Genomic DNA, 130,581 nt, shown 5'->3' on the forward strand with positions numbered 1-130,581 from the left:
GAGAAAAATTTAAAAAGACTAAACTTTTGGACCAATGATTAAAGATGACCCCCGAAGCTGTAAAAATACTGAGTAAAAGTGCTCTTTATCAGCGGGGTGTTATGAAGGTCCGAGTGTAAAAACATAAATATGGTAACTGGGATTTATAAAGTTGAATAAATGTGGATAATTTGTAATTGAAGAAATAGAATCTAAAGTGACTCTGAAATCAACGTTTTTCAGTACAGTTGTCTGTTCCGTTGATCAAGGGAGGATTATTTCTACAACAATAGAGGGATGACACCGCCACACTCTTAAGTTGCGACACCGTTTCACAAAGTTTGTCGCCGAATTAAATTATCCCCTTTGCAAGGGAGATCGGCAAGTTTGTTATGGACATCTTCGCGGATCGCACTCGTCCGAAGCCATGCTATGCGACGTGCTGCTATAGCGGCTACTGAGGTCCGGGCTGATAGATCAAAGCCCTCAGAGGGTGCAGAAGAGGTGTCACAGGCCCTCTTCTATATCGCCCACCATCCGCTTATGGAAGTCCGACCCTGAAGGTTGATCCTCATCTGCCTTCAGGTGTTGGAGGCACTCATACAGAACTGGTGCTGTTGCACCTTAGCGTTTAGCATGGAACCCTGGAATACTTTTTTTCCCAAAATCGTCCAGGTACCGATTGTCCTTGACCGGTGGAGTATTGGAATACAGCCGTGTTTTCTTGGCCCTTTTCATAGCAGACTCCACGACAATTGAGGCGTGTGGAAGTTGTACGGTGGCGAAATGCATATGAAATTTTAGTTCAATCTTCCTGGACGTGATGGGTGTGGAGAAAGGAGTCTCCCAGGCTTTGTCCATGACTGAATGGGATGAAAGAGCCGTAGGCTCGGCCGCGATGTCGAAGATCTTAAGGAGGTAATGTACTTCAGACCGTGGGTCAGATAACTTCTTGGTCGCCAGATTTAATACAGAGCCTGCCTTCTACACAAATATGGAGTAAGAAAGGTCCTCAGGTGGCTCCGGTGAGCCACCCAGAGTGTCAGAGGGAATTCCCATGGAAGAGCTGGGGGATGGCGGAGAGAGGCCATGCAGTTCCTTGCTATATGGACTTCCTTGCAGGCTCAACTCTTGAACCAAAATTTTAGTATCCGAGTGGGGAGGAGGTGTGGAATGATCCGAACCCACACCAGAAAGGCTTGATGGTGAACCTAGCTGTTGCACAAAGACTACTGAATCAAAGAAGTTTTAAAGAAGCCCAGTGATCTGGGACAACGTTTGTGAGGCTACTCCGATGGGTTGCTTAGCCGTTTTCCTCCTTTTTGGAGATGGGGAGGCTCCTGAGAGAAGGACTTCCCATCTGACCTTCATTTCTAGTCACCATCTCTGGCAGAGGTGGAGGAAGAGGAGCAATGTGAACGAGGACGAACGTCCCCCCTCTGACTCCCCAGAATAATCCAGGTCCGATAATAGTAGCGGGAGCGCCGGAGGGTCCACGCGCTCTGGACTCCATGGAGCCGAGTGCTGTCTAGGCTCTGAGGACTGGTGCTTGACATGGTGGGTTTTCTGCTTCGCTGTTCCATGCTTCGCAACAGGGTGCGGCATATGCGTCAATGGATCACCTGGCATCGGTGCAGGTACTGGTGCCGGGAGCATTGGGACATTGCAGTCCTGTGGCGAGTGGGATTTTGCATTGGCCGACAGTGAATGCTGCAGCGCCAACGACGCACCGGGGGTCCAAGATAGTGAGAGGAGAAGAATCCATGTCCGATCACCCGTGGGAAAAGCGAAAACTGAGGGGAAACCGTTAGCCGCATGGGAAGGCACTGTGCAGGCGTGCAGCAGCAAAACTTTGCTGCTAAAATTTCCCACCGGGAGCTGCCGGGGGCGCTCCCAGAAAGCATGACCAATTCACTCTGTTTATCTGCAGAAAAAACCAGCTGTTAGCCACGCGTTTTCCATGCGTGTCCACTACCCCTTATACAGTAAGTGGTTTAGCACATCGAAAACGCGCATCCAACCCTTCCCTAAACTAATAGTGTTCATCACATGCAAATGCATGTTGATGTGGCTGTCATTCGTCCAGGATACTGAAAAAAAATGTGCAGCCGATCCACACGTTTTATGTCTGAAAAGGTGTACAGAAAAGCAGAAAATACTACTCAATTTTAGGAGTGTCTGCTTTCCTAACCCAAATCGAGCATCCATTTTCCAAACCCGCTGACAGCCACCTCTCCTGGGCCAAGGAGGCACTAGGGGCACGTAATCGTCCCTAGTGCCTCCTTTAAGCGGGACCCCCTCATTTGCATTGTGTATCACGTGCCTAGGAGAGAGGGCTGTGCGTGTGTTCTGAAAGCAGGCCCCCGAAACGGACTCGCTTTTTTTTTTTTTTTTAGCACGCCCGTACCGTATCGGCCTGTAAGAGAAAAGGAGGAAGAAGCAGTTGCTGTTGGTAAGGGAGGAAACCCAGAGATTCCAAAGAGGGAGGTGGAATCCGGCCAAGGCCAAGGGCCTCCAAAGAGCAATGTGTCTCCAAATTCATCGTCAATCCTGCTGCGGGCAACAATGCACCAGCTGTAACAAAAGATTGACAGGGACTCATTGCAAGCTGACATTCTGATGCAGCTGGAGCTACCAAATTGGGACCTCCTCCCTCCTCTATAGACATGGCAATGGCCATTGGAAGTTGAAACCATGGAGCATAGACCACACCAACAGCATTTGGTCTTTGTACTCACAGCCCCATGAGAAACTGGGTTGTTGCTTTAAATTTGGCTGCAGCCAGCTGCTCAATCACTTTTAAACTTTATTAAGACCCTCACAAGATCCCAACGGACAGAAGAAGAAAGGAGAGCAACAGTAGCGAGAGACTGACTAATTCTTCCTCAGCCCAGAGGGACACTCCTTTTGAGTGTCCTGATAGAACCCCGGTTCCAGACTATTCCTGTGGATGAACAGACCAAGAGCTCTTGCGCCAGGAGCCTAGAAATTTCCTCTTCACCAGGCATGGACCCTGTATAGGGTGACAACAGCCAATCAGTTGCTCTCTTCCTCATCTGCTGGAAGTATAACCCACTTTTTTAATTAATCATTTCAATTTGCTGTTTCCTCAAAGTTTGGGGTTGGTTTTTTTGTTACTGTAACTTGATATACTTTGAAACAGCCTTCAAACTGGATAAGGTAGAATATAAATAATATAATTAAATTCAGCTTCATTTTGGTGGTGCGATGGATCACACACACATGACAATGTATTCCTTACTGTAACATTCTTGTGGTTATGGTAGAAATAACAAAGTTTGCTGCTGTACGTTTGAGAGCTTTCTGGAATACACTTTAAACTAAGCTGGATGCTCTAAAAGCCTGAAAAGAATTAGGAAAATGTACATAGAAAGAAGACGGTGGGTATTTAGGTCCCATGCAAGTTTTCTGTTGAAAAACAAGTGTTTCACCCTTTATCTGCACACCACACTCCTCTCCCTCTTCCCCCCTCCCCAGTCGTTTTCCCTAGCCCACCTTCTCTGATATTTAAATTTCCCAAAGTGGTCTTTAAAACCCCCATGTCAGACCCCAAAGAGGGGATTCGAACTGCAAACGCAGAAAAACGTAACATGCCCTGTTTGCCATGTTCGATTCCTGCCTCTCCCTCAAGTCGAATGTTACTTTTATATAATAAAAGCATTTTCTGCAGGCTCTTTTTTACCCTGAATGTGGCATGGCTGTAAACTCTCCGTTGCAGGGACTGTCTGTTAAGTACAGCTGTACAGCGCTGCATATGTACAAGTTACGCTTCAGATAGTAAATAGGAAACAAAAACAATTATAAATAGTGGGGTTTGTTTTGTTTCTTAAATTCATACACACCCTGTTGCCAACTACGAAAACTAATAAACTCGTTTGCTTCCCTGCTACTGTCTTCCGCATTGTCCCCTGTGCTTTTTAACGATTAAAAGAGCGAGGGAAGCGAAGCCGACTATCCACTTGTTCCTTTCCCGCCAAGTATACGCAATACATGACCGGAAGCCGTAGCAGCACTCGCCAGTGCCTACATGGAGCATGCGCAACATTGCCGCGCCCTCCGAGTTCAGAAGCGTAGGGGGCGGGCGAACCTTGCGAGTGACGTCTCAGCGCCGGCGCGCTCGTGCACGGGCAGCTTGGCCACTCTTACCTCTTCTTCCCTCCCCTTCTTCCTCGCGCCCGCTGAACGTGTCATAGTGAAGGAAGGGAGGAAGTCACGTGGCTGGTTGTAGGCGGCGCGCGCGGAAAAAAAAAAAAAAACCAGCTCCGAACTGCCGCTTATTTAAACGCGCGCGGCCCGAGTTGGCGGGAAACAAAATCCGCAGGAAAGTGACGTTCATTTATATGCAAAAGAGGCTTCTGTTTAAAGCGCCTGTCAATCTCTCCCCTTTTACAATAAAGAAGAAGAAAGGGGAGGCAAGGGTCTGCAATAGCATGAAGAAAGTGGCGAATGTTCATGGTTTTTCTTTTTTTCTCCCACGTTTTGCAATGTTGAATTTTGTACTCCACAAGGCTGCTTGGAGCGCGTTGTAGTAGGATCCTGTTCTCTTTCCTCCCTCTTATATCGTAGCTTTTTTTTTTTTTTTTCTTTTTAAACTTCGTTTCAGGCCGGGTGAAAAGAAGAAGGGAAAGAACCGGGACTGCCATGCAACGAACCATCAGGTAAAGAGCAGGGGCTGAGGGTGATGAAATCGAAGCGGCTCCTTTAAGCGAAACTGAATAGGAAATATAAAATATTTTTTATGTGAATGGATGTCCCCCCTCCTCCCGTGTGTTTTCTATTAAAAAAAACCAAACAAAACTGCGCCTGTATGCTACAGTGGTTCTAATGGGGGAGAGAGGGTTCTGAATCTGTCATTGAGCTTTTCAAGTTGTCATTGGGCATTATAAAAAGAACAAAAAAGAGGGCAGAAAAAACAAGTATAGTAGTAGGGAGAGGTGATATAAGAGGATAGAACTTGGATTTATTTATTTTTTTTGTATTTTACCAAGTCCCCCAGGCAATGGTATATTTCAGAATTGGGTGACTTTAAAGTTTGTAAAGCCGCCTGTGTAGCCCAACTGGGGGATTTTTGTACTGCCTTCCTCGAAACCATGTTTAGGTCAAATAGATGCAATGGTGAAATGTATCCGTAATGAAACCAATAGGTAATAACACAGCTGGGCAGAAGGATGCACCGTTTTGGCCTTTATCTCTTATTTATTTATTTGTGGTTTTTATATACCGGACTTCGTAGGATAACATCAGTTCAGTTTACATTATAACTTCAAAATCAGCAAAACAGAGGCTTTACATAGAACTTGTAGGAAAACAGTGAATAAAACAAAATTAAATAAACTATACAATGAACGATGCTTAAATAGAGAGACTTAAATAGAGGTTGTTGGATAACTGAGATGGTATTGAGAGGAATGGAGTGGGGGAAAGAAAGGAAGGGGTAGAGGGAGGATGACGATGGACGGAATGTATAGAGGGGATAGGGGTTGTATATTGCATATAGGGAGGGGAATGAAGAGTTGAAAGGGTTGCATGGGGGAGGGAAAGGAGGAGTTGCAAAGATTGCAAGGGACTATTTACAATAGATGCATTGGGGAGGAAGTAGCATATATGATTATAAAACTATATACATTATTGAAGATATGTAAGTCAAGGCATGAAGTAGAAAATACTTCTTGTCATACTCTTGTCATAATATCTGAATAAGAAAGCTACTCTCTGGTGCCACAGCTCAGTCCACCCCACTTTTTATTGGGGAAGAATAAGCACAGGGTTGCACATTTGTAACCTATTTTGTTATTTGTTTCCTCTTTATCCAGGCAAGCTAGTCCACACCATTGGGTTGTACACTCCAACCAGCAAATGGAGACTGAGAACGATTCACTGATGCCACCCTCCTATAGCTCTGATCAGGCACCAGCCAGTTTTTCTCCATCTCCAGCAGGTGGTGGACATACATCCGTGCTTGTGGATCTTGGCCTGCCTGGATTGAACAGGCCAGTTTGACCTGCTGTGGTAAAAGCAGGAGCTCCCTCCCTCAGCTGAGTGAGAAACCATCTCAGGAGACAAGCATAAAATAGGATAAGAGTAAGGAGAAGGCTGTGGCCCTAGCTGTCCTCTGGTCAGGAGAAGAGATCCCATAGGGTAAGGGGGGGCCTTGGGCTCAGCCCTGCTGCATAGGCCTCTTCTCTGTCTGGTCCTTATTTCTTCCCTTTACTCTCTCCCTGCCATTCTTACTTATATTTGGGCCGATTCAGTAAATGTTGCGCGATTCAGGAGGGAAGAAGATGCAAATTAGGGCCTGCGGTAAAAAGAGGCCCTAGGGACACTAGCGCGTCCCTAGCGCCTCCTTTTTGACAGGAGCGGCGGCTGTCAGTGGGTTTGACAGCTGACGCTCAGTTTTTCCGGCATCTGTTCTCAAACCCGCTGACAGCCACGGGTTCAGAAAACGGACGCCGGCTAAATTGAGCGTCCGTCTTCCAACCCGCGGGCCGCCGGCCAATTTAAAATTATTATTTTTTAATTTTTTTAAACTTTGGAGCCTCCGACTTAATATCGCTATGATATTAAGTCGAAGGGTGTAGAGAAAAGCATTTTTTTCTGCTTTTCTGTACATTTCCCTGGTGCCGGCCGAAATTAACGCCAACCTTTGGGCAGGCGTTAATTTCGGAAAGTAAAATGTGCGGCTTGGCTGCACATTTTCCTCACTGAATCGGGCGGAAATAACTAATAGGGCCATCAACATGCATTTGCATGTTGTGGGCGCTATTAGTTTCGGGGGGGGAGGGGGGATGTGCGTTTTCAATGCGCTATTACCCCTTATAAGGGGTAAAGCTAGGGTGTCGAAAACGCTCGTCCAAACCCGGGCTAACAGTGCGCTCCGGAGCGCACTGTACTGTATCGGCTCAATTGTTGATTTTGCTTGCGTGGGTCGGGCAGTGCTGAGAGTAGGTGTCTGTGTGATCATTTGCAGGCCGGGCAGCAGGAATGAGAGAGAGCTGCGATAGCAGCCGCACAATTCATGAGTGGTGTAGGCTAATTTTAGAACCGGCAAAGTTTCAGCGGCAAAGACACATGCGGCAGGTGCCATTTTAGTTGACGGAACTGCTGAGGCACGCGGTGGGACACATTTGCTCAGCTTTTAGGGGAAGAGAGAGTGTGTAACATGGCAGTGGGGGGAAGAAGCTTTGCATTTTCTCAGCATGCTGTATGAGGGTCCTTAGTCCCGGAAGGCCCCTCAGTGTGTGTCAAGTGTGTGGTGTCCCAGGGAGATGTGTCTACAGGGGAGTTTGTTCCTGCATGGACCTCAGAGACTCCTGCTTTACAGGCAGTTGTGGCCGCGGCTCCTACCAGAGTGGGAGAAGAATCTTCCCTGCTCCTCTCCTGTCAATCCCCTTGGAGTGGGCTCTGAGAGGGCTTTGCCTACCTCTGGGATGGATCTTTCTGCCATTTCATGGGTGGAATTTTAAAGGTCTTCTGTTGGGCAAGAAGATCCCTGGGGAGAGGCTAAGAATCACCCATTCTCCCAGGACAAGCAGGATGGTAGCCCTCGCAGATGGGTGACATCATCAGTTGGAGCCCTGTCACAGAATACTTTTGTCAAAGTTTCTAGAAGTTTGACTGGCACACTGAGCATGCTCAGCATGCCACTAACCCTGTGGCCACACGGGGTTCCCCTTCAGTCTCTCTTCTTTTTTTTTTTTTCTGTGCAGCAGTTGCCTCGCAGTTTAGGAGCTCTGTGAGAATTTTCCTCACAGAAAAATGTGAAGTCCATCTTTGCTATTTCACCCTCACTGGGGTTCCCCATTGTGCTATGTTCCCTCCGACTCTCGTTAAGTGTATTTCCCACAATTCGCAGTCTGTTCCTGGCGGCATGCCCCTTGGTGTCTGACTGCCACCGATCACACGCCTCTCTTTTTCGGCATGGCGACCGGGTTTAGTAAGAGTCCTCAGACACTCTGGGCAATGTCCATTACGGACCCGCACAATGTCTGTGTTTTGTGCCTAGGGCCTTCACACGACGTCCATCGCTGCCCCAGTTGCACACAAATGATCCCCAAAGGCTGGCGTGCTCGACTGGAAAAGATGGAGCATTTGTTTGCTTCAAAACGCTCTGCTCCATCAACTCTAGTACAGAGTACACTGACCCGAGGAGGTCCATCAACCTCTGAGATGCCCTGCCAGGAAAACCATGGATCCGGTGACCGTCCATCACTGACCCCCTTCAAAGACATCTGCGTCATCGTTCGCGGTGCTGGAGAAAGACTGGACCGAGCACCATGGGAAACACCGCTACCGGCACAGACACTGCAGCGGCATCGACTTCCACCGAGACGCCTGTGAAGAGGGCCCGGGGAGACGAGCCCCCATCCTCCTCTGGACCTGGGACCCTGAGGCATTCCCCACCGATATCTGTGCCGGGTACTGAGCCTCCGTAGACTCCTGTGGAGGCTCCAGTAACACCTAGCCTGCCTCCTACCCCAGGCGCAGTGTTATCCACACCAGCCTTTAGGGAGGAATTGGACAGAGTGGTACAAGAGGCAGTACTGAATGCCCTCCAGGGCTTCCAATCGCCACCGGTGGCGGGCCCCATACCGGCATTGGAACCAGCGCCCTCGATGTTTGCACCACTCCTTGAGCGCCTGGACACCCTCATCGGTGCCCTGCCGACTCAACCCGTGCCATTGGATACGCTGGCACCGAGTCGACCATCTAGGCCTCCACAAATCCCGATTCCCGTTCCGGGTTGTTTGGAGGAGGAGGTGACTTCCGGCCCAATCCCTCCATGGGACCCACAGATGCCGGAACCCATTCCAGGGCCATCAGGTCTATCGGTGCCTAAGCACACCTCATCTACCTCTGTGCCCTCGATTCCAGCGCAGTCTCCATCGATGCCTTCCCGCCCTCTCGGCTCTGGCATCCTTCCTCCCTCTGGAGGCCCAGCTGGAGGAGAAACTCCCTATGATCCATGGGAGGATACATCCTCAGACCATTTCTCACAAGCTTCCGATGAACTGCTCTCAGAGCCTTCACCCCCGGAAGAAAGGCTTCGTTCTCCTCCGGAAGACCTCTCCTTCTCCAGTTTTGTCAAGGAGATATCTGAAACTATCCCATTTCCACTAGTAACGGAGGAAGATGCTCGCCATTAAATGTTGGAGGTCTTACAATTTGTAGATGCTCCAAAAGAGGTAATGGCGATACCAGTTCATGAAGTTCTTCTTGACCTCTCCCACCACCTGTGGGACCATCCGGGTACTGTACCTCCAGTCAATAGGAAGACAGATGCTACATACCTGGTTCAACAAGCCCCAGGATTTCAGAAAAGCCAATTGCCCCATCAGTAGTGGTGGAATCAGCCCAAAAGAAGGCTAAAAGATCTCGTCCACACTCCTGTTCCTTTCCAGGAGGGGCAGAGAAGGCGTTGGATGCATTGGGGCGCAGAGTATTTTGAGAGTCCATGTTAATAGCTCGAATAGCAACGTACCAATTATACATGACCCAATATAATAGGAATCTCTGGAAACAAGTCCAGGAATTCTCAGAAACCCTACCACAGCAATGCCGGGAGACCTTATCCTCCATCCTTCAAAAAGGATTGGAAGCAGGTAAACACTAGGTCTGAGCCGCTTATGACTCTTTTGAAACAGCATCCAGAGTTTTGGCAGCAGGCATCCATGCTAGACGCTGGGCCTGGCTCAAGGCCTCAGACCTACGCCCAGAGATGCAGGACAAACTAGCAGATCTTCCCTGTACAGGAGAAAACCTATTCGGGGACAAGATCCAGGACGCAGTAGACCTTGTCATGTGGGGAGCCTTTTTTGAGAATTTCAGACGCGGGAGTCTCCTTGAGGACGGTTTCTTCCTTTCTGCTGAAGATGGTTTCGTCATTCCACTTAAATCAGTCAGTGGAGCTCCCATCCTTTCCACGTTTGGATCCTGTGGTGCCTCAGGCAAAAGAGTTGTAATGTTTGGATAAAAAGCATACGTTGTTGGAGTACCTGAAGGTCACTAACAGCTTCTGCTTGTCAGATCATCATTTTGTGCTATGGAGTGGTGCAAAAAAGGGTCCTAAGGCGTCAAGAGCAACAATTGCGTGGTGGTTGAAAGAGGCTATTAGCTCTGCATATATCTGTCAGGGTCACCCTGTCCTGGAGGGGTTAAGGGCTTATTCTGCGTGTTCTCAGGCGGCCTCCTGGGCTGAATGTCGTTAAAGTTTTGCCGCAAGGGATTTGTAGAGCGGCTGCTTGGAAGTCATTGCACGCTTTTACCAGGCATTACCATTTGGATGTCCAGGCCCCGGAGGCCATGGGCTTTGAACGTGTACTTCGAGCGGGACTCTCGCGGTCCCGCCCACTGTAGGGAAGCTTTGGTACGTCCCAGGAGTCTGGACTGATCTGGGTACGTACAGGGAAAGGAAAATTGGTTCTTACCTGCTAATTTTCATTCCTGTAGTACCACACATCGGTCCAGAGTCCCACCCACTGGAGGAAAGGGAAATTTGGAGAGTCCGCTCGATCTGTTTTTTTGTGATTACTCTGAAGAATGCCACAGGTTTTGTTAGTCCTACTCAGAGTTTGTGTTGGTGTGGTTATCTGTTATGTGGCAGTGTCGGTGAAACTTTCTCCATCTCAGTCTGCTGGAGAGGAGGCAAAACCCAGGAGTCTGGACTGATCTGTGGTGCTTTGGTTCATCCCACTGGAATGGACCGGCTTGCCTGGTTGAAGAGGAAGGTGAAATTACTTCTTACCTGATGATTTTCTTTCCTTGAAGTAAGGCCTTGAGGCCGACTTTTTTTTTTTTTTTTTTTTGTATATCCTTGGCCAGGAAGGAATGAGGTGCAAGGATCTTTCATGCAGCTGGACTACCACAGATTGAGTGCATTCCGTTCTTCTAAGATACTCTGATTGTCCTAAGGGACTATTGTTAGTGGAGCTGAGTCCAGTGTTTCTGTGGTTTAAAAAAAAATAATTCCACAAGGTTAAATTGAATAGTGTTTATAGGATGCAATATTACGCAGCGGCCAGGATCCTTACTAACACACGTCGTAAGGACCACATCCCACCAATACTAAAAATCCTACACTGGCTACCCATCCACTATAGAATTCTCTTCAAGACTCTTACCATCATTCACAAATCCGTCTACCAGCAATCCTCACTCCAACTGTCCAGCCCTCTCGAACTCCATACTTCTGCAAGGCCGATTTAGATCCGCATACAAAGGCTCTCTCCAGGCCCCCCCAAACAAATTTGCAGTTCACAAATCCATCCATAAACGAGCTCTATCCTCAGCGGGATCTCTCCACTGGAACTCACTACCCCCACATCTACGCCAGGAACAATGTCATCTCACCTTCAGAAAGAAACTGAAAACCTGGCTGTTCGCTCAAGCATACCGCTGAAGGGACATTCGACCAACCAGTACCGACCCTTTCACCTGCCCTCCCCCGTTTACGTCAACCGCTTAGGACAACTCTACCCATCAAAATTCAGATACTCTATATGCAATCAATTGTTCGCTGACTATTTTGCTACATGGCTCTCCAATTGTACTCGTCTGATCTTCTTCTTCTCTTCTAACGCCCATGTTTATGCTCCCTGTTTTTTGTAACTTTGCCTTCTATATCATTGTTAATTGGTTTTTCCCCCCCAGTTATACTGTAAACCGGTACGATAAGACTTGGTCTTGAGCATCAGTATATTAAAAGAATTTAAATAAATAAATAAATTTGTTAATTTTTAGTTGTTGGTGTCCACAGTTTTGCTTTTGGAAAAATACTGGCTTGCTGCTGACTGAGCAGAGCTATATGAAGGGGTGGCATCAGCGAGGAGTTGTTCTCCATCTGCTGGCTGGAGTGCACAACCCACTTGTGTGGGACTGGCTTGCCTTACTTTGGGGAAAGGAAATTATCAGGTAAGAAATAAGTTCGCCTTTTGCCAGGCAAAGCCCACACTGAACATGCTACCATGGGCCTGGTCATACAACATCCATAATATCCATATAAATGTCATTAAAATGTAAATACAAGCTATAACAACGTAAACAAATATCCGTACTGCCTTCAGTCTTTCCTCATCCTAGGGAGCTGGAATTGCACACAATATTAAAATTATACTCCCTCTCAAAACCCCACACTAATACAATAGCCATAACAATATTGTTTGTTTTAAAACTTTTATATTCCATTGCTGTCCAGCACGGATTATGAATAAACAATCTACTGAATTTACAAAATAAGTGTAAATTTTGCTGTCGTCAATTCAAGTAAATACGTACAATAACTTACAGCTAACAATTCGTCATACCATCAACACACAACATAACACAGAACTGCTTGATAACCCAGATCAATGTGACATCCATATATGCTGAACCTTTGGTTAGTTGGGTAGACTTTCGGGATGGTTTAACCTCTTCCATTTAGTAAAGTTTAGCTATACAGGAGTGGGTTAGGGCAGGGATGATTGGTTGGAATTTTTTATTAGGGGGCTCATTAAGGATTTATATTACTAGTTCCCTCTAAGCTGAGCGTGTGAGCGATTTGCTCGTACATGTCGGAGCATTGCTCACGGGTTTTTCTTTGTACTGAATACGGAAATGCAGTGCTAATGCCGCCACTCAAATTGTTGGTTTAAAAAAAAAAATTGTTGCTCAGAAAAAGATTTGCACAGACCTAGTCGCTCCTTAGAGGAGGGAGCATTGCTTATGTTGCCTTGTGTGTGTTAGAATTAACATTTTTTTTTTTTTAATGTTTGTGGTAAATAGAGAATTAAAATCCACTCTCACTTGCTTCCTAAGAAGTGGGGGCTCCCTCCCCCCTTCTTGGGTTGCCCTGTCAGGGGTGTTCTGCCCCCAGCTGCTGACCTGCTGTTCCCCCGTACATACCCAAATCAGTCCAGACTCCTGGGTTTTACATCCCTGCTGTGTTGCAGGAGGGGGGATAAGACTCTTCTTTTTTTTTTTCTTCTGTTTGATTCCCTGACACCCCCCCCCCCCACCCCCCACAGTGGAGATGTCACCCAAATGTTGGCCTTCTTCCCGGTTTCTGTACTGGGCCTGACTGAGAAAAAGCTCTGTTCCGTCTGTGAGGCCATCCAGAGCAGAGCATAAGGTCAAGTGCACCTTGAAGAAACTGGCATATTGCTGGAGCAGTCCTTTCACAGGAAAGCATAAAGAACTTGGTTCTTGCCTGCTAATTTTCTTTCCTGATCGTACCCTGGATCAATCCAGACAAGTGGGTTTATTCATCCCTACCAGCAGATGGAGGCAGAGAAACAAACTTTGAGGCACTGCTATAAAATCGAGCGTGCTACCTGCAGTCCCTCAGAATTTCTGTCTCCAGCAGATGGTAGAGGTGCAAACCTGCAGTCTGGAGGTGGGGGGGGAACAAGAAAGGGAAATAACTAAAGAGTTCAGCTCCCTGAGATGTTAGGTTCCTTCGTGGGCTATCCTTCGGGTAGAGCCAGGGGGTTGGAGATCCCTTGGGGGGGGGGGGTGAAAGCCAGGGGTTCTGACACACTCAGCCTCTTTCAGAAGCAGGGAAGTATGTTTCCTTTCCTTCCCTGGCCTATGTTTTGTTAAATTAAGTTTTGTTGAAAAAAAGAGGTTTTACACGGAGCAGGCCTGAAGTAATATGAGCAGCTGGTGTTTTCTCTGCTGGGAGGCAGGTGGGGGGGGGGGCAAATTTGTGTCTGTTGGGGCCCAGTGGGTTTCAGCACTGGACAGCGTCTATTTTTCTCTTCACGTTGGGGGCTAATTTTAGGCTCCATCTTTGGCATGTCGCTTCCCGCACAGTGCAGCAAAGTTTGTCATGGCTGCAGTTTTCATCCGGGGGGTGGGGGGCACGATTCGGCCATGTTTTGCTGTGAATGTGTCGCTAGGGGGGATGGGACCGCCACAGGACCTTCGGGAGGGGGGGGGGGGTGGTAGGAGCAGGAGGTCGACTGGGCCGGCTCCAGAGGCCCTGGAGGGGTGGGGTCGGAGGAACCAACGGCCATTTTCTCTGCATGTGCTGTTAGCCAGGCTGCTGGTTCAGAGCCTCAGGACTCCCTTTCCACTCTGGCATGGAAACCCAGTCCAGACTCCTGGGTTTCCCACAGAACAGGACCCTGCGGATGACAGGGGAAAGGGAACAGGCACAGGACATGGAAGAAGGGGGTTCCAAAAGCTTTTTCAGCGGATTTTGCCCTGCTGCTCCTTAAGGCCTGTTTGTCTAGGAAGGGAGTGAGGACCAAGAGGCTTTTATCCAGGAAGTCCTGGGCAGCCAAGAAGCCTAGGCAGGTGGAGTCTGGAGGGATCCTGTGGTCCTTGGGTCTCACTAGGTTTGCGTTGGAAGAAGACACGTCAGACGGATGATCTGGGTTGGATACAGGGAGGAACCAGTGGATCCAGGCAGGGACCCTGTGAGCACCTTGGTGGATCCGTTGCAGGATCTGGACCGGGATCCTGTTACTGAATTGGGGGATCCAATGCATAACCCAGATGAGGTACCAGTCGTGATGGACTGGGATGATCCTTGGGCAGTCTTCCTGTTCCGTAGGGATGAGTTGGGCCCGCTAATTCCCCAGGTTCTGGAGGAGCTGGGGATTAAGGTCACTCAGGAAGGTTTGGATAATGAAGGGGTAAACCCAGTCCTGGAGGGATTACGGGGGCCCCCTAAGGCTTTTCTGTTGCCCAAGATGGTGAAGAAGTTGATGGATTGGGAGTAGGAATCTCCTGAAATGGGCTTGAAGGTAGTCAGGGCTATGGCCAAATTATCTCTCTTGCCAGAACAGACTTTGGAGTTGTGGAAGATTCTCAGTGTGGATGCTGTGGTTTCCGTGGTTACCAAAAAGACGACCATCCCGATGGCAGGTGCTGCTACTTTGAAGGATCTCCAGGATCAGAAACTTTAAATTCTCCTTAAGAGGCTGTTTGAGCTTTTGGGCGGTGATCTGCGGAAGTCTGATGCAGAAGGCCTGATTGTGCTGGATGCAGAAGGTGCACGATAAGCGGTCAGAAATGACCGTGGAGGTGGCTCAGGTTGCTTGCTTTGAAGTGGGAATGGCCTGTGTGGCAGTTGTCCTGTATGACGTGATCCGGACTTCTGCCAGAAGTATGGTTTCCACGGTAGCAGCACAGAGACTACTATGGCTACAGAATTGGTCGGCGGATGTGTGGTCTAAAGCCCAGTTGTCTATCCTCCCCTTCATGGAAAGAAAAGCTGCTGTTTGGAGTGGATTTGGAGCAGTTCATGAAGCAATTGAGGGGAGTCGAAGGGTAACAAGTTGTCTGAGAACAAGAAGACACCCCCCCCCCCCCAGAAGTTTTTTTTTTTTTCCTTCGTGAGCTACATTCCAAGAAGCAAGAGTGTTTTGCACTGACAGGAACCCTGGGCTGGCGGCACAAAAACAGATTTCTGGGTGCTGGGTTTTGGATGAGGATTTCTGGGTGCTCCATTCGAGCCAAACACCGGAGGTTCCTGGGGTTCATGGTCCTGGGGGAACATTTCCATTTCGGGCCCTTCCCTTTGGTTTAGTGACAGTACCATGCACATTCACAAAGGTGATTGGTGGTAGTGGAGGCAGTGCTTTGGAAGGAAGGTAGCCTGGTGCACCTGTATCTGGAAGATTGGCTAGTTTGGGCAAAATTGGAAGTGGAGTGTGGTCACAGTTCAGCGGGTCCTGCAACTTCGGGACTCATTGGACTGGGTGACAAACCTGGCAAAGTTATTTCACACCAACCCAGTTATTGGAATATCTTGGGGCACACTTCGATACTCAGGTAGGGAAGGTGTTTCTGATTACAGAATTGGGTCCTTTTTGACTGCAGTGGATGTCTGTTCCCAGGGTCTGGGATTATTTACAGGTCCTGGGTTCCATGGCTTCTATGCTGGAATTGGGTCCATGAGCCTTTGCTCACGTGACCGCTGCAGAGGGCTCTGTTATCCCTTTGGAATCCACTTTCGGAGAAATTTCAGCTTCCGTTGCCATTGCTGGAGGAGGTCAGCTCCAGTCTCTCATGGTGGCTTTCTTGGCACAATTTGGAGAGAGGAATGGACCTCGAAGTGCCCGACTGGATAGTGGTCATCACAGATACCGGTCTATCAGGCTGGGGTGCAATTTGTCAAGGAAAATCGGCCCAAGACCAGTGGTTGTCTGAGGAGGCGACCTGGTCCATCAATCGGCTGGATACCAGGGCAGTGGGTGAAGCCTTACTGGCGTTTCTCTTGCTCGTTCGGAACAAGTCGGTATGACAGGCGTACATCAACTGTCAGGGCAGAATGAAGAGTCTAGTAGCGCTGGAGGCACAAGAACTGTTTGTGTGTGCGGAGAAGCATCCTAGTAAGGATAGCTGCTTTACCATGTGGCTCGAGTGGACAATGTGCAGGCAGACTTCCTCAGCATACAGCATCTGGACTTGGGAGAGTGGGAGCTGTTGACGGAAGCCTTCACCTTGCTGCAGGCAAGGTGGGGCAGACCAGCGTTGGACCTCATGGGAACTCCAAGAAGTTTAAAAAACGGAGCAATTTTTCAGTCCCAGGTCGGATCGGAGGGTATTGACTCTCTCTAGTTCAACTGTGGCCGACGCATCAGTTGCTGTACATGTTCTCTCCATGGCCTCTCATAGGTCGAGTGCTATGGCGCATCGAGATTCATCCGGTAAGGGTGATTCTGGTGGTGCCCAAGTGGCCGCGTTGGCCATGGTTTGCAGACCTTCTTAGTCACTTGGCCCATCTGTCAGGGTTGCTATGACAGGGACCCATATTTTCAGACCGGGAGGATTGCTTCTGTCTAGCAGCTTGGCTTTTGAGAGGTGATGGCTCCACTTGAAAGGTTATTCGGAGCCTGTGATTGCGACTTTGCTTCAGGCGAGGAAGTCTTACACATCTTTGGCTTATGTCAGAGTGTGGAGTCTTTGAAGCTTCGGGTTTTGCAGAGCCAAGGGGCAGCTTTTGAAGATGGATGTCCCGCAGATTTTAGCATTTTTGCAACTGCTTGATGAAGGGTTTGGCTCTTAATTCCCTGTGGGTTCAGGTGGCAGCCTTAGTTTCCCTTCGAGGTAGGATTCGGGGAAAACCGTTGGCATCTCATCCGGATGTGGTTCGTTTCCTCAAGGGGGCAAAGCATCTGTGTCCTCCTGTGTGGAAGATTTGTCCAGCATGGAATCTGAACTTAGTTCTTCAGGTGCTGTGTGGTCTTCCCTTTTAATCGGTTAGGAGGGTTTCGCTAAAGGACTTAACCTTGTTAAGATCCTGGTGGCTGTCTGTTCCGCTAGAAGGATTTCCGAGCTGCAAGCTTTGTCATGTAGGGACCCTTTCCTGCGTTTTTCAAAGGAGGGGGTTTCTTTATGGATGTTTCCTTCCTTTTTTGCGTAAAGTGGTTTCCTCCTTTCACCTCAATAAGGTGATAGTTTCAGGCCTTTCCAAATTTGTCTGTGGATGTTCCTATAGCGAGGGAGATGTTAGATGTGTGCATAATTCTTTTGCGATATCTTAAAGTGACTAATGCCTTTCGAAGATCTGATCCACTATTTGTCCTGTTAAGTGGCGCTAAGAAGGGAAATAAGGCATCCAAGGGCACTATTGCACGATGGCTGAAAGAAACAATAGCTTCAGCTTATGTCTGTAAGGGCCGGTTGGTGCCGGAGGGGTTGAAAGCGCATTCCACTAGGGCACAGGCGACCTTGTGGGTAGAGTGTCCGCTGCTTTCTCCGCAGGAGATTTGTCATGCGGCGACGTAGTCTTCTCTACACTCTTTCCAGACGTTACCGCTTGGATGTGTGGGCACCAGATGAGGCTTCATTTGGGGAAAAAGTGTTGCACGTGGGTCTTTTGAGTTCCTGCCTAGAATAGACTTGTCTGAACTGATCAGGAAAGCAAAACGGGTTCTTACCTGCTAATGTTTGTTCCTGGAGTACCACGGATCAGTCCAGCGACCCATCCCCTTTTTTTTTTTTTTTTTTTTGAGAGAGACTTCCTTGCTTCTGGATGTTGCTGAGCTGATATGTTATATATTCAGAGGCTTGAGAAATGTACATAGTTTGAGATGTGTGTTCTGTTAGGTTAAGAGGGCACAGTTTTTGGGGGGCTCCAACCATTAGGTATCTGTTTACCCCAGGTTTATTGGGGTTTAAGCAAGCCATCTTGGCTTGGGTACAGGTCAATACTGAGGGACTGCAGGTGGCACTCTCGGTTATGTAGGAGTGCCTCAAAGATTTGTTCTCTGCCTCCATCTACTAGTAGGGATGAATAAATCCACTTGTCTGGACTGATCCGTAGTACTCCAGGAACGAAAATTAGAAGGTAAGAACCAATTTTTTCTTTTCTGTAATACAACATCAGTACAAACTCCTGGGTTTTGCATCCCTGCCAGCAGATGGAGACAGAGTTTTACTAACACTGCTACATAACCCTGAGTGCTACCTGCAGTCCCTCAGTATTTGCCTCTAGCAGATGGTAGATTTTATAAAACCTGCAGTTCTACAGACAAAAAAAATAGATAATAGAGAGAGAGCCTTCCTCCTGGAGGGTGGTTAGGTACTGGTGGCAGGGACGCAAAACCCAGGAGCATGGACTAATCTGTGGTACTACAGGAATGAAAATTAGCAGGTAAGAAACCCATTTTCCTTTATGAAAGGACTGCTCCAGCAATATGCCAGTTTCCTCAAGGTGCACTTGACCTTATGCTCTGCTCTGGATGGCCTCATGAGTGGGACAGCGCTTTTTCCTTAGTCAGGCCCGCTATAGAAACTGGGTGACATCCCCCACTGCAGGGGGTGGGGTCAGGGAGCCAGACAGAAAAGTCTCATCACCACCTGCTGTTATGGTCCACCAGCGATGATGTCATAGGGAGGGCAAAACAGTCATTGGGCCACGCTTGGGACAGCTACTGGGAAACAGGCTGGTGCTTGAGGACATCTCCTTTCAGTTATCAAACAAGGTATCAGACTGCTAGGAAGACTCGAGAGAGACAAGGGTCTCCTTAAACATCACATTCCAATAAACAGTCACCCACCATAAGACACACGGCTAGTATTATAGCAAAACCTAAAGGTTTGCACCTTTTTCTGGAGGATAGAACCATTAACCGTTGTTGTTCAGATAGACTAGGGGTGTGTCCAGCTCTTGTTTCTAGGAGTATGCAATAAAGAGTGACTCGCCTCATTAGGCCTGAGGTATTTCCAATTGATTTGGACTAGCCACTGTCAGACAGGATTCTGGACTCAATGGACCAGTGCTCTGACCCAACATGGCACATATATTCTCTGCTACCTAAAAGGTAAACGAAGTATGGGTGAATTTACATGTGACTCTCATACACAATAGATATCCCAAACAAACTTAGAGTCTATATTTATTCAACCAAATAGCACAATTCGAAATGGATGAAAACCTTGCCCAGGTTTTCATCCAGTGTGTTTTATCGGGAAGAGCATTGATCCAGCGTGTTCATCATAGGAGGAAATACATCTGATCATTCATGGAAGACATCTTGTAATTGGGTTGACCGGGAGTGGTACATAGTACATTGGATTTCATCCGCAGGGACATATGCCACCTTCAGTTTGGACTAGACAGTAGTGTAACTTTAGTCCATTTATTCCATTTGGCATTATAAGGAATATGAAATGAACCTACCTATTGGAACAAGAACAGAGTGGTATATTCATGTGTAGATCGTATATATAAGGGGGTAGGGTTCTGTTTTGATCGTCACTACATGTATGGAGAGCCTAATGGATGACACCATATGAATAAAAAATTACTAATTTCAGTTATTGATATAATAAGTTGTAACATCGTGTGTAATTTGTGCTCAAAACATTACATCTTGTGACAGCATAAGAATTTTAGGTTGATGTTCCTGCTGTTTTCAATCATTGATGGTATGTTTATTTGGTATGGTGAAGGATGCGTTTAAGGTGTGGATGTAGTATGAATGGGGTTTGGTGTATGTAGTGTGTGGTATTTCATAACATTGATGTTACATATTCTCTGCTATCACCTGTCTCCCCCTTTTTGATTTTGTCACAGTATGTTTTGTAAGTTCTCTGTCCACTGAAGTGCTCTTTTTATTTAAAATGATCCTGGACGTTTTACCATGGATACGAAATGGGAAAAATTTAGCAGGTTGACCATGCTATCACTTTGGAGCATAACTCAGCCACTGAAAAGTAGAGAGCTGTGGTGGCATGTTGCTCTTTTGCGTAGGGAAGCTGACATTTAAAAGGCAGGGGTTATTGGCAGTGCACAGCATGACCAGATTGTAAGCTCCATGGCACAGGGACAGAGTCTGTATCTATACAGTGCTGTGTATTATCTAGTAGTGCTATAGAAATAAGTAGTAATAGCAAATGTCAGGTTAGCATCAGAGATTGGAAGTGTATTGTTTTGATTGTTTGTTTTTCTTTGTGTATGTTGCGGGAAACAGGTCGTTTTTCCAGCCCAGAGAGGGGGCCAAGAAAGAAGAGTGTCCAGAGGCAGTGAAAAGCAGGGCAGCGGCTGAGGAATTGCCCAAAAGGTACACTAGTTTCTAGAAGCCAGTGGGGTCAAAAGGTCCTGAATTACTAAGCACTGTGCTATGAGAGATGTCTTGCTCGTATAAGAGGCACACTCTGGTTTGGTCAGCCAGCAGCACTTGGCTTTTTCGCTTGTGGATGACATTGTACCAAATGTGCTTACAGCGTAAGAAGCTTTTTTTTTTGCCACCTGGATTAAGTGAATACTATTTCAAAGGTGGCAGGGAGGGCCTCTTCCTTTTTCCTAAGTACACGAGGTGGTGTGGTTTGGCGTCTTAAGACCTCTAGAGTTTGAATACCTGGAAGGGAAGCTTATACTCTCTCCCAGTGGCTTTCTGCGTGTTCTTAGGCAAGTCACTTTGAGGTCTATATTCGAAAGCCATTTAGACGGATGACTGGAAAGTTATCCATCTGAATGTCTACCTGGTTATGTTGAAAGCCGTATGCAGCTAAACTCTAGCCGCCTAATGACTTAAGCAGATAGAATTTAGCCACATAAGTCAGAGGCGTTCTGGAGGCGGGTGGTAGGCGTTTCCAGGTGGAGCAGAGTTGGCCGCATAATTTATGCAGCTAACTCCGATATTTGGAGTTAGCCGCTTAACCTATGTGGCTATTTCTGGTCCGGCTGTTGGACCTCTTCATCTCCCTGTGCCTCAGTTTGCCCAGCCAAAATTGGCTGCTAACACAAGTTTCTCTACTTCTTTAGAATACTTCCTGCCGTCCAAGTGTAAGAATTGGACTTCGAGGCCATCCGTTCAAGAACGGTCTACAAGCTTAATTGCTGAATTGGTTTAAGTGTGTTGGCATCCTGTTTGGGTTTGATATTAAACAAAATATTAACTGTTCCCTGTATGTACCCGGATCAGTCCAGACACCTGGGTTGTGACTCCGCACCAGCAGGTGGAGACAGAGTAAAACTTGTCGGGCTCCCTACATATTGTAAGGTGCCACCCACAGCCCCCCAGTCTTTCTCTGTCTCCAGCAGATGGGGCAGGTCCACCCACAGTCTCTGGGATCCCTGGGGTTGTAGTTTAGCTAGTCAGGGATAGAAAAAAAAAAAAAAGAGGATAGCTCGGATTCCTTTTTTTATTTTATTGCAAAAAAAAAAAAAAAAATTTTCTTTCAGGAAGCTCCCGTTGGAGGTGCCTCCCAGGGGGGTTGTCAGATCCTGAGGGGATCATCCCCCCCTGGTAGAGGCCGCTGCTGGGGTCGAGGACCCGGCCCCTCTGGCAGCAGCGTCGGGGGTGACACCGGGGAGCCCGGTTCACTCACCCCCCGGTGGAGCCCGGAGGCCTTCAGCACCTTGGTCAGCGAGCTAAGTAAAAAAAAAAAAAAAAAGGAGGTTTTTTTCTTTGTTTCGGCGCCGGCTCTCTCTCGGTCTCCCTCGCGACGGTTCGCTTCGTTCGGGGGGGGGGGGTGGTTTGGTTGTTGAGGCGGCGTTCCATTTTTCTTTCGGCTTGGCCGAGATGCCCGTCGGTGCCGCCTGCGGGTCTCGCAGGATGGGATGTGCACGAACTGCCTCGCCGGAGGCGAGGGACCATCCGGGGGCAATCGGGGGGTCGGACCCGGGCGTCCCGTTCGCCGCCGCGCGTTCTCCCTGCCGAGGCGGAGGGGCGGGAACGGTGGCCATTTTGTCTTCAGTCCACGAGGCAACCAGGAGAGCCATGGAACATGGCGCCCAGCCTCCTCCCTCTCTCTCCCCAGCCTCGGGCCTCGGGGGGGGGGGGGGGCGCCTTGGGGTGCCTCAGATGCGGCTGATTGGGGCTCGGAGGAGGGGCCCTCGGACTCGGAAGAGTCTTTTTCTGAAGATTTCACCTTTTTATTAAAAAAACTGGCAAAGTACCAGAGGACGCAGCGCAGGCACGGGAAGGTGCCAGGGGATGATGGAGGACGTTCTCGCTCCCGGAAGAGGTCGGCCCGCCCTAGAGACGTGTCGGTGCCCCCGAAAGACAAGAGACCGGCGCGAGGCGTTCCCCAGGACTCGGAATCTGAGTCCACTTCCTCGGGGGAGGAGCGGTCGGTCTCAGGGGCGACTGGAGGGCCTGAGGGGCCCGATGATCAAGGTCCAGCGCAGCCGGGCGCGGGCAAGGGCACGCTGACGGGGGATGGAGACGATCCCAAGGTCGTCCGTCTCTTTAAGAGGGAGGAGCTTTTCCCTCTCATTCCTGCGATCCTCGAAGAAATCGGGGTGGAGGCCCCGCCGGTGGAAACCCGTCAAGGGCCTAAGATGGATCCGGTGCTTCTGGGGCTCGCGGGCCCTACGGTGGCTTTTCCTTTCCATTTTTCTGCGTCCGACATTCTTTTCCGGGAATGGGACACCCCGGAGCTGGGCCTTAAGGTGAGTAAGGCCATGGATAAGCTATAATCCTCTGCCGGAGGATGCTTTGGAGCTACTGCGTCTTCCGCGTGTGGATGCCGCAGTGTCGGCAGTCACCAAGAGGTCGACCATCCCCGTCACAGGCGCTACGGGATGTCCAGGATCGGAAGCTGGAGGTGCAGCTCAAGAAGGTTTTTGAGGTGTCAGCCCTGGGGGTCAGGGCGGCCATTTGCAGCAATTTTGCGTTGCGGGCTGGTCTCCGCTGGGCCCAGACCTTACAGGCGAATGCGGGTCTCTCGGAGGGGGAGGCTTCTCAGGAGGATCATCTGGAGGCGGTAATCGCTTACAGCGCTGATGCCATGCACGATTTGCTGCGGACTTCGGCCAGGGCTATGGTGTCTGCGGTTTCAGCGCGCCGTCTTCTTTGGCTCCGTAACTGGGCGGCGGACGGTACTTCTAAGGCTCATCTAGGCTCCTTGCCTTTTAAGGGGAAGTTGCTGTTTGGGAAGCAGCTGGATGATCTCATGCAGTTCCTGAGTGAGAACAAGGCTTTTAAGCTGCCGGAGGACAGGCCACGGCCTAGGCCCATTTCTCTTCACGGAACCGTTTTCGGACTAACCGGCGCCAGAGGCCACAGAGGTCAGCTGGGTCAGGACAGTCCTTCCGAGGGGGCACTGTCTGATCCTCCACCTGGTCTCAGTCCTTTCGGGGGAAGAGATTCAACAGGACAGGTGGTCCCTCGGCGGGGTCGGGGGCCAAGTCGGCCCAATGATACGCGACCGGTTCGTTTCTCGTCGGTGGTTTCAGAGGCCGTTCCACTTGTGGGAGCGCGCCTCGAACGTTTCTACGAGGAATGGACCAAAATAACTTCAGACCAGTGGGTGTTAGACGTGATAAGACACGGTTACGCGTTAGATTTTGCACGTCTGCCCTGGAACAAGTTTCTCGTTTCTCCCTGCAAGGCCATAGCCAAAAGGGCGGCCGTACGGGCAACCCTCCAGCGCCTGGAGGCTCTGGGCGCCATTACTCCCGTCCCACCGACGCAACGGGGCATGGGAAGGTACTCCATTTATTTCGTGGTCCCAAAGAAGGACGGGGCGTACCGTCCAATCCTCGACCTAAAAGGGGTCAACCGGTGCCTTCGTGTTCCCCGTTTCAAGATGGAGACGATTCGCTCGGTAGTGGCTGCGGTTCGTCCGGGCGAGTTCCTGGCGTCCCTGGTTTTGACAGAGGCGTATCTCCACATAGGGATTCAGCCAGCCTATCACCAGTACGAGGTGGGTGTGGTTTGGCGTCTTAAGACCTCTAGAGTTTGAATACCTGGAAGGGAAGCTTATATTCTCTCCCAGTAGCTTTCTGCATGTTCTTAGGCAAGTCACTTTGAGGTCTATATTCGAAAGCCATTTAGACGGATGACTGGAAAGTTATCCATCTGAATGTCTACCTGGTTATGTTGAAAGCCGTATGCAGCTAAACTCTAGCCGCCTAATGACTTAAGCAGATAGAATTTAGCCACATAAGTCAGAGGCGGGTGGTAGGCGTTTCCAGGTGGAGCAGAGTTGGCCGCATAATTTATGCAGCTAACTCCGATATTTGGAGTTAGCCGCTTAACCTATGTGGCTATTTCTGGTCCGGCCGTTGGACCTCTTCATCTCCCTGTGCCTCAGTTTGCCCAGCCAAAATTGGCTGCTAACACAAGTTTCTCTACTCCTTTAGAATACTTCCTGCCGTCCAAGTGTAAGAATTGGACTTCGAGGCCATCAGTTCAAGAACGGTCTACAAGCTTAATTGCTGAATTGGTTTAAGTGTGTTGGCATCCTGTTTGGGTTTGACATTAAGCAAAATATTAACTGTTAATAGTTGGTATGCATTGCTTTTATTGTTACTTTTTTGGTCATGTTATCAGGTAGCCGCTAGATGGTGCTGTAACTGCAGGCTGAGAGAAAACATTTCTGTTTTTAAAGCAACAGGTGGCACATATAAGTTAAGCTGTCATAAGATTGATTTTTAAGCTTAGTTGTGATCATCTGATTAAAATAGCAAGGATAAGATGTAGAAATGAAAAACGTTTTTGGAGTTAAAAAAAAAAATGTGGAATAAGACCAAACAATACCAGGGAATGAAGAAATCAGTGATTATAGTACTTTCCCCCCCCCCCCCCCCCCCCCACAGATAAGCAGGCTGAATTAGCCATGCTGTCTGGGGACGTCTTCCAGGACGGCCGAGACTGAGCTTCCCTTAGCTGACTGAGTTTTGTGTGTGAGGCTGCGTGTACTTTTCCTGCGCAGTGCCATCTTCCTCCCAGCTGTCTTCCATGCTGCGAGTCGCACGCGGAGCTCCTCAACTCCTCTCGGATTTTTATTCTCTTCAGAGACCTTCAACTTTTCTTCGCCCGGCATGCCTCTCAGGCTGCCAGGATTCAAGTTCTGCCAATGTGGCAAAAGCAGTGGGCTATGAACCAGGAGACCAGGGTTCGAGTCCTGCTGTCGCTCCTTCGGAACTTGGGCAAGTCACTTTACCCTCCATTGCCTCAGGTACAAACTTACGGGCCGATAACAGAAAACTTCGCGGGAGAGCCGGCGAGCGCCCGCTCTCCTGGGCGCGCGATTCAGGAAGCCCAGGTATGCAAATTAGGGCCCACGGTAAAAAGGCACTAGGGACACTAGCGCATCCCTAGCACCTCCTTTTTGACAGAAGCAGTGGCTGTCAGCGGGTTTGACAGCCGACGCTTAATTTTGCCAGCGTCGGTTGTCGAACCCACTGACAGCCACGGGTTCGGAAAACGGACGCTGGCAAAATTGAGCGTCCATTTTCCAACCCGTGAGCAGATTTTTAAATTTTTTTTAATCTTTGGGACCTCCGACTTAATATCGCTATGATATTAATTCGGAGGGTGTACAGAAAAGCAATTTTTTCTGCTTTTCTGTGCACTTTCCCGGTGCTGGCTGAAATTAACGCCTGCCTTTGGGCAGGCGTTAATTTCTGAAAATAAAATGTGCGGCTTGAAGGCTCCTGAAAGATGTCCTCAGACAGCATGGCTAATTCATCCTACTATCTATAGAAACACAGTTTACGGTAAGCAAAATTGATTTTCCTGCTGTTTGCTTTCTACCAGTGTACTTTTCCTAATGTATGACTTTGTTTCTCCAGGGTAGCAGAGCACCCGCTGAAAGACAGGAATGGCACGGCACATTGCAAGGAGGCAGTCTCTGTCAAATGTGCTGCCAAGAAGTCTGCCCGGGTTCTTGTAAGCGACAGTGAAGAGGAAGAGGAGAAGGGCCAGGCTGAGTCTGTGGAGTCTGACACCATGACACCACAGAAGAGTGAAAGCAATAAGGTGAATCTGCCACTTCCTGCGCCTCCCTAAATATTCTTCCCTCAGGTCCATTTCCTCCTCTCTCCATCCTCTTTGTTGCATTCTCTTGCCTTTTTGATTTTCCTCTTTAAAAGTCTTCTTGCCCCTTTAACTTTAAAAGAACAGTTCCTGTGCATACCCCAGATCAGTCCAGACAAGTGGGTTTTGCACCTCTACCAGCAGATGGAGGCAGAGAACAAAAAACTTTGAGGCACTGCTGCATAACCGAGAGTGCCACCTGCAGTCCCTCAGTATTTCTCTGTCTCCAGCAGATGGCAGACGTTCAACCCTGCAGTCTGACTAAAAAAAATAAAATAAAAAATAGAGTGTAAAAGTTGAGACTAGAGATTTTGGATTCAGAGACTCCCTGAGATGTGTTAGGCTCCTTCGTGGACCATACTTCAGGTGGAGCCGGGCGACCAGGTGGTTGGGAACCTCTGACTGATTTAGCCCGCTGTGGTCCAGAGGCCCTAATAGCCAGAGGACTGGCTCCCTCGCGACCTCTCAAGTCTCCGCCTGTGAGCTCTCTGTCCCTGAAGGGAAGTACTCTTTATTATTGTTTCTCTTTGTATTAAGATTTGTTTAAAAAAAAAAAAAAAAAAGTTTGAATTTGCGAAGCAAAAACTGCAGTTGGGACATGATGGTTGGGGGGGGGCGCTTTGATTGTGGGACAGGTCTGTGTCTGCAGGAACAGAGAGTTGAGTGCCTTGCGGTTCCTTCGCTTTGGGGGATCCGGGGAGCTGAAGGAGTTTTTTTTTCGCACACTGCTTGGCTCGGCCAGGGCGCAGCATGGCTGTCACAGGTGTGGCCTAGCTTTTCCCCACACTCTGCTTCGGTGGAGGTGGACCGGCAGCGGGGGCTGTTGTCGCTGCTTGCGGGAAGTGAGTGGTTCGCCCATATTTCCTATATTCCGCTGGGGGATCCCAGGGGCGAGAGGAGCTGTACTGCGCACCGTTCAGAGTGGTGCACCTGTGCGGCTCTTGTTGCCGACCACGTGTGGCCCTGCTTTTTCGGTGGCGTGGGCTAATATTTCTTTCCCCGCAGTAATCGGTGCTGTGTGGGGAATGGCGCCAAAACCACGCATGGCACATGCAGAGTCTGCAGCCTCTGGTCGGCACGGTGCAATGCGCGCTTCCTTAGCACTGGTGGTGTGACAGGGAAGGAGGGGACCTCTTTGGGCACAGCGGGCAAAAGAAAGGCCTCTAAGGTGTTGGGGGGGGGGTCTTCGGATGTGGTCCCGGGGTTCTGCACCCCATAGGCCGGAGATTCCCATCCCCTGTGCTCGCCTGTGGGCAGGTGGCTGCAGAGCATCAGGATGGGGAAGGGGAATTTGATGTTAGTCTGCCTGATCAGGGTGCTGAAGATCCGGAGGAGTTTTTCCTCCTGCATAAAGCATTTCTGGTGCAAAAAGTGGTAGGGGGGGAAGCATTCCAGCGAGAAGATTCCCTGTCGTTCGGTCAAGGGACCATGAGTGGGACCTGCCGAGGCATCTGGGTCTTGGTCACGCTGAGGCCGAGATTACTTGGATGACATGCAGGGGGGCCCTGCAGATCCTCGGGTAGTAGACCTGGATGTGGGTGCCGACACGAACCTGCATATACCGATCCTGGTGGGGGGAAAAAGGATGACACTGATCCGGTTGAGTTCCTGGTAACAGTGGAATGACCCAGGGGGGTCTGTCTGATCATTAAGGAGGAGTTGCGTCCTCTCATTCCCCAGGATCTAGAGGAAATGGGGGTTAAAGTAGCCCTGGAGGAGTCTGATAATGAAGGACTAGACCCGGTCCTGGATGGACTGCGGAGGCCTCCTAGTACCTTTCCTCTAAAGTTCCGTAAGCTGGTAAACCGGGAATGGGACTTCCTGGAGGCGGGCTTGAAGGCTGGTCGCATAATGGTGAAGCTGTACCCGTTGAAGGAAGAGATGCTGATCTCCTGTGGGTTCCTAAGCTGGATGCGGCTATGTCCGCCGTTACTAAGAAGAAGACCATTCCAGTGGCGGATTCTGCCACTCTGAAGGATTTTCAGGATCATAAATTGGAGATTTAGTTGAATCGGATGATTGACATTTTTGCCTTGAGCCTGAGGGTGGCGATTTGTGGCAATATGATGCAGAGGGCCCGTTTGTGCTGAGTTCAGAAGAGTTTGGGAGAGTCAAAAGGAAAATAAGTTGCCTGAAGATAAGAGGGGTGGCAAGGAGATTTTCCCTCTCCAGTCCTGTTTTCAAGATACAAAATGTTCTGTTCCTGCAAGAACACCTCTGCTTTGGAGTGGAAGCAGATTCTGGGCAGGCAGCACTCCTTTCAAGGGACCTGCAGCTCCACCAGAGCTAGTGCTGGCCAGGGGACTGGAGGCAGAAAGTCAACACAATTATGCCAGTTGCGTCCTTTCCTCTGTGGAGCCGGTAGGGGGTAGGTTGTCCTGCTTTTACGGGGCATGGGTCAAAATTACCGCAGATCAATGGGTTCTGGTGGTGGGAAGAGACGGTTACCGTTAGAATTTTGTGCCCTGTCAGGGAGGCCTGTCTAGAGTCCCACTGCGTGTCTCGAAGAGACGGCAAACAATAAAGGGGACTCTGCAAAGGTTACAAATGTTGGACACTTTAGTTCTGTTCCTGTTTGTCAAACAGGAATAGGGGAGGTACTCCATTTTTCACGGTTCCCAAAAAGGAGGGCTCCTTTCGGACCATTCTGGATTTGCAAGAGATGTAATCTTATGGGTTGTGCACAGTTATAGCAGCGGGCCACAGGGGAGAGTTCTTGGCGTCATTGGACTTGACAGAGGCCTACCTCCATATGTCAATTCGAAGGGACTACCAGAAATTTCTACGGTTCATGGTGCAGGGCCAACATTTTCAGTTTCAGATTCTTCCCTTGGGCTTAGTCACGGTGCCCCACGCCTTCACAAAAGTGATGAGGGAGATGGCGTTATCCTTAAGGTGAGAAGGGAGTTTGGTCCACCCATATCTGGTCAACTGGCTCTTCCTGGTGAAGACAGAGGAGGAATGCGGTTGCTGCATACGAGTGTTGCTCCTATTGAGTTCACTGGGTTGCGTGTTAAACGTGTCCAAGAGTTATCTGGTGCTGGCCCAATCATTAGAGTGTCTGGGAGCGCATTTTGATACTCAGTAAGGCAGGATCTTTCTGACTGTGGACAGAGTGTTGAAGTTGCAATGTCTGCTCAATCTGTCAGTGCTGAAGCTCTGGGATTATCTGCAGGTCCTGGGCTCCATGGCCTCCACCTTGGCCTTGGTTCTGTGGGCCTTTACTCTCATGTGTCCTTTGCAGAAGGCGCTGTTGTCCAGATGGAATCCATTATCAGAGGAGTATCATTAGCCTTTTCATCTTTGGGGAGAATCCAGATCCAGTCTCTTGTGGGGCTCTCCTGTCCAAATATGGAGAAAGGAGTGGATCTGGAGGGCCCAGCTTGGGTAGTAGTGACCACTGATGCCATCCTCAAGGGTTGGGTGGGGAGGGGTGGTGTCAGGGTGGTCTGATCTAGGGCATTGGTTTTCAGCATAGATGGCTTGGTTGATCACCTGGAGATGAGGGCAGTACACAGAGCCCAGGAGGCCTTTTCTTCCTTGGGTTGGATGGTATGAATCTTCTCTGACAATGCGAGTACGGTGACTTATATCAATCGTCAGAGAGGTACGAAGAGTCACAGTGTGGCTTTGGAGGCTCGGCAGTTATTTGCTTGGGTGGAGCGTCATCTTGAAGATATAGCGGCATCTCACATAGTGGGCATGGACAGTGTGCAAGCGGACTTCCTTAGCAGGCAGCAGCTAGATCCCGGGGAGTGGGAGTTATCCTCGGAGGCTTGTGATTGCTTATGTGCCAGGTGGGGAGTTCCTCAGTTAGGCCTATTTGCAACGAGGGCCATCGTGAAGATGGCAAGGTTCTTCAGTCACAGAGGGGAAGTTTGGGTAGAAGGGCTGGGTGCTCTACCTTACCAGTGGCCGATGGGGATCCGCCTATGTGTTTCTTCCTTGGCCGCTTGTCGGTTGTGTGTTGCACCACATAAAGACACATTCAGGGCAGGTGGTTCTGGTGACTGGAGTGGCTGTGGTTTGTGAACCTGGTAGGTCTCACTATAGATGGTCCTCTCAGGTTGGCTCACCTGCCAGGGTTGTTTTGGCAAGGTCTCATATTTTTGGATCCAGAGGATCGCTTGTGTCTCAGTTTGGCTTTGAGAGGTGGAGGTTGCGCTTAAAGGTTATTCGGAGATAGTCATTTCCACTTTGATCCTAAGTAGCCTAGGACTGATGAGCGGTCAGGGGCGGATTCTGCAACTCCTCAGGTGATCCACTGCTGCCGATGGGGACATGTTGGATGAAGTGGATGACCCTGATCTGCTATGGGAAGGTCCAGTGGGGGATTCAGACAAGGACTCTGTGAGCGCCTTGGAGCCGAAGCAGGATGTGGAGGACTTCCTGATCGCTGAGGAGGAAGATCTTAGGGCTGTGAGACTGTTCCATAAGGAGGAACTGCTCCTGCTAATTCCTCAGGTGTTGGAGGAATTGGGGATTAAAGTCACGCAGGAGGATTCTGACAATGAGGGAGTGAACCTTGTCCTGGATGGACTGTGGGGACTGCCTAAGGCCTTTCCTTTACCGAAAAGGTGAAGAAGTTGGATCGGGAGTGGGCATCTCCCGAGGCAGGCCTGAAGGTAGCCAGAGCTATGGCTAAGCTATATCCCTTGCCGGAGCAAACTTTGGAGTCGTGGAAGATTCCCATGGTGGATGCGGCAGTGTCAGCAGTGACCAAAGACGACGACTATCCCAGTGGCAGAATCGACCGCACTGAAGGATATCCAGGATAGGAAACTGGAAATTCTGTTAAAGGTTGTTTGAGGTTTCAGCTTTAAGCCTTCGTGTGGTGGTCTGCGGGAGCTTGATGCAAAGAGCCTGCTTGTGCTGGGTCCAGAAGGTACAGGAGAAGGTGTTGGGGGCAATGAACAAGGCCACTCAGTATTCTCATTTAAAGGCAGGCGTACAACATGGTTCGGACTTCCTCCAGGAATATGGTCTCCGCTGTCGCTGCATGGAGGCTTCTGCGGTTGCGGAATTGGTCAGCGAATGTGTGGTCTAAAGCCCAGCTGTGTAACCTCCCCTTTAAAGGGAAGTTGCTATTCGGAGAGGATCTGGAGCCACTGATGAAGCAGTTGGGGGAATCAAAGGGAAATAAATTACCTGAGGATAAGACCACCAAGAAGACTTTTTTCCACCGCATACTTGTTTTCAGGACACGAGATTTCGATCAAGCAGAAGTTTGTTGCCTATGGCACAGAAGCAGGGCTCGGGCAGGCAGCAGTCCTTTCGAGCACAGATTAGGACTCCCTGTGACAGGGCCGGTGGAAGTAAGCTTAGCGAATGAAGGCAAGGGCACGATTGCAAGATGGCTGAAGGAGGCGATAAATACAGCTTACATCTGTAAGGGTTGGTGCTGGAAGGGTTGCGGGCACATTCCACCTGGGCAGAGTGTCAACTTATTTCTCCACAAGAGATTTGTCGGGCAGAGACATGGTCGTTTCTTCACACTTTTACCAAAATTACCGTTTGGATGTGCAGGTGCCAGAGGAGGCAGCTTTTAGGGAAAGTGTGTTGCGTGTGGATCTTTCAAGTTCCCGCCCAGGTTAGAGGGTCTTGGGTACATCCCACGTGTCTGGACGGATCTGGGGTATCCACAGGAAAGGAAAATTTGATCTTCCCTACTAATTTTTGTTCTGTAATACCACCAATCAGGCCAGAGACCCATCCCCTTCTTTTGAAAGACTTCCTTGCTTGTAGATGTTGCTGAGACAGTGTGTAATCATATGCAGAATTACTAAGAGTGTACATAGTTTATAATTCTTGTTTGAGACGGGGTGGGGGGGGGGTCCTAGTTTTAGGGGGCTCCAACGTTGAGTCTCTGCTCACCCAGAGATTTTTGGAGTTTGTTTGATTTGGACATCTTGGCTTGGGTACAGGTTAATCCTGAGGTACTGCAGGTGGCATTCTCGGTTATGTAGCAGTACCTGAAAAGTTTTTATTCTCTGCCTCCATCTGCTGGTAGAGATGCAAATCCCACTTGTCTGGACTGATCTGTGGTATTGCAGGAACAAAAATGAGCAGATAACACATTTTCCTATGGCGCCAGTCTGATGGTCTCTGTGGCAGTGCTGCTGTATGCTAGAAGGAGCTGAATATTTTGCTGGGGTCCCAGCCATTACATAGCAGTGATACCTACTGCCAAATGTACAGTGCATACACATGGAATCGCAGAGGGAGCTGTGGTCTGTGGTTTACTACTCCCAATTGTTGTTGCTATTAAGGTAGAGGGAACTAGCTGGGCCTGTTGTCTCCCTCCCCCTGGGTGCTTGTCCTTCTAATGTTCACTGTGTTTCTCATTTCAGGAATCTCTCTCCACATCGAGCACGCCCCAGACAGATGCCACCTCTCCTGGCAGTGGCAGATCGGGGAGCAGCCCCTTTACCCCAGACCCGGCCCTTGTCTCTCCCTCAAGCATTCCAAAACGTAGAACAGGTAAAGAGCAAATCCCATCTCAAAAGTTTGGCATGTGGCTGTGTGTTTGTGGCTGGGGTAAGGGGGGCGGGGGGTGCAATCTTGCCCACATAAACACCTTCTGGTCTGTGTTCAGTGGCTGGATACCCTTGTTATAGCCCTCTTAACACAGTCTTGTATCCAGTCACCCCCAGCACTGAAATATAACTATTGTGAGTTGAGCCGTTCTGCACAAAATAAGAGCAGCAATGGGGCTCTTCCGTGTAAGAAGTACATTTTGGGGGAAGGTGCTCAGCTTTTGCACAACTGCTTAAATATTTCTAGCTTCCTCTGCACTCAAGCTAATCCACATCAGTGGGTTATACACTCCTACCAGCAGATGGAGACTGAGTAAAGCTTGCTTGCTGATATCACCGACACATAGCCCTGCCCTGACATCAGCCTGCCATTCCTGTTCATCCAGGCAAGCCAATCCAACCAGCAGGTGCTCAGGCACTAGCCAGCCAGTTTTTCTCCATCTCCAGCAGGTGGTGGACATACATTCATGGTTGTGGATCTTGGCCTGCCTGGATTGACCAGGCCGGTTTGACCTCCTGTGGTGAAAGCAGTAGCTCCCTCCCTCAGTTGAATGTCTGAGAACCAATATCAGGAGACAAGCATAAAATAGAAAAGGACAGGAGTGTGAGGTGAAGGCTGCGGCCCTCGCCCTCCTCTGGGCAGCAGAAGAGAACCCAGGAGGGTAAGGAAGCCTTGGGCTCAGCTCTGCTGCATAGTTCTCTTCTCTGTCTAGTCCTGCTTTCTTCCCTCTATTCTCTCCCTGCCTTTCTTTCTTATTTTGCCGGTTTTATCTGTGGAAAGTTTACTTAAAAAAAAAAAAGCGCACGCATCAAGCAGCGCTGGGAGCGGGTGCCGGCCAATCTTTTGCAGGCAGGGCAACAGACAGCTGCAATCGCAACTGTGCCGAACCTCGCAGGCTAATTTTAGAACTGGCAAAGCCACATGCAGCAGGTGCCATTTTTATTGGCAGGAACTGCTCAGGCACACGGATGACGGTGTGTCTGAATACGGTGCCTTCGTTCTTGCCGAAGGTTGTTCCTCACTCCATACGTTTGCTCAGCTTCTAACGGAAGAGAAGAGAGTGTGTGACATGGCAGCAGGGGAAGAAGCTTCGCATCTGCTCAGCATGCCATATGAAGGTTCTGGTGGCACCAGAGTGGCCATGTCATCCGTGGTTTGCGAGTCTCGTTCGTCTTGCGATAGATGGTTTCATCAGGTTGGCTCATCTGCCGGGGTTACTGCGGCAAGGGACCATACTCTCAGATCAGGTGGATCACTTCTGTCTCGCGGCTTGGCTTTTGAGAGGAGGCAGCTATGGTTGAAAGAATACTCTGAGACTGTTATTGCTACTTTACTTTAGGTGAGGAGGCCATCCGCTTCACTTTCTTACATTCGAGCATGGGGAGTGATTGAGTCCTGGTGCCTGGAGGAAGGTCTAGAGCTATTGTGGGTCATTATTCCTCAGATCCTGGCATTTTTGCAATGGGACTTGGCGAAGGGCCTGGCCTACGGCTCAGAGTGCGGGTAGCAGCATTAGCATGTTTTTGAGGGAAGTTACATGGAAAGCCATTGGTCTCCCATCCAGATGTCGTATGTTTTCTGAGGGGGGCAGAGCATTTGTGTCCATCCTGGAGCCTTAATTTGGTTCTGAAGGTCCTTTGTGGTTCCCCTTTTTGAGGCTTTGTGAAGGGCATCTTTAAAGGATCTCACCTTGAAGTCTGTCTTTTTGGTGGCGATTTGTTCAGCCAGGTGAATTTTGGAGCTTCATGTGTTCTCATGTAGAGAGCCTTTCTTGCGAATTACGGATGACGGTGTGTCTGAGTACGGTGCCTTCGTTCTTGCCGAAGGTTGTTCCTCACTCCGTATTAACCAGTCGGTTGAACTCCCTGCATTTCCGAATTTGTCATCAGAAACGCCGCATGCAAGAGAATTTCACTTATTGGATGTTCGGACTCTGTTACGGTACCTTAAACATCACTAACAGTTTATTTATTTATTTAACATTTTTTATATACCGAGGTTCTGGTAACAATGTTACCAATCACCTCGGTTTACATATAACATTAGGATGACTAAACATATGAGTCTTACATAGAACAGGAGAGTGAACTTGGAAAAAATGAATTAAAATAAGGGATAATAATCCAACAAATAAGGCATAATAATACAACAAATGAATAACAGTTTTCTGCACAGAGATTCCTGAGGTTCATATTCCTAAGGGAACATTTTCGGGTCGAGCCCTTCCCTTTGGCTGGGGACAGCTCCACATACTTTCACCAAGGTGATGGTGGAGGGGGTAGCTGCATTGCAAAAGGAGGGTGTGTTGGTGCATCCATATCTGGATGACTGGCTTGTTCATGCGAAATCAAATGACCTCTGTCGACAATCTATACAAAAGCTACAGATGCGCTTGAAGTCTCTAGGATGAGTGGTGAACCTAGCAACAAGCTATTTAGTCCTCTTATAAACTCTGGAGTATCTGGGAGCTCAGTTCAACACACTAGCGGAGAGAGTGTTTCTCATGGAGAGGGTTTGCTGAAACTGCAGAGTCAGATTAAGCTTCTGCTAGAGCTTTCTGTGCCCAGGGTCTGGGACTAGTTACAAGTCTGGGTTCTATGGCATCAACATTGGAGTTCATGCATTGGGCATTCGCACATATGCGGCCTCTTCAGGGTGCTCTACTCCCGCTGGAATCAGTTATTGAAAGAGTTTCATCTTCCTTGTCCATTAGAGAGGGAAGCCAGGGACAGTCTTGTGGTGCTTACTTGCACCAGTCTCGAGCGTGGTGTGGAATTGGAGGTTCTGAATTGGATAATAATCACCACTGATGCAAGCCTCTCTGGATGGAGGATGGTGTGGCAAGATGAGTTGGCACAGGGCTAATGGTCAAAACAGGAGGCTTCGTGGCCTAACAATTGGTTAGAAACGAGAGCGGTGCATTTCACATTGCTTGCCTGTCTGCCAAGGTTACGCGGCCTTCCAGTATGGATCCTATCAGACAATGTGACGACTGTAGACTACATCAACCGTCAAGGTGGAACCAAGAATCAGGCAGCTGCTTGAGAGGCCCGGGAATTGATTCTTTGGACAGAACAGCACTTGGAGCGGCTGACAGTGTCTCACATTGCCGGAGTAAACTACTGTCGGGAGGATTTTTATCAGTCTGAGAAAGTTAGACCCTGCAGAATGGGAGCTGTTGGAGGCAGCAATGTGTCTCATGCATGGAAGTTGGGGATATCCCAAACAAAGAGCACCAAGGCATCACATTTTTAAAGCCGTTGAACAGAACACAGCTCTGGTGCTGCCGTGGACTCGAGGGATTCTTCTTTGTCTTCCATCCTGTGGCCTCTGGTGGACAAGGGATTACAGCAGATAGAGAAACATCCAGGCAGCATGATCTTGGTAGCTCCAAAGTGGCCACATCGACCATGTTTCCCAGATCTGATCAACATGGCAATAAATGGGCCCCTGAGGTTAGGACATTGGTCGACTGTTTTCCACCAGTGCCCAATATTTTTGGGTTAGGAGGCTCACTTCTCTCTTGCGGCTTCGCTTTTGAGAGGAGACAACTGAGATGTAGGGGATATTCCAAAGCGGTTACTTCCAGCTTCTACATCCTTGACGTATGTGCAAATTTGGAGGATCTTAGAGTCCTGGTCTGCTGTTGCCGGAGTGCAGCCTCAGTCTGTTCAGGCTGCAGCAGTCTATGTCCCTCTCTTATGTTTGGGTTTGGAAAGTGTTTGAGGCTTGGTGTACAGACCGAGGGATACAGACGGTTCATGCCTCGATTTCTCACGTCTTGTCTTTTCTACAAGAGGGTTTGGCTAAAGGCCTTGCTTTTAATTCTCTTTGGATACAGGTAGCAGCTCTTGCCTGCTTGCAAGGGAAGATTGAGGGGTACTCTTTATCTTCTCATCTGGATGTACAGAGGTTTCTGCGGGGAGTTAAGAATTTGTGTCCTCCGGTGTGGAAAGGCTGTGTTCCCCCCCCCCCCACCCCAGGAATCTTAATCTAGTTCTGCGAGTATTGTGTGTTGCTCCATTTGAGCCAATTCGGAGAACGACCCTTAAGGATTTGACTCTCAAGGTTGTGTTCTTGGTGGCCATCTGTTCCACCAGCAGGATTTCTTAATTGCAGGCCTTGTCGTGCAGAGACTCGTTCCTTCAAATATCTGATTCTGGAGTCACATTGCGTATGGTTCCTTCCTTTGTCCCGAAGGTGGTCTCTGCCTTTCATGTTAATCAGACTTTTGAGCTCCCAGCATTTATAGAGTTGGATGATTCTGTGCAGCATGCTCGGGAGCTTAAGCTGTTGGATGTCCGCAGGGCCTATCTCAAGATTACTAATAATTTCAGGAGGTCTGATCATCTTTTTGTTTTATGGAGCGGATCAAAAAAAGGGTACCCATGCCTCCAAAGCAACGATTGCCAGGTGGCTTAAGGAGGCTATTGGTTCGGCGTATATTCTCAAGGGCTGTCAAGTCCCTGAGGGTTTGCGGGCCCACTCGACTCAGGCTCAGGCGGTTTCATGGACGGAGGCTCAGTTGGTGTCTCAACAGGAGATTTGCAGGGTGGCGACTTGGAAATCGCCACATACTTTTGCAAGGCATTACCGTTTGGATTTGGGAATTTCTGATTCCCTGTCTTTTGGTGAAGGTGTCCTGCGAGCGGGACTCTCCAGGTCCCACCCTCTCTAGGAAGCTATGGAACATCCCAGGAGTCTGGACTGATCTGGGTACATACAGGGAAAAGAAAATTTTGGTTCTTAGCTGCTAATTTTCGTTCCTGTAGTACCAACGGATAAGTCCAGAACACACCGGGGGGAGAGTCTTCTGCTCAGCTATAATCCTTTCAGTGTATTTCTGTTCTTGGTTTGTTCATAACTTACTGAATTCTTTGCAAGTTTTTATTCAGTTTTTTGCACATAATGTTTTCAGCTTGGGTACAGATTAATACTGAACTACTGCAGGTGGCACCAGGGCTTTATCAAGCAGTGTCAGCGAGGCTCTCTTTGTCTCCATCTGCTGGCAGGGATGAATAAACCCAGGAGCCTGGACTGTTCCGTTGGTACTACAGGAATGAAAATTAGCAGGTAAGAACCAATTTTCTTGTAATGTACAGATTTCAGTGCGTGCTCTATCGATTCTCAATTTCTAGTTCCATATGAAAGAAGAGCCTCAAACCCAGACTTCAATCCTTTTTTTTTTTCTTTTTATTTAATATTTGACTGTCATTTTTTTGTCTTTATTAGCTCGCAAGCAGTTCCCAAAACGGCTACTGGACTCGATCCCCCGAGAGCAAGATGGACAGGAAGATCCAGACACTAGGGAGTCCCGTTCCAAAAGACAAAGAAAAGAGAGAGGTGAGGGAGGGAGACCCTGCAGCCTCCCTTGCTGTTCTGATACTGAATCCTGGTACCTCCACATAGCCATAGCTCTGCCAGCCCACCTCACGTCTGCCATGTAGCTTCCCCCCCCCCCCTTGCTATTCCAGTACTTAAATTCCCACACAACTTTGCTAATGATATTGGAACATACGATGTCTTTAGTTTTTGATGAGCTGTGTTTCCATGTCCATGAAGATGGAGCGCCAGAGTCAAAAGAGAATGGCGAGGTAATGGAAACAGAAGAGGAGAAGGGTCAGAGTTTGGAGGCAGAGCCTGTGGATGAGAGGAAAGTTGCTGGGTCTCTGATGGAAAGCCCTGGGACCGACGACAGACTGGAGAAAGAAGCAGAGGAACAGGTGAAGGAGGCGGAGCCCGCAAAAGCCACCAAATCCATCAGCAGCTTTTTTGGTAAGTGGTGTGGCAGTCCTGGTGCAGTGCCTGGCAGGAGATCACGCACCGGGTCTCCACTGCCAGGCACTAGGTCTGGTGCAAACCTTCTTTTTTTTTTTTTTTTTTTTTTTTTTAAACCAGTAAACTCTTCTGAGTTGGGAATTGTAGCGCCGCCATCTCACAAGAGCACTACCTTGGGGAGAGCAAGGTGTTCCTATATAATTTATTTATTTACCTATTTTGAGCTTTTCTATACCGACATTCATGTGGCAAGATACATATCATATCTGTTTACAATGTAACACAAAATTGCAACAGGCATTACATGGAACTGGTGACATAGAACTGGGAAAACAGAAAATACAACTGGGGGAAGAATTGGCAACTGTTAACAAGTGAGGCATTTAGAGAACGAAGAAATCGATTAGGCAGAGGACTGTAAATCTCCACCAGTGCAATTCAAACTAAATATAAGTAAAAAAAAAAAAGGTAAAATAAGTAAATATACAATAGCAAGTCAGTGAAGGAGGTCATGGAAATGATCATAGAGGTATGTTAGTGGTAATACTCGTCTGGTTATGGATAGGCTTGTTTGAAAATTAAGGTAATGGGGAAGTTCGTCTGGTTATATGGGTAAGCTAGTTTGAATAGCCAGGTTTTGAGTTTCTTTTTGAAAGTCAGTAGGCATGGTTCTTGTCTGAGTTCTGGGGGAAGAGCGTTCCATTGAGAGGGACCAGCGGTGGATAGAGCACGTTTCCTTAAGGCTTTCTTTGCTGGTGGGGCATAGAGTGTGCCTTTGTATGCAGATCTAATCAGGGTCTTGAGGATTCATGGGGACGTAGAGGAATGTTAAGATCAAGAGATATCAGAAAGAAAAGGTTTTGTTCCCCAGGTTGAAAGGGATTTCTTATAGCGGGGTGCCAGTCAGTGGTGGTGGTGGTCAGCCACATTATGGCATTTCAGCTTGCTGTGTGGAGCTGCGGCAGTGGCTTTGTTTTACAGTGTACACAGAGGAAGCTGTAGATGCGTTCTTCCCACAGACTGACAACGTTTCCACAGAGCAGAATACTCCGATGTTGGGCCTAGGGATGCCTTCTTCGTGCTCATTAGCCTTGCAAGTTGGATCTGGCTCTGCTGCCTCAATGTTGTTAGATTTTCGGTGGTAGTTAAACTCTCACACATGCTCCCGTACCTTGGGAGTTGCGGGCGCTCTGGTTTCTTAGCAGCTCCCCCTGTGGAACTGTACACCTGGGGCAGATGGGTGGGTGGGACCAGCTGTTGTAGAGGGTAGATAGGGAATGCAACTGAAAATATAATTCATGTTTATCTTCTGTGTGCCTGCAACATATCCTTTTATGAGACAGCAGGGACTGTGCAGACGGGCTGAGTGTTCTCTACTACGAAATAGCAGAGACAGAAGTTCCTGTCAAGAGGGTGTCTTTTTTTTTTTTTTTTTTTTTTTTTTTTTTTTTTTTTTTTTGCTGCTAGTTATGATTCTGCTGAGAACTCCAGGGAATGGAAAAAACCCCATAGCCAGCTCTCCATCTCCCATGTGAGGAGAGCTTGTTGTTCAAGTCTATTAATACATTTGGTGAATAAATATCTCTCTATCTCCTCTTCTTGCCTTATTTCTGCTCTTAGCATTTGTGCAATACCGCAAGCCCCTCTGTTTAAATCAGGAGTACACAAAAAATGCAGAGCAGTGAGCAAAGCATGTGTCAGTTTACAAGGTAGGGTAATTCCTCTGTATGCTGTGGGGGCAATAATCCGAGATGCCTGCGTTGGTGCAAACTCTGCAGGTTTTTGTACCAGCAGCCAAAGCAAAAATGTACAGGGCGGGCAGTAACAGAAGCCGGTTCCCACAGGGTACCCCCCACCGCAGGCAGCAGTAGTGCAGCTAAATCCTCAGTATCTACCAGTTCTATAGTCCTGTGGCCTTATCTGGTCAGACTTATTTGTGAACAGAGTCAAGGGCAATGTCTACATATGTTTTGCTGCTGTTGAAGTCTCTCTTGCACACACTCTATTTTTTTTTTTTCCTCCCCTGCTTAGCTCCAAGGAAGCCGGCCACGAGGGTGGAGAACAGAGGGGAGAATGCCGTGGAAAAACCAGTGGATCTGAAATCCCCCGATGTGAACAAGAAGGGAAGCAAAGCAGCCTCCACTGGCAGGTGTGTCTGCCTTCTGAACTGCTGGGGATGGTGCATGTAGGCGCCTTCATCATTCTCACAGATTTTTTTGTTTTTGTTTTTGTTTTGCAGCTGCCCATTTAGCAAAGAAACCAGGCGGGACCTTCTCTTTCCCCCCCACCCAGCTTACTGGGAGGATAGCTTCCAGAGTAGTGTACCCTGGGTAGATTGCCCTGGCTGAAAGTCGCCCTCCTCAGAGAGGTTGAAAGGCCCTGCACATGCAATACTTATAGGTGTTCTGGCGAGGGGAACTTATTCACCCCCCCCCCCCCCCCCCCCCAAAAAAAAACAACCCACATTTTGCCTCAGTTGTTTGCCTGCGGAAATAGCAAGAGCAAATGTATGTGGGCGTTTCTAAAGCACGTACCTTGCAGGAGGTTCTTAAAAGGAAATTACCTGGTTAGTTTCCTTTCTGGAAAATAGCTGCAAGAGACGTGTGTACGCCAGCAGTGCTGCGGGCTATTCAGAATTGCCCCCTACATGAAAAAAAGATGGTGTGCTGCTTTGCGAAATCAAGAGCATGCTCCTTGTCCTTTTAAGCTGTCTCCAGACCTCAACTCCTTTACCCATAGTGTCATTTTGCACCTAAGAGACAGGTGGTAAGGGTGGGAATTGTTAGGATTTTTGAATTCTGTTTATCTTATGAATGTAATTCTTATTGTATATGTTATGCTGTAAACAGCTCTGAGTCCATGATTTTGGAGTAGGGCACTGTAGAATTGTGAAATCCAAATGATTAGAGAAGAACCTTTATTCCACACTGACCACTGGCCCTACTACTAGTCAGCAGGACAAAAGGCCAATGGAAGAGGTTTGGTGTCTCTGCATAGACTGGCAACTGCTTTACAGATACAGAAGAATAATTCACAATATAGTGGTGGGGGGGCTGAACCAGCAGTAGGAACCATTCAGAACTGACATACACTCCCTTATGCACACCTGTGAATGTGCAATTGTGCAGGGAGGTTCTGTTTGTTGCAATGCTTTGTCACAGACGCCATCCTCTCATGTGTACACTTCTTATTCCTTTCAGTTTCCTTGGGGTTGCTAAGCCAGAGGCATCCCAGGACCCCACAGAGTACAGCCCCTCGAAGAGCCACTACCACCCTATAAAGGATGCCTGCTGGAGCCATGGTCAGAAGTGAGTGTCTTGGTGGGGGGAGGGACGTTGACAGTTTCTACAATGCCTAGCAGGCCCAAATCGTGTCTCCAGAGGCAATATCTTTTCTGTTGCCCCTCCCCAGCCTAATCTTTCTGCTTTTAACCACATGGTGTTTTTCCTGCTCTCTCTCAGGGTCCCCTACCTTGCTGTGGCCCGCACCTTTGAGAGAATTGAGGAGGAGTCTGCCAGGTATGCAGCTTCCAGTCATTGCCTTTTTCTGTAGAAAAGAGACCATGCTGGGTGAGCAACAGATGTCAGAAGCGCTGTTCTTAGCAACTAGTGATCATGAAGTCATCTGCTCACTGTGTATCGCAGAGCGAGGCAGCAATCCAAGCGAGAGAGTAAAATGGGCTGCTTTTAAAGTTTCCAGTTTCGTGTGGATCTCCGTACATGGCAGTCTAGTCTCTTGCGGGAATAGCAGAGAGCTTCAATTTAATGGTTGGTGCTGTAGGGAGGATTGCTTTGCCGTTGGGTTGAAAACTACTGAGAGGGAGTGCTGCACTAATCTTTACTGCCTACTCTCCCCACCAAAATATAAATATTTATTTATTTAGAGCTTTTTTTTATACCGGCATTCATGATACAATCACATCATGCTGGTTTACAGGTAACAGGGGGAGTGATAACTTTGAACAATTAAACAAGTGGTGAGAAGCAAAAGTAAAAGTTACAATAAAACAGGGGAAGCTGGAACTAGGATTAAGAAGAAGAGACAGAATAATTTAACCAGTAACAATGAGAGGAATAAATTATTTACATAGTGCTGACAGGTATCTTATAGGTAGTTTCAGTCTGTCTGTTGAGAAAGTTAGGTTCCATCTCATCCTTCTACACCAGTCCAGCCCTGACAAGTGGATTATTTCCCTCTACCAGCAGATGGAGGTGGACAAAACTGATTTCCTGTGTGACATCACAGCCACTAATTAGGAGGTGGCGCTAGTATCAGAAATCCAGTATTTTCTGCCTCCAGCAGATGGTAGGTCTGGATTGGTGCAGCAGCCCGATGTTTGATCTTAATCAGACCCCGGAGGCTAGGCTACTGTCTTAGGCCAGCAGTGCAAGTCCACACGTGTCTCCAGCCCCTTTTGGGGGTTCTTGGTTCAGATGGGTGGTGGAGCAGCCTGAAAGGGGGGGGGAGTGAACTTTCTTTTCATCTAGGCAAGCCAGTCCACACCAGTGGGTTGTGCGCTCTAACCAGCAGGCAGACACTGAGAACAAAGACTCCCTGACATCACCCGCCTATAGCTCTGATCAGGCACCAGCCAGTCTTTCTCGGTCTCCAGAAGGTGGTGGACATACATCCGTGCTTGTGGATCTTGGCCTGCCTGGATTGAACAGGCCGGTTTGACAACCTGTGGTAAAAGCAGTAGCTCCCTCCTCAGTTTGAGTGTCTGAGAACCAATCTCTGGCAAGCAAAAATAATCAAATTGACTTAGAAAATAGCCATTGCTATTACTAGCATCAGTAGCATGGGATCTTCTTAGTGTTTGGGGACTTGCCAGGTACTTGTAACCTGGATTGGCCTCTGTTGGAAACAGGATGCTGGGCTTGATGGACCCTTGGTCTGACCCAGCATGGCAATTTCTTATGTTTCTTATGTAAAAAAAAAAAATGACAGGAGTGAGGTAAAGACTGCAGCCCTAGCCCTCCTCCGGGCAGCAGAAGAGATCGGTAGGGTGAGGAGGCTTTGGCCTCCGTCCTGCTGCATAGTCCTCTTCTCTGTCTAGTCCTGCTTTCTCCCCTCTACTTTCTCCCTGCCTTTTTCTTATTTTGCCAGTTTTGTCTGTGGAAAGTTGTTTTTTTTTTATTAGAGGAAAAAAAGTGCGTAAATCGAGCAGTATGAGGAGCGTGTGCCAGCATGATCTTTTGCAGGCCGAGCAGCAGACAGCTGCGATCACAGCCGCGTGATTCAGGAGGGCTGCGGGGCAAATTTTAGAACCGGCAAAGTTTCAGCAGCAAGATCGGCGGGAACTGCTGGGGCACGCGGTGGGACGCATTTGCTCAGCTTTTAGAGGAATGGAGAGAGTGACCTGACATCAGGGGAGCAGTGCGGGAAGAAGCTTCATATCTGCTCAGCATGCCATATGAGGGTCCTTAGTCCTAGGGAGGTCCCTCAGTGCGTGTGGAGGTCCTAGGGGATGTCTGCAGGGGAATTTGTTCCTACAGGTACCACAGGGGTTATAGCGGCAGCTCCTACCAGAGCGGCTGAGGAGTCTTCCCCACCCTCTCTCCTGCCAATCCCCTCAGGAGTGGGCTCCAAGAGTGTTTTGCCAACCCCGGGGATGGCTCGTTCTGCTATTTCGTGGGTGGATCCAGAACCAGTGCATTATGCACCTCTACTAGCAGATGAATTGGAGCAAAGTTGAATGTTTGTAGGATGTGATTTTTATTGTTAATGTTTTTAGTGGTTAGTGTCCACTTTGCTTTTGGAAAAATACTGGCTGGTGCCTGAGCAGAACAATATGAGGGTGACGTCGGCGAGTCTTTCAATCTCCACCTGCTGGTTGGTGTGCATAATCCACTGGAGTGGACTGGCTTGCCTTAATTCGAGGAAAGGAAATTATCAGGTAAGAAGTGATTTCACCTTTTTGAGATATCTGAGGATGTTTCCTCCTGCTCTCCTTCCACTCTGCTTTTCTCCCGCCACCCCACTCCTCTTCTCCTCATACCAGAAGCGCAATAAAAGTGCAAAAAAAAAGGGGCAGAGAACAGAGATCCCCACTCACTACCTGCATGGGTTGAGGTTGCAGGGTAAGGTGCTGTCAGGACATTCATAGCTGGATCACAGCTTTTGCTGGGGGACGGCAAGCACAGGGAGGTAGGCTAGCCTCGTAGTTGTTCACGCATGGGAATGTTGGAAAAGGCCTGGCCATGGTGTGAGGACTGTGGGGTCTTCTGGGCCAAGTCAGAAAAGGGCATGGTCTGTCTGGCATGTACCCATACAAGAGTCTCCCAATTCCCTGTATGTATTCAATTCAGTCCAGACTGCTGGGTTTTGCCTCCCTTCCAGCAGATGGAGACAGAAAACCTTGAAGAGCACTCCCTGTTAACCTGGTGTGCTACCTGCATCTCTTCTCTTCAGTATTTCTCTGTCTCCAGCAGATGGAGGTGGTGCGGCTCTTTCGCACAGGGCTCTGCATTGCCTCCCCGGAGGGGAGAGTACGTCGGGGGCAAGGACGGGGCCTGGATCGCGGTCCCATGGTGCGGGCAAGCGATCCGTTCCTGCGGCCAATTTGAAATCTTTCTCCGATGCTCGGGCTAAAGCAGCGGGGGGGGGGGAGAGGATCTCCCGCCCGACTTGTCTCCGGCGCATGGTAGTCCTGAGGGCCCTCAGGACTTGCTCCAAGATTATTTTGATGATGAGCCTGATCCCCTGGTGGGGGCAGGGCCGGCCCCAGCCTCTCTTTCGCTAGACTTTGTGCTTTTAATGCACAAGGCATTCCTAGCTACTCAGTCCCAAAACAGGGGCAGTTCTTCTCAGGATCAAACAGAGGGGTCCCCCGAAGAAGATCCCTTGGCTTCAGGCCCTCATGTGTCCCTTAGGGTCAAGCAGCTGCTGGGCTCTAATCTCTTGGGGGATGGGGGCCCGGGGCAGGCCGATGCCGTCAAATCACCAGACCCCCCTCGGCTCCTCAGCCTTTCCCCGGGGCGACTGATGATAAGCTGGAGAAGATGTTGCCCTTGGAAGGGGATGACCCAAAGGTTGTTAGTTTGTTCCATAGGGAAGAGTTGGACCCGCTAATCCCTCATGTGTTATCTAAGCTCGGTGTGGAGTTGCCTCAAGAGGTGCCTACCCAGGACTTGGTGCTTGCAGGGGCCAACCAAGACATTTCCATTTCATCCCATGGTACAGCAGTTATTGGTCTGGGAGTGGGATGTTCCGGAATCGGGCCTGCGAGTGGGCTGGGCTATGAACAAGCTGTATCCTTTGCCCGAAGAGACCTTAGAGCTTTTGAAATTCCCTAAGGTGGATGCCTCTGTGTCAGCGGTGACAAAGCAGACCACTATCCCCGTAGCTGGAGTGGCAGCCCTGAAGTATCTCCAGGATAGGAAACTTGAAGTCCATCTGAAATGGATATCTGAGGTTTCGGCATTTGGCATCCGGGCTGCCGTCTGCAGTGCTTTATGCTCCGAGCAGGTCTCCACTGGGTCCAGCAGTTGCTGTGGCATATGGGGCTGGTGCCTTATATGATCTTCACTGTACGATGGTGTCCGCTGTGGCGGCAAGGAGTCTATTGTGGTTACGCAACTGGTCAGCGGACATTTCTTCTAAGGCCCAGTTGAGCGCTCTTCGTTTCAAGGGGAAATTCCTCTGGCGAAGATTTGGAGCAGCTCATTAAGTCCCTGGGTGATGACCAGGTGCACAAGCTTTTGGAGGATAGACCGAAATCCTCTAAAGGCTTTTTCCCGACCCGCTCCCGTTTTCGAGGGCAGAGATGCTACCGGCAGAGCAGACCTCTGACTTCAAGTCCTCGGGGAGATCCCAATCTTGGTCTCATTCCTTTCGGGGCTGTAGACCTTCGCAAGACTGGGTCAGTCAGGCATCACTGGGCTCTAAGTCTTCGCAATGAGATTCGGCTAACCCATCCCTCGATTGCGGGGATTGGTGGTCGACTGTCCCGTTTCTATGAGGTGTGGGCCCAGATAACCTCCAACCAGTGGGTATTAAATATCATAAAACACTGCTACGAGTTAGAATTTACTCGCCCTCTCCCGGACCTATTCCTGGTCTCCCCTTGCGGCTCGCAGTTGAAGGCAGAGTTTGTTCGTCATTCCTTCTTTGCCTGCAGTGTCTAGGGGCCATCGTTCCTGTTCCCAGAGCGGAGTGGAAGATGGGGGGCGGCGTTCCATCTATTTTGTAGTCCCGAAGAAGGAATGCTCCTATCGGCCAATCTTGGACCTGAAAAAGGTGAACAAGGTCCTCAAAATGCCGCATTCCCGAATGGAGACTCTACGTTCTATCACTGTGGCAGTCCGCAGCGAGGAGTTCTTAGCTTCCCTGGATCTCACGGAAGCGTACCTCCGTATCCGCATTCGCAAGGAGCACCAGTGGTTTCTGCGCTTCATGATCCTTGAGGCCCACTTCCAGTTCTGTGCCCTCCAGTTTGGTCTCACCACAGCCCCTTGCACATTCACCAAAGTAAGGGTGGTGGTGGCAGCAGCTCTCAGGAGGGAGGGTGTGCTGGTTCACCTATATCTGGACGACTGGCTCATCTGGGCGAAGTCTAGAGTCCTCTGTGAGTCATCAGTCACCAGGGTTGTGTGCCTTCTGGAATCTCTTGGTTGGGTAGTCAATCAGGCCAAACGTCACCTTCTGCCGACTCAAGTTCTGGAATTTTTAGGGGCCAGGTTCGACACACGCCTGGGCAAATGTTCCTTCAGGAAGAACAGAGCAGCAGGTTAATGCAACAAGTCCGTCACATATTGTTGGCTCCTCTCCCCAAGGTCTGGGACTACTTGCAGGTCCTCTGTTCCATGGCATCCACTCTGGAGTTGGTCCTTTGGGCCTTTGCTCATTTGAGGCCATTGCAGAGAGTGTTACTTTCCCGCTGGGATCAAATGTCTGAAGAATTTCAGGTTCCCTTACCACTCAGTCCGCCAGCTCCAGTCTTGGTGGTGGCTTATCCTGGATAACCTGAATCGCAGAATGGACCTCTGTGCCACACTGGATAGTTGTGACCACAGATGCCAGCCTCTCCGGATGAGGAGCAGTGTGCCAATCTCGAGCAATTCAGGGCCAGTGGTCGCCAGAGGAGGTGACTGGGTCCATCAATCACCTGGAAACAAGGGTGGTCCGTCTGGCACTGTAGAACTTCCTGCCCCTACTATGCAATAGAGCGGTGAGAGTCTTGTCTGACAGTGCGACTGTGTCTTACATCAACCATCACGGGGGACCAAGAGTCGTCCGGTGGCTGCGGAAGTAGAGCAGCTCATGGCCTGGGTGGAGCAGCATCTCCCCTCACTGGCGGCCTCGCACATTGCAGGAACAGACAACATGCAAGCGGATTTCCTGAGCCACCAATGTCTAGACCTCTGCTTGTTAGGAGTGTCACTGCAACCATACAATCCACAGCGAACACGAAGATCTCAAAATGAAGGACTATTGACTATTCCCACAATACGGAACACACATCTGATACAAATGAGAGATCGTGTTTTCCATAGCTGGTCCAAAGCTCTGGAATTCTCTGCCTGAGACGTTGCATATTTTACCAGATAGAAAGAGATTTAAATCTGAGCTAAAAACATGGCTATTCAAAAATGCATGTAAATTTAACTTAAAAACATCAAAATATACAGAGCCACACAGGACAAAATATGATAATTGAATCATGAAGAATAAATCAAAGGAGAAAACATAAGATTCTCAAAACAACCCATTGACTAAGATGTGAAAACTCATTTCGTTTTAATTTTCAAGAGTTTGCCTTAAGTACTAGATTTATAATATGTACTAGAAAATTTCACCTGATAAATATTTATACCTGTCTTTGGTTACAGAGGTGGTATTCAATCAGTTTATCGAGTTATAGCTATGAATGTCACTTTGTAAACCGTTGTGATCTATACATGGAGCGATGGTATATAAAATGTCTGTCTAAATTGAGGGGCTTTGTCAGAAGGATACTGGGTTCCTGCTGCTAGCATCACCTCCTAAGTAATGGTGGTGATGTCGCACAGAAAATCATTTTGTCTGCCTCCATCTGCTGGTAGGGGGAAATAACCCACTTGTCATGACTGGACTGGTGTAAGCAGGATGAGATGGAAGGGAAATTAACAGGTAAAGGAAATTTCTCCTTAGATGAAAACAAGCAAATAGTTTGGTAGAGCTAATGGACTTTTAAAGTTGCAGGCTTTCAGGCAATGCTGATGGTCCCCCTTTCCTCTGGCACTATCAGAAACTGGGGAAGGGATCTCAAGTCTCAAGTTTTGCGTTTGGAGGTGTTCATTAGTCTTAGAAGTATCTTCTTTACTTGGTGTGTCAGAAAGCTGGGCTGCCTCAGTCTTCATGCTTCCTTTGCTTGGCGTTATCTGTGAAGCGGGGATTCACCATTTGGTCCTGGGTTTGGCTCCCAGAGGCAGTGGCATGAGGCAAGCATTTGGTACTGTGGCTTTCTTGGCCTCAAGATTCAGTTGTCCTGTATTTAGTAAGATGCACGTTATGCAGGTGACAGAGTGTGAGGCTTGTGGATTTTTTTTTTTTTTTTTAACAACTTTTCCCACTCCTGCTCATTTAACTTAGCCAAATAAATCTTCTCCTCATGAGCAATTTGTTTTCACAAAAATTTGAAGATTTTACTGATGTTTTCTGAAGGAAGTAACCTTATTTCACTTGGATGCAGTTCCAACACTGCTCTCTACATTAATGGCGGGGGTGGAAGGGAAATAGAATAAAAAAGTTTACTAAGAGCCAAGAGTAACAGATAAGTATGAGAGAGAAAAAAAGTGCAAAAGCTTGCTGGGCAGACTGGATGAGCCGTTTGGTCTTCTTCTGCCATCATTTCTATCAGGCCACTTTTCTGTGCTTGTGCCGCCTGGAGGAGCACATTCAGGGTGTGACTTTCAAGCTGTGGATTGCGATTGGGTCTGCATATCCTAATAGGCCTTGCTGCACTGTTCTGTGGATGACAACACTCCTTATTCTTTTTTTCTTTTCACGGAGTACAATAGTGGCCCATGTTTTTCATTTTTGATCCATAAGTTGGCAGAAGCCAGTTTACAAGACTGTATTGTGTGTTCTGTATTACGTGTTCTCCTCATCTTCTCTCCTCATTATTAAATGTAGAATATGATGACTGTAAGGCCCAGTTTACTTCCTGGTGAAATTCCAGGTACCTCAATTTGATCTGTCTTTCTCTCTCTCTCTCGTCCCCTATCCCGACATTTGCTTTGTGCTCCAGGTTGAAGAACATAGAGACCCTGAGTAACTTCCTGCGTTCAGTGATCGTCTTGTCCCCGGATGACCTCCTGCCCTGCATATATCTTTGTCTGAACCAGCTGGGCCCTGCCTATGAGGGGCTGGAATTGGGCATCGGGGAGACCATCCTCATGAAAGCTGTTGCCCAGGCCACAGGTTATGTAGCCACTGTGGAAAAAGAGGCAGGGGGTGAAGGGGAGCAAAGACAGATCAGGGCTTGCTTACCATGGCCCATTAGACCGTTAAAATAAGGGACTTTTGGTTTAGTTACTTTAAAATAAAATCTTGTTTTCCCACAGATAAGCAGACTGAATTAGCCATACTCTCTGGAGACATCCTCCTGGCGGCCCGAAGCGGAACTTTCTCAAAGAATACAGAGCTGTGCTCTGCGTGGTCGTTCCCACACAATTCTCCTTTTCTCTTCAGTTTTCGTTTCTCCCGCACAACTCTGTCGTGGCTGCCTTTTCTCACTATTTTTCTTCTATTTTTTTGACTTTCCACACAATTTGTGTTCCCCAAAAAGCACTTACAAGTGCTAAAATGGCTCAGAAGGCACCAGGATTTAAATTTTGCCGATGTGGCAAGATTGTCCTTCACAGACTGACATAATTATTGTTACATTTGCCTCAGACCAGACCACAATCGGGCTTCCTGCCATGGCTGCGACAATATGTCTCAATGAGCCCAAAGACAAAGGGCCGAAAAAAATGGAATGACTGAGGAGCGATCTGTCTGGCTCCTAGGCCCCGACCCATTGTTCCTTACTACCCTTAGCCACTCAAACAAAAGAAATTGGTGCCAGGTAAGAGATCTTCGTTGGAATCCCAGCCAAAATGCAGCCAACTTGAGGGTCCTATTAAAGACTCGAGAAGAAAGGGTTCAGGAGATAAACCCCCAAAACACCCTAATGCGTCGCAAAAACACGGCGGTACCAGCGGAGTTCAAAATAGCCAAGCAAGACACAGACAGAGGCAAAGTGCACGGCTCAGGTTGTCTCACGACATGCCAAAACGAACGGAACCGGAAGACCACAGATGCACGAAGCACTGCGTCATCCGAAGCAAACACAGACGCAGGTAGAGAATACACATGTAAACCGTTGTGAAGGTTTTACTGATGCGACAGTATATAAAAAAAATTAATAAACTAGAAACTAAGAACACACAGATGACCACACAGAATCCATCAACCATTCTTCACCATCGAAGCATCTAAAATCTAGACATGAACAACCCCCCCCCCCCCAAGGGGCTAGTCATTCACAATGGCGTCCAGACCCACAAATGGAATTCACTCCTGAAGAGCTAGACGGTGCTTCTGATGTAGACATCCTCAGAGTAATACCGGTAGAAAGATCTTCCCCTCCTTCGTCAAGGGATAGTATATACTCTGGTCTGTCGCAGGAATCAAATTGTAAAAGACATTGGCGGAGTAGCCTAGTGGTTGTTAGAGCAGTGGTCTACGAACCAGGAGACCAGGGTTCAAGTCCTGCTGTCTCTCCTTGTGACCTTTCGCAAGTCACTTCACCCTCCATTGCCTCAGGTACAAACTTAGATTTGTAAGCCCTCTGGGGATAGGGAAATACCTACACTACCTGAATGTAATCCACTTTGAAGTGCTGAAAAAAGTGCGAAAAGCGGAATATAAACTTAAATAAATAAAAAATAAATACATTAAAATTGACCTCAACTGCAAGAGCCCTTGATAAGACTGCATAAATTCCATCAAGAGCCTCATGTCCAATCAACCTTGCAAAGAGAACCAGACTCAGCCATCCTTCTGACAGCATTGCCAAGGAAAGCCATGCTTCCTACCCAAGGGAAAGAAAGCAGCCTCGCAGGCAATATCTCGTGTCTCAGATATTCTGACCAATCGTTTTGCATCAATGCTGGACGCCCCTCAGGGAAAGATTATCTTAAGTGAGTCTGAGAACATCTCTACAAGTTCGCTGCCATCTCTCTTCTCCCCCCCCCCCCCAAAAAAAAAAAATGGGGCAGAGGAAACACCGCACAAGATGTTATCCTGGCGGACTCTGAAGGAGAACTGAACGTCCCTGCCTATCCTCCAACATCTCCTAGATCATCTACAGGGATACCTTCAGATCCACCAGAAGAACCACATCCAAGCAGCCTTCACCCCTCGAAGACTTAACATATTCAAAATTCATAGAAAATATAGGAAATTCCATACTGGGTCAGACCAAGTGTCCCTCAAGCCCAGTATCCTGTTTCCAATAGTGGCCAATCCAAGTCACATGTACCTGGCAAGTACCCAAACATTAGATCAGGAACTTATCCAAACCTTTTTTAAACCCAGTAACACTAACTGCTGAAACCACATCCCCTGGCAATGAATTCCAGAGTTTAACTATGCGCTAAACGAAAAAGAATTTTCTTCGGTTTGTTTTAAATGAGCTACTTGCTAACTTCATGAGTGCCCCCTGAGAGAGTAAATATTAAAAACCGAAACAAAAAAGCTACCAGATTCAAGAGTAGAAGTGCATGGAATATTAAAGATTTTCGATATTCCATCAGAGCCTACGGCACACCCTCAGTGTTAGTGATAAATCCTGGACTTCACCTTTTTTGAATCCTGCTGTTTCCAGGAAGACAGATTTAAAATTTACAATATGCAAATCTGCCCACTGTGGTACAGTGCAACTTCCCCATGCTTGCTTTGTCAAAGCAGCGATGAAGAAAGCAAAAAAAGACAAGATTGTACTCATAACACACTACCGGCTAGAGACAGAAAATACTTAGATGACTTTGGGAAGAAAATGTTTCAAGGTGCTATGCTGAATTCTAGGATTCAGCAATACCAATTCTTTATTACTCAGTATTTATATGAATGTGTTCACAAGGCTTAAAACCAGGAAGTCCCTCTGGTGAGGATAGACAAACACAAACTCAAATAAAATCAGATATAGAGGAAGGCTTACTCCATCTGCTCAGAACAGTATATGAGGCCTTTGACATTTATGCAAAAATGTCAGCAGCTGCCATAGTGGCCCATAGAATTGCTTGGCTCAGAACAAGTGCCATAAGGGACGATGTTCATGAAAAGCTTGCTGACCTCCCTTGTAAAGGGGATAATCTGTTTGGGACACATTTTGTCTGAGACAGTGTTGCAATTGAAGGAACAAAGAGCGGTAATATCTTCACTCACATTCCCAATAGAACAATACCTCTCTAAGCGTTATAAGACCTTATAAGCAGCCATTCTGCCAGCGTCGTCAATACAGGCCATTTACTCCTTATCAAACTCTAAAGCAGCAGCCTCAACAACCGCAGGCAAGGAATCGCTCGAGCCCCGTGCCAACAAAAGCAGACACAGGGCCTGAGCCAAAAGCCACAACCAAATTTTTGAGTGGGACACAGCCGCAGTCACCAATAGCAGTGGGTGGAAGGATATCTTCATCCTACCAGGACTAGTCATCCATAACACCGGACCATTGGGTTCTCAATATTGTAAAGAATGGCTATCAACTGAATTTCCATGTAATCACCTCCCCCCCCCCCCCCCCCCCCCCACATACACCCCTACCCCATCTGACTCACACTCAAGGAGATCGCCAAAACCTAGATTTTCACAAAGAAGTGCAAGCGCTTCTGAGCCAGAATGCCATCAAACCGCTGGCTCAAATACAGCACAGTCAAGGGTTTTACTTCCAGTACTTCCTCATTCCTAAGAAAGGAAGGGTCCTAAGGCCTATTTATTCAGAAAGAGAAATTCAAGATGACATCTCTCAAAACCATTCTACCATTTCTGCAACCCAGCAATTGGATGTGCTCTTTGGATCTCAAGGATGCCTATGCCAATATCCCAGTGCATCTGGCCTCGTGGCGGTACCTTTGCTTTTAAGTGGACAAGATACACTTATCAGTACAAGGTACTCCCATTTGGCCTATCCACAAAATGCCTAGCAGTGGCTGCGGCCCATCTTGATAGGGAAAAATCTTGATGCCCTTTCTATTTGGACAACTGGCTCCTAGTCTCCTCAAAACAAAAAAACACTACTTTCACACCTTCAGCAGATCATAATCTGCTTGGACAAATTGGGATTCATAATCAACTTCGAGAAGTTGCACCTGGTCTCCACCCAAGTCCTCCAGTTTATTGGGGCGTTAATAAACACCAAGCTCTGCAGTGCCTTCCAATGGAATGAATCCAGACCTTTTGCGACTGGTTTCCTTATTGAGCCACTCAACTGCCTCAGCTTGTCAAATTCTCACAATGTTAGGTAATATAGCAGCAGCCCTGTTGTACCACAAACCCATCTTCATATGCATCGACTACAGTGTGGATTGAAGACCGGTGGTCTCAACACAGCCAACCAATATCTCATCGAATTCCCACGACTCGCTCTGACCTCGGATATAAAATGGTGGCTCTCCCCCCAAGTTCTACAAATGGGAGTTCCTTTTTGACTGCTGGAATATTAAATCACTATGACGAAACACCTAGGAGAGGCAGACCAAGATGGCCGCTGAGATGTGAGGTCGTGAGGGCAGCGCTCCCGGGAGAAAGTTTTCAAACGAGCGATTTCTCTATTTTTTTCTTGAAAGCACAATGCCTCATTCTAAAAGAAAAGCTCGCATTCGCGAAATTACCTCTACACCCGATTATTCCTTTCAACCGAGGATAGATGAAGCCTTCACGAGGACGCCAACATCAAACCCGGAAGTGTTGGTCGCTGGGGCAGACAGAGAGCAGCTGCCGAGCCCCCTGACCTTAGAGATCTCGTTAAGCCCGGGGCTTCCAACGTTGCTGGAGCCACCAGGGAAACGTTCTGTGAGTGCTGAGGCACGCGGGCAGTTTTCAGAGATGGCGAGTGGTAACCAGAGAGGGGTAGATGGAATCCCCTCGGAGGACCTGAATTCGACAGGTTCCAGGAACCACTCAGAGCAGGCACAACATCGCCCGGAACATCAGAAAATTGGCGAAGGACTCCTGGAGGTAGGAAACAAGATGGACATTCTAACCCCACTAACCACCTCAGCTTTGGTCCCCTTGTTGGAGGAAATTAAAAATATATTAATTACTATGCAGAAATCTATAATTGCTTTAACTTCAACTGTGCAAGAAGCAATGCTTAAGACACAGAAAGTAGAGGATTCGCTGGTTTCAGCTGAAGAGAAAATAAATACTTTAGAAGGGAAAGTTAAGAAAATTGAAGAGGTTCAACTAAATCTTATAAAATCTGAAAAGATGGTGGAGAATAAAATAGAATTTTTTGAAAATCAAGCTAAAAGAGCGAACTTAAGGTTTCTTAACTTTCCAAAAACGAAACTACAGTCTCCTGCAGACTTACTGAAAAGTTATTTTATAAATATTCTAAAGTATCCTGCAGAAAAGATTCCAGCTATATTATCCGTTTACTACTTAACTCAGAGAAATCCTACTGGGAACAGTAACAACTATAAAGGGAAAGGAGAAGAAGAATCGTTAGATTTGACGGACTTTCTGGAAAAATCTTTCGAAATGGAGATAAACATGAGGGAAGATAAGGCCATCGCGGAAAGATTAAATGATTTCTTTGCTTCGGTGTTTACTGAAGAGGATGTTGGGGAGGTACCCGTAATGGAGAAGGTTTTCATGGCTAATGATTCAGATGGACTGAATCAAATCACGGTGAACCTAGAAGATGTGGTAGGCCTGATTGACAAACTGAAGAGTAGTAAATCACCTGGACCGGATGGTATACACCCCAGAGTTCTGAAGGAACTAAAAAATGAAATTTCAGACCTATTAGTAAAAATTTGTAACTTATCATTAAAATCATCCATTGTACCTGAAGACTGGAGGATAGCAAATGTAACCCCAATATTTAAAAAGGGCTCCAGGGGCGATCCGGGAAACTACAGACCGGTTAGCCTGACTTCAGTGCCAGGAAAAATAGTGGAAAGTGTTCTAAACATCAAAATCACAGAACATATAGAAAGACATGGTTTAATGGAACAAAGTCAGCATGGCTTTACCCAGGGCAAGTCTTGCCTCACAAATCTGCTTCACTTTTTTGAAGGAGTTAATAAACATGTGGATAAAGGTGAACCGGTAGATATAGTATACTTGGATTTTCAGAAGGCGTTTGACAAAGTTCCTCATGAGAGGCTTCTAGGAAAAGTAAAAAGTCATGGGATAGGTGGCGATGTCCTTTCGTGGATTGCAAACTGGCTAAAAGACAGGAAACAGAGAGTAGGATTAAATGTGCAATTTTCTCAGTGGAAGGGAGTGGACAGTGGAGTGCCTCAGGGATCTGTATTGGGACCCTTACTGTTCAATATATTTATAAATGATCTGGAAAGAAATACGAGTGAGATAATCAAATTTGCAGATGACACAAAATTGTGCAGAGTAGTTAAATCACAAGCAGATTGTGATAAATTGCAGGAAGACCTTGAGACTGGAAAATTGGGCATCCAAATGGCAGATGAAATTTAATGTGGATAAGTGCAAGGTGATGCATATAGGGAAAAATAACCCATGCTATAATTACACGATGTTGGGTTCCATATTAGGTGCTACAACCCAAGAAAGAGATCTAGGTGTCATAGTGGATAACACATTGAAATCGTCGGTTCAGTGTGCTGCGGCAGTCAAAAAAGCAAACAGAATGTTGGGAATTATTAGAAAAGGAATGATGAATAAAACGGAAAATGTCATAATGCCTCTGTATCGCTCCATGGTGAGACCGCACCTTGAATACTGTGTACAATTCTGGTCGCCGCATCTCAAAAAAGATATAATTGCGATGGAGAAGGTACAGAGAAGGGCTACCAAAATGATAAGGGGAATGGAACAACTCCCCTATGAGGAAAGACTAAAGAGGTTAGGACTTTTCAGCTTGGAGAAGAGACGACTGAGGGGGGATATGATAGAGGTGTTTAAAATCATGAGAGGTCTAGAACGGGTAGATGTGAATCGGTTATTTACTCTTTCGGATAGTAGAAGGACTAGGGGACACTCCATGAAGTTAGCATGGGGCACATTTAAAACTAATCGGAGAAAGTTCTTTTTTACTCAACGCACAATTAAACTCTGGAATTTGTTGCCAGAGAATGTGGTTCGTGCAGTTAGTATAGCTGTGTTTAAAAAAGGATTGGATAAGTTCTTGGAGGAGAAGTCCATTACCTGCTATTAAGTTCACTTAGAGAATAGCCACTGCCATTAGCAATGGTTACATGGAATAGACTTAGTTTTTGGGTACTTGCCAGGTTCTTATGGCCTGGATTGGCCACTGTTGGAAACAGGATGCTGGGCTTGATGGACCCTTGGTCTGACCCAGTATGGCATTTTCTTATGTTCTTATGTTCTTATGAAACGTTGTTGGTGCAGTTTGCCTCAAAAACGGATAGAGATGAAGTATTAAAACATTTCAGGTTTCAAAAATTAAAATTCTTTGGACAGCCTATATAGATTTTCCCAGACATTGCCAGATTGTCTCAGTTGAAACGTAAAAAATTTCTGGAAATGAGGGGGGAGGTGGTGGGAAGGGGGGCACGTTTTATGTTGCGGTTCCCTTGCCGTTGCTTTATATATTATGGTAACGTAAAATATATTTTCACAGAGCCAATACAGTTACGTAGCTATTTAGATAGACCATCATGTACCTAAGTGAATCCAGGAGTAGTTGGATAAGAGAATTATGGGTATTGGCTAACCTCTAATCTTAGTATTTTATTTTCAATTATATAGATTACTTATGATCTGCTTAATAAAATTTTGGTCTTCCCCGATTTCCTAAATATATTACAATGTGTGCCAGACCAGGATTTAATATTTCCTTTGTTGTAAAATGGAGTTTATCTATATGTATTGTTTTTCTTTTCATGAATATGGATAACGCATTGAAATATTTTCTTGTAACTGAAATTAAAAAAAAATAAAAAAAATCACTATGACGACAGATGTATCCACTCACGGCTGGGGTGCACATGTTCTACACCTGAAAACTCTGGGCATTTGGTCACAACAGGAAAAGAATCTACAAATAAACCTGCTGGAGCTGAAAGCTATAAAGAATGCAATCCACACCTTTGTTCACATTGTTGGGGGGAAGAGATTGATGGTTTACATGGACAACCAAGTAGCCATGTTCTATATAAACAAAGAAAGAGGCTCTGGTTCGTGGACACTCTGCAAAGAGGCAGTGCTAATGCTAAAATGGGCATTGAACCACTCCATCCAGTTGCAAGCAACATATTGTCGGAACACAGAAGCCGACAGGCTCAGCAGGATATTCCATCCCACAAGTGGGCATTGAATCAAGAAGTAGCAAACAGTCTATTCAGGAAATGGGGAACACCCTACATAGACCTCTTTGCAATGGAAACCAACACAACTACCACGGTTTTGCTCCATCTACCCTAGTGCACTCGGGATCACCCAGGACGTGTTTCTACTTCCCTGGACGGAGAATCTATTATACACATACCCATGTTGGGGCAAGTGATCCAGAAGTGCATAGCAAATGAATCTGATCTCATTCTCATTGCACCAGCATGGCCCAGACAGCCATGATATGCCTACCTCGTACACTTGACAATTCAAGCGCTGGTACACCTGGGAAACCGAGAGGACCTTATATCACAAGAAGGAGGCATGCTACTTCACCCCCTCATACACTCCTCTCTGCTGCTGTTGGCTTGGAGATTGAAAGGAAGGCCTTAAATCATCTTGCTCTCCCATCAGACATTGAGCATATCCTTATTTTTGATATGGAAGAATTATGTGGGAAAATGGAGCAGATATTCCAATTGGTGCTCTAATTCAGCAATAGACCTGCTTCATACACAACAAATCCTACAATATCTCCATCTCTTGTATTCTTCTGATCTAGAAGCATCGTCCATTAGAGTGTGCTATTGCAGCATACCACCTTTCCTTACATGGAAAATCCATTTCTACACATCCGTTGGTATCTCGATTCACGAGGGGAGCTATAAGACTTCGTCCACCGATCACCAAACTGGCGGTTCCTTGGGACATTAACATAGTTTTAGAAAGACTCATGCACCCGCCATTTGAACCTCTACATTCCACCTCAATGAAATTCCTGACATGGAAAGTCTTATTTCTAGTGGCCATCATATCAGTAAGAAGAGTCGGTGAGCTACAAGCCTTCGTTCACTAATCTCCATTCTTGCAATTCTACCATGATAAGGTTACCCTTTGAACCAACCCAGCTTTTCTCCCTAAGATAGTCTTAGCGTTTCATCTGAACCAGACTATCACTTTACCAACTTTTTCCCCGAAGCCACATGCAACAGAAAGAGAAAAAAAACCTTCATACCTTGGACTGTAAAAGAGCTTTGGCTTATCTGCAAAGAACTCTGTGCCCGAACCATAATTCACAATTGTTAATATCATTTAACCCGAATGCACCAGGTTTGCCAGTCTCTAAGCATACATGGGTGACTTGGTTATTCCAGTGTATTAACTTTTGTGTTACTTGTCCCATAAGGATGGGCACACCAAATCCGAGCCATGGCAACCTCCATAGCTCAGCTAAAGGATGTACCGATTTTTGGATATCTGCAGGGCAGCCACCTGGTCCTCCCTGCACACCTTCACATTGCACTACTGTCTCAGACAGTAGACCAGATTAGACGCAGCAATAGGAGAAGCAATATTAAGCTTCGCTACTCAAATGTAAGCTGTCCACAGTGAAGATTAATTCTCTTGCACACCTTCATAGAGCACTAGAATTATTAGCTGGGGACTCCCAGAGAGCATGGTTAATTCAGCCTGCTTACCGTAAACAGTGTTTTCCGTAGATAAGATGAATTAGCCATGCATTCCCACCCTCCTCCCTGGATAGCTTCTACCTTAATTCTGTCTCTATTCTATACTCTTCTCTGTGCGCTGTATGTTTTATGCTTTCTTTAACTGATGAGAAGAGGGGAATCGCGCGGGAACGCCCACACAGGTGCATAGAGCACAGCTCTGTATACTTTGAGAAAGTTCCATGTCTGGCCACCAGGACGACGTCCCCAGAGAGCATGGCTAATTCATCCTGCTATCTACGGCAAACACAGTTTATGGTAAGAAAACGTGCTTTAATTTGCAGCTTCCAAAAAAACGTCGTCCAGTGCAGATCACAAAAGAACAACCATAAAATAAAGCAGGCATTCGAAGGCATAACAAAAACTAAGCCATGGCTCAAACTCCTCTAGTTGCTTTCTGTTTTGGTGGTGGGGGAGAGAGGTATAAGTTTCTTCACAGGTTTTTTTCCCCTCCAGCCTGTGAGAACTCATGGGCATTGGCATCTTGATTAAATTTTAACAAAAGGCAATAGCTTACCACTTCAGATCTCCACTTCACAGTTTAACTTGTTCTGAGCTTGTCATTTTCTGAGCCAAAAATCTTTTGTGCTAAACTGGTTTCTCTCTCTCCCTTTCACAGGTCGCCAGCTGGATAAGATTAAGGCAGAGGCTCAGGAGAAGGGGGACCTGGGCCTGGTGGCAGAGAGCAGCCGTAGCACCCAGCGCACCATGTTTGCTCCACCCAAGCTGATGGCTGCCAGTGTCTTCAACAGGCTGAAGGAGATTGCCAGGATGACGGGCAGTGCGGTGAGTGCTCGGGGAGAGGGGGGTTCATGCCACAGCACCATCAGAAGGTAAAACAGAGCATCTCCTTGAATATGGCTGGCATCAGAAGGCGCAAAACTAGTGCTGGGATTGATCCAGGGACTCTGAGATTTGTGCCACTATGCTTCTGTGGAGATGAATTTAGCCATCCATGGGACAAGTAGGACTGGTGAGGTGGAGTGTCACACCTGTCCTTTCTACTAGGAGAAGGCTGGGAAGGGAAATGAACTGAGGGGTTTACATGGCACCCCCTGGAAGGAAAGCAGTCTATTCGAGCCATTAACTTCTGTGCATACATGTGGCTTGGCACCAATATTGATTTTAACTTTTACATTTTTTTTTTTGTTGTTGCAGTCTATGAACAAGAAGATTGATATTATCAAAGTCATGTTCGTGGCCTGTCGACACTCCGAAGCCCGCTACATTATCCGGTCAGTGACTCCCCACCCCAGATTGGTGTTTCTTTCCATCCCTTTTCCTTTGAATGTGCTTATCCTCTGCCTTATGTATTGCAGGTCCCTCGGTGGGAAGTTACGTATCGGGCTGGCGGAGCAGTCTGTCCTGTCTGCTATTGCACAGGCGGTGTCTCTGACGCCACCTGGGCAAGGTGAGCTTGCTGAGATCCCCCCCCCTCCCCTGTCCCTTGCCCATTCACACAAGTAGTACCAGCGAGACCGTGGTGGGTGTGCTGAGCTAAGACCCTAATGAGTCTGGCTTTGGTTTCTCACCAGATCTGGGAAGAGCGGAAGTGCCAAAACAAGAATCTGATTATGCATAGACTGTGAGGCCCTTTTTAGTCTGCCCAAGTTCATTCCTGCTGCAGTACCAAAGGACCTAGTTGAGTTCTGGCTTTCTCCTCACTCCACAAGACTTTCATCTGTTTAAGACTTGTTTCTCTCAGGATCTGGGGCTGGAAGTTCTGTGTCATAACACAAGTCTTTGCTCCGAGGAGAAGCAAGATGGGTGACGTCAGATGGAGCCCAATGCGGAAAACTTGTATCAAAGTTTCTAGAAACTTTGACTAGGCACACTGAGCATGCCCTATAACTACGCAGGATCCCTCTTCAGTTCTCCCCCCCCCCCCCGGAGCTGTGAGCCTCACGGTTTGAGCTCTAAAAACATGGCTTTTTGCCCTGTGGGAAAACTTCATTCCTTGTAAGTACACGGATCAGTCTAGACATGAGTTTTGCCTCCGATGGAGACAGAAGCTTTTGACTGACACTGCCCTTAAGTTGAGGTTCCACCTGCAGTCCGTCAGTATTTCTGTCTCCAGCAGATGGTGAAGGTGCAAAACCTACAGTCTGTTCTAGTTAGTTTAAAAAAAAAAAAAAAAAAATCTTAGACAGATAGCACTTTAATAAAAAACAAAACACAACAGGACAAAGAAGACATTTGTCAGCCTCCCAGGGGGTTGCCAGGTCCTGAGGGGACCATTCCCCCTGGTTGTTGCTGCGGCTAGGGGTTGAGGGCCCTATTGCCACGGTGTAGCAGCGCTGGGGGTGATACCAGGGAGCCCGGCTCACTCACCCCAGAAGGACCAGGACCCACAGACTGCTGGGCAAGTTTGATTAAAAAAAAAAATCTTTCAAACATGGTCCACCTACTTCCTTTCCATTTCATTTTCCGGTCACTGACTTGCTTTTCCGGGAATGGGACACCCCTGATTTAGGGCTGAAGGTTACTAAGGCAATGGATAAGCTATATCCTCTGCTGGAGGATGCTTTGGACCTTCTTAGAGTTCCCAAGGTGGACGCAGCAGTGTCGGCGGTCACTAAAAAGACCACCATCCCGGTTACGGAATCGATGGCTCTCAAGGACTTGCAGGATCGAAAACTGGAACTTCAGCTTAAAAAGATTTTTGAGGTCTCAGTGCTTGGAGTCCGAGCTGCGATGTGTAGCAGTTTCTCTTTGAGAGCAGGCCTTCGCTGGGTGCAACAGCTACAGGTCAACGAGTTGCTGTCCGAAAGGGATGCTCTTCAGACTTGAAGCAACGATCGCTTATAGTGCAAATGCCCTTTATGACCTATTGCGAACTTCTGCCAGGTTCTTGGTTTCCATGGTCTCAGCACAGAGACTCTTATGGTTAAGAAACTGGTCTATAGAAGTTTCTTCCAAATCTCAGCTTTGGTCTCTACTGTTTAAGGGCAAGTTACTGTTTGGAAAAGAACTAGAAGACATGATTCAGTCCCTGGGAGAGAATAAGGTTCACCGGCTGCCTGAAGATCGGCCAAGGCCGAGAGGTTCTTTTTCTTCTAGATCTCGTTTTCATGGGAGTCGTAGATCCCTGAGCGCCACGTTTGTCCACTGCCACTTTTCGGCAAAATGCTGGTAGACAACAGTCCTGGTCTCAGTCCTTTCGTGGATGACTATTCTCCAGGCCTGGAAACACCCAGTCTGCTTAGGGTAGTAAGCCTCCATAATGATGTGCGGCCGGTCCATTCTTCTGTTCCGATCGTAGGGGACAGACTGTCTCTGTTTTACGAGGAATAGACCAAAGTGACATCGGACCAGTGGGTCCTTTCAGTGATAAGACACGATTTAGATTTTGCGCTTCACCTTCAACACCGTTTTCTAGTTTCCCCGTGCGCTTACGACACAAAGCGTCGGGCGGTACGAGAGACATTGCTGCGCCTTCTCGATCTTGGCGCAATTACGCCTGTTCCTCCGGAGCAAAGGAAGGGCCGCTACGCCATTTACTTTGAGGTGCCAAAGAAAGAGGGAACCTTCCGGCCCATTCTCAACTTAAAGTGGGTCAACAGATGTCTTCATATACCCCGCTTCTACATGGAGACTTTGTGGTCCGTCATTGCTTCAGTTCGAAGCGGAGAGTTCCTAGTGTCGCTAGATCTGACGGAAGCGTATTTATACATCTGAGTTGGGGCAACCACCAGAGGTTCGCCATCCTGGGACATCATTACCAGTTTCAAGCTCTACCCTTCGGCCTTGCTACCCCCGCCCAGGACCTTCACCAAGATAATGGTGGTAGTAGCAGCACATCTGCGGAGGGAAGGTCTGTTGGTACATCCCTATCTCGACGACTGGCTGATTCGAGTGAAATCTGAGTCACTTTGCCATTCGGCTGTCCACAGAGTGCTTCATCTGTTACGAGTGCTCGGGTGGGTTGTCAACCTTTCCAAGAGTCATCTAGAGCCATCTCAATCATTGGAGTTCCTGGTTCGACACACAGCAGGGGGAGAGTGTTCCTGACTGCGGATCGTATTGTCAAGCTGCAGGGCCAGATTATAGTCTTGTTGTCCAAACATCCTCCCCGAGTTTAGGATTACCTGAGGGTCCTAGGCTCGATGACATCTACACTAGAATTGGTCTCTTGGTCCTTTGTTCACATGCGTCCATTACAGTCGGCGTTGCTTTCTCGGTGGAGTCCAGTCACCGAACAATTTCATCTACCCCTGCCTCTTACGGATTCAGCGTGATTCAGTCTCGATTGGTGGCTACTCTCGGACAACTTGAACGGCGGAGTCCCCTTGGTTGTGCCCGAGTGGACAGTAGGTACCACAGATGCCAGTCTCTCCGGTTGGGGAGCAGTCTGGGGAAGACCGTGCAGGGCCAGTGGTCCCGAGGGGAATCTCGGTGGTCCATCAATCGCCTGGAGACCAGGGTGGTACGTCTAGCACTGCAAGCGTTTCTTCCGCTACTCCAGGGGAAGTCTCAGGGTGCTATCAGACAATGCGACCACGGTGGCTTATATCAATCGCCAAGGAGGGACCAAGAGCCGGCCAGTGGCATTGGAAGCTGAACAGTTGGTGAGCTGGGCGGAGCAGAATCTGGTCAGCGTTGTGGCATTTCACATAGCCGGGGTGGACAACGTTCATGCGGATTTTCTCAGTCATCAGTCTCTAACCTGGAGAGTGGGATTTAGCCGAGGCCTTTCGGGTCATTTGTAACACATGGTGCACACCCAGAATGGATCTGACGGCGACTTTTCAGAATGCCAAGGCTCCGCGCTTCTTCACTCGCCGCAGGGAAACAGGAGCGGAAGGCGTAGACGCTCTGATTCTTCCCTGGCCTAGAAACGTTCTTCTGTATGTCTTTCCGCCTTGGCTATTGATCAGCAAGGTGCTCAGGAGAATAGAACTTCATTCGTCAGAGGTAATCCTCGAAGCCCTCGAATGGCCAAGACGTCCATGGTTTGCGGATCTACTCAATTTGATTGTGGCAGGGCCCCTGCGGTTTCAGCACTTTCCAAACCTTCTACATCAAGGGCCCGTACGTTTCGACGAGGCGGATCGCTTTTGTCTAGCAGCATGGCTTTTGAGAGGCAGTGTCTGAGGCATAAGGGTTATTCTGACACTGTAGTGACTATACTTTTGAGATCTCACAAGACGTCCACTTCACTTATGTCCAGGTGTAGAAAGTCTTTGAATCTTGGTGCATAGAACGTGGGATTCTTCCTATCCGGGTGTCTGTGGCCAATATTTTGTGTTTTCTTCAAGCCGGTCTCTCCAAGGGCGTATCGTGTAGTTCTCTGAGAGTACAGGTGGCAGCTCTTGGTTGTTTGCGCAGTACAATCCAGGGGGTTCCTTTAGCTTCACATCCGGATATGGCTCATTTTCTTAGAGGTGCTAAGCACTTACGTCCTCAGTCAGACACCCTTGTCCTTCCTGGAGCCTAAACTTGGTGCTTATAGCTCTGTGTGCTGCGCCCTTTGAGCCTCTAAAAAGGGCAACACTGAAAGATCTCACGCTAAAGGTAGTTTTCCTGGTAGCCATCACTTCGGCTCGTAGGGTGTTAAACTTCAGGCGTTGTCATGTAGTGAGCCTTTCCTGAGAATTTTTGATTCAGGAGTCTCCTTATGGATGGTTCCTTCCTTTCTTCCAAAGGTTGTTTCTGTATTTCATCTGAATCAATCGGAGCTTCCGTCTTTTCCGGAACTGGACCGGTCTGATCCCCATTCTAGGGATTTGCAGAAGCTGGATGTTCGAAGAGTCTTGCTGCGTTATTTCGAGGTAACGAACAGTTTTTGTATGTCCGACCATCTTTTTGTGCTGTGGAGTGGTCTGAAAAGAGGTAATATGGCATCTAAAACCACAATATATAAAATCGAACACTGGTATATAAAAATAAATAAATAGCCCGCTGGTTGAAGGAGGCTATAAGTTCAGCGTACTTGTTACGTGGTAGACCCTTACTGGTGGGGCTTTCTGCCCCATTCTACCTGCTCGCAGGCGGCTTTTTGGGCGGAGTGCCAACAGGTATCACCGCAAGAGATTTGCAGAGCTGCTACTTGAAAGTCTTTTACATACCTTTGCAAGGATGTCCATGCCCCGGGTTCGGGGGTATTTGGAGGAGTACTCCAAGCGGGCCTCTCCGGGTCCCATCCCAGGTAAGGAAAAGCTTTGGTACATCCCAGGAGTCTGGACTGATCCGGGTACGTACAGGGAAAGGAAAATTTAATTCTTACCTGTTCATTTTCGTTCCTGTAGTACCATGGATCAGTCCAGAGTCCCGCCTGTTTGGAGGTAACAGAGTCTGCTCATTCATCATCCTCTGTTTATTTCAGGTCTGCAGATCAAGCTTGTTTACCGTGTTCAACGGGTTCTGTTCCCATTTGGGGTTAGTGATCCACTTCGGATTATAGTTAGTTTGGTTTTGAACCATTCTGCTTTGATACTGAGTAATACTGACTGACTGTAGGTGACACCTTGGGATATAAGGCAGAGTCTGTCAAAACTTCTCTGTCTCCATCTGCTGGAGGGAAGGCAAAAACCAGGAGTCTGGACTGATCCATGATACTACAGGAACGAAAATGAACAGGTAAGAACCAATTTTCCTTTTTCTTCTGGAACGTTATCCTGCAGAAGAGAGAGAGATGCTCTGTTTAACAGTTGTACAAGGAAGCTTACTTTTGGATAGTAGAAAGACTAGGGGGCACTCCATGAAGTTAGCATGGGGCACATTTAAAACTAATCGGAGAAAGTTCTTTTTTACTCAACGCACAATTAAACTCTGGAATTTGTTGCCAGAGGATGTGGTTAGTGCAGTTAGTATAGCTGTGTTTAAAAAAGGATTGGATAAGTTCTTGGAGGAGAAGTCCATCACCTGCTATTAAGTTCACTTAGAGAATAGCCACTGCCATTAGCAATGGTTACATGGAATAGACTTCGTTTTTGGGTACTTGCCAGGTTCTTGTGACCTGGATTGGCCACTGTTGGAAACAGGATGCTGGGCTTGATGGACCCTTAGTCTGACCCAGTATGGCATTTTCTTATGTTCTTACTTGTAGGGGTTTGCCTTGTTCTCTCATAAAACTTAAATCTTGTTTTGCTTCTATCCATGGTTCTCTGTACTCTCTTGTCCTCAGAGTTCCCTCCAGAAGTGGTGGATGCTGGGAAGGGCATGTCTGCTGACTCTCGCAAGGCCTGGATAGAAGAACGAGCCCTAATTCTCAAGCAGACCTTCTGGTGAGTCGTCCCCATTTCCCTCTGCTTCCTGCTCCGGGGGGGGGACGGACCCAGTGTGGCTCAGATCTTAACTAGGATATGTCCACAATGTGTCCAATCCTTCCTTCCTCAGGAGAGGGGGATCACATGGAGGAAAGGTGAAGGTTAGCACTAAGAATTTGTACCCCCAGGGGGGCCAAACTTTGTTTTGCATAATGAGGGCACAAAGCCCGCATAGCTGCAAAATAGCACTTCTGTTTTTGCTTGGGGTTTTATTCTACTACTAGCCAAGTCCTTCAAAGTTGTACACCTCCAAGAAAGGAGTGGGAGGGGAGGTGGGGGGGGGAAGCGTCTTCAAAAGACAAAGGGATGTTTGGCCTTAGGGGCTGAAGTAAACAATCGGACAAGCCCCACTGGCATTTTTTTTTTGTGCAAGATTGTGCTGTGAAATTCCTTTTGCACAATTGCCTGAAATATATCTGACCAGTAGATTCACGACATTAAACCTCATCCCCAATCAAGTCCCACTATTCCATAGCAGATGTGTTGCCATAAAAGACCCACACCCTTCACTCCACCATGAATCAAGCACATCTCCAGAGTGAGAGATTTTCCCATGGCTTTCTTTTAGTGAGCTGCCGAACTATGACGTCGTCATTCCTGTCTTATTGCAGCATGGGATTGAAAGTCTACCTAGTCACTGTCGCCTCACACCAGGTAATAAATACCCACTGCCTCTTTACTGCCTTGCTTCCCTTCAGTGCTTCCTGCTGGGAGAGGCTGGTTTGGGGGTGAGATGAAGGGGGAGGGGGTATCTGGCCAGTTCTGAAACTATTCTAAAGAACAAAATCGTAGAACATAATTCCTGTTCCCTGTACGTACCCGGATCAATCCAGACAGCTGGGTTTTGCCTCCCATCCAGCAGATGGAGACAAATTTTGACCGACTGTGCCACTTAACCTGAGGTGCCACCTGCAGTCTGCCAGTATTTCTCTATCTCCACAGATGGTGAAGGTGCAAAATCCTGCAGTCTGAGACTTCAAAAAAAGATAGAAAAGTACAAAAAAAAAAAGACAAAGTTTCCTTCAAACAGCCTCCCAGGGGGTAGTTAAGTCCTGGTAGGGCCATCCCCCCTGGTATGGTGAGGCAGGAGAGCTGGTGGTCGGGAATTTTCTCTTCAGCTCCTGAGCCTAGCTGCCATTCAGGGTGATACCGGGGGTCCCGGTTCACTCACCCTGTGGGGATCTACTTGAGCCTGCTGCCTTCTCAGGGAAGTTTTTAAAGGTTTAAAAAAAAAAAACAAAAACTGATTAGTGTTGTTTTTTTTGTTTTTTTAGCGCTGTCCAGCGCTTTCAGGCATGGCTCGAGTTTTCCTGCTTGCGGCGGCTCTCCAATCTCCCTCCTCCCTCCGTGTTTTCTTTCTGGGGCCGCGTTAGTCTGCCTAGCCGCCAATCGCCCTTCTGCTGCGTTGGACTGCGTGCAGGGCCTGCAGCGATGCACGCGCAGCTGTCACCCGATGGGTTTATACGCTTGTTGCCTTCCCGGGGGGCTGGCTCTTCCCGGGGGGCTGGCTCTTCCAGCATTGCTGTGGAGGAGAAAGTGAGGAAAGCCCACGAGCCTGGGAGGCTCTCGGTGTTGCGGCAGCCTCCTACAGATCCCTTCCTGCTGAGCATATGGCAAAGGAGGCCATTTTGTCATGTTCAGGTCTGCCGCGGGGGGGGGGGGGGGGGATTTCCCACCTCCATTAGCGCCACAAGCTGAGGCCTCTGGTGGGGGTCATGCTGCTCGGAAACCTCCTGGGCCAAGGAAAGGGAACCCTGAAGACGTCAGACTCCTCTTCTTCCTCATTTTTGTGCGGCTGTTGCAGAAGGTGTTTAAGGCAGGCAGGTCAGCCAAGGGGCACTGGGGCAAGGCTGCTAAGCAGGCTGGGGCCCCAGTCCAGCTCAGGGACCCAAAGGCCAAGCGGCTGCTGAGATCTTCCCCACTCCCACTGGTGGCGGACACTTCTTCAGAGGGCTCACGACAAGATGATCCGCAGGGGCAGGACCCTCAGGGGGCAGACTCTGGGCTGGATCCTCAGGGTCCAGACCACAGTTCTTAACAGGCGTCTACCGTCAAGGGTGATGATCCCAAGGTGGTCCAGCTATTCCGCAGGGAAGAACTAAGCCCATTAATAGCCAAGGTCTTGGAGGAGCTGGGTATTGATGCTCCTCCTGAGAGCTCTGAGTTGAAAGTAGTGGACCCGGTTATGGTGGGGCTTCGGGGTCCCACCAGGACTCTTCCATTCCATCAGTCCATGACTGCCTTGCTTTTCCGGGAGTGGGATACTCCAGACACGGGGCCGAAGGTCACATGAGCCATGGACAAGTTATATCCGCTACCGGAGGAAGTGCTGGATCTTCTGAGGAATTCCTAAGGTGGATGCTTCGGTCTCAGTGGTCGCTAAGAAAACGACCATTCCGGTCACCGGCGCCACAGCGCTCAAGGATCTTCAGGTTCGGAAGCTGGAAGGTCACCTCAAAAAGATTTTTGAGGTGTCTGTGCTGGGAGCCTGGGCTGCTATGTGTAACAGTTTTATGTTGAAAGCAGGTCTGCGCTGGGTTCAGCAGTTACAGACACCATCCTCCGCCTATGAGAGATGGGAGCCATTGTGCCGGTGCCTCCGGAAGAGCGAAGGCGAGGCCATTCGCCATCTATTTCATTGTACCAAAAAAGAAACGTACCTTCCGTCACATTCTGGATTTAAAGAAAGTGAACAAAGCTCTGAGAATCCCCCGCTTCCGTATGGAGACTCTGTGGTCCGTCATTGCATCGGTACACAGAGGGGAGTATCTCGCCTCTTTGGACCTGACAGAAGCATATCTGCACTTTGGAATACGGTGCGATCATCATCGGAAATATTTGAGGTTCATGGTTCTGGGAGAGCATTTCCAGTTTTGTGTCCTGCCCTTTGGATTGGCGACGGCTCCCAGGACCTTTACCAAGCGCATGGTCGTGATGGCGGTGGCCCCCTGCATGGTAGGGGTCCTGGTCCATCCCCATTTGGACGACTGGTTGATTCGAGCAAAGTCTGAATCCTCATGTCAAGGAGCAGTGGATAGAGTCCTCCAGCGCCTGAAGGCGTTGGGTTGGGTAGTCAACTTGGCCAAAGTCACTTTATTCCTTCCCAGGCGTTGGAGTTCCTGGGGGCACGGTTCGACATGAGCATGGGGAAGATCTTTCTCACCGAGGAAAGGATTGTCAAATTACAAGCTCATGTTTGATCTCTGTTGGACAAGACGCTATCTTGAGTATGGGACTACTTGCAAGTGCTTGGATCTATGGCTTCCACCTTGGAGTTGGTGCCATGGGTGTTTGCTCATATGAGGCCCCTACAGTCCACCTTACTATCTCGTTGGGATCTGATATCTGAACATTTTCATTTGCCTCTTCCCCTCCCGAAATCGGCAAGGACCAGCCTGCAGTGGTGGCTTCGGCTGGACAAGTTATGGAGGGGAGTAGACCACCTGGATATCCTGTCTTGGATAATTGTTACCATGCCTGCCAGTCTCTCCGGTTGGGGAGTGGTCTGTCAGGAGAGATTGGTGCAGGGTCGGTGGTCTCCAGAGGGGAGGCCTCGGGGTCGATCAACCGATTGGAGACCAGAGCAGTGTGCCTGGCTCTCTAGGCCCTCCTACCCCTGGTCAGGGGAAGACCAGTGAGGGTGTTATCGGACAATGCAACCGCGGTGGCTTACATCAATCGCCAATACAGGACCAAGAACCGGGCAGTAGCCCAGGAAGCCCGGGAGTTGGTCTCCTGGGCCAAGCTACATCTGGAGAGATTGGCAGCATCACACATCACAGGTGTCGACAATTTGCAGGCAGATTTTTTTTTTGAGCCGTCATCAGTTGGATACCGGGGAATGGGAGTTGTCTGACGAAGCGTTTCACCTCATTTTGTCTCAAGTGGTCCGCTCCTCGTGTGGACCTGATGGCAAGGAACGGATCACTTGATGCCAAGGCTTCTCAGTTCTTCAGCAGACAGAGGGAGACGGGTGCAGAAGGGGTGGATGCTCTAGTTCTGCCCTGGCCAATGCATGTTCTCCTGTATGTCTTCCCGCCATGGTCATTAATAAGCAAAGTCCTGCGCCACATAGAAATCTACCCGGGTGAGGTGGTGACCATGTCTCCAGAGTGGCCGAGACGTCCGTGGTTTGCGGATCTGGTCAACCTAGCGGTGGACGGTCCCCTGAGGTTAGGGCAACTGCCGAATCTCTTGCATCCAGGCCCTTTTTATTTCGATCAGGCTGACCGCTTTTGTCTAGCGGCTTGGCTTTTGAGACAGAGCGTTTGAGGAATATGGGTATTCTGATGGGGTGATAGCTACCCTGCTGCAGTCCAGGAAGACCTCCACTTTGTTGGCGTATGTCAGAGTGTGGGGAATTTGAGTCTGTGTCTTGAGCACAAAGTGGATCTGCTTCGGGGCTCTGTGGGGGATGTCTTGTCCTTTTTGCAGGACGGCCTCGTTAAGGGTTTATCCTTTAATTCCCTGAGAGTTCAGGTGGCAGCCTTAGGCTGTTTTCGTGGCAGAGTGCGAGGAGTTAACTTGTCGGCACATCCGGGTGTAGTACGGTTTCTCCTTGTCCTTCCTGGAGCCTTAATGTCATCCTGAAAGCTATGTGTACGTCTCCTTTTGAGCCTTTGAAACGGGCAACCTTGAAAGATCTTACTTTGAAGGTGATCTTCCTGGTGGCGATATCTTCTGCCAGACAGGTGTCGGAGCTTCAGGCCTTATTCTGTAGGGAGCGCTTTTTGCGAATTATGGACTTGGGAGTGTCCTTGAATGGTCCCCTCCTTTCTGCCTAAGGTGGTATAGTCTTTTTTTTCATTTAAATCAGTTGTTGGAACTGCCATCCTTTCCAGACTTGGTCCCTTCCACTCCTCAGTCCAAAGAGTTGTGGAAGTTGGCTGTGAAGAGGGCTCTTGCTTTATTTAGAGGTGACGAACAGTTTCTGCTTGTCTGATCATCTTTTTCTTCTGTGGAGTAGCCCTGGATGGGGACAGAGAGCCTCTAAGGCTACTATTGCTCGGTGGTTGAAGGAGGACATACATTACTCAGGGGCATCCAGTGCTGGCCGATCTTTGGGCGCATTCTTCCCGTTCACAAGCAGCCTCTTGGGCCAAATGCCAGCAAGTATCGCTGCAAGAAATCTGTAGAGCAGCTACTTGGAAGTCTTTGCACACTTTTGCCAGGCATTACAGTTTGGATGTCCAGGTTCCAGAGCCTGGCAGTTTTGGTGAAAGTGTACTCCGAGTGGGACTCTCGTAGTCCCACCCACTGTAGGGAAGCTTTAGTACATCCAAGCTGTCTGGACTGATCTGGGTAAATACAGGGAAAGGAAAATTGGTTTTTACCTACTAACTTTTGTTCCTGTAGTACCACGGATCGGTCCAGAGTCCCGCCTAGTTCGGGAAGGGGGTATTGGAGAGTCTGCTCGGTTGCCTATTTTTCTCTGCAGAACCTGCTTGATCACTTGTGTTCCTATTAAGAATGACTCAGGTTCTCATTAATCCTACACAGTGTTTGGTGCAGGCAACACTTGTTTTTCTTGTAAGATAGTTAATTGGTTCTTAAAGGTTTTGTATGGTTTTTGTATCTGGCTTGGGTACAGTTCAATACTGGCGGACTGCAGGTGGCACCTCGTGTTAAGTTGGCAGACTCAGTCAAAATTTCTCTGTCTCCATCTGCTGGATGGGAGGCAAAACCCAGCTGTGTGGACTGATCCATGATACTACAGGAACAAAAACTAGCAGGTAAGAATCAATTTTCCTTTTGTGTTCATACCCAGATCAGTCCAGACAAGTGGGTTTTGCTACCAGCAGATGGAGACAGAGAACAAAAACTTTTGAGGCACTGCTACATATCTGAGAGTGCCACCTGCAGTCCTTTAGTATTTCTCTATCTCCAGCAGATGATAGACATGCAAACCTGCAGTCTGTCAAGTGAAGAGACAAAGATTAAGAGAGACTTCTAAAAGGGTAGCATGGGCTCCCCCGAGGTAGCATGGACCATCCCTCAGGTCAAGCCGGGCGTCTGGGGGTTTGGTGACCTCTGACTGTGATTGCCTGCTGCTTCCGGAAGCTGTGATAGCCAGAGGACTGGCTCCCTCTCTGCCTCTGGGGTCTCCTCCTGCGAGCCTTAGGCTTCTCTTCAGGAAAATATTCTTTTTTTTTTTGTTAATCAGGAGTTCCTGAACATACCCAGATCAGTCCAGACAAATGGGTTATGCATCCCTACCAGCAGATGGCGGCAGAGAGCAAAACGATGAGGCTGTGTCCTATAAACGAGAGTGCTACCTGCAGCCCCTTCAGTATTTCTCTGCCGCCAGCAGATGGTAGAGGTTGCATACCTGCAGTTCTGACTTTTTGGGGTTCATATTTCTGCTCCTCAAGGTTGCTAGGTCTTGATTTCTCAGACCATCCCTTGGGTTGAGTCGGGTTGGATACCCCTGGCAGTGCTAGCCCGCTGGTTCCGGGGCTACTGAAAGCCAGAGGACTGGCTCCCTCCGCGGCCTCTATTTCCTCTCCCTCCGACAGCTGCCAGCTCAGGGAAGTATCCCTTTAAGGGTTTGTTTGTTTTTTTAATTTGTTTTAATTTGTTTAAAAAAAAAAAAAAGTGTGTCGTCTTTTCTCTTGATGACTTCTGAGTGCAGCAGCTTTGCCGGTTTAATTGGCCTGCCTGGCAGGGTCGGCTCCAGTAAGACCAGGTTCATCTAGTTCTGTATGGGGAGTGGGGAGACCCGTGGTTTACAGCGAGTTTTTGGCTGGGTTTTTTTTTTCCTCTGGAGGGAAAACTGTAGTGCTCAAACTCGTGGCACCTGAGGGAGATTTTTGTTTTGTTTTTTTTTTTTCTCCTTTGGCCTGTATGCCATTTTTTTTCTACACCGGCCCTGCTCAGCCTCCCGAGCAGCATCGAAGGCACTGTTAGCGCACCTCTCGCGTGCTTTGCCTCATTTACAGGCCTGTCTTTGGGAGGATCCCCGTGTGCTTAAAAAAAAAAAAAAAAAGGGGGGGGGCAGCAACTGAATTTGCTGGCTATGGAAAATTGTAAGACCTGCGGTGCAGTGTCAGTTCCTCTCAATTCCCTCTCCCTCTGCACGGGTTGTGCATGGGAGGGGGTCATCGGTGAAAGATAAGAGAGACGGGATCTTCCAGTCCAGTAGAGGCTGGGGTGGATTCCAAGGATAAGTCCCTCGTGGGTTCTGTCACAGACTGGGATGGCCCTAAAGGGAACCAGGCTGGTAAGTAGGGCATTCACGGCCCGCCCCCTCCTTCCCCCACGGCTCGGGAGTCTAGGCACGGTCAAGACGAGAACCCTGATTCTTCAAATAGTGAGGCTGAGGAGGAAACCTTATCTTCTAAGGGGTTTTCTCCTGAATTTATCCTTCTACTGCATGAAACCTTTCTAGCTAGAGGGCCTTTTTTTAAAAAGGCAACCTAAGGATAAGGGGAACCCGGAGGAACCTTTTCAGGAGCCACCCAAGCAAAAAAGAGCCCGAACTGTATGGGCAGCAGGGAACTGTGAGGATCCGGTGGATTCAGATGACCTACAGGATGACTGTTCTACCTCTCCAGGGGCAGATCCAGAAGGGGACCCAGATGGGGATCAGTTCCCAGATCAGCTAAGGAAAGTCGGACCTTTTTGGAGGGGCTGGTTTCGGAGGGTGGTGACCCTTGAGTTGTCAGTCTCTTCAAAAAAAGAAGAGCTGTGTCCACTTATCCCCAGGTTCTGGAGGAACTGGGGGCCAAAATGTCTCGGTGTCCAACAATGATGGAGGGAACCCAGTCCTGGATGGGCTTTGGGGACCTCCCAGTGCCTTTCCTATCCCAAAGAAGATAAAGAAGCTCATAAACTGTGAGTGGGAGTCCCCGGAGTCTGGTCTCAAGGTGGGAAAGGCAATGGAAAAGTTCCTGAACATACCCAGATCAGTCCAGACCAGTGGGTTGTGCATCCCTACCAGCAGATGTAGTCGGAACAAAAACGTCGGGCACTGCTACATAACTGAGAGTGCCACCTGCAGTCCCTCAGTATTTCTCTGACTCCAGCAGATGGTAGAGGTGAAATCCTGCAGTCTGTTGTTTTCTCGCGCCGGCGGGCTTTTGACAGCAGAGCTTCGCGCCTTCAGGGAGTTTTTATTTTTACTCCGGCAGCCACATGAAAGTTTCCTGGTCTGATTTTTTTTTTTTTTTTTTCCCCTCTTGCTGATGGCTGTGTGGTCCGGACCATGGCAACCTGCCACGCGTGTGGAACGTCAGGACAGGCCCTAGGTTCTGATTTCCTCTCTTCTGCCTGTAGCACAGGGCAAGAGGGAACTTCTTCAGAGGAGAGATGTGGCAGGCAAGGGCTCTGTTCCTCCGGGCCGATGCCCCCCCACCGTGAGGGGGCCCTTGTCGGATTTCGCAGGAAGAGGAAGCCCCTCCCATTCTATTACCTGTGGAGCAGATTTGCTCCTTTGGAGATGACACTGGGCTGCCCGACCCCTCGGCTGAGGAGGGGGGGGGGGGACCCAGGGTAGTTCTCTCCAGAGTTTATGCTCCTTCTTCACCAGGCTTTCCTGGCTAGGAAGCAGGTGGTGTTGAAGAGAGCAGCACGGCCGGACATTCCGTCCGAACCCCAACCTAAGTGGGCGCCAGGGGACCCAAGTCGAGGATATAAGATATGCTCTTGAAGGAGCAGGTTCAGGGGTTGTTTACTTGTTGTGTGTTTGGTTTCGAGCGAATGGGGTTGGCTGTTGTGTTTGGGTTCCAACCCTCTTCGCTGTTAGTTGTGATAGGCTTGGGTACAGTCCAATACAGAGGGACTGCAGGTGACACTCTTTCTGATAAGTAGCAGTGCACAGAGTTTTTTGCTTTCTGACTCAATCTGCTGGTTGGGATGCACAACCCCACTGGTCTGGACTGATCTGTGGTATTACAGGAACAAAATTAGCAGGTAAGAACCAATTTTCATTTTTATTGTAGTGGACACACAACCCTGCTCAGAGATCTAAATTTGTTGGTTTCATATAATACTCTTAAAGGGACCATCCTGGTTACCCCATAGTTATTTGTGTATAATCATAAACACACCACCTACCACCTCTTATATTTCTGTGTGACCGTGCCACCAACAATACACATTTTTTTTGTGTAAACCATGTATCTGTGTTTCTTTTTCAAAGTCACTGTTTTTATTATTTTAAATGACTTCATTATCTTTTTTCCCCAACACCACCAAACCCCAGAAACCTTTTTCTCTCTTTCTTCTTTTTATCTGCAAATGACTGAATGCTTAGCTGCCATTCCGACCGTAGACGTTGACTCCTTTCATCTTCACTGTTGCTACTCAATGATCTCCCTGCTGCTGCTTAATCCCAACCTGACCAACTTTAGGAGCACCTCCTTCCTCAGGGGGCTGCAGTATACACTCGATCTGCTTGTTATCCAATTCGGCCGCAAGTCAAGTTTCCTTTTAAATGTCATGCGTTCAGCCTCGTACTCCACTTCAGAATCCCTTTTGGCCAGACAGCCTGACAGCATCCCCCCTTTTTTCTCTCACTTGCAGGAATCCCCCTGAAGCCTATGCTAGCGCATCCCACCAAGGGCATCGGGGAAGTGCTAAAGAAGTTTGAAGAGGCCGCCTTCACCTGTGAATATAAATACGATGGCGAGCGAGCCCAGGTATGGATGCCTATGCTGCAGAGGCAGGGGAGCCATCAAAGGAGGGGAGAGCATCTCGCCTACTATTTTGTTAGACTACTTGAAACTCTAAAACTCCCTGTAGTGGTCATTTAGCATAACTCTGTGGTGACTTTCTCAAATGACAGGATGACACTCCTCTTCATCCAGTCAAACCAGTTCAGATGAATGGTTATGCCCGTCAACCAACAGAGAAGACAGATCAACAGCCTCGCTGATGTCGCTCCTTATATATATCTGTGCTGATACTAGGCCTGCCAATATTCTCCAACTCCAGTAAATGGAATATGAGCATCCCGAGCTGTGGACTGAGAATGGATAGGATTCTGAAGAGGGGCTGCTCCCGAGGGGAAAAGTCCAGGCACGCCGTCCCTCAGCTGAGCAATGTCCTGGGTTTGGTTTAGCACCAAATGCAGATGGTTCCCACAGTGAAAGAAACATTTTCTCCAGATGAGCAGTGATAGGACTAGTAGGACCTTGGAAATTTATTACATTGTTTCAGGATCAATGGGAACATTCCTATTTCCCTGTACGTCCCCAGATCAGTCCAGACTCCTGGGTTTTGCCTCCCTTCCAGCAGATGGAGACAGAGAAAGTTTTACTGACACTGCTACTTAACCACGTGTGCCACCTGCAGTTCCTCAGTATTTCTCTGTCTCCAGCAGATGGTAGATAGATGCAAAACCTGCAGTTCTGCAGTCTGGACAATTTTTTTTTTTTCTTTTTGAGCCTTCCTCCTGAGGGTTTTTTGAATCCTGGTGGGTTCTTCTCTGTCCGGTTGAGGTGGGCGAGCTGGGGGTTGATGACCCTTGTGCATGCTTGGCCCGTGCACCTGTGGGGTGTAAATCTGGTGATCCAGATCCCTCCCCTTCACGAGGCTGCTCAGGTGGCGGCTGCAAGTTCCAGGTATGCTTTAGGTCTGAGACAGTCTATTCTTTTTTTGTAGACTTTGTGCCTCAGGGAGTTTGAGTAAAGTTTGGAAAAAAGAAAAAAAAAAGTGAATTATAAAAATTGAAGGCCTGCTGTGCAGGTGGCTTCCTCATCAGTGTTTGGTGGTTGAAGTAGGTTTTTTTGTTTTTCTCCTGCTTGTGTTTCAGGCAGCTTCTCCCCATTTACGATGGGCCGCAGCTCAACGAGGTCGCGGCTTAGTCTGCTTCAGAGGGCAGGGAGGGCTCGTCAGAGTGCCTACAGCCGCAAAACAGCATTGGAGGTCCTCTGCTTCCATTTTGGCTTTGCTCTGGGGTTCTGGCGAGGGTGCTGATCCTTTTCCGATCAGCACGGGAACGGCAGCATCTTGGATTCGCTTTCGGCCATTCCCACGAAACCCACCCGCCACCCCACGGACTGGATCCGCTTAAGTTTTTTGTTTTGTTTTAATTTCGCTAGCACTGTTTTGCTACAAACGAGACTGAAGGGAGAGACCCCTGTGGACACAGGGATCATGGCACTCAGGGCTGGGATGTGTATGCTGATAAAGCCATCTTCAGTCAAGACAGCATCCAAAGCTTCTGAACTCCAGTACAGAGGTCAAACCTGCAGGGCAGCACACAGGAAACGAGCTCTCTGGGAAAACGTGTCACAGGGCAGAACAAACTACAAAGCATGCAAAACCCCTGTTTTGCCACATCCTCCCTTAAAAATTTTTTTATTGCAGTGGTTAGTTACATGCTTATTATTTAGCTGCACAGTAACTCTGATCTTACTAGTAAAAATTGGTCTTTAATCTTCTATTTGAAAATCGAGGGGCTGGTTTTGCGTAAGTTAGGTGGGAAGCCTGCAGTTAAGCACATTGAAGAACATTTATTTCTGTGCAGAAAAATTAGCTCTGCCGTGAAGAAGCACTGGAAAGTAGGCAGGATCTCTCTTTTAGTGCAGGGATGGTCTACTCCAGTCCTCAAGAGCCACGAATAAGCCAGGTTTTCAAGATTTCCACAATAAATATGCATGAGAGATTTGCATACAGTGGGAGGCAGTGCATGCAAATCTCTCATGCATATTCATTGTGGATATCCCAGAAACCTGGCCTGTTTGTGGCTCTCAGACTGGAGTTGGCCACCCCTGCTTTAGTGTCCTGGAGGTGAAAGGCTTTACCAGCACCAGTTATGCAAGTTGTCACTGTAATGTTTAAAGGGTCAATGCATTAGACAGATTTATTATGGTGGGAGAAAGGGATTCTAATAGGTGACAAACAAACAGAGTTGCAACTTAGCTGAAAGTTAACATCCTTGGCCTTTTTGTGGAATGCTTTTAGTGTCTATCGACGTTTCGCTTTGGGGGCCTTTGAGAGGAAGGACCTCTTGACTCCCAGCTCACAGCACTTTTCTGTCCTACTCCTAGATCCATATCCTGGAGAGCGGAGAGGTATTTATATATAGCCGGAACCAAGAGAACAACACCAGCAAGTACCCAGACGTTATCAGCCGGATCCCAAAGGTAAGGTGTGCCGTTTGTGAGTCAAACCAGTGTGTGTGTGTGTAGCACTTTGTATAATTGTAGAAGATGAAAAGGATGGGGAGGAAGTGACAATGGGCCCGATGACAGCTTAAATTTGGAGCTCCTCACTCCTTGAGCCTAGTCCTTACTTTATCGTGGTCATCTGCCAGTTTGAGATTTATAAACCACTTTCAACAACTGAGAAGACAAGGATGTCAAGAAAGAGAAAAAAAAACGGTGGACTTCAGTCAGTTTTCCTACGCAAAATTGGGTGAAAGGCCTAGTAGGGAGCAATGCGAAATAGAATCCCTCGAGGCCAAGCCACCGGAAGCAGGCCCAAATGGCTCAGATATAACGCCTGTGATCATGAAGCGCCAACGGGGGCAGAGTTCAAAGACTGGTTTCACGCCCTCAGGAATGATATTAAAAATAAAGTGGAATTGATGGACATGATGTCCGAGATCTGTCTGGTCTCGGTCAGTGGGTTGACAAACTCGACAATAGAGCAGATGCTCAGGCGGAGAACTTGCAAAATATTAAGAAGCAATGTGACATGCTGGCGACGGAAAATGCTACCATTAAGGACAAATTAGCAGATATGGAAAATAGAACACAGAGAAACAATTTAAGATTTAAAGGAATAGCGGTAGGAGACTACTACAAAGACTTGTGCGGCAGTGATCCAACATTTTTGCTAATTTCTCATGACAGAAGCAGGGGAAGTTTTATCAGAGCGCACCCGTTCCCTAGGGTGGGGGGAAATAACAGACCTCAAGATATTATCATATGTTTCAATGACTTTCAGACCAAGGAAAGAAATATCCAGTATGGCTCAGAAAAATATATCTTGGCCTTGAGAAGGGCAAAATGTGGCAGTATTTGCAGACCTGTTGCTCACTACTTTGCAGAACAGAATGGAACTGAGAGAGGCAGCTTCGTTTCAGTGGCAGGAGAGCCTTAAATGTAGATGGTTGCACCCGTTTGGCATGACGGCGACTATTGATGGGGTGTCCTTGAGAATTGTCACTGGAGGAAGGTTTTTAAAAGTTAACCAAGGCCAGCAACCGGTAGTCAGAGCTGCAACGCTGAAAGGGGGACCTTCCATGATGGCAAAGAGTGGGGGCTGGGAACAGCAGGCTAAGAAGACAATCCAGCAGATCAGTGACAGTGAGAGGGCCAGCCTGAATAAACACGTACAGAGGAGATGTTGGCAAGTCAGCTTTGGAGATGACTCTTTTCTTATCTTTAAATTAAGATGAGCTGGGACTATACAGTTTTGATTATTCTGCTGACAACTGAATATGGAGTTTCAGTGAATAGAGAAGGGGGGGTATTTTCAGTAGTTAAGAACATAACATGCCATACTGGGTCAGACCAGCATCCTGTCTCCAACAGTGGCCAATCCAGGCCATAAGAACCTAGTTGGTGGTTAGTCGAAAGTGGGTTAAATCTTATCCGTGATGTTGGTTGTTAACCTGGGCTCGGGGAGGAGAGGGGGATTTCTGGAAGCATGCCGAGGTGAAATTCCTCCCTTTGGAGTGGTTGGCTGCCTGAACGGATGGGCAGTTTAGTATGGGGAAAAGGACTGAGGGGGGGGGGGGGGATAGTATGAATGAGAGAGAGGGGAACTGAATGGTATGTGTGGGTTTGGGAAAATTGATCAGTGCCATGAACCACATTGGCATCCATAAGTGGGTGGGAAACGACAGGTATTCTAGTGAGGGTGGAAGGGTGCTAAAAACTTATTTTCAAGGGTATGTTCCCTGTACGTACCAGGATCAGTCCAGGACACCTGGGTTGTGACTCCGCACCAGTAGATGGAGACAGACTAAAACTTGTGGGCGGAGCCATATATGCCCCTGTGCCAGTCACAGCCCCTCAGTCTTACTCTGTCTCCAGTAGATGGTGCAGGTCCAGTCACAGCCCTGCCTGACCTGATTCTGGTGGTTAGTCAGGTTTGATTTTTTGAGTTAGTTTTGTTGGTTTAATTGTTCTGTGCTAAATTGGGTTTTGTTTTTTAATTCTTTCCCGGGTGCCCTGCCTCCCAGGGGAGTTGAGAGGTCCTGAGGGGACTACCCTCCCCCGGTTGAGGCCGTTGCCAGGGTTGAGGACCCGGCTGAGCTAGTGGCAGCGTCAGGGGTGACACCAGGGAGCCTGGTTCACTCACCCCTGCAGGAAATAGGGCTTTCAGAACCAGGGACAGCGCGTTTTTTTTGTGTAAAAAAAAAAAAAAAAAAAAAAAAAAAAAAAAGTTTTACTTTTATTTTCTTGCGGCTCTCCGTTGCTTGGCATTGCCGCTCCGTTTTTGTCGGTGGGGGGGCGTCGCCAGCAGGGGGGAGGTCGCCGAATTGCGCCATTTTAGTTATTTTAAATTTTTTTTTCCTCTGTGGTAATTTTAGTCAGCGCGCCTCTGTTTTCCCGCGTTCATCAGCATGCCTCGGGGTTCGCAGTGCAGGGCCTGCGGCTCGGCGCGCGCGCGTCTCTCCCGGGACAGCCTTTGTTCGGCTTGTGTCCCGGGTGATGAGGGTACCTCAGCAGCACCACGGGGGGCTCTGTCCCGGGTCGCGCGATCACCGCCGCGAGGTGGGGGCTCCTCTGACACCTCAGGAGCTGTTCCCGCTTAGCGCGGGAGTGGCGGCCATTTTGGCCACCGGCCGGGAAATTTCCAGGGAAACGGTGGGGGCTTCATCTCTACCTCCCACGCTTTCCCCGCAGCGTGACAAGGCGGGGGAGGTCCCCTCGGAGGGGATTCGGTCCCGGGGGGATTCAAGTAGCGATTCAGCGGATTCCAGAGAATTTTCTGAGGACTTTGCGCTGTTGCTGCGCAAAGTCCTCAGATATAAGCGCAGCAACAGCGCATACGGGGGGATGTCTCGCGTGCGGCTATCCGCAAGTCCCCACCACGGAAAAAGAAGGCCAGGAAGGGTGCGGAGATCGCCCAGGGCTCGTCCCGGGGGAAGCGGCTTCCCCGGGGGCTGCCGCAGGAATCGGATTCCGAGGATTCCCCCGGGACGGATACGGAGGCCTCCGAAGAGCCCCTGATGGGGGCCGGGACGGCAGCACCGGATGGAACAGCACAGCCTAGTGCAGGGAAAGGTGCACAGGCCTTAGACGGGGATGACCCCAAGGTGGTGCGGCTATTCCGCAGAGAGGAACTGTCACCTCTTATCCCAGCCATTCTCCAGGAGCTGGGGATTGAGGCTCCCCTGGTGGTGGTCCGCCAGGAGGCGAATATGGATCCCGTTTTGCTTGGCCTCACAGGGCCGGCGGTCGCCTTCCCTTTTCATTTCTCATCCACGGATATCCTCTTCAAGGAATGGGATACTCCGGAGCTGGGTTTGAAAGTCAGCAAGGCCATGGATAAGCTCTACCCTTTACCGGAGGAGGCGCTGGAGCTCCTCAGACTCCCGAAGGTGGATTCGGCGGTGTCCACTGTCACGAAGAGGTCTACCATCCCGGTCACGGGAGCAACAGCCCTCCGGGATATTCAAGACCGAAAGTTGGAGGTTCAACTCAAAAAGATTTTTGAGGTTTCCGCCCTAGGAGTGCGAGCTGCCATTTGCACGAACTTTGCTATGCGAGCTAGTCTGCGCTGGGCCCAGGTACTGCAGGCTAATGCGGGTCTCTCTCCAGAAGAGGCTTCCCAAGCAGATAGGTTGGAAGCGGCTATTGCATATGGGGCTGATGCGCTCCATGATCTTTTACGCACTTCAGCTAGGTCCATGGTGGCAGCGGTGTCGGCACGCCGTCTTCTTTGGCTACGCAACTGGGCGGCGGATGGTTCGTCCAAGGCTTACCTCGGGGCGTTACCCTTCAAAGGGAAATTGCTGTTCGGAAAGGAGTTAAGATGACTTGATGGTTTCACTAGGTGAGAACCGAGCGTTTAAGCTGCCAGAGGATAGGGCCCGGGCGCGCTCTTCGTTTTCCAGCAGAGCTCGTTTCCAGGGACCCCGAAAGTCCAGGTCGCAAAGATCCACCGGGCCCTCTTATAGATCGTCCTCTTCTCGAAACACTCACTGGCAGCAGTCCTTTCGAGGCAAACGCTTTGGCAGGCAAGGAGGGGCCCCGTCGGGTGCGGGGTCCAAGCCTTCGCAATGAAGTTCGGCCGGCCCATCCCCCACCACCTTTCCATTCTTTTTGTCCTCTGGAGTGACCCAAGGAAGGGGCATCAAGTGTCTAAAGCTATTATTGCACATTGGCTTAAACAGGCTATCGGTTCTGCTTATATTACCAAGGGTCGGCCGATGCCGGCCGGTTTGTGGCTCATTCGATGCGCTCGCAGGTGCCCTCTTGGGCAGAGGCTCAGCAGGTATCAATCACTGCAGGAGATTTGCAGGGCAGCAACTTGGAAGTCTCTGCACACGTTCGCCAGGCACTCACTTGGACGTCGGGGGCCCTGACCACAGCATGCTTTGGTGAGAGCGTTCTGCGAGCGGGACTCTCCAGGTCCTTCCCAGTTTAGTGGGCTTGGGTGCATCCCAGGAGTCTGGACTGATCTGGGTACATACGGGGAAAAGAAAATTGGTTCTTACCTGCTAATCTTCGTTCCTGTAGTACCACAGATCAGTCCAGATGCCCGCCCAGATTTGAGGAGTGAGTTTCCCGCTCGTTCTGTTTTTATTTGCAAGTGAAGCAGAGTTATCAGTTCTCTAGGCTGTTTTGTGTTTCTGTTCTAGGACAGTATTTCCGGTATGGTTCATTGTCACCATCCTCCTGTTTCGTTGGGGAGGGGGTGAGCTGTCAAATTTTTATAGAGTTTCTTACATCTTGGCTTGGATACAGGTCAATACTGAGGGACTACAGGTGGCACACTGGGTTATGCACAGTGTCAGTGAAAACTTTCTCTGTCTCCATCTGCTGGCAGGAAGGCAAAACCCAGGAGTCTGCCTTGATCTGTGGTAACACAGGAACAAAAATTAGCAGGTAAGAACTAATTTTCCTATACAGAATCTGTTTGAACGCCTTGAAAGTAAAAGGGGTTATCTCTAAACTATTCAGGGTTTTAAATCAGCGCGATGTAAAACCATCACACAAAGGGTCTTGGGAGAAAGACCTAGCAGAAATACTAACTGATGAAGAGTGGGATTTGGTCTACTTGCAGGCTGGCAAGGCCTCTCTTTATAGCTATTTTCCAGAATGTTGCTGAAAGTTTTATATGCCGTTGGTATCTCATACAGTGAAACTTCATAGATTCTATCCAGTGGTGAAGTATGAATGTTGGGAGAGGATGTACTCAAAAAGGGACTTTTTTTCCCATATCTGGTGGGAGTATATTAAACAACTATTGGAAAGAAATAGTTAAGATGTGTACCAGCATTGTGGGCAATGTTGTTTGTTAGGCATCCCTGATGGAACACATGATATACTCAACTTTTACTAAGCCAAATGTTTTTGGCAGCAAGGTGTGCAGAAGCCTTCTGCTGGAGGCGGATAGATGCCCCAGACATTCCTGTTGTGGTAGGCAAACTGAATCAGGTGTACTTGATAGATAAATTGGCAACCAAAAAACAATATGGTAAATTTGAATGGTTATGGGAAAGATATGAACAATGGAGATGTAGTTTGGTGAAGGGAAATCCTATATATTTCTAGTTTAATATTCTGTCATTATTATTTCTACTAGCGTTGTGTTTTTTTTAATTTGGCAACAATTTTTCTGTCAGTATCAGAATTGTACTGTTTTAACCCTGTAACGTACCTGAACACGCAAACCCTCAATGTGTGTAATGGAAGTGGGTGGGGGGGGGGAGGGTTGGGATGGGAGGGAATTTCGTTCATGTTATATTGGTTTTTAGTGTAGCTGACATTGGGAAGTGTTTCATGAAATTTCAAACAAAACTTGTATGTATCATAAATGCAGATTTTGTCTGGTTGTATATATTGGACAACTGTTTCTTGTTTGATACAATAAAAATTGTTAATGGAAAGATGTAAAGGGTGATCTGTCTAGGGGCACCACTTATCTGTATACTGAGGAAAAGCCCAGATGGGTCCCTTTTTAATTTTTGAACACTTAAGATTCTAGGGTTGGAGGGAAGGATGAGGGGACATCTAGCCTTGCTTTTGGATTCTAGCAGTTTTCTTGGCCTGACAATTTATTCCCATGTCAAAGTAACAAATATTGAATTCCAAATTACAGAAGAGAAGCTAAGGCTTTCTCTCTCTCTCTCTCTCTCTCTCTCTCTCGTAAAGGTGAAGAGAGACAGTGTGAAGTCTTGTATTATCGACACGGAAGCTGTTGCCTGGGATCATGAAACAAAACAGATCCAGCCCTTTCAGATCCTTACCACCCGCAAGCGAAAGGTTTGTGTACCCTCTCTTCCCCTGCTACCTCCCCAACCACAAAAGTGGACATGTTTTGACATTTTTAGTCTCTGCACTTTGTGCTGCTTCAATGTTTGATTCCCCCACCCTCCTTCATCTTTATTGTCCAGTTCCTGAACATACTCGGATCTGTCCAGACCAGTGTGGGGTTTATGCATCCATATCAGCAGATGGAGGCAGAGAACAAAACCTTGAGGCACTGCTACATAGCAGAGTGTGCCACCTGCAGTCCCTCAGTATTTCTGTCTCCAGCAGATGGTAGAGGTGCATACCTGCAGTCCTGACTGATCTGGAGTTGGAAAATTGGGAGCTGTTCCTCGAGGTACCAGGTTCCTTAGTGGGCTATCCCTTGAGTTGAGCCAGGTGAATGAGGGGTTGGATATCCCTAGCTATAGATGCCCGTGGATTCCAGGGCCCCTGAGCCAGGGGACCGGCTCCCTCTTCGTGCCCTGAGGTCGTCCCCTCTCCGGCACTGGCACCCTCAGGAAAGTATCCCTTTAAGGGCTTTTTCCTTTAGGTTTTTTTCGTTTAATAAAGTTTTTGTTTAAAAAAAAAAGTTGTTTGGTCTTACTTGGGAGGGACAGCTAGGAAAGCCAGGGCAGACAACTGAGTAGCAGGTTGCTGAGGGAGTGGGAGCAGTGTCTGCCGGTGTTCTGCGGTTTGGGCTTCCCGCGGGACCCAAGCGCGCCACGGCTTTTCTTTGCTTCAGGCAGCTGAAGTTGTTTTTAGCTGTTCGTTTTGCTGACTGCCTCCACTCTGACCACACGATTCACGGGGCTTCCCTGGCGGGGATTCCCCTTGCTCCCAGCTGCGATTTTGGGCTGTTTGGAGCCCTTTTTGCACACATGTCCTTCCCGCCACAGCCGATCTTCCCGCGCCCCATTAGGGGTCACGCAACAACGCGGCCTAGGTTTGACCACGTGGTGCGGCCTTCCCTGGAGCTGTAAATGCTTCAGCGTTGTGGTCGAGGATGTCTGAGAAACTGCGGCTAGAGCCCTGTCAAGCCTGCAGTACCTCATCTGACCACCTCAATTCCTTTTCCCTATGCACAGTGCTTCAGGGGGAGAGGGACCCTCCGCTAAGGGTCCTAAGACCCGGAGGCCCTCTCGATTCGCGGCCTCTGCAGTGGGGGCCAAGTTGGGGACCCCCTGGCTTGGCTGTTCCTGAGGGGGATCGCAGTTGGGGTTCTGACTGCCAGAGACTCTGGTGACTCTCCTCTGCCTCTCTCTTCTGCGGCACAGTTTTGTGAAGATGGGGTTGAAGAGGGGGCAGTCTCCGAGCTCAGTTAGCCCTGAAGGCGTTGCTGAGGGTCTGGGGGGGGGGTTTCCCCAGAACTTGTTTTGCTGATGCACGAGTCCTTTCTGGCAAGGCAGGCAGCTAGGCGGAGGCCAAGGGAGAGGCCTTCAGGACCCTCCAAGAGACCTCGGGTGTCCACAAGTGTTCTCAGCGCGACCAGAACACATCGCGGGTTACAGGCAGTGCGCACGGATCTGACCCGCAAGATGAGGTGGCATGCTCGCTAGCTGCGGATCTGGAGGAGGGGGGGGACCCGGATGTGGACCAGAATCCAGACTTGAATGGAAGCATAGATGATCCGGACCTTGCGGATGCTGCCGGAGCAGATGGGGATGACCCCCAGGTGGTGTGTTTTTAAGAAAGAAGAGTTCCGGCCGCTTATTCCTCAGGTGTTGGAGGAATTGGGTGTTAAACTGATTCAGGAGGAGTTGGACAATGAGGGCATTGACCCGGTTCTTGAAGGTCTGCAGGGTCTTCCCAGTGCCTTTCCCATTCCAAAGAAGATCCAGAACCTCATTAATCGGGAGTGAGACTCCCCAGAAGCAGGCTTGAAAGTTGGAAGGGCCATGGCTAAACTGTATCCCCTGTTGGAAGAGCACTTGGATCGCCTTAAAACTCCTAAGGTCAATGCGGCTATATCCACAGTGACCAAGAAGATTGATTCCAGTGGAGGGGCAGCTGCCCTCAAGGATATCCAGGATCGTAAGCTGGAGGTTCAGTTGAAGTGCATGTTTGAGGTGTCAGCGTTGAGTCTCCGGGTGGTGGTGTGCGCTAGTATGATGCAATGTGGGTCCAGAAGCTGCAGGAGCAAGCGACCCTAGGTATGCTGTCCCCCACACAGGTGGCCCGTCAGGCCACCCCCGCCTCCAATGTGGCAGATGCCTTACATGATTTGGTACGCACCCACAGCTAAAGTGTGGTCTTGGTGGTGGAGGCTTGGCGACTCTTATGGCTGCGCAATTGGTCAGTGGACATGTGATCTAAGACTCGGTTGTATAACCTTCCTTTTAAGGGAAAGCTTCTCTTTGGGGAGGACCTGGACCAGCTCATGAAATCCCTGGCGAGAAACCAAGGGCAGTCGGCTGCCGGAGATAAGAGTGTCAAGAAGAGCTTTCCCGCTCTGCCTCGCTTTTGAGAATCAAGCTGGTTTCGGGCCAGCGGTAGAGACTCCTCTTCTACGGGACAAAAGCAATCGTCTAATCATCAGCATTCCTTTCGGGGAGCTGGTCAGTCCTCCAGAGGCTGCTCTGAGCAGGGAGCCTGAGCCGGTAAATTATCCCAATGAGGCCCCGGGCGCCCACTCCTCGTTGTTGGTGGTAGGGGGCAGATTGTCCCATTTTTTCGAGGGGTGAGTTAAGATTACCTCAGACTGGGTTCTGGAGGTGGTAAGGGATGGTTACGCCTTAGAATTTTCTTGTCCACTCAGCGACACCTTCCTGGAGTTGTATTGTTCTTCTCGAAGCAAATGAAACGCGCTGGAAGGAAATCTGTGCAGGTTGATAAGCTTAGAAGCCATCCTTTCGGTTCCTCTGGATGAGCAGGGACAGGGAAGGTATTCCTTCTAGTTTGTGGTGCCGAAGGACGGAAGGTGCCCTTCTATCTTGGACCTGCAGAAGGTGAACTTGAGCTTGCGGGTGCCACGATTCCGGATGGAGACTCTGCATATGATGATTGCGGCCATCCGTCCGCAAGAGAGTTCCTGGCATCCTTGGACCTCACAGAGGCTTATCTGCATATCCCTATCCACAAGGAATACCAGTTGTTTCTGTGATTCAAAGTGCCGGGTCAGCACTTTCAGTTTCATGCCCTTCCCTTTGGTCTGGCCACAGCTCCTCGAACCTTCACGAAAGTGGTGGTGGCGGCGGCCTTGAGATGGGAAGGGGGGTGTTGGGTCATCCATACCTGGACGATTGACTCATCTGGGTGAAGACAGAGGAGGAGTGTGATCGTTCGGTGCAGTGAGTGAGACAGCTTCTGAACCAGGTACTTGTAGCCTGGATTGGCCACTGTTGGAAACAGAATGCTGGGCTTGATGGACCCTTGGTCTGACCCAGTATGGCAATTTCTTATGTTCTCCCTGGGTTGGGTGATCAATATAGCGAAAAGTCATCTGGTTCCCCGCTCAATGTCTGGAATATCTGGAATATCTGGGAGCGCGCTTCGATACCCGGCAGGGCAAGGTGTTTTTGACAGTGGACAGAGTAGCGAAATTGCAGGTGCAAGTTTCCCGTTTGCATCTTCCAGTCCTAAAGGGCTGGGATTACTTGCAGGTCCTGGGGTCCATGGCATCGACATTGGACCTGGTTCCGTGGACGTTTGCCTACAAGCGACTGCTACAGGGGGTGTTGTCTCGCTGGAATCCAAAATCGGAATAGTATTATGTCCCCCCTGATGCGGGATGCCAAGGCCAGCCTGGCGTGGTGGTTGTCTTGGCCCAATTTGGACAAGGGAGTGCCTCTCGAAGTTCTGGATTGGGTGGTGTTGAACACGGATGCCAGCCTCAAAGACTTGGCAGCAGTGTGCATGGGACGCTTGGCCCAGGGTCTCTGGTCGACGGCTGAGAAGATTTGGTCTATCAAGCGCTTGGAAACGAGAGTAGTGCGCAGGGCTTTGGAGGTGTTCCTGCCCCTGGTTCAGGTTTGAATAGTAAGAGTGCTGTTGTACACCACAGTCATCGCATTGTCTATCAACCGCCAAGGAGGAACAAGGAGTCATGCTGTGGTTTGGGAAGCTCAACTGTTTGCGTGGGCGGAGCATCACCTCGAAGGGATTGCGGCCTCCCATGTCGCAGGAGTAGACAATGTGCAGGCAGGTTTCTTAAGTCGACAACTAGATCCCGGGGAGTAGGAACTGTCCCCGGAAGCCTGGAACCACATTTGTGCCAGACTGGGGGGTTCCTCAGCTGGTTTTTGGGAGTAGCATCTTGGCTTGGGTACAGGTCAGTACTAAGGACTGCAAGTAGTACTCTCAGTTAAGTAGCAGTGCCTGAAATGTTTGTTCTCTGCCTCCATCTGCTGGTAGGGATGCAAAACCCCACTTATCTGGACTGATCTGTGGTATTCCAGGAATGAAAATTAGCAGGTAAGAACCAATTTTCCTTTCATCGCATGGGGTTCTTAGGTCATGGTGGGGTCGCCTTTCCCTGGTTTGAGGCGGACAAGCAGGGAGTTGGTGACCTTTAGTGTAAGCTTGGTCCTGAATTCCATGGGGATGTATATCTGGTGGTCCAGATCCTTCATCCCCCGCGAAGCAATGTTTATTGGTGCTGGCAGCTCTGTCTAGAAAGACCCTAGCTGAGCAGGGAAGTACTTCTTTTCTTCCTTTCTTCTTTTGTATGTTTTTTTGTTACTGTGCCTTCTGGCAGTGGTAGAGCCTGTTGTTGGGGCTTGTGGCAGCCGTAAAATTGATTAAAAAAAAAATGTAACAGGAAAATAAGATTTTTGTGCTACCTTGCTGCTGCTTCCTTTCAGTATAGTCTGTGATGAAGCGATTGGTGTGCAGGGCTGCTCCCCTTCAAAGCCTCCTTTTCTCTCTGTGGGCTTTTGTGAACAGCACGTGGCTTGAAATACCACATGGTCTGCATAATACACGGCTCTTCCTGCCAGTCTTGGAGGTGGGGATTCTCAATCATGTCTGTTCCGGGCCGGTTTGTCTATGCTGCATTTCTGCAGGGAAAGCTCATCAGAGCAGCTGAATGCTGGGTCAAGGGCTAAGCAAGCCCCATGTGTGTCCAGTTTGTGCACTGGGGCTTTCCCCATCAGTGCAGGAATGGCGGCCATCTTGGTTTCCCTTCAGGGACAGTCTGAGTTGGCGGGAGAAGTGGGGCAATTCCCCACCTCAGTTATTGCTGGCGGTACCAGGTCCTAGGGATGAGCAAGGAGCCCCTCTTACAGAGGGGGATCCTCTGGAACATGGATCTGGTTAATCCCCAACACTTTTGGCGGATGTTTTGCTTATGCAGGGCATATTTAGCCAAGCAAGCAGCAGTCCTTCGGCCACAATTCAGGTTCTCCAGGGGTTCTTGGTTGGTGAGGAGATCCGAGGTGGTGGGAAGGGGGGAAAAAGCAGTCAAGCTTGTAGCGGGTTTTGGGTCTTTCCCCTCATCCAAATAATCCTGAGAGGGATAAGAAGGATTCAGAGGATTCTGATGCACAAGTGAAGCGTATCCGAATGAAGGTCCAGAAGAGGTTCCGGTGGCCAAAGAGCTCTGGCCCTTGATTCCATACATCCTGTAGGAGCTTGGAATCAGGATCTCACAGGAGGAATCCGACCTGGTAGGGGCAGATACCATGTTGGAATGATTGAGGAGTCCGGCAAAAGCCTTTTCCTTTTATAAGTTGATGAAGAGTTTTTGGTGTTAGGGAATGGTAGGCTCCTGAGTTTTGCTTGATGGTCAGCAGAGTGATAGTGAAGCTTTATCGTTACCGTAGGGAGGTATTGTAGCTCCTGGCGGTTCCAAAGGTAGATGCTTCAGTGTCAACAGTAACCAAGAAGACCACCATTCCAGTGGCAGGGGCTGCCACTTTGCAACATGTGCAGGATCGGAGGATGGAGGTCCACCTTGAGAAAATTGAGGTCTCTGCCCTGGGTATTAGGGCTGCAGTTTGCAGCAGTGTTATGCAGAGGGCATTTCTGCACTGGGTCCAGCAGTTGCAAGGTATTCAGTCTGCACTGGGGGCTCCAGCAAAGCACGCAGAGCATTTGAAAGCAGTTGTTGCATATGGAGCTGATTCCTTATATGTTCTGTTCAGAACATCTTCCAAGGTTATGTTGGTGCTGTCTGCCAGGAGGCTACTTGGTTACAAAACTGGTTGGCGGATGTTTGGCCCAATTCTCAGCTAGGTGCCCTTCCATTCAAGGGCCAGCTTTTGTTTGAAAAGGACTTTGATCATATAATGAGGAATCTGGGGGAGTTGAAAGAGCAGAAGTCCTCAGAAGACAAACTGAGGGGTGAAAATTTCTTTCCAGCTTGTGTGTGTGCTTTCCTGACTGAGAGTCAGCACAGTGAAGCAAGGTCGGTCCATTCTTCTGTTCCAGCCATTGGAGAGTGTTTACTGCTCTTCTACAAGCAGTGAGCCAAATTACTATGGATCAGTGGGTCCTCAAAGTGATAACAGATGTTAGAATTTGCTCGGTTAATATGGGAGGCTTATGTAGTTTCCCCTTGCGCTCTCCGTGCCAAGTGGCTAACTGTTCAGGGAACAGTGGACTGCCTGAGGCGTCGGGGCTATATTACCAGTTCTTTGAAAAGCGCAAAAAATGAGAAGGTATTCCATTTATTTCATGGTAAACAAAAATGTGGAACTTTTAAGGTAATTGTGGCTCTAAAGGTTTCTCGTTTCCGCATGGAGAGACTGAGGTCTTTCGTAGCGGCAGTGCACAAGGCAGAGTTCTTGGTATCTCTGGACTTCACAGAAGCCTATCGACATTCACCAAATTAATGGTAGTGGTGGAGGCGGCCCTCAGACGAGAGGGTATGTTAGTTCATCCGTATCTGGACAATTGGCTCATTTGAGTGAAGTCTGTAGACCTCTGTCGGCAGTCGGTACAACAGGTACTGTGGCGGTTAAGGATTCTTGACTGAATAGTAAATCTAACGAAGAATCATCTCATTCCTTCTCAGACCTTGGAGTATCTAGGGGTTTGATTCGCCACCCAGGAAGGAAAAGTGTATCTCACGGAAGAGAGAGTGCTGAGATTACCAGATCAAATTCGTCGCCTGTTAGAGCGTTCAATGCCTAGAGTATGGGGCTATTTTCAAGTTCTGGGCTCAATGGCATCAGCTGCCCCCTCAATGTCCAAGGCACCAAACTAGATCGCTTCCTGCTGGTTCGTCTCGCCGCCGCCGCCCTTGCAAGCGCATCGAAAGGCCCCCCACCGCGAGCTTTCCCACCGCGAGAGGCATGCCAGAGGCCTAACCCACGTCAGCAGGACGCGCCGCCTACCTACCTCACTTTGACGCGACAAAACTAGATTTAAAAGGCCCTGAGCGCTCCCAGACGCCCTCTTTACAGCGGCAGCAGGACCCAAGAGGACGCCCAGAACTCCAGAAGCAAGGTAGAGCTGGGAGAGAGGCCCGCGCGTTCGGCGCTTGAGCCCATCGGGGTAAGGCCATTGCTCTCGCCCTACCACCGTGGGCCCCCGCGCCGACCACGCGGGGAAACTAGATCGCTTCCTGCTGGTTCGTCTCGCCGCCGCCGCCGCCCTCGCAAGCGCATCGAAAGGCCCCCCACCGCGAGCCTTCCCACCGCGAGAGGCATGCCAGAGGCCTAACCCACGTCAGCAGGACGCGCCGCCTACCTACCTCACTTTGACGCGACAAAACTAGATTTAAAAGGCCCTGAGCGCTCCCAGACGCCCTCTTTACAGCGGCAGCAGGACCCAAGAGGACGCCCAGAACTCCAGAAGCAAGGTAGAGCTGGGAGAGAGGCCCGCGCGTTCGGCGCTTGAGCCCATCGGGGTAAGGCCATTGCTCTCGCCCTACCACCGTGGGCCCCCGCGCCGACCACGCGGGGAAACTAGATCGCTTCCTGCTGGTTCGTCTCGCCGCCGCCGCCCTCGCAAGCGCATCGAAAGGCCCCCCACCGCGAGCCTTCCCACCGCGAGAGGCACGCCAGAGGCCTAACCCACGTCAGCAGGGCGCGCCGCCTACCTACCTCACACCGACACGACAAAACTAGATTTAAAAGGCCCTGAGCGATCCCAGGCGTCGCACGCCGAAGGAGCACGACAAAGGGGCTTGCCCCTTTGTGTGCCCCTTAGTGTGAACCGGAGCACAAGCAGAATCCACCCACACCAAAAGACTCTGTCACGCATCTCTGCCTACAACCGGAGCAAGGTACATAAGCGTCACCCAAGCATGCGGCCAGTGATCCCATTCTCCAGATCTCATACACATACCTGCTTCCTCAACACTCACTCAACCACTCCAGCATGCAACTAGCCTCACCAGCATTCCCCCTGCCTCGACAGCATTCCCCGAGCCTCGACAGCATTCAACGAGCCTCGACAGCATTCAACCTGCCTCGACAGCATTCATCCAGCTTGTCTAAAACTTAGTGCACCATTTTCAATATTGCATCATTATTCCCAACCAATTGAGCCACAATAATGCACCTCTACACCATACCTAAAATCTGGCACAATATCAGAAAGCACACAAAACCTGCAATTCAGCACATCGCACGACAACAAAGACTTTTACCAATAATGATCTCACCGATAACACAATTCCTAGGACTCTCTCTGTTTACCTTAACACTATTCAACGCTCAGTCTCTCTCCAAAAAAATGGACATCCTCAGTGACTACCTCATAGAAGTCAATCCAGATATCTGTGCAATTACAGAGACATGGCTAAAACACACAGATACTGTACTCACAAATCAGCTGCCCATACAATCTTACGACTTATTCTCTGTCCCCAGACCCAAAAAAAGAGGTGGGGGACTCCTCCTTGCAGCAAAAAAAGGACTTAATATAACTCTACAACTTACCAACTCCTCCACTAAAATAGAATTCTCCCTCTTTAAATCCGAACAAATCCAAATAGCTTTAGTCTACGCACCACCAGGAACCTTAGAATTAGATCCCTCTCTACTGATTGAACTTATAGCCAAACACATAAACGCCGACAAACCTGCTATAATCCTCGGAGACTTTAATTTACACGTAGATGCTGCTCCACAATCCATCAACTGCCAAACACTCCTTTCCTCACTCAACCATTTGGGCTTTACTCAAATTATCAACAGTCCTACCCACAAGGCTGGCCACACTCTGGACCTCATCTTTATTAACGAACCCTTTAACATTCATACCAACCCCACTTGCTCACCAGTTCCATGGTCAGACCACAGAGTCATCCACACTACCCTCAGGATCAACATCCCACCTCCTCAAACCACTACCAAATCCACCATCCACTTCAGGAAACCATGCTCCCCAGACATACTCAGCGAAAAGATGTCCGAAGCATTAAATCAACTAGATCTCACAGACGCAACAACTGCAACTACCTCATGGATCAATATTAACAACAATATTGCAGATCAAATCTGCCCAACTACAACCAAAACTATACAACCTACATTAGACAGTAGAAAACCTTGGTTTACACCCGAACTTAAATTCCTAAAACAATCTCTTAGAAAAAAAGAACAAAGCTGGAGAAAAAACCCAACCGCTTCAACACATGCCATCTACAAATCCCTCCTCAACACCTACAGGAATACCATCCTTAGAACAAAGAAAGAATTCTATGCAAAAAAAATACACCACTTCATTTTCGACTCAAAGGCTCTCTTCTCGTACGTCTCCTCTTTAACTAAACCATCTCCTCCTACTATCCCAGACCACCAAGCTCTCAACAAAGCAAACGAACTAGCCAACTACTTCAAGACAAAAATCACCAACCTTACACAATCAATCACATCCAACAGCCTTACCCTAACACACCATCTCACAGCCTTGCCACAACTAAACACAAGCCTGGATTCATTCGAGCTCACTTCTTCACTGGAGATTGAAAACACACTCAAAAAACTCAAACCTTCCTCCCACCCATCAGACCCATTACCAACAAATCTCCTCATCGCCATACCAAACACCATCTCAAAACCAATTGCAGAAATTATCAACACATCCCTTTCTCAAGGTTTAGTTCCTAACCAGTTAAAATTAGCAATCCTGAAACCACTACTAAAGAAACCAAACGCTTCCCCATCAGACCCAGCTAATTTCAGACCCATCGCAAACTTACCACTCATTGCCAAACTGATGGAAAAAATTGTCAACAAGCAACTGTCAGATTATTTGGAAGATCGTAATATTCTATCCCCGGCTCAATATGGCTTCCGAAAACGCCTAAACACCGAATCGCTCCTACTATCTCTCACGGACACAATGCTAGTTAATCTGGAGAAAAAACAATCCTACCTGCTTGTTCTTCTAGATCTTTCTGCTGCGTTTGATACGGTAAAACACTCTACTCTAATAGACCAACTAGCCAACATAGGGATCAAAGGCACAGCTCTCAGATGGTTTCATTCCTTCTTAAGCAACAGATTCTACAAAGTAAGGATAAACAACAAAGAATCGCATCTAATCCTTACTGAGCAAGGAGTCCCGCAAGGATCCTCACTTTCACCCACCCTCTTCAATATCTACCTCCTCCCTCTCTGCCATCTGCTCTCAAACCTCAAGCTTACTCATTACCTTTATGCAGACGACATACAAATCCTTCTTCCGATTACAGAATCCCTTCAAAAAACGATCACTTACTGGAACGAATGCCTTCAGCCTATTAAAAATTTACTCTCAAGCCTCAACTTAGTATTGAATGCTAATAAAACCGAAATGCTCATTGTCTCCCAGGATCCACTCACAATCTCTTCCAGCCTCTCTCTACCAAACGCAAATAACACGTTCTCACCTGACGTCAGAGACCTTGGAGCATGGCTAGACAACCATCTAAACCTAAAAAAGTTCGTAAATAATACCACAAAGGACTGCTTTTACAAACTGCAAGTCCTCAAAAAACTTAAACCCCTCCTTTACTTCTCCGACTTCAGGCTAGTACTACAATCCTTCATTCTTTCTAAGCTCGACTATTGCAACTCCCTGCTTCTAGGAATACCCACCAACACCATCAAACCATTACAGATGGTTCAGAATTCAGCGGCTAGAATACTAACAAGCACTAACAAAAAAGATCATATCACCCTAATCCTTCGTAATCTACATTGGCTTCCCATTAAACAAAGGATACTCTATAAGGTACTCACTATCATCCACAAAGCGACAAACAAACTAGCCCCCATCACATTAACCTCTCAACTCCAACCGCACACGTCTTCCAGACCAATCAGAAGCGCATACAGAGGAACACTGCATGCTCCGCAAATAAAATCTTCATTGAGCAAACGAGCGATTTCTTCAGCAGGCCCCCACCAGTGGAACACGCTTCCCCCAGATCTAAGATCAGAAACTAGTCACCAAGAATTCAAAAAAAGTCTTAAGACCTTTCTTTTCAAACAAGCCTTCCCAGACGCTTAATTCTACTCTGACGGACAGACATCCTATATATTAGGTATCTCCTAATCATGGACACCACACCAAGTCCTATTTTAAGACTCTGCAACTGAACAACTATCTTTGAGTTCAAAAAATTCATTTTTATATATATATTTGGCACTGTTAATATGCCTTTATTCTACATTAAATAGTTATACTGCTTATATTAAATAATATAATTTTATGTATTACCAGTTAAACTATAATATTTATTTTATCACTATGTTAAATTGTCATCTAGTTAAATTGTCATCTAGTATTACCAGTTAAACTATAATATTTATTTATCACTGTTAAATTGTCATCTAGTTATATTGTTCCATATGTTCTACAGTTCTATGTAAAGCTCCGCTCTCTGTTGGGCAGTTCATTGTTTTATGTAAACTGGAGTGATTTGTAGTCTCTACAAGAACTTCGGTATATAAAAATTAAAAATAAATAAATAACTCATTGGAGTTGGTGCCTTGGACATTCGCGCATATGTGGCCACTTCGGAGAGCTCTTTTCTCTCCAGGTGGAATCTGTTGTTGGAGTTCCATCTTCCCCCTCCCACTCAAGAGGGTAGACAGAGCATGTCTTTTCATGGTGGCTTATTTGTGCCAATCTGGAGCCATGATATAGAATCGGAGGTTCCAAATTGGGTAGTAGTCACCTCTGATGCCAGCCTTTCTGGATGAGGGGGCAGTGTCGGGATCAATCGGTGCAGGGCCATTGGTCAAGACAGGAAGCTTCCAGGGCTATCAGTAGGTTAGAGATGAGGGTGGTGCATTTTGCATTACTTGCCTTTCTGCCATGGTTATGTGACTGTCCGGTGCAGGTTCTATCGGACAATGCAATGACAGTGGCCTTTTTCAACCAAAGGTGGGGAAACAAGTGTCAGGTGATGAGTCTAGAGGCTCAGGAGTAGATTTGTTTGGGAGAACTCTTGTAGCAGCTGACGGCTTCTCATATATCCAAGGGTGGACAATGTTCAGGTGGACCTTTGTAGTCGGATGAAACTAGACCCTGAGGAATGGGAGCTGTCAGGTGAGGCGATGCGTCTCATCCGCAGAAAGTGGTGGTTTCCCCACATGGGCTTCTTGGTGTCCAGACAAATTGACAAAGCAGTCTGATTTACAGCCGTAGGAGAGAACATAGGGTGGAGGGTGAATCAATGCTGTCATTCTCCTATTGTTTCCAGATATTCCTCTATATGTCTTTCCTCTTTGGCTGCAGGTAGGCGAAGTGCTTCGGAGGATAGAGAAACATCCAAGCAGTGTGATTCTGGTGGCTCTGGAGTGGCTTCGTCGTCCATGGTTCACAGACCTGATCAGCATTGTGGTAGATAGACTGTTAAGGTTTGGCTATCTGCCAGGGCCTAGTTTTTGGATCAGGCAGATCACTTCTATCTCGCTGCCTGGCTTTTGAGAAGAAATGGCTGAGGCAGAGAGGGTTTTCCGAAGAAGTCATTACCACCTTATTGCAAGCCCTCCATTTCTGGGCTGTATGGGAGGATTTGGAGGTCTTAGAGTCTCTGTGTTTCGTTAACTGAGTACATCCTATCCTGGCTACGGATATTTTGGCCTTTCTGCAGGAGATTTTGGTTAAAGGTCTCATCTTTAACACTCTCTGAGAGTGCAGATAAAAGCTTTAGGCTGATCTTGGGACAAAGTACAGGGTTATCCTCTGTCTGCGATGATACATTTTCTTCAAGGAGCCAAGGATTCTATGTCGTCCAGTGAGGAGGATCAGTCCCTCTTAGAAGAATGTCTGAGGCTTTGTTTGATCCAATGAGACGGGTAACCATAAAGAACTTAACCCTGGAAGGGTTGGGTTTTTTTCTGGTGGCTATTTGTTGAGCCAGGGGAATCTTAGAACGTCATGCTTTGTCGTGACAAGATCCTTTTTCTACCATTTTCAGAGTTTGGAGTTTTGGATGGCTCGCTACCTTAGTTTTTGCCCAAGGTTGTTTTTGACGTTCCATCTTAGTAAATCTGTGAAACTCCCGGCCTTTTCCAGATCTGAATTTGTCTGCGCCTCATCGAAAAAGCTTCGTGTTTTTGGATGTAAGGCGAGCATTGTTGAGGTATCGTAAGGTAACCAATGATTTCTGGAGGGTGTATCAGCTTTTTGGGTATGGAATGGTCCAAAAAAAGGATGTAAAGCATCGAAATCTACAATTGCACGTTGGCTGAAAGAGGCGATTGGCTTGACTAATACTTGTAAGGATCGTCCTGTACCTGAGTGGTTGAGAGCTTACGTGACTCGTTCTCAGGCGACTTCTTGGGCCGATTCCCAACAGGTGTGTCTGCGGGATATTTGCAGGGCGGCTACTTGGCAGTCATTGCACGCTTTTGCCAGACATTATCCTTTGGAAGTCTCTCTTCTGGATTCCATTGGCTTTGGTGAGTGTTATACAAACGGGTCCCACCCTGTTAAGGGGAGCTTAAGTACATCCTGGGAATCTGGACTGATCTGGGTATGAACAGGAAAGGAAAATTTGGTTCTTACCTGCTAATTTTTGTTCCTGGAATACCACAGATCAGTCCAGAGACCCGCCCAATAAGAGAGGGGAGAGTCTGCTCATACTGATGTTTCGTATATAATGCGGTTTTACTTTGGTTTCTGGGAACAAGTGTTCCCTTTTGTTGGCAGCTTCACTATTCTCCTGTTGATTGTGGCAGCGTCAGTGAAACTTTTTTTTTCTTGGTCTCCATCTGCTGGCAGGGAGGCAAAACCAGGGAGGCTGGACTGATCTATGGTATTCCAGAAATGAAAATTAGCAGGTAAGAACCAATTTTCCTCTTCAACCCCTCAACACTCACAGATTGACTATGATCTTTTTTTGGCCAGTATTTCAGGAGCTGCCAAAACGTTTTGTGGCCTTTGAAAGACACTGGTGTGTGTTTGCACCTGTTCTGTGTGTGTACCAGCAGGGAGAGCATTGCATTTATGCATGTGTTGAGGGTGGGATACTGCGCTTGTGTTAGTGCTGCTGGAAGGGGGTGGGGGCATACACATGGTTGGAGGGGTGCACATGGTTGCTTGTGCTTGTCTAGGGAATGGGGGGAGAGAGCATGTTGCATTAGATGGCTGGGGATGGGATGGCTTTTAATGCGTCTTCAGATTTCAGACAGACATAGATGCATCTAGCTGTGCTCATCGCACAGATCTCTCCTATACCAGTGGATTACGTTTGGCCTGCCCTTTTGTTCTCTTCCCTCATCCCTGGTTCTCCAAGGTATGGCTATACACCTGTTCATCAATGTGAATAACATCTTATGGGGATGTTTGTTTGCAGTATGGACAAATAATTAGCATACAAGTGGTGCTTGGTGGGTTTTTTTTTTGGGGGGGGGGGGGGGGGGGGGGCGGTGTTGACACCTTTTGCTACAGAATTATGTTCCACTAAAATGACCCTTTCCTGTTGTCCTGCCAAACTTCTGAAATAGCCACCCTTTGTTTCTCTCTCACCTTCACTTGACCCAGGATGTGGATGCCACAGAGATCAAAGTGCAGGTGTGCATCTACGCTTTTGACCTGCTGTACCTGAATGGGGAGGTAAGTGTTAATGCAGGAAAGCCAGGTGCTAGCAGGTTCCCTGCTTCCTTAATGCTTTTTCTTTTTTCCTTCTGAACCCAACACCCAGTTCTTTACAGACTTTTAATTCCCTCCCTCTCCTCCATTTTATATACCTTTTCCTCTGTTTTTTGTGGCTTTTTGTCTGTTGTTTATGGACAAGTAAATGTAAACAGCCACACAAGTGGGTGACATCTGGTGCTGTTGCAGGGAAAAATCAGTCTCCGTGGACAAGCATAACAAAAGCAGCCACACGATTTGGGTGACATCATTCAAGAGTGCCATTCCACGCTCCTAATCCAGAAAACTATTTATGCATCTTCTAGACATGTGCAGGAGTTCCTGTGTTAATATTGCAGCGCGCCTCTCTTTTTTTTAATCATCTTTTTTTTAAACAATAATAGAGTATAAAACAAGCTCAGCAGATTGCATTACAATTGCCAAATTTGCTCGCAGGAACATGAAAATCTTTTTCCATCCTTTGTTCTATCCCTTGTTTTCCCCCACCCCTCCTCTTGTCATTGAGGGCATTTGTTTCTTATGCCTCCATGACTAAAATGATATCCTAACCCTCCCTTATCCTCCCCCATAAATGGCTCAAGAGGACCCGGCTTTCACATGTGTGGTTTCCCTGTACGTACCCGGATCAGTCCAGACAGGTGGGTTGTGTCCCCCTTCCAGCAGATGGACACAACCCACCGTCTGGACTGATCCGCGGTACTACAGGAACGAAAATTAGCAGGTGAGGAATAATTGTTCTTTTTGACAGGACTGCTGGCAGCCCTCCCACCCTGGGCTGCCGACTTGGTTTGTCCTTTATTTGCAGATGATGCAGCATGTTATTTCTTTTGCTTAGCACTTGAAGGACTGGTAAGTGAAGTAACCAGCCCCTAAGGTCAGTTGATAACTTTTTACTGAGCTCAGTGCTTCTCAGTTGGCTGGAAGCAGATGAATGGTTGACCAAGTCCATGTACAAGTATAATCCGTTTCCCTGTACATAGAAACATAGAAATGACGGCAGAAGAAGACCAAACGGCCCATCCAGTCTGCCCAGCAAGCCACGCAGTTCATCCATTTATTTATTTTTTTCCCACCCTTTTTCTCCCTCCCACCCATCACTATTGGCTTCCAGTACCCGGATCAGTCCAGACCGTGGGCTGAGCCTCCTGTCCAGCAGATGGAGACAGACCAAAACTGTAAAGGTATCCTATATCAGGACAGAGCCTACCCTACATCCCTTCAGTATTTGTCTGTCTCCAGCAGATGCAGGCAGCTGACCCTACGGTTCCCCTTCTTCTTCTTACCTTAGTTTTATCCTGTGGGGATCTTCTTCTCTTTTTCTGGTCTGGATCAAGCAAGTATTTAATTCTTGGTTATATTTAAAAAAAAAAAAAAGAAAGACTTTGAAAGATTTCTCCTTTCTTCAGAGAGACAGTTCTGTGTCTCCCCTCTGCTGGGAGCCTGGGGGGGACTTGCCCTCTACTTTTTCAGCCTAGGCTCCTCGTTCCCGGTGACAATTTGGGGTGATACTGGTGGTCCAGCCACTCCCCCCTTGGCTAGCTGTCCACTGTTGGGGAAAGTGCCTTTTGGCCTGTGAGGGAGAGATTTTCCCCTGCACTTGCTGAGTTGGAAAAAAAAAAAGTAGAGGCATAGCCGGCTTTTCTCTGCGCTATAATTTAGTTAAGCCTCTTAAGTACTGTAGACAGCTCCGGCAGAGTTCAGTTGCTGCCTCCGCTGACCAACGGGCTTCAGCCCTGCACAGCTCAGCTGTTTTTTTTTTTACAGCGATTTTTTTTTTTCTCTCGCGCTGATGCCGCGTCCCAGCGCCTGTAAGGCCTGCGGAGAGCCTGCCATGCGGCTCTCCCGCGGCGGCCTCTGTTCCGGGTGCCTACCGAATGGGGAGAGTCCCTCCTCAGCACCTCTGACTACGGCGACCCAGGGGCGAGCTACACTCCGCATGGCCAGGCCGTTCCAGCCCGAAAAACCACGGGAATGGTGGCCATTTTGGAAGCAGGCTCTCACATGGTGTTCCCCAGGGCTCCTCCCTTTCCTCTACTCTATTTAACATATACCTCCTCCCCCTCTGTCATCTTCTAACGGAACTTGGACTCAAATTCTATATCTATGCAGATGACGTCCAAATCGTCATTCCCTGTACGTACCAGGATCAGTCCAGGACACCTGGGTTGTGACTCCGCACCAGTAGATGGAGACAGACTAAAACTTGTGGGCGGAGCCATATAAGCCCCTGTGCCAGTCACAGCCCCTCAGTCTTACTCTGTCTCCAGTAGATGGTGCAGGTCTAGTCACAGCCCTGCCTGACCTGATTCTGGTGTTGGTGTTAGTCAGGTTTGAATTTTTGGGCTAGGTTTTTTGTTAGGCATAGTTGTTTTATATACCAAATTGGGGTTTTCTTTTAATCCCTTAGTCTCGGGTGCCCTGCCTCCCAGGGGGGTTGAGAGGTCCTGAGGGGACTACCCTCCCCGGTTGAGGCCGCTGCCAGGGTCGAGGACCCGGCTGGCCTAGTGGCAGCGTCAGGGGTGACACCGGGGAGCCCGGTTCACTCACCCCTGCAGGACTAGGGCTCCAGGACCCGGGACAGCGGCGTCAGCGTTTAAAAAAAAAAAAAAAAAAAAAAAAAAAAAAAAAAAAAAAGTTTTCTGTTTTTATTTTGTTGCGGCCGGCTCTCCGTTGCTTCGGCGTCGCTGCTCCGTCGTTTTCGCACAGGGGGGCGCCGCAGGCGAGAGGGGAGGTCGCCGAAATAGTTTTTTCTTTAATTTTGACTCGCCTCAGTTTTTTACTTCCCGCGGTCGCCGGCTTGCCGCGCGGTTCTTCAGGCAAGGCCTGTGGGTCGGCGTGCGCACGCGCGTGTTTTTTCCAGGAGGGCCTCTGCTCGGCCTGCATCCAGGACGGTGAACCAACGTCCAGGGCATCGCGGGGGGCTCGGGCCCGGATCGCGCGTTCGCCGCCGCGAGGGGTAGGCTCAATAAATAGGCCTCAGGACATTTTCCCGCTCAGCGCGGGAGCGGCGGCCATTTTGGCCACTGGCAAGGAATTCTCGCGGACTGCGGCAGGCGATTCGGCTCTCCCTCCCGCGTTATCCCCGCAGCGGGGCGCGGCAGGAGGGGGCGCCGAGGAGGGGCTTCAGCCCCGGGGGGATTCCGGCGCCGATTCTTCCAAATCCGGGTCGTTTCTCTGAGGATTTCGCGGGCTTGCTGCGCAAGGTACTTATGTACAAGCGCAGCAAGCGCTCCCGAGGGGGGGGGCTCTGGGGAGGGCTCCAACCAGGCCCCACCGAGTAAGCGCAAGGCGAAAAAGACCGCGATGCTCGCCCAGGAGCCAGCGCGAGGGAAACGGCTTCCCCGGAGCGTACCTCAGGAGTCAGATCCAGAAGATTCCTCCACGGCAGATACTGGTGGTCTCGAGGAACCCCCGAGGGGGGCTGAGGAGACGGGGGCGGATGGCTCCGCCCAGCCCGGCGCGGTAGCAGGTACCCAGGCAGCGGACGGGATGACCCCAAGGTAGTCCGTCTGTTCCGCAGAGAGGAACTGTCGCCATTCATCCCGGCCATTCCTCCAGGACCTGGGGATAGAGGCTTCCCCAGTGGTGGTCCGCCAGGAGGTCAATATGGATCCAGTGCGACTGGGATACCCCGGAATTAGGGTTGATAGTCAGCAAGGCCATGGATAGCTCTACCCGCTCCCGGAGGAGGCGCTGGAGCTTCTGCAACTTCCAAAGGTGGATTCAGCGGTCTCCACGGTGACGAAGAGGGCCCACTATCCCGGTCACGGGGGGCGACGGCCCTTCGGGATATACAAGACAGGAAGCTTGTAGTGCAGCTCAAGAAGATATTTGAGGTATCCGCCCTAGGGGTGCGGGCAGCAATCTGCACTAACTTCACCATGCGCGCTAGTTTACGCTGGGCCCAGGTCCTTCAGGCGAATGCAGGCCTGTTGGCGGAGGTGGCGTCTCAGGCTGATAGATTGGAGGCGGCAATAGCTTATGGAGCTGACGCCCTCCACAACCTGCTGCGCACCTCTGCTAGGTCCATAGTAGCCGCAGTTTCGGCGCGCCGTCTCCTGTGGCTACGCAACTGGGCAGCGGATGGCTCTTCCAAAGCCCACCTGGGTTCGTTACCTTTCAAGGAGTTGGATGATTTGATGGTTTCTCTGGGAGAGAACAGGGCATTCTAGCTGCCCGAGGATAGGGCCAGGGCGCGGCCCTCCTTTCCGGCCAGTGCCCGGTTCCGGGGGCCCAGGAAATCGCGCCCTCAAAGATCCGCCGGCTCTTCGTATAGACCATCTTCTTCCCGGAACACTCAATGGCAGCAGTCCTTTCGTGGGAAAAGTTACGGGGAGCAAGGCGGGGCCCTGTCGGGTGCGGGGTCCAAGCCCTCGCATTGAACTCCGGCCGGTCCACCTCTCGTCGCGCCTGCGGCACGCCGTTCCAAATGTAGGGGCACGGTTAACTTTATATTTCGAGGAGTGGACCAGGGTGACGTCGGGCCAGTGGGTCCTCGACGTGATAAGACACGGCTACGAGTTAGATTTTGCTCGCATCCCAGCGGACGAGTTCCTGGTCTCGCCCTGCAAGGCCCCAGGAAGAGGGCAGCGATGTTGGACACCTTCCGTCGGCTGGAAAGCTTGGGGGCCATATCCCCCGTCCCTGCCGATCGGTGCGGCTCGGGCCGTTACTCCATTTACTTCGTAGTTCCCAAGAAGGACGGCACTTCAAGGCCAATTCTGGACCTCAAAGGGGTAAACAGATGTCTTCGAGTTCCCCACTTCGAAATGGAAACGATTCGGTCAGTTATTGCTTCGGTGCGTCCGGGCGAATTTCTGACTCCTCTGGATCTCACAGGAGGCGTACCTTCACGTGGGCATTCAGCCATCGTGCCAGCAGTTTCTGAGGTTCTGCGTTCTGGGGAGGCACTACCAATTTCGGGTGCTCCTTTTTGGTCTTGCAACGGCGCCTCGGACATTCATGAAAGTGATGGTGGTAGTGGCGGCGCAGCTGCGACGGGAAGGTCTTCTAGTTCTTCCTTACCTAGACGATTGGCTGATTCGGGCGAAGTCAGAGAGTCAGTGTCGATGGGCGGTGGACAGGGTCCTCCAGTTCTTGCAGTCCCTAGGCTGGGTGGTCCATTACAACAAAAGTTATTTGGCTCCCACTCAGTCCTTGGAATATCTGGGGGCCTTATTCGACACGAAACGGGGCAGGGTAATCCTCTCTCAAGATCGGATATGCAAACTGCAATCTCAGGTGCGGCGTCTGTTGTCTCTTCGCCGTCCACGAGTCTGCGATTACCTGACGGTGCTGGGGTCTATGGCTTCAACGCTCGCGTTGGTACCCTGGGCGTTCGCTCACCTGCGGCCATTGCAGTCTTCTTTGCTGTCCCGTTGGACACCAGTTTCAGAGGATTTCTACCTACTGCTCCCGCTTGTGGGTCCGGCGAGATCCAGTCTTCTTTGGTGGCTGGATCCAAGTCATCTGTCCTGTGGCATATCCCTTCTCGTTCCCGACTGGACGGTGGTGGCCACGGATGCCAGTCTCTCCGGCTGGGGAGCAGTTTGCCTAGGGAAGTCGGTGGCAAGGTCGTTGGTCAGCGTCGCAAGCTCAATGGTCCATCAACCACCTCGAGACCAGAGCGGTCTGTCTGGCTCTCCAAGCCTTCATACCCTTGGTGCGGGGACAGGCGGTCCGAGTACTGTCAGACAACGCAACCACCGTGGCCTACATCAGTCGTCAAGGAGGGACGAGAAGTCCACTGGTGGCGGAAGAGGTGAGAATTTTGATGGCCTGGTCGGAACAACATCTCAGCAGCATAGCAGCGTCTCACATTGCCGGGGTCGACAACGTGCAGGCGGATTTCTCAGCAGGCATCGTCTAGATCCTGGAGAGTGGGAACTGGCGGACGAGGCGTTTCTTCTCCTCTGCAGGACGTGGGGAGTTCCCCACTTGGATCCGATGGCCACGTGGCACAACGCGAAGGCTCCGCGTTTTTTACAGTCGGCGTCGAGAGCGGGGAGCAGAGGGCGTCGATGCGCTGGTGCTCCCTTGGCCGACGGATGTGCTGCTGTACGTGTTTCCCCCGTGGCCACTGATCGGCAAGATCCTGCGGCGTGTAGAATTGCACCCATCCAACGTGATCATGGTGGCACCGGAGTGGCCACGCCGTCCATGGTTCGCAGACCTCATTCAGTTGTCAGCGGAGGCTCCCCTTCGTCTCCACGGCTTCGCGGGGCTGCTTCATCAGGGCCCCGTCTGTTTGGAGGATGTGGATCACTTTTGTCTCGCGGCATGCTTTTTGAGAGGAATCGGTTAAAGAGCAAAGTTTACTCGGACGCGGTTATTGCTACGCTGCTGAGGTCCCGGAAGCAGTCTCCTTCCCTGGCTTATGTCAGGGTCTGGGTAGTTTTTGAGGATTGGTGTATGAAGCGAGGTTTGGATCCCACCGCCGCTGCGGTCTCTGATATTCTGGCTTTCCTCCAGGTGGGACTGGCCAGAGGCTTGGCGTGCAGTTCCCTACGGGTCCAAGTGGTGGCACTTGGTTGTTTGCGGGGGAAGGTCGGGGGGATCCCCTCTGGCTCTTCACCCGGATATAGCCCGTTTTCCTGAAGGGGGCTAAGCATCTCCGTCCTCCCTTGCGTCCTTCCTGTCCGGCTTGGAATCTTAATTGGGTTCTTTCTGCCTTATGTTCGGCACCGTTTGAGCCTTTTTGCAGCGCTCTACTGTCTAGGATCTCACGTTGAAGACCATGTTTCTGGTGGCGATTTCTTCGGCACGCCGTATCTCGGAATTGCAGGCGTGGTCATGTAGGGAGCCGTCCTTGCGACTCTCCGCCACAGGCGTTTCCTTGCGCACGGTCCCTTCTTTCTTCCGAAGGTCGTCTCGGCTTTTCATTTGAATCAATCCGTTGAACTTCCCGCTTTCGCGGTCGGGGAGTCGTCGGATCCGAAGACGAGAGACTTACGAAAGCTGGATGTGAGGAGGTCCCTCCTTCGCTATCTGGAGGTCACTAATCCTTTTCGGATAACGGATCATCTGTTTGTCCTCCTTTCTGGTCCCAAGAAAGGGGCTGCAGCGTCTCGCACGACGATCGCCCGTTGGCTCTAAGAGGCCATAGGCTCAGCGTACTTTGTACGGGGAAAGACTCCGCCGGTGGGTCTTCGGGCTCATTCGACAAGGTCTCACGCTGCGTCCTGGGCGGAGTCTTCTCAGGTGTCGCCCCAAGAGATTGTAGGGCGGCTACCTGGCAGTCGTTGCATACCTTCGTCAGACATTACCGTCTGGATGTTCAGGCCGCTGAGGTCGGAGGGTTTGGAGAGAGGGTACTCCGAGCAGGACTCTCTGCTTCCCACCCTCGGTAAGTTGGCTCTGGTACATCCCAGGTGTCCTGGACTGATCCTGGTACGTACAGGGAAAGGAAAATTAGTTTCTTACCTGATAATTTTCGTTCCTGTAGTACCAAGGATCAGTCCAGGATCCCGCCCGCTGACAGAGAGTCCGCTCATCGTTGTTTCCTTGCGCTCACCGCTTGTTCGCTCTCCCGGTTGGGGAGTCCGGTTCCCGCAGGGGTTGGAATTGTTTCCGATTAAATGGCAAGTTTTGTTAGTTAGCTATGGTTGCCCTTTGGGTTTCTACTTTGACATTACGTATGACTGAGGGGCTGTGACTGGCACAGGGGCTTATATGGCTCTGCCCACAAGTTTTAGTCTGTCTCCATCTACTGGTGCGGAGTCACAACCCAGGTGTCCTGGACTGATCCTTGGTACTACAGGAACGAAAATTATCAGGTAAGAAACTAATTTTCCTTTCCCTTCCGCGACTCACTTGCTACCACCCTAAGTTTCTGGGAAAAATGCCTTTCCACTATCAACACCTTACTCACCTCAATGCAACTTGCCCTCAACTCTGCCAAAACAGAGCTTCTCCTCATACTTAACCACCAAACCTCTAAGCTGATCACACCTACTGACCCTCTCACCTCGTCCCTACTCTCGCAACCATCAGTTCGGAATTTAGGGGTCCTAATCGATCCACATCTGAACCTTAAAAACCACATCACCTCTGTAATTAAGGGAGGTTTTTACAAGCTCATGATCCTAAAAAAACTCAAGCCACTTCTTTACACCCACGACCTCAAAACTGTTATTCATGCCACGTTAACTTCTAAGCTTGATTACTGCAATTCCCTGTATCTTGGCCATCCTTCCTCCACCATCAGACCTCTCCAGATTCTGCAAAATGCCACAGCAAGGACCATTAGCAACACACGCAAATCAGATCATATTACCCCCGTCCTCAAAGGCCTATACTGGCTCCCCATCTCCTACCGCATCTTGTTCAAAACCCTCACTATTGTACACAAAGCTGTTTACAACCACAATTCCTCTTGGCTTAATGAACCCCTCCAACCCACACAATCCTCCCGCCCTACCAGAACAATTCATAAATGCACCCTGCTAGTTCCCCACCTTAAAAAAGCCCGCCTATCTGCCACAAGAAATTGTGCCTTCTCTATTGCCGGCCCCACACTATGGAATGACCTACCGCCCAACCTTCGCATGGAACCCTGCCCTTTCAAATTTAGAAAACAGTTAAAAACGTGGCTCTTTCATCAAGCCTTCCCGGATTAACATCCCTGACACCTCAGCTTCCCTGACACCTCAGCTTCTCTGATTTCCCCCCCCCCCCCCCCGGTACCCTTCCTATCCTCTGCATCTTCTATAATTGCTATAACGACCCCTCCAGATCCCGGTATCATTCCTACTATGTACTCATGCTCCTCCTGTATATCTTGTACTCCCGCCCCTTATTTAACCTTATATATTTCTACTTTATTCTCTGTTCTCATATATCACTTATATATTTATACTCCTGTACCATATTTAACCATATTTATTGTATACTTAACCCTATTTAACCATTTGTTACAGTTCCTCTCGCCTCCTTCCTGCTCTAAATTGTTGGGGTCCCCTCAACCCCCAGTTCCTCTTAATTCCCCCCCTCCCCTCCCCCCGTTATTTGTAATTTCCACCTTTTGTTATTATGTAAACCGATATGATGTGTACTTTAATGTCGGTATAAAAAAACTGTTAAATAAATAATGCAGCTGCAAGAGGAAGGTGAGCCCGATTCCTTAGTTTCCCCACCAGATTTGAGCTCGTGCCCCCCTCCCCCCCCCCCGGGAAGTCCAAGTCACGTTTTTCCACAAATCCTATCTAGCTATCCTACACGGAATTTTTATGCAAGAGCGTTTTGTTCATACAGAATTTTCAGTTCACTTGTTCAATTTATCAGCTTTTTCCTTGTTACCTGCTTGATCCTTGGGAATTTATATCTACTTTGAAAGTGTTTTATACTGAAGGGGTGCGGGGTAGGCTCTGTCCTGATATGGGATACCCTTACAGTTTTGGTCTGTCTCCATCGCTGGACAGGAGGCTCAACCCACGGTCTGGACTGATCCGTGGTACTACAGGAACGAAAATTAGCAGGTAAGAACCAATTTTCCTTTGTCCACAGTTTGGTTTTTCTAGAGATGCTGATGTCTGGGCAGGGCTATATGTCAGCGAGTCCGTTTTCACTCAGTCTCCATCTGCTGGGTAGGTGTGCATGACCCACTGGTGTGGATTGGCCTGCCTGCTTTCCTTAGAGGAAAGGAAATTATCAGGTAACTTCACCTTTCTCTGGTACTCTTGGGCATTGAATCTTATTATCTCTTCCCCATTCCCCCCTCCTGTCCACTGCATCCTGCCAGCTCCTTCTAGACTTGAATTGTTTTGTGGTGTGCATGCACGTTCCCATCTTTCCTCTTCCCCATCCACCCTCAACCCTACTCTTCTCATTCTTCCTACCTGTGTAACCCATGGTGTTGCCTCTCTTCATCTGTCCCAGTCACTGGTTAAAGAGCCCTTTACCAGAAGGCGGCAGCTTTTGCGGGAGGCTTTTGTGGAGACAGAGGGGGAATTCCTGTTTGCCACGTCTATGGACACCTCCAGCATGGACGAGATCTCAGATTTCCTCGACCAGTCCATCAAAGGTACTATTAATTGGCCTCTGTCTAGCTCCTGCCCAGTTACACAAAGCTTTGTGTGACAGAGCAGCTTTGATTTAAAAAAAACGCCTTTCCTCTTTATCTGTTACGTTTTTCATGCTCTTTCAGTGGCCATCCAACTTGACTTGAGTATTGGCTCCTCTGAAAGCTGCTCTTGGGCCTAGATCTAGCGTTCCTCTTCATCTCACCTTGCCTATTCCTCTTCCCCCAGACTCCTGTGAGGGGCTGATGGTAAAGACCCTGGAGCAGGATGCTACCTATGAGATTGCCAAGAGGTCGCACAACTGGCTGAAGGTGAGCAGAGCTTGGCTTGAGTGACTTTTAAAGCTGCTTCTTGTGTGTGTGTGACCTGCTCCACCCTTCTGCTCTGATTCCCTCTGCCCCTCTCTCTAGCTGAAGAAGGATTACCTGGAGGGTGTGGGGGATACACTCGACCTTGTGGTGATTGGTGCATACCTGGGGAAGGGGAAGCGCACCGGCACCTACGGTGGCTTCCTGTTGGCAGCACACGATGAGGAGAATGAGGAGTACCAGACCATCTGCAAGGTGAGGATCCATGTGTTTCCCATGCTTCGGCCATCCCCCTCAGGAATGCATGGCTAACCCAGGCAAGTGTTTTATCAGGCCATGGTGTGCGGGCAAGAGCTTGGCACATGGTGCGGTGCTGGCACCATTTTAGTTATGGGACAGTTGACTTGAATGCATTTTTTTTTTAATGTGCCAAGAGCAGCTTCCTTGCAGCGCAAGCCTTTGGGGGGGGGGGCCCCTGCATCCATCCATCCATCCATCCATCCCACCACTAAGCTTTCTGGGATCCAAAGGCTTCTTTAGCATCCGTCCCAGAGTGCTAAGGGCTAAGACCTGAATGGGTTCAGTGCTTCTGAAAACTTTGTCATCTCTTGATGAGAAGACAATGGAAATGCATTCAGCTCTGAGCAGCAGTACTCTATGAACTGATTTTTTTCTCCATCTTTCTCCCACCTTTCCTCATCCTCCACAGATAGGAACTGGTTTCACAGATGAGGACCTAGAGAAACACTATAACTTTTTTAAGGTAAGGGGTCATCACTGTGACATGGATGCATTCATAGTTAGGTGTGGGGGCAGCAAGAAAATACAGGAGTCGGCCATATTTTCCTAATCCAAAGGCTCTGTGAGGCTCCAGGAACCCCTCAGCTCACCAGCGTGAGAAAGGAGGGGATGGGGTTCTTCACACAGGAAGTTGTTTTTTTTTTTTTTTGCTACTAATTCTGTGCCTCTGAACACTGCAGGATCAAGTCATCGAGAAACCCCGTCCTTACTACCGCTGGGACAGCGCCGCGGAGCCCGATCACTGGTTCGAACCCGTGCAGGTGTGGGAGGTGAAGTGTGCTGATCTGTCTATCTCCCCTGTGCACAGGGCCGCCCAGGGACTGGTGAGTCCATCCTGACGCGCTGAATTGTCTTCACACTAACTTCCCCACAGAGCTTCAGGCAGCCACATCGCCTTGGTATGTAGGCTCTTGCCTGACCCTAGGATGCACAACGTGAAGGCAGAGCCTTGGCCCTACACAGGAGGCAAACCAATCGTACAAGGGGTGTTTCAGCATTAGGTATGATGTATTGAGACAACAGTTCAGGGACTAGAGTTCTACATGTAGTGTCGATCAGTGGCAGGGCATGGGAGACCCCTAAGTTCGATATCTGGCTCCTGCCCCTTTGGATGTGGCTGTTGCTGAGGATCCTGCAGAGCAACAATCACAGCCAAGGGAGGGGGGGGAAGGACATCCCAGCCATTGAGCAACAGTTACACCTACTGGCTAAGGCTACAATGCTCCAGAGAGTGCAGGGGTCTGTGACCTCCCTTATGATGGCTGGGAGGTCTTCCCTAGGGACTGCAAATAAAGGCTTAGGGAGTTATAGCCCCTAGTAGAGGTTGGTTTTTTTTATTTGAACTGGAAGGCTAGGGTGCAGGATGAAGCCGAAAAGCAAAACGTTTGATTTCACAACCTTAACGGTGAGAGGAATTAGTAAGACACTTACAAAGTGTTACATTTTTTTTTCCTGTTTATCCACATCAGACTCTTCACCACACTTAGTATTTCTTGACTCTCATCAGGTGGATGACACGAAGGGGATCTCTCTCCGCTTCCCACGCTTCCTTCGAATCCGGGGCGACAAAAAGCCAGAAGATGCAACAAGCAGCTCTCAGGTACCCCACCATGTTTTGTAGTCTTAGAAGGCCCCCTTCAGACTCCCTGGAGGGGGTTTACCCTCTGGGGAAAGGACACAGATTTCTCACAAAGATAACAGGGGCTTCTTGCATGCCTAGATCATCCAGGGGTGCTGCTCCGGCAGCGTTCACAGCCACCGGGATGGAGTTAGCAGTTAAGGGTGATGCCTATTGACTGGATGCAGGGCCCCAGAGGGTGCCCTAGGGCATGCTCCCCAACTGAGGAGTGTCGCTGAGAGGAAGAGAGAAGATGACAATGACAAACCTTTTGCGGGAATAAATGGGTCATTGAAAAGTTGTTTGTTTTTCCGCAAGGCGAGGGAGAAGGCCTATCTTTCCCGACTCCCATCCTGAGAAAGGAATTCACATGAAAACTGTACTTTTTTGCAAGTCCCAAATTCCAGATGGTTTAGTGTGTTTGTTTTTCTAGGTTTGCTAAGGCTTTTGAACAAGACAGATGTGTTTGCTGAAAGGCTCATGTTCCCCTCTCTCTCTCTCCCCCGTCCTCCTAGTGCTGTCTGGTAGAGAGAGCATCCCGGTTCCTTTCCTTCCAGCTAGGCCCATATGAGCAGCTCTCCTGACATCCGCCAAGTCACTGCTTTCCATTCCTCTGTCCACAGGTGGCCAGTCTGTACCGGAAGCAGCAGCAAATCCAGAATGCCTTGTCAGCCGAGAAGGGAGCAGAGGATTTCTATTAGTGTCGTTCCCCCTCCCCCCCCCTTCTTCCCAACCTCATCCCCTGGGACTGCAAGAGGGGACGGGAGGAGGAGAGTGTGTTTTGGAGAGGCCAGCCTCCCTTGCCATGTAGGCTGTCAGCTGCACCAGCTTTGGTGCAGAACTTTAGGGACTGGTTAGTAAAACGTGGACCAAGGAAATGCTACTTGAGAGAGAGAGAGGTGCATCCCTGACAACCTTCACTCTGCTGTTGGAAAAGGGATGGGGAGAAAGCGCTTAATATCCTTCTGTATCCGCCCCGCCCCCCCTTCCCCCCCTTATTCTTTTTCATAAACAGCCTTGCTCCGTTCTGCGTGCACCCCCTTCTTCCCTGTTCCCCCTCCGTTTCCAGTTTTTGGTTGGCTTTGGGGAGCAGGGGGGTGTGGGAGTCTTCATTCTGTTGCTGTTCAGTGCTAGTCCAGGTCTGTCTTCCGTTTGGCAGTGTAGCAGGGGTTGCCACAAGGCCCCCTCCCCCTTCCCTGTGGCTGAAGAAGCAGGGTTTACAAAGGATGGTCGGCTGTGTTTCTGGAGTTCCTGTCTAAGCAGTCGCTGCCAGCCTGACTCTCCCCACACCTTGACAATTTTGGCCTGTCTTGGTTTTCTTCCCATCTCCTGATTTGCTCCAGTTTTTGTCGTGTGTCGTCCGTCCCCCCCCCCCCCCCCCCCCCAGGAACAGCATGCCTGGGAAAAGGAGGTGAAAAGAAAAATGCCCGGATGTGAGACTTGTAGCAACAAGTGAGTGTATCAACAGTTAACATACAGATTTTAAAGGAGAATCTTTAGAGAGAAATTTGAGGGGGCCTGAAAAATATTTTGGGGTCCTTTTAAATCTTAAAATATATATATAAAAACTATAGCTTTTTAAACTAGGATAAAAACATTGTCCCCTGCAAAAAAAACCCTTTGAAGCCAGTGGTGCGGGGGCACTGATGCCAAGCATCCTCTGCTACGGAGGATTGATAAGTGATAGCTGTTACCTTGCAAGCAGCAGTTTTACAAACAACCAGCCCCCTCTCTCACATAAGGGAATTGATACCTGATTGGTGCAGCTACACCATAATCAAGGACCTGTTTATTTCAGACCTTATTTGTGTGTTAAGTCTGATTGTTTATCAGTGGTTTAATCAAAGATCATGCTTATGCACCGTGTTGCTAGGGCTTGTAACCTGTTGGCAGGGTCCTCTCCCCGGTCTCTGGGCAGGAAGGGCCCTATGTGGCACACCCTGGATGCAAGCACAAATTTCTGTTTTGCACGATGGATGCTGGCTTGATTTTGAATAAGCTCTTCTCATACCCTCTTCCCTTCACCCCATTACCTCAGGTACTTTAAAACTGGTTTGCTTTGAGATTACTTGATCTTTTTAAATGTTTTTTTTGTTTTGTTTTTGGGAGAGATTGTCATATTAAGGCAGTTGCCATTTAAGTTGTGCCATTTCCCCTATGCTACCCTAGCCCCCCTTGCATTGAGCTGTATAAAAATGTTAGCATAATGGTGTACAATAAAAAATTAACCTGGTACATATCCATTCCACAGTCTGAATATCTCTAGTTAAACACATTCAAAACACTGCAAGGACCTGTTATTTTATTCTCTCTACCATCACCAAAATCCATTCCTTCCTTTTGAGCACACTATCAAAATCTTAATCTTTATCCAATGTTCCTGTTTATAGCCCAGATCAGTCCAGACACATGGGTTTTTCTCCCAAGAAATGTAGGATGGTAGTCCTCACAGATGGGTGACATCATCAGATGGAGCCTGTCAGGAAATACTTTTGTCTAGAAACTTTGACTGGCACACTGAGCAGGCCACTAACCCTGTAGCCACACTGGGTCCCCCTTCAGTTTCCTTTTTTCCACGGTGCTATTGCCTCACGCTTTGTGGAGCTCTGTTTCAAACCTTTTCCTCAAGGAAAAATTTGAAGTCCCCTGTACATACCCGGATCAGCCCAGACTGCTGGGTTTTGCCTCCCTTCCAGCAGATGGAGATAGAGAAAAACTTGAAGGGCACCTCTGTAAGTACAGTATGCCACCTGCAGCCCCCTTCAGTATTTCTCTGTCTCCAGCAGATGAAGGTGGAAGAACCTGCAGTCCTGGTTGATTGAAAAAGGGTTTTTTTGGGAATTTTTTTTTTCTGGACAGGAATCCATTTTTTGTTGGCTAAAACAGTTTGTTAAAAAAAAAAAAATCAGCGGGCCTCCCGAGGAGACTTTCATTTTTCCGCGGGTTGTACACTGGTGAGGCCAACGCAACGCCTGTCGCATACATCGACCGGAAGGGAGGAACAAAGAGCCGTCCTGTGGCTGCAGAAGCAGACAAAAACAAAAAAAAAACCCACAAATAACACAGGCTTTTTTGGCGGCGCTGCTTCTCTTGGCCTCCCGAGCTCCGTTTTCTTTATTCAGTGCCTCTCTCTCCTTCAGAGCACGGTGATACCGTGTGCTTCGGCATGCCATGCATGTGGGGAGCCGGCGTCCCGGCTCTCTAGAGACCATTTATGCTCCCAGGGGCGAGGGGCCGTAGGCTTCAGCAGCAGGAGGAAGGGAGAAGCAGGCAGATTGGTCCCATGGTGTGGGCAACCAGATCGTGCCTCGTGGCACTCGGCCTGCCATGCTCCTGCGGATCGTGGGAACGGTGGCCATTTTGGGGGCTGCCGATGCAGATAGCTCGGCAGGGGGAGAGGTTTACCTCCTCAACTTTTTCCACATATTTGCCCCGGATCTCCTCATGACTCTCTTCCCACCCACCCCCCCCCCCCCCCCGCAGGAAAATTTAAAGGGCCAGCCACCATTTTCGCCGCAGTTGTATTACTGCATAAGGCATATTTGGCTAGCCTTATGCCCATGGAGGATCCGGAGCTGCCTCTGGGTCTTTCGGGGGTTCTTAGGCCGGATCCCCCAGAGGTTTCCCGAATTTGGGTGGTTCGGGAGGGATCCGGTTCTGGAACTCAGGGGGCGGTTGCACTGGAGGGATCCTCTTCAGGCGGACTTGGATGAAGAGTCGTCCGAGCGTGTAGCGCAGGTGGAAGGGGATGATCCTAGAGTCTTTAGGCTTTTTAGAAGGGAAGAATTGGAACCTATGATTCTGTGTGTCCTTGCTGAGTTGGGTATACCAGCCGGGGAAGTGCTTCTGGATCAGGGCACGGTGGATCCGGTGCTGTCTGGTCTTCGTCCCCGGCTAGGACTTTTCCCTTTCATCCTATGCTGCTTCAGTTGATGATTCGGGAGTGGGATACTCCATAAGCTAGCCTTCACGTGGGCCGCACTATGGACAAGTTGTGCCCGCTGCCAGAGGACTCTCTCAAACTCCTTAAGGTTCCCAAGGTGGTTGTGGCGGTATCCGCAGTCACGAAGCATTCGACTATTCCGGTGGTTGGGGCGGCTGCACTTAAGGACTCCCAGGATTGTAAGCTTGAGGTGGTACTTAAACGTATCTTCGAAGTGTCTGTTCTTGGGGTTCGAGCGGCTGTTTGCAGCGGGCGAGTCTCAGGTAGATTCAGCAACTCCTGAGTGCCCGGGATCTTTCCCCGGAGGAGACGGAACAGGCTAATCATCTGGAAGCGGCAGTGGCGTATGGGGCGGATGCCCTGTACGATCTTCTGTGTACGTCTTTGCGCACTATGGCTTCGGCGGATTCGGCTCGCAGGCTTTTATGGCTCCGTAATTGGTCGGCCGATGTTTCCTCCAAATCACAGCCGGGGGCGTTTCCTTTTCGGGAGAAATTACTTTTTGGGGATGATTTGGAGCAGCTCATTAAGTCATTGGGAAAGAATAAGGTGTACAAGCTCCCCGAAGATAGGCCGAAGGTTTCTAGGGGCTTCGGTTCCTCCTGTTCGCGCTTTTGGGGTCAGCGCCGTTTTCACCAGTCTAAGTCGGCGCCTTTTAGCCAATGGCAGACGTCTGGGAGGTCTTAGACTTGGTCCCATTCCTTTCGAGGCCGTAGACCAGTTCGTGACGGTGGTACCCCGGGTGCGACAGGAGCCAAATCCTCCCAATGAGATAGTGCTGTCCACTCCTCCGTTCCAGTCGTCGGAGGATGGCTGTCCCTTTTTTTTACAAGGAGTGGGTCAAAGTCACGGACCATTGGGTTCTAAGCATCATAGAACATGTCTACGCCTTAGAATTTGCTTGTCCCTTGCGTGATCTATTCATGGGGTCCCCCTGTGGGTCTCTGGAGAAAAGGCATCAAGTGTCCCTGACTCTTCGTCGGTTGTTAAACCTAGGTGCGGTGATCCCGGTTCCTTCGGATGAAGTGCGGTCAGGCAGATATTCAATTTATTTCCTGGTTCCGAAGAAGGAGGGTTCTTTCCATCCGATTTTGGATCTAAAGAAGGTCAACAGAGCACTTCGCGTGCCCCATTTTCGTATGGAGACGCTGTGTTCCATAATCGCCTCCGTCAGGAATGGGGAATTTCTGGCGTCGCTCAATTTGATAGAAGCGTACCTACACATAGCAATTCGGAAGGATCATCGGTGGTATCTCTGGTTCATGATCCTTGGCAAGCATTACCAATTTCAGGCTCTTCCCTTCGGTCTGGCTACCGCCCCTCGCACCTTTACCAAGGTGATGGTGGTTGGGGTGGCAGCTCTCCAAAGAGAGGAGATCCTGGTCCATCCCTACTTGGACAGTTGGCTCATCAGAGCGAAGTCAGAGGAGCTATGCCAGATGGCAGTTGCCAAGGTGGTGTAGACTCTTCAATCCCTGGGGTGGATAATCAATTCCGCCAAGAGCCCTATTCAAGATTTGGATTTTTTGGGGGGCCAGGTTCGATACGCGGATCGGGAAAGTCTTCCTTCTGCAGGACAGGATAAACAAGCTCATGTCTCAGGTTTGGCGGCTATTGTCCTTACCACTTCCCAAGGCGTGGGACTACTTGCAAGTGCTTGGTTCTATGGCATCTACTCTGGAGTTGGTTCCGTGAGCTTTCGCCCATATGAGGCCATTGCAGAGAGCTTTGCTCTCACGGTGGGATCCCAAATCGGAGGAGTTTAAGGTTCCCTTACCGCTCCAGGAGCCGGCCAGGTCCAGTCTAGCTTGGTGGTTGATTCCCGAACACCTGTCTCGGGGAGTGGATCTGGAAGTCTCTCAGTGGGTCATTGTAATGACCAATGCCAGTCTTTCCGGTTGGGTGCAGTTTGCGGCTCTGTCGGCGCAAAGCCAGTGGACGTGGCAGGAGGCGCAATGGTCCATCAATCGTCTGGAGACAAGGGCGGTACGCTTGGCTTTACAGAAGTTCCTGCCTCTGGTTCATCGTCAGTCGGTGAGAGCTCTCTCCAATGCAACGCCTGTCGCATTCATCGACCGGAAGGGAGGAACAAAGAGCTGTCCTGTGGCTGCAGAAACAGACAAGCTCATGGCCTGGGCATAGGTGCATCTTTTCAGGATAGCGGCTTCTCACATAGCCAGGGTCGACAACGTTCAAGCAGATTTTCTGAGTCATCAGAGACTGGATCCCGGAGAGTAGGAACTGTCCGATGAGGCATTTGAGTTGATCACTCATTGGTGGGGGATTCCCCGCTTGGATTTACTAGCGACTCGGGGGGAATGCCAAGGTGCCACGCTTCTTCAGTCGCAGGCAAGAGCACAGGGTGGAAGGAGTGGATGCTCTTATCCTTCCATGGCCTTGCGACATTCTGCTCTACGCATTCCCGCCGTGGCCTCTGATAGGCAAGATCGTCAGAAGGACTTATTCTTTGCGAGCTTTGTGCGGGCAATGGCAGAAACCATCCCCTTCCAGCTTTTAACAGAAGAGGATGCCCACCATTAGATGTTGGAGGTCCTCCAATTCGTGGATGTCCCTAAGGAGGTGATAGCCGTCCCTGTACATGAGGTCCTCTTAAACCTCCTCTACCGGCTCCGGGAGTACCCGGGTTCAGTGGCTCCAGTCAACAGAAAAACGGATGCCACCTATCTAGTGCAACAGGCCCTGGGCTTCCAGAAGAGCCAGTTACCTCATCAGTCAGTGGTAGTGGAATCTGCCCAGAAAAAAGCCAAAAGGACCCTCCCTCACTCCTCCGCCCCTCCGGGGAAGGACCATAGAGCCTTAGATGCTCTAGGTTGGAGAGTTTTAGGATCCATGCTTATCGCTCGGATAGCGGCATACCAGTTGTACATGAACTAGTACAACTGGAACCTCTGGAAACAAGTCCAGGAGTTTGCTGAGGGCCTACCTCAACAGTTCAAGGAGGACCTAGAGTCCATCCTCCAAAAAGGATTGGAAGCCAGGAAACATGAAATGAGGGCAAAGGGTCTCAACAGCAGGCATTAGTGCCAGATGCTGGGCCTGGCTGAAAGCCTCCGACCTTTGCATGGAGGTTCAAGACAAATTGGCCAACCTCCCCTGTACAGGAGAAAACCTGTTTGGGGGACAAAATCCGGGATGCAGTGGCCCAAATCAGGGATCACCATGAGACCCTACGTCGGTTGTCTACTACCACCTCTGACTCCTCTTCGGCAACCCACAGAGCACCATATAGGAATTCAGAAAGCAATTTTACAGGCAACAGAAATACTATCCTCTGGCACTCGCTGCCCAAAGAGGCCACCCTCGCCAACTTTGAGTGCCTACGGCTCAGCCAGCCCCTCAGCCTAGCCCTGCAGCTGGCTTTTGACTGGCACAGAGAGAGCAGTAGCCTAACCACTGTGCCCACACTGTCCAACCCACCGGTGGGAGGCAGACTCTGCCTATCCGCAAACAACTGGTTCCCAATCACCACCGACTAATGGGTGTTATCCATCGTTGCACAGGGTTACCGCCTGAACCATCTCAATGTTCCCCCAGACTCCCCACCCTCTCTGGCATGGAGCCTCGTGGAACACGCAACGATCCACGAGCTAGAACTCTCAGCCCTATTATGGACCAGAGCTGTAGAATCTGTTCCCCGGGCTCAGTGCGGCTGGGGGTTCTACTCCCGGTATTTTCTCATTCCAAAGAAAACATGCGGCCTCCGAGCCATAAACAATTTCCTCCGGAGAGAGTGGTTCAAAATGGTATCCTTGGGTATCTTACTCCCGCTTCTGCATCAAGGGGACTGGCTGTGCTCTCTCGACCTACAGGACAACTATGCATACATTACCATCTTTCCACCTCATCGGAAATATCTTCTCTTCGTAGTAGGCCAGCGGCACTTCCAGTACAGTGTTCTACCCTTCGGGCTAGCCTCTGCACCCCGGGTCTTCACAAAGTGCGTGGCAGTGGTGGGAGCACATTTGCGCCAGAACGGGGTGCATGTGTTCCCATATCTGGACAATTGGCTTATCAAGAGTTCTTCGAGGGAAGGAGCTCTTCCATCCCTGAATGTGACGAGGAGACTCCTCCAATCGCTGGGGTTCCTCATAAACTACCCGAAATCTCAGCTGACCTCGTCCCAACGACTGAGCTTCATCTGGGCAGATCTGGCCTCATCCCGCCTGCTCCTGAAGTTGCTGGGTCACATGGCCTCGTTGGTACACATCACCCCGATGGCCTGCCTGGCCATGAGGGTCACACATTGGACTCTGCGGTCTCAGTGGCACCAAGCCTCTCAAGAACTTTCTGCACTGGTCCGGATAACTGACCTCTCCAGCTCTCCCTCGCCTGGTGGGCACAGGAGTCCAATCTGAGCAAAGGACTTCCTTTTCGGCCCTCGACTGCTCAGGTGATCCTGACCACAGATGTTTCCAACCTATGCTGGGGGGCCCATGTCAATGGCCTCCACACGCAAGGGTGTGGTTGAAAGCCAAGGCAAGCTGCCAGATAAACTTCCTGGAACACTGATGCTGTATGCACTCCACGTGTGCCAGGACTGCCTGTCCAACAGGGTCATCTTGATCCAGACGGACAACCAAGTGGCCATATGATACGTGAACAAACAGGGGGGCACAGGCTCTTGTCTCCTCTGCCAAGAGGCAGCACAGATTTGGGCCTGGACCCTGTCACATTCCATGCTCCTGCATGCCATCTACCTGGCAGGGACCAAGAACATGGTGGCAGACCACCTCAGTCTGACATTCCACCCCCACGAGTGGTCCATAAACCCCTATGTAGCGGACAGGATCTTGAGCCGGACGTGGATCTCCTTGCGTCCTCGCAGAACCTCAAGGTGGACAGTTTCTGCTCCCTACACAAGGAAGTAGAGACCACAGTGGATGCCTTCACCCACTCCTAGAGTGCAGGTCTTCTGTACGCATATCCTCCGATTCTGCTCATAAGCAAGACTCTCGTGAAGCTACAACAGGACTGAGGCTTCATGATCCTCATAGCCCCGTATTGGCCGCGACAAGTCTGGTTTCCGATCCTCCGCAACCTGTCAGTCCAGGAGCCTATTTGCCTGGGCACCTCGCACAACCTCATCACACAAGATCAGGGCAAGCTACGCCACTTGAACCTCCAGTTGTTGGCACTCACGGCCTGGATGTTGAAAGGCTAGTGCTGCAGTCCCTTAATATTTCGGACAATGTCTCGCAAGTCCTAGTAGTTTCGCATAAGCTTTTCACATGGAAGTCCTACCAAATGAAGTGGAGGAGGTTCACGTCCTGGTGTGCAGAACAGGGTCTTGACCCTTTCACTTGCCCAACTCCTAGACTTTTGGACTACCTCTGGAGCCTCTCTGAGTCTGAACTACAGACTACCTCAGTCCGGGTGCATCTGCGTGCCATAACTGCCTACCACCGCAGAGTGGGCGACCCTCCAGTCTCGGTGCAGCCCTTAGTGGGGCGCTTCATGAGAGGCTTGCTACAACTGAAGCCTCCACCATGTCCTCCTGTTGTGGCCTGGGACCTCAACATAGTGCTGGTGTGGCTCATGCAGCCTCTGTTTGTTTGAGCCCCTGCAAGTTGAAACACCTAAACTGGAAGGTCATCTTCCTAGTGGCAGTGACTTCTGCTCACAGAGTCAGTGAGCTGCAGGCCCTAGTGACCTATCCGCCTTACACGATGTTCTTCCACAACAGGGTGGTATTGCGCACTCACCCTAGCTTCCTGTCTAAGGTGGTGAAGGTCTTTCACCTGAATCAGTCCATCGTTTTGCCCACTTTTCCCAAGCCCCCACACTCACCCAGGTGAGCGGGCTCTACATACCTTGGATTGCAAACGTGCTCTTGCTTTTTATCTGGAGCACACTGCAGCCCACAGGCAGTCCACCCAAATCTGTCTCCTTTGACAAAAATAGATTGGGAGTTGTGGGCAAGTAGACCCTTTCCAATTGGTTGGCGAACTGCATCACTTTCTGTTACGAGCAAGCGGGCATTCCACTCAGAGGCTGAGTGAAAGAGCACTAAGGGCCATGGCAGCATCGGTAGCACACTTCCGGGCAGTCCCTATCGCTGAGATCTGTAAGGCTGAGACGTGGAGTTCCCTCCACACCTTTGCAGCCCATTACTGTCTGGACAAGGATGGTCGACAGGACAGCTTCTTTGGCCAGTCTGTCCTTCGTAACCTGTTTCCAATGTGAGAACCCAACTCTTCCTACCTAGGGCCCAGTATGAGGTTCAGTCTGCCCCATTGTTGCCATCAGCACCCCTGTTGTGCCTGTTGCACAATAGTGGGTGTCTGTTGGCCCTGTATGTTCTGGGTGCAGCCTGCAGCTTGCTATTCACCCATCCGTGAGGACTGCCATCCTGCTTGTCCTGGGAGAAAGAGTTGCTTACCTGTAACAGGTGTTCACCCAGGACAGCAGGATGGTAGTCCTCAGGAAACCTGCCCGCTACCCCGCGGAGTTGGGTTCATCTTGGTTTTATTTTATTTTTCACTTGTTCTTTTCTGCTTTGATATGAGACTGAAGGGGGACCCCGTGTGGCTCCAGTGTTAGTGGAATGCTGGGCATGCTCAGTGTGCCAGTCATTCTAGAAACTTTGACAAAAGTATTCCGGGACGGGCTCCATCTGATGTCACCCATCTGTGAGGACTAACATCCTGCTGTCCTGGGAGAACACCTGTTACAGGTAAGCAACTCTGCTTTCTCCCCTACCAGCTTATGGAGACAGAGCAGAAAAATTTTACTGGCATTACACTACTTGTGTTAACATGCCACCTGCAGTCCCTTAGTATTTCTGCCTCCAGCAGTATGCAGAGACTTCCACATGGCCCTACAGGTCTCCTGTGGCGACACCAAAACACTCTCCGCCCAGGAAAATCGCCTGTGAATGAAGCGAATGAGCTTTAAGGCCTTCCGGAATTGGACGTCCACGGCAGATATAAGCGGAAGCAATCGCCTCTTTCAACCACCGTGCCACCGGATGACCTTGATTCGGACCGCTCCAGAGTACAAAGAGATGATCTGATCAACAAAAGTCTTTCGTGACCTTGAGATACTGCAACAGCGCCTGCTTGACATCAAGACATCGCAACTCCGCCGAATGAGAAGTATCTCTTGGCAAATCAGGGAAAGCCGGAAGCTCGACCGCATGGTCATTGTTTAAAAAAAACAAAAAACAAAAAAAACCCATCCTAGAAGCACAGTCCAGATGTATTCCACACATTAAGAAAGGTGGAAAGAATTCAAAATAATTACCGGCATGGTTAAAAGGGGAGGTGAAAGAAGCTATTTTAGCCAAAAAATCTTCATTCAAAAATTGGAAGAAGGATCCAACAGAAGAAAATAGGAAAATGCATAAGCGTTGGCAAGTTAAATGTAAGACATTGATAAGACAGGCTAAGAGAGAATTTGAAAAGAAGATGGCCGTAGAGGCAAAAACACACAAACACTTTTTTAAATATATCCGAAGCAGAAAGCCTGTGAGGGAGTCAGTTGGACCGTTAGATGATCGAGGGGTTAAAGGGGCACTTACAGAAGATAAGGCCATCGTGGAAAGATTAAATGATTTCTTTGCTTCAGTGTTTACTGAAGAGAATGTTGGGGAGGTACCCATACCGGAGAAGGTTTTCATGGGTGATGATTCAGATGGACTGAACTAAATCATGGTGAATCTAGAAGATGTGGTAGGCCTGATTGACAAACTGAAGAGCAGTAAATCACCTGGACCAGATGGTATATACCCCAGGGTTCTGAAGGAACTAAAAAATGAAATTTCAGACCTATTAGCAAAAATTTGTAACCTATCATTAAAATCATCCATTGTACTTGAAGACTGGAGGGTAGCTAATGTAACCCCAATATTTAAAAAGGGCTCCAGGGGCGATCCGGGAATCTACAGACCAGTTAGCCTGACTTCAGTGCCAGGAAAAATAGTGGAAAGTGTTCTAAACATCAAAATCACAGAACATATAGAAAGACATAGTTTAATGGAACAAAGTCAGCATGGCTTTACCCAAGGCAAGTCTTGCCTCACAAATCTGCTTCACATTTTTTAAAGGGTTAATAAACATGTAGATAAGGGAGAACCGGTAGACGTAGTGTATTTGGATTTTCAGAAGGCGTTTTCCTAGAAGCCTCTCATGAGGAACTTTGTCAAAGTAAAAAGTCATGGGATAGGTGGCGATGTCCTTTTGTCGATTATAAACTGGCTAAAAGACAGGAAACAGAGTAGGATTAAATGGACAATTTTCTCAGTAGAAGGGAGTGGGCAGTGGAGTACCTCCAGGGATCTGTATTGGGACCCGTACTTTTCAATATATTTATAAATTATCTGGAAAGAAATACGACAAGTGAGGTAATCAAATTTGCAGATGATACAAAATTGTTCAGAGTAGTTAAATCACAAGCAGATTGTGATAAATTGCAGGAAGACCTGAGACTGGAAAATTGGGCATCCAAATGGCAGATGAAAATTAATGTGGATAAGTGCAAGGTGATGCATATAGGGAAAAATAACCCATGCTATAGTTACACAATGTTAGGTTCCATATTAGGAGCTACCACCCAAGAAAGAGATCTAGGCGTCATAGTGGATAACACATTGAAATCATCTGTTCAGTGTGCTGTGGCAGTCAAAAAAGCAAACAATGTTGGGAATTATTAGAAAGGGAATGGTGAATAAAACGGAAAATGTCATAATGCCTCTGTATCGCTTCATGGTGAGACCACACCTTGAATACAGTGTACAATTCTGGTCGTCTCATCTCAAAAAAGATATAGTTGTGATGGAGAAGGTACAGAGAAGGGTGACCAAAATGATAAGGGGAATGGAACAGCTCCCTTATGAAGAAAGACTAAAGAGGTTAGGACTTTTCAGCTTGGAGAAGAGATGGCTGAGGGGGGATATGATAGAGGTGTTTAAAATCATGAGAGGTCTAGAATGGGTAGATGTGAATCGGTTATTTACTCTTTCAGATAATAGACTAGGGAGCACTCCATAAAGTTAGCATGTGGCACATTTAAAACTAATCGGAGAAAGTTCTTCTTCACTCAACGCACAATTAAACTCTGGAATTTGTTGCCAGAGGATGTGGTTAGTGCAGTTAGTATAGCTGTGTTTAAAAAAGGATTGGATAAGTTCTTGGAATAGAAGTCCATTAAGTTGACTTAGAAAATAGCCACTGCTATTACTAGCAACAGTAACATGTAATAGACTTAGTTTTTGGGTACTTGCCAGGTTCTTATGGCCTGGATTGGCCACTGTTGGAAACAGGATGCTGGGCTTGATGGACTCTTGGTCTGACCTAGTATGGCATGTTCTTATGAAGAGACCACCTTTGGCAGAAAAGATGGAACCGTTCTGAGGGACACTCCGGAATCATAAAAACGGACGAAAGGTTCCCTACAGGACAAGGCCTGAAGTTCCGAAATCCGTCTCGCGGAGGAGATAGCCACCCAAAACACCATTTTGAGAGTTAGATCCTTCAGGGTAGCCCGTTTAAGGGAGTTCAAGCGGCGGCTCACACAGTACCCGTAGAACTAGATTGAGACTCCAAGAAGGACAAATAGAACGGACCGTGGGATTTAAGTGCTTTGCTCCCTTCAGGAAACGTGCCACATCCGGATGAGCCGCTAGGGAACTCCCTTCAACACGGCCACATAAGCATCCCAAAGCCGCCACCTGTAACTGTAAGGAACTAAATGACAAACCTTTGCTCAATCCATTCTGCAGGAAGGCCAGGATCTGAGCAATAGAAGCTCCCCGCGTCGAGATTCCTTGTTCAGTACACCAGGAGGCAAACGCCTTCCAAACCCAGACGTAGGTAAGAGAGGTAGAAGTCTTTCTTGCTTGTAGGAGAGTTGAGATGACTTCCTCTGGGTACCCTTTCTTCCTCAATCTCTGCCTCTCAAAAGCCAGGCCGCTAGACAGAAGCAATCCGCCTGGTTGAAAAATACCGGACCTTGTCTGAGTAGACGTGGAAGATGTCCGAGGCGAAGAGGTCTGTCTATCGCGAGGTTGACCAGGTCTGCAAACCATGGTCTCCGCAGTCATTCCGGGGCAACTAGGATGACTGGTCCCGGGTGAGTTTCCAATCTTCTGAGAACCTTGCCCACCAGTGGCCACGGAGGAAAGACATAGTAGGGCCAAGGTAGGACTAGGGCATCCACTCTTCCTGCCCCGTGCTCCCTTCGGCGACTGAAAAATTGCAGGGCCTTCGCATTCCTCTGGGTTGCCATCCAGTCCAGGTGTGGGACGCCCCAGCGGCTTGAAAGAAGTTGCATCGCGTCTTCTGACAACTCCCACTCTCCAGGGTCTAGACGCTGACAAGTTAGGAAATCTGCCTGTACATTGTCAACTCCCGCTATGTGGGAGGCTTCCAGTTGCGCCAGATGAGCAGATATGAGAGAGTGGGCCTTTTCGGTCACTGTTCCAACAGTTTGGAACAGTTTTGTCTCAGGAGCTTTGACTAATAAACTACCACAAAACTTTTAAGAAAATAGCGAAGACTTTTTCTCAAAGTGGCCTTTCTTTAATTCTCTGGCCTTTCACCAGCAGAAGTCAACTGTAATTGTCCAGGATTAGAATTGCCTATACTTTTGTCTTGGTCTCTGTATATGTTTTATCTGTTTTAATTTATATGTTGATTTGTACACTGCTTAGGGCCTTGGTTTATCACACAAAAAAAAACTCCAAAAGGAGAAGGAAAAAAGCACATTGATCGATTCTATATTCTCCAAAACACAAAAAGTATATAGGTATTTGAAGAAAATATTTATTTAAACAATAATCCTTACATAGAAACATAGAAATGAAGGCAGAAGACGACTAATCGGCCCATCCAGTCTGCCCAGCAAGCCCCACACCCCCCCCCCCCCTTCCCATACTTCTCTGTTTCTCCTGGCTCCTAGTAACCTTTGGTTCTATTTCCCTTTCACCCCCACCATTAATGCAGAGAGCAATGATGGAGCTGCTTCCAAGTGAAATATCAAGCTTGATTAGTTAGGGGTAGTAACCGCCGCAATAAGCAAGCTACACCCATACTTATTTGTTTACCCAGACTATGTTATTCAGCCCTTATTGGTTGTTTTTCTTCTCCCCTGCTGTTGAAGCAGAGAGCTATGCTGGATATGCGGGAAGTATTAGTTTTTCTTCTCCCCTGCCATTGAAGCAGAGAGCTATGCTGGATATGCATGAAGTATGTTTTTCTTCTCCCCTGCTGTTGAAGCAGAGAGCTATGCTGTATATGCATTGAAAGTGAAATATGCATTGAAAGCCACGTTAACTATCAACAAATATTGAATAAGCCTAATAATTGGTAATACCTATAGCCTTTGAACTCTCCATTAATTTTACATACTCTTACCCTCCCCTGGGTTTTGTTTTTTTTTTAATTTGGAGATGGCAGCCCTCCATCCTTCCGCTCCGTGAAGGTGGAACACCAACCACTGGCCACTGGCATCCCGCTCCGTGAATTCCTCTGTGGCTACTGCCGCTCCATGCAGTGTTTTGCTGCCTCCTCTTTTATACCCGTCCTCTAGACCTGATGGACCTTATCTGTTACTCTTGGCTCCTAGCAACCCCTTGATTCTATTCCCCCTCCACCCCCACCATTAATGTAGAAAGCAGTGTTGGAACTGCCTCCAAGCGAAACATCCAGCCCAATTAGTTAGGGGTAGCAACCGCCGCAACAAGCAAGCCACACCCACGTCCACTCGTCCACCAAGACTAAACAATTCAGACCCTGTTGGTTTTTCTCTGCACACAGATCTACCCTTCCTCAGGCTGTAATTTGTTTAAAAACAAATTACATATGCTCGTCCCTAAAGTTTTCCTCAGAATACTTATGCATATATCTTAGAACACATTAAACACATATTTACTATTCATTGATATGAGTACATCAATAAACATTCCAAACCTTCAAATCTAACCTATTACTAATCTCAAGCTAACCTGAAATTGGGCAATGCTTCCACATCCAAAGAATACAATCACAGTCACTGTTGTATAATTTAACAAAGTATCACAAGCACCGTTAAACAATTTAACAATGTATTTCTCTATCTACTATTTATAACCAAAAACATTTACTTACTAACTAACTAATATAAACTATCCCTAACTGAAGGATTAATGCCAGATACACTAAAAGGGGCAATCATTAAACAAATCATCAAAAAGAAAAACAGTGACTCACTAATCCTCTAACTACTGCCCAGTCTCAAATCTCCCATTATTAGCAAAATTAATAGAGAAAACAGTACAGAAACAGCTAGCTGAAAACCTAGACAATAATATACTATACCCGTCACAACACGGCTTCCGAAAACACTACAGCACGGAGACATTACTTCTCTCTCTAACAGACAACATACTAAGAGGTTTTGATAACAGTAAACATTACATCCTTATAATGCTCGACTTCTCTGCAGCCTTTGATACAGTAAACCACAGAATACTACTAAAAAGACTTGAAGAAATTGGATTATGTGACAAAACAATAAACTGGTTCAGATCCTACCTAAACAGGTTCTTTCAAGTCCAGATAAAAAAACTCATTATCAGAAAAATTTAAACTTGAAACAGGAGTACCTCAGGGTTCAGTGCTGTCTGCTACCCTCTTTAACATATATATGCTACCCTTATGTCATCTGCTGGCAGGCCTAGGGATAATACATTACATTTATGCAGACGACATTCAATTAATTCTACCAATAGACGACACAATTGAAAAAACATTAAGTCTAGCCAACATGTACCTAGACATAATTAAACTACTACTAAACCAAATGGAACTGGTCATCAACATTGACAAAACTGAATTCCTTCACCTAGAGAGAAAACATACTGAAATCATTCAAACACCAATAACCCTAAGAAATAACCCAAAAATTGAGCTAGCCGAAAAAGTAAGGAATCTGGGAGTAATAATGGACCCAGAAATCAACCTGAAACAACACATATCTATTAGAGATGTGAATCGGAACCAGAATCGGTTCGGATTTCAGTTCCGATTCACATCTCTAATATCTATAAAAGTAAAAGAAGGCTACGCAAAACTTATGGTCCTCAGAAGATTGAAACCATTACTCACACCCGCCCACTTCAGAACAGTATTGCAAACACTTATCTTTTCCAGCACTAACTACTGCAATGCACTCTTACTAGGACTCCCAAGCACATCGATAAGACCACTCCAGATACTTCAGAATACTGACGGGAAAAAAGAGGAGGGACCATATAACCGCAACTCTAGCAGACTTACATTGGTTACCCATCGAATACAGGATAAAAATACAAGGCCTTATGTACCATACACAAACTAATATATGATAAAGAAGCAGACTGGCTAAACAAGCCTTACGCGTACACGTTCCACAAAGAAACCTCCGCTCAGCAAACAAAGCACTACTAACAATCCCTTCAGTAAAGTCAGCAAAATTAACCCAAGTGAGAGAAAGGGCTTTATCATTGGCTGGGCCCATACTATGGAACACGATGCCCCCTGAACTCAGATTACAGAATAATCTCAAAACGTTTAAGAAAAATTTAAAAACATGGCTCTTTAAAAAAGCCTTCACTAAAGAGTGTGGCGGGTAGAGAATGAAAGTACAGATTAATGCAGATGAGAATGAATTTACTCAATCCTACATTTAAGAAGTAATATCTCAAAGAGATAGAAACTCAATAATATACCTGGACTTGACCAACATTACTCAAATAATGATTTTATTTATGAAATTGTAACCGAACTTTATTGGCACCTGTTAGAATGTACGATATCCTAGATTTACTAACCTTAGTCTATGTGCCTATTTGTAAACCGTTGCGATGGTATATAACTTAGCGACGGTATAGAAAAGTTTTTAAGTAAATTAAAATAAATACATTATATCAACTCCTTGTGGCCTCTTACTGCTCCACCAGTATATATATCTTCAGAGGTTTCCAGCATTTCCTTCTCGCCCTCAGTGATCCAAGTTGGAGCTGGGGTTTGCGAGGCATTTTGATTTGGAGCAGTAAGGGTCCACAAGGAGTTGAGGGAGAAGTCTGCTGAGCTGTGTTCCCTGATGCACATGGTGCCCATGGCTGCACCAGCTTAGCACAGAAAGCAGTATTTGGCTGGCAAAGTCTGCAGAAACACACTGTAGGCCACAAGATGGTGCAGGGTCGCTCTGGCTGCTACTGAAGGCTGAAAAGAGG

General features: G+C 48.7%; 1 protein-coding gene across 1 annotated transcript; it reads left to right on the forward strand.

Moving 5' to 3' along the window:
- Positions 1 to 4,271: 4,271 nt before the first annotated feature.
- Positions 4,272 to 114,669, forward strand: LIG1 (DNA ligase 1). Its single transcript, XM_029585207.1, has 26 exons — positions 4,272 to 4,658; positions 20,406 to 20,495; positions 25,961 to 26,147; positions 32,555 to 32,684; positions 37,974 to 38,084; positions 38,304 to 38,516; positions 40,551 to 40,668; positions 41,720 to 41,827; positions 41,981 to 42,037; positions 49,750 to 49,922; positions 60,171 to 60,337; positions 60,710 to 60,786; positions 60,871 to 60,962; positions 66,678 to 66,777; positions 67,388 to 67,473; positions 76,342 to 76,457; positions 78,813 to 78,908; positions 85,101 to 85,211; positions 100,071 to 100,142; positions 110,058 to 110,202; positions 110,429 to 110,511; positions 110,611 to 110,763; positions 111,218 to 111,271; positions 111,489 to 111,632; positions 112,316 to 112,408; positions 113,050 to 114,669. The coding sequence occupies exons 1-26, from the start codon at positions 4,642 to 4,644 to the stop codon at positions 113,125 to 113,127; spliced, it is 2,871 nt and encodes a 956-aa protein (XP_029441067.1). The 5' UTR covers positions 4,272 to 4,641; the 3' UTR covers positions 113,128 to 114,669.
- The last annotated feature ends 15,912 nt before the right edge of the window (positions 114,670 to 130,581 follow it).

The sequence above is a fragment of the Rhinatrema bivittatum genome, chromosome 19 (assembly GCF_901001135.1).
Source record: "Rhinatrema bivittatum chromosome 19, aRhiBiv1.1, whole genome shotgun sequence".
NCBI classification, from domain to species: Eukaryota; Metazoa; Chordata; class Amphibia; order Gymnophiona; family Rhinatrematidae; genus Rhinatrema; species Rhinatrema bivittatum.

Bases quoted from the DNA above. Each gene is read 5' to 3' on its own strand.
- LIG1 (XM_029585207.1), top strand. The intron at 26,148-32,554 runs GTGAATCTGCCA...TTCTCATTTCAG, and splicing joins AGAAGAGTGAAAGCAATAAG to GAATCTCTCTCCACATCGAG. The intron at 110,203-110,428 runs GTACTATTAATT...CTCTTCCCCCAG, and splicing joins CCTCGACCAGTCCATCAAAG to ACTCCTGTGAGGGGCTGATG.